Source organism: Rattus norvegicus, chromosome 17 (assembly GCF_021556685.1).
Source record: "Rattus norvegicus strain SHRSP/BbbUtx chromosome 17, alternate assembly SHRSP_T2T, whole genome shotgun sequence".
Classification (NCBI taxonomy): Eukaryota; Metazoa; Chordata; class Mammalia; order Rodentia; family Muridae; genus Rattus; species Rattus norvegicus.
The window spans coordinates 51,936,403-52,042,500 of NC_141550.1; the positions used below are offsets into that span (position 1 = coordinate 51,936,403).

The following is a 106,098-nucleotide window of genomic DNA, read 5'->3' on the forward strand; positions in this document are numbered from 1 at the left end:
TACATTAGGCTTTCTGCAATTGAATTGGCATGTGCATAGAAACTGGAATATGTTCTCCACAACATAGTTAAATTTCATCATGAGACTAAATCTTAACATATAATATAATGTGTATGTCACACAGTGGGAGAAAAAAATGAATGCTTTCATTTCTGGTCCAATCTACTTGGAGTTCTGTAGGCTTCTTGTATGCCTATGGGTATCTCTTTTTTTAGGTTAGGGAAGTTTTCTTCTATGATTTTGTTGAAGGTATTTAGTGGTCCTTTGAGCTGGGAGTCTTCACTCTCTTCTATACCTATTATCCTTAGGTTTGATCTTCTCATTGAGTCCTGGATTTCCTGTATGTTTTGGACAAGTAGCTTTTTCTGCTTTACATTATCTTTGACAGTTGAGTCAATGATTTCTATGGAATCTTCTGCTCCCGAGATTCTCTCTTCCATCTCTTGTATTCTGTTGGTGAAGCTTGTATCTACAGCTCCTTGTCTCTTCTTTTGATTTTCTATATCCAGGGTTGTTTCCATGTGTTCTTTCTTGATTGCTTCTATTTCCATTTTTTTTTTTAGATCCAATTGGTAAGATATAATTGCCCACTTAAACATACAAAGCCAGGTACCATCTATCCCTTGCACCTTTTATTTACCAAGTCTCCAGCTTCTCCTTCTCCCACAACGACTCCTTGCTTCTCCTCTCTCTCTCTCTTTTCTTTACTCACTCTCCCAAATATATCAACTCTTTTATGTTTTAGTTTCTCCTTCTCTTGCAACGACTCCTAGCTTCTCCCCTCTCTCCATCTCCTGTCTCCTCTAACTCTTCTCGGTTCCCCATCGTGTTTCTAAACTGTCTTTACTCACTCTCCCAAATATATCAACCCTTTCATGCTTTAGTTTCTCTTTCTCTTACGACTCCTAGCTTCTCCCCTCTCTCCATCTCCTGTCTCTTCTAACTCTTCTCAGTTCCCCATCCTGTCTCTCAACCGTTCCCTTCTCCTCCTCAGCTTCCTTCTGTTCCCCTCACACTCTCAACTGTTCCATCCTCTCCCCCCCCCCTTCAGGTTCCACTGGCTCAACTGTCGCCAACTGTCCTCTCTAACCCTATTCTCTGAATCTAATCCCCCTCTTGCTCCTGACTTTTCCCTCTGTCCAAATCTCACGCTCTTGCCTTTATTTAACAAATTCAGAGAAAATTTTAAGGCAAACCACAACATTTCCCCCTTTTTGTCCAGTTAAAAAACCTTTTCCCTATACATAGGTGAACTAAGCATTATTACCATTCTGCAATTTATAAAACCAACAGTATGCTGATCACCCAGTCCATCAATTCTGTTCATTAACCATGTTATCTATATTATATCTTGGCAAGCTTGTATACTATCTGATAACTATCCAATAAAATATGTATATTCAGATTTATACAGCCTGATAGGTTATGAGACTATAATCAGTCTTCAACCCCGTCAGAAATCTGGGAATGACCAAATATCTATACACATAGGAAGCCTAATATGGCTTCCAGAACTGAGAGGTTGTGGAGACAAATCTCCACTAGCACAGTCCCCTGTTAGCAACATGTGAGCACAAGTCTTCAGCCTTCTGGCCCAAAATCAACTGACAGACTCTTGAAATGCAGATTTTGAAGGACTGATCACCCTGTCTTGGCAGAGTTTATTAGTCAAACACCAGAATGGGTAGAGGACACCAAGAAAACAAGCCATTAGATCAATGTGAGCAAAGCTTATATGAACTCACAGAGACTGAGGCAGCCTGCACAGGGCCTGCCCAGGTCTAAACCAGGTCATCTGCTTATTTATTATAGCTTCCTGTTTAGTGTTTTTATAAGATTCCTGAGTGTATGAATGAATGGGTCAGCTTCTTCTGCCTTCTCTTGGAGTCTTTTCCTTCTGTTGGTTTGTCTTGTCCTACACTCAAGTGACAGTTTTTTTTTTTATTTTATTATTTTTTTTATTATCTTGAGTATTTCTTATATACATTTCAAGTGTTATTCCCTTTCCCGGTTTCCGGACAGACATCACCCTCCCCCCTCCCCTTCCTTGTGGGTGTTCCCCTCCCAAACCTCCCCCCATTGCCACCCTCCCCGCATAGTCTAGTTCACTGGGGGTTCAGTCTTAGCAGGACCCAGGGCTTCCCCTTCCATTGGTGATCTTACTAGGATATTCATTGCTACCTATGGGGACAGAGTCCAGGGTCAGTCCATGTATAGTCTTTAGGTAGTGGCTTAGTCCCTGGAAGCTCTGGTTGCTTGACATTGTTGTACTTTTGGGGTCTCGAGCCCCTTCAAGCTCTTCCAGTTCTTTCTCTGATTCCTTCAACGGGGGACCTATTCTCAGTTCAGTGGTTTGCTGCTGGCATTCGCCTCTGTATTTGCTGTATTCTGGCTGTGTCTCTCAGGAGCGATCTACATCCGGCTCCTGTCGGTCTGCACTTCTTTGCTTCATCCATCTTGTCTAATTGGGTGGCTGTATATGTATGGGCCACCTGTGGGGCAGGCTCTGAATGGGTGTTCCTTCAGTCTCTGTTTTAATCTTTGCCTCTCCCTTCCCTGCCAAGGGTATTCTTTTTCCTCATTTAAAGAAGGAGTGAAGCATTCACATTTTGATCATCCGTCTTGAGTTTCCTTTGTTCTAGGGATCTAGGGTAATTCAAGCATTTGGGCTAATAGCCACTTATCAATGAGTGCATACCATGTATGTCTTTCTGTGAGTGGGTTAGCTCACTCAGGATGATATTTTCCAGTTCCAACCATTTGCCTACGAATTTCATAAACTCGTTGTTTTTGATAGCTGAGTAATATTCCATTGTGTAGATGTACCACATTTTCTGTATCCATTCCTCTGTTGAAGGGCATCTGGGTTCTTTCCAGTTTCTGGCTATTATAAATAAGGCTGCGATGAACATAGTGGAGCACGTGTCTCTTTTATATGTTGAGACATCTTTTGGGTATATGCCCAAGAGAGGTATGGCTGGATCCTCAGGCAGTTCAATGTCCAATTTTCTGAGGAACCTCCAGACTGATTTCCAGAATGGTTTTACCAGTCTGCAATCCCACCAACAATGGAGGAGTGTTCCTCTTTCTCCGCATCCTCGCCAGCATCTGCTGTCACCTGAGTTTTTGATCTTAGCCATTCTCACTGGTGTGAGGTGAAATCTCAGGGTTGTTTTGATTTGCATTTCCCTTATGACTAAAGATGTTGAACATTTCTTTAGGTGTTTCTCAGCCATTCGGCATTCCTCAGCTGTGAATTTTTGTTCAGCTCTGAACCCCATTTTTTAATAGGGTTATTTGTGTCCCTGCGGTCTAACTTCTTGAGTTCTTTGTATATTTTGGATATAAGGCCTCTATCTGTTGTAGGATTGGTAAAGATCTTTTCCCAATCTGTTGGTTGCCGTTTTGTCCTAACCACAGTGTCCTTTGCCTTACAGAAGCTTTGCAGTTTTATGAGATCCCATTTGTCGATTCTTGATCTTAGAGCATAAGCCATTGGTGTTTTGTTCAGGAAATTTTTTCCAGTGCCCAAGTGTTCCAGATGCTTCCCTAGTTTTTCTTCTAGTAGTTTGAGTGTGTCTGGTTTGATGTGGAGGTCCTTGATCCACTTGGACTTAAGCTTTGTACAGGGTGATAAGCATGGATCGATCTGCATTCTTCTACATGTTGACCTCCAGTTGAACCAGCACCATTTGCTGAAAATGCTATCTTTTTTCCATTGGATGGTTTTGGCTCCTTTGTCAAAAATCAAGTGACCATAGGTGTGTGGGTTCATTTCTGGGTCTTCAATTCTATTCCATTGGTCTATCTGTCTGTCTCTGTACCAATACCATGCAGTTTTTATCACTATTGCTCTGTAATACTGCTTGAGTTCAGGGATAGTGATTCCCCCTGAAGTCCTCTTATTGTTGAGGATAGCTTTAGCTATCCTGGGTTTTTTGTTATTCCAGATGAATTTGCAAATTGTTCTGTCTAACTCTTTGAAGAATTGGATTGGTATTTTGATGGGGATTGCATTGAATCTGTAGATTGCTTTTGGTAAAATGGCCATTTTTACTATATTAATCCTGCCAATCCATGAGCATGGGAGATCTTTCCATCTTCTGAGGTCTTCTCAATTTCTTTCCTCAGTGTCTTGAAGTTCTTATTGTACAGATCTTTTACTTGCTTGGTTAAAGTCACACCGAGGTACTTTATATTATTTGGGTCTATTATGAAGGGTGTCGTTTCCCTAATTTCTTTCTCGGCTTGTTTCTCTTTTGTATAGAGGAAGGCAACTGATTTATTTGAGTTAATTTTATACCCAGCCACTTTGCTGAAGTTGTTTATCAGCTTTAGTAGTTCTCTGGTGGAACTTTTGGGATCACTTAAATATACTATCATGTCGTCTGCAAATAGTGATATTTTGACCTCTTCTTTTCCGATCTGTATCCCCTTGATCTCCTTTTGTTGTCTGATTGCTCTGGCTAGAACTTCAAGAACTATATTGAATAAGTAGGGAGAGAGTGGGCAGCCTTGTCTAGTCCCTGATTTTAGTGGGATTGCTTCAAGTTTCTCTCCATTTAGTTTAATGTTAGCAACTGGTTTGCTGTATATGGCTTTTACTATGTTTAGGTATGGGCCTTGAATACCTATTCTTTCCAGGACTTTTATCATGAAGGGGTGTTGAATTTTGTCAAATGCTTTCTCAGCATCTAATGAAATGATCATGTGGTTCTGTTCTTTCAGTTTGTTTATATGATGGACCACGTTGATGGTTTTCCTTATATTAAACCATCCCTGCATGCCTGGGATGAAGCCTACTTGATTATGGTGGATGATTGTTTTGATGTGCTCTTGAATTCGGTTTGCCAGAATTTTATTGAGTATTTTTGCGTCGATATTCATAAGGGAAATTGGTCTGAAGTTCTCTTTCTTTGTTGGGTCTTTGTGTGGTTTAGGTATAAGAGTAATTGTGGCTTCATAGAAGGAATTCGGTAGGGCTCCATCTGTTTCAATTTTGTGGAATAGTTTGGATAATATTGGTATAAGGTCTTCTATGAAGGTTTGATAGAATTCTGCACTAAACCCGTCTGGACCTGGGATCTTTTTGGTTGGGAGACCTTTAATGACTGCTTCTATTTCCTTAGGAGTTATGGGGTTGTTTAACTGGTTTATCTGTTCCTGATTTAACTTCGATACCTGGTATCTGTCTAGGAAATTGTCCATTTCCTGAAGATTTTCAAGTTTTGTTGAATATAGGTTTTTATAGTAAGATCTGATGATTTTTTGAATTTCCTCTGAATATGTAGTTATGTCTCCCTTTTCATTTCTGATTTTGTTAATTTGGACGCACTCTCTGTGTCCTCTCGTTAGTCTGGCTAAGGGTTTATCTATCTTGTTGATTTTCTCAAAGAACCAACTTTTGGTTCTGTTGATTCTTTCTATGGTCCTTTTTGTTTCTACTTGGTTGATTTCAGCTCTGAGTTTGATTATTTCCTGCCTTCTACTCCTCCTGGGTGTATTTGCTTCTTTTTGTTCTAGAGCTTTTAGGTGTGCTGTCAACCTGCTGACATATGCTCTTTCCTGTTTCTTTCTGCAGGCACTCAGCGCTATGAGTTTTCCTCTTAGCACAGCTTTCATTGTGTCCCATAAGTTTGGGTATGTTGTACCTTCATTTTCATTAAATTCTAAAAAGTTTTTAATTTCTTTCTTTATTTCTTTCTTGACCAGGTTATCATTGAGTAGAGCATTGTTCAATTTCCACATATATGTGGGCATTCTTCCCTTTTGTTATTGAAGACCAGTTTTAGGCCGTGGTGGTCCGATAGCACGCATGGGATTATTTCTAACTTTCTGTACCTGTTGAGGCCCGTTTTTTGACCAATTATATGGTCAATTTTGGAGAAAGTACCATGAGGAGCTGAGAAGAAGGTATATCCTTTTGCTTTAGGATAGAATGTTCTATAAATATCCGTTAAGTCCATTTGGCTCATGACTTCTCTTAGTCTGTCTACATCTCTGTTTAATTTCTGTTTCCATGATCTGTCCATTGATGAGAGTGGGGTGTTGAAATCTCCCACTATTATTGTGTGAGGTGCAATGTGTGTTTTGAGCTTTAGTAAGGTTTCTTTTACATATGTAGGTGCCCTTGTATTTGGGGCATAGATATTTAGGATTGAGAGTTCATCTTGGTGGATTTTTCCTTTGATGAATATGAAGTGTCCTTCCTTATCTTTTTTGATGACTTTTAGTTGAAAATTGATTTTATTTGATATTAGAATGGCTACTCCAGCTTGCTTCTTCTGACCATTTGCTTGGAAAATTGTTTTCCAGCCTTTCACTCTGAGGTAATGTCTGTCTTTGTCTCTGAGGTGTGTTTCCTGTAGGCAGCAGAATGCAGGGTCCTCGTTGCGTATCCAGTTTGTTAATCTATGTCTTTTTATTGGGGAGTTGAGGCCATTGATATTGAGAGATATTAAGGAATAGTGATTATTGCTTCCCGTTATATTCATATTTGGAAGTGAGGTTATGTTTGTGTGCTTTCATTCTCTTTGTTTTGTTGCCAAGATGATTAGTTTCTTGCTTCTAGGGTATAGCTTGCCTCCTTATGTTGGGCTTTACCCTTTATTATCCTTTGTAGTGCTGGACTTGTAGAAAGATATTGTGTAAATTTGGTTTTGTCATGGAATATCTTGGTTTCTCCATCTATGTTAATTGAGAGTTTTGCAGGATACAGTAACCTGGGCTGGCATTTGTGTTCTCTTAGGGTCTGTATGACATCTGTCCAGGATCTTCTGGCCTTCATAGTTTCTGGCGAAAAGTCTGGTGTGATTCTGATAGGTCTGCCTTTATATGTTACTTGACCTTTTTCCCTTACTGCTTTTAATATTCTTTCTTTATTTTGTGCGTTTGGTGTTTTGAAAATTATGTGACGGGAGGTGTTTCTTTTCTGGTCCAATCTATTTGGAGTTCTGTAGGCTTCTTGTATGCCTATGGCTATCTCTTTTTTTAGGTTAGGGAAGTTTTCTTCTATGATTTTGTTGAAGATATTTACTGGTCCTTTGAGCTGGGAGTCTTCACTCTCTTCTATACCTATTATCCTTAGGTTTGATCTTCTCATTGAGTCCTGGATTTCCTGTATGTTTTGGACCAGTAGCTTTTTCCGCTTTACATTATCTTTGACAGTTGAGTCAATGATTTCTATGGAATCTTCTGCTCCCGAGATTCTCTCTTCCATCTCTTGAATTCTGTTGGTGAAGCTTGTATCTACAGTTCCTTGTCTTTTCTTTTGATTTTCTATGTCCAGGTTTGTTTCCATGTGTTCTTTCTTGATTGCTTCTATTTCCATTTTTAATTCCTTCAACTGTTTGATTGTGTTTTCCTGGTATTCTTTCAGCGATTTTTGCGATTCCTCTCTGTAGGCTTCTACTTGTTCTCTAAGGGAGTTCTTTATGTCTTTCTTGAAGTCCTCCAGCATCATGATCAAATATGATTTTGAAACTAGGTCTTGCTTTTCTGGTGTGTTTGGATATTCCGTGTTTGCTTTGGTGGGAGAATTGGGCTCCGATGATGCCATGTAGTCTTGGTTTCTGTTGCTTGGGTTCCTGTGCTTGCCTCTCGCCATCAGATTATCTCTAGTGTTACTTTGTTCTGCTATTTCTGACAGTGGCTAGACTGTCCTATAAGCCTGTGTGTCAGGAGTGCTGTAGACCTGTTTTCCTGTTTTCTTTCAGCCAGTTATGGGGACAGAGTGTTCTGCTTTCGGGCGTGTAGTTTTTCCTCTCTACAGGTCTTCAGCTGTTCCTGTGGGCCTGTGTCTTGAGTTCACCAGGCAGGTTTCTTGCAGGGGAAAAGTTGGTCCTACCTGTGGTTCCAAGGCTCAAGTTTGCTCGTGGGGTACTGCCTAAGTCCTCTCCGCTGTGGCAGGAACCGGGAAAATCTGTGCCGCTCCTTCCGGGAGCCTCTGTGCACCAGGGTTTCAGATGACGTTTGGTGTTTTCCTCTGGCGCCTGGATGTGCACAGAGTGCAGTCTCTTCTGGTTTCCCAGGCGTGTCTGCCTGTCTGAAGTTTCAGCTCTCCCTCCCACGGGATTTGGTTGCAGAGAACTGTTTATCCGGTCTGTTTCCTTCAGGTTCCGGCAGTGTCTCAGACGCAGGGGTCCTGCCGCTCCCGGGCCCTCCCCTATGGGAACCCAGAGGCCTTATACAGTTGCCTCTTGGGCCAGGGATGTGGGCAGGGGTGGGCAGTGTTGGTGGTCTCCTCCGCTCTGCAGCCTCAGGAGTGCCCACCTGATCAGGCGTTGAGGTCTCTCTCCCACGGGGTTTGGGAGCAGAGAGCTGCTGCGGTCCGGGATCCGCCGGTGTGGTTTCTATTTCCATTTTTAATTCCTTCAACTGTTTGATTGTGTTTTCCTGGAATTCTTTCAGGGATTTTTGTGTCTCCTCTCTATGGGTTTCTACCTGTTTATTTATGTTTTCCTGGAATTTTTTCAGGCATTTTTGTGATTCCTCTCTGTAGGCTTCTACTTGTTCTCTAAGGGAGTTCTTCTCGTCTTTCTTGAAGTCCTCCAGCATCATGATCAAATATGATTTTGAAACTAGATCTTGCTTTTCTGGTGTGTTTGGATATTCCATGTTTATTTTGGTGGGAGAATTGGGCTCCGATGATGCTATGTAGTCTTGGTTTCTGTTGCTTGGGTTCCTGCGCTTGCCTCTCACCATCAGATTTTCTCTAGTGTTACTTTGTTCTGCTATTTCTGACAGTGGCTAGACTGTCCTATAAGCCTGTGTGTCAGGAGTGCTGTAGACCTGTTTTCCTGTTTTCTTTCAGCCAGTTATGGGGACAGAGTGTTCTGCTTTCGGGCATGTAGTTTTTCCTATCTACAGGTCTTCAGCTATTCCTGTGGGCCTGTGTCTTGAGTTCACCAGGCAGGTCACTTGCAGCAGAAAAGTTGGTCTTACCTGTGGTCCCGAGGCTCAAGTTTGCTCGCGGGGTGCTGCCCACAAGCTCTCTGCAGCGGCAGCAACCAGGAAGATATGCGCCGCCCTTTCTGGGAGCTTCCGTGCACTAGGGTTCCAGATGGCGTTTGGTGTTTTCCTCTGGTGTCCGAGACGTGTGTGCTGAGTGCAGTCTCTTCTGGTTTCCCAGGCGTGTCTGCCTCTCTGAAGGTTTAGCTCTCCCTCTCACGGGATTTGGGTGCAGAGAACTGTTTATCTGGTCTGTTTCCTTCAGGTTCCGGCAGTGTCTCAGGCGCAGGGGTCCTGCCGCTCCTGGGCCCTCCCCTATGGGAACCCAGAGGCCTTATACAGTTTCCTCTTGGGCCAGGGATGTGGGCAGGGGTGGGCAGTGTTGGTGGTCTCCTCCGCTCTGCAGCCTCTGGTGTGCCCACCTGACCAGGCGGTGAGGTCTCTCTCCCACGGGGTTTGGGAGCAGAGAGCTGCTGCGGGCCAGGATCCGCAGGTGTGGGACTTCCGGTAAACACAGGAAGTGCCCGGTCCTAGAGGAATTTTGCCTCTGTGTGTCCTGAGTTCACCAGGCAGGTTTCTTGCAGCGGAAAAGTTGGTCTTACCTGTGGTTTCCAGGCTCAAGTTTGCTCGTGGGGTACTGCCTAAGTCCTCTCTGCGGCAGCAGCAACCGGGAAGATCTGCGCCGCTCTTTCCGGGAGCCTTTGTGCACCAGGGTTCCAGATGGCGTTTGGTGTTTTCCTCTGGTGTCTGGATGTGTGCAGAGTGCAGTCTATTCTGGTTTCCCAGGTGTGTCTGCCTCTCTGTAGGTTTAGCTCTCCCTCCCACGGGATTTGGGTGCAGAGAACTGTTTATCCTGTCTGTTTCCTTCAGGTTCCGGCGGTGTCTCAGGCGCAGGGGTCCTGCTGCTCCTAGGCCCTCCCCTACGGGAACCCAGAGGCCTTATACATTTTCCTCTTGGGCCAGGGATGTGGGCAGGGGTGGGCAATGTTGGTGGTCTCCTCCACTCTGCAGCCTCAGGAGTGCCCACCTGACCAGGCGGTGAGGTCTCTCTCCCACGGGGTTTCAGAGCAGAGAGCTGCTGCGGGCCGGGATCCGCGGGTCAAATGAATGCTTTCAAATATTGAAAAATGTTTAAGGAAAAGATATTTACAATGATTAGAAATTTTTACAGAATTATCAATCATGGGATTTTGTAATTAAATATACATGTTGATAGATCACTGTGGGAGGGAAAGACTAAGAGAACAACTCTCTTAGACTCTTAAAATTTTTTGAGGTATGATTTCTGGTCTAGAATCCTACCATCAAAGCACATGGCTTTCCTATATGTATCAATTTTGGTGAACAAGCCTTAGATGAAGACGGATGCACAACTCTCTTCCTCCTCAGAAATGTGCTTGGCTTCACCTGAATCTTTCATGTGGCAAGTTTAAGAACTTCAGAGCCCACTGAGTGTGGAAGAGGTAAGTGTCAGAATGCTGTTCACATCCTGAGAGCATTAGTAGTCCCTGTGCTACCTGCAGCCCATAGCCCACTTCATTAGTGCTCTCCCAGACAGAGCAAGGGCATGGTAGGTACTCACGGGTAAAGGCAGAGCTTCTACTGATGGCAGAGGGGAAGACTACTGTGATGCCAGAGTAAAGCAGAGCCTTTCCCAAAGAAGGACTGAGAATCGATGAACAATGCGTATGTGTACGTGTACGTGTACGTGTATGTGTATGTGTAAGGAAAACAGACATTTAAGCCCTTCAGGAAATTCTTGGGGATGATTCAAGCCATTTGCTTTATTTTTCTCAAATGAGAGTAACTTAGAGGAAGGCACATAATTCATAAATTATCTATGTCTACAAAACAAATGCACTGAATTGAGATCAAACTCCTTTTAAACTTTACTGTTAATGGAAAGTGAATTTAAATGCTCTATAGGATAGAATTGTACCCACATCAGTGCACTCTTAGAGAAACGCAATTTGCCTGGTGCCTTGGTAGAAGCTAAGCCTGTGCCTTTGTGTGAGGTATGCGTGTGGTATCCAGTATTTCTAAGGTAAAATCTGGAACATAGCCCCAGGCTCTCAAGGACTGGCCAGCACAGAACTTTATTAACTCATGTAATATGCACACCTCCAGAGAACACATCACTCTAACTTTCTTTTACAGGAGGAAACTATGGTTCGGTATTTGATCACACACAGATTCTAAATTCTGAATCCAGAGTTGAAACCTAGGTACTCAGGTCTACAATTCATGTTTTCATCTCTCCCATTTGCTTTCCTCTCTGGGGTTTGGATAGCTCTCATGGGAACTATGTGACGACTGGGAAGCATGATACTGTGAAACAGGCACAGAGTTGATCACACAGCATACTTTCTGTTTCCATGGGAATGACTTAAACCAAATGACCTAGTTTCCCCTGAGAGAGCAGTCCCCTTGGCTTTTCCTCTTGGCTGCAGGTCCTAGGACCCACTGTTTCAGAATATTTTCCCAACTGTCATCTGAGATTTAGGATTTAAGATTAGATTACCAACAGACATGTCCTAGTTCAGTTTGTTATGTTTCTTTGAACCTTCAATCACTGTCACAAATAAAAACACACATCACATTAAAATTAGGCTGGATTTTTTTATTATATTTTATAAAACAAAACACAAAATTTAAATCCTAATAAAGTTATTTAGAGCATATGAAGTAAAGGCTTTGGGGGCACTATCTGGTTCTAGGGCATGAAGTGGGGTGACTAGGAACTGGAGTTTATATACATTGGGCCTGTGTTGCTAGGGCTACTAGAGGGACTGAGAGAGGATGGGTCAGGACGATTGGGTGCTTGGAAGCTACTATTTGTTATAGAGTGAAGTTGATTTCTCTGCTCTGAGAATTATAGTAATGATACAAAACCACACATATGTGTCCTTGTGGACATCAAAGTCAGCAAGCAAGCCAAGCTAGACCCTCAGCAGATATTGAGATGTAGGAAGGATGAAGATAGCATGACCTTCCTGTTTCATCATCCACTAGGAATGTTGGCCATCACAAGGCATAGGTACTCTTCTGAACAGACAGAACACAACGAAGGCCAAGTGGACCACACTCTTGAAGAACAGGATGAGGTAGACGTAGAAGGCAGAGGTGGTGGTGACTTGAAGCTGCAGCATATCTAAAAGAATCCTGGAGTTAGTTTCATCGGCTCTTTTGACAAAACAGCACACTTCATCAACTGTTTTTCCTGGTGACCTGCATTGAGGGACAACCCAACACCTACCACTCTTAGCAGAACAGGCAAAAAGACTCATCTTAGAAGTCAGATTAAAAACAATCCTTGAGAAGTTCGTTTATAACCTTCCTACTACTAACAAAAGAAACTACACTCGGAATAGACGGACCCATTTGAAGCTTAAGTGGGGAAAAGTTTAGAAATTTTCACTGTTGGCATATCGAAATAATAACAGATAATATGCATCATGTACAAAGCAAATTTTAAATAATATTCTGATATCTTAGCAGTGAAAGTTTCACATTTTTAATAAAGTAATAGATTTTGGTGGAGGAAGAATTTTCATTTCTACTTGCAATCAGAGAGCACAGAAAAAAAAATAGTTTGCTTAATACATAATGAGTAACCTACAGCCTAAGTCTTTGTTTACAGAAGTGACTTGGAAGAAATGTTACCTAATTCTTTATATACCTCCAGGTATAACTCTCATCCCAGGCATAAATATATGAGCACAAATACAGCATAGAACATCGGAAGCACTGTAGATGAAGCCTGCTGTGCTCCTTCAGGAGACACTGACTAAGGAAGCCCAATGTAGCACAGTGGGATGCACAGGCAATTATAGAATAGGGCACTGCAGAAAAGCCTGAGGTGACCTGTCAATCCAGGTTTCCCAAGACTGTCACCCATCTCTCTCAAGGCTCTCACTAGTGTATAACTAACGGGTAATTGGAATTTTATAAGAAATGCATGCTGTTGTCAATTAAAGCAATGATTGAATTGGGGAGCCACAGTAACTACTTAAAGAGTCAAGGCCATGGTTCTTTCTGGCCTTAAGATAAGAGATCTCAAGTAATGAAATGTTTTAACTCTGTCCTTGGTCAGGTCCATTCCTCGTGTGGCACCTCATATTCTGAGCTCATGGCCCTGAGGAAATGGAAGAGCAGTTAGCCCTAGAATAAATATATGAGTATCATTTTAGTGTATATATTAGGAAAAAGGACCAGAAACTAGCACTCAGTCTGCTCACTAAATCTGGTAAACATGCTGGGCATCTGACACCATGGTGCTCATCTCTGTCAGTGCAGACTTAGGGCAATCATTCTCCATGACCAGGTGAAGCAGCCTTTGCTTACAGAATGGAAATCAGTCATGCAGATGAGTGGTGGATCATTAGAATGACTGGACCACTAGTCTGATATGGTTTGAAGCCCATGTTCTTCCCCATGCATATAGCATTGCACAGAAGTCAGCACCTTATTCTGTGATTTAGAGGGAAATGCAAAACTGAGTGAGAGATCAAGTTGCCATTTGATGATCTGAGTTGCACCCCAGATCTGAATGTGTTCATGTACAGAGGACTTAGTATTAGCTCACTAGCCAAATTTGAACAATGGAGAAAACTATTGCAGTGTGCGTATGAGAGATACACGAGATATACATACAGAACCCAGCTCAAGGGCCTTTTGCCTAAAGTGGACTCTGTAGGTATTAGGAAATGGGATTAAAAAAAAGTAAAAAATCTATAGCCCCTAATCAAAATTGTATTGTATGAAGACAAATTGTTGATGAGTAGGAAATGATGGGTTAAATTACAGTATCACTTAGTCTAAATTGCAGTTCCAGCCATTATGGCTTTTCTTTCAAGCAGAGTTCAAATTTAACATGATTGAGATTGTGTTCTCTGTGATAAGATAATGGTAAAGAGATGAAAGGACAACTTACCCTTCCTTCCTTTCAAGCAAGCTTCCAGAACAGTAGCTTTGTTAACTAGGAGAAAGGAGAATATGTTCTAGTGAGTTACCATGGGCATTGTGTGTGTCTGTGTGTGTGTGTGACAGAGAGAGAGAGAGAGAGAGAGAGAGAGAGAGAGAGAGAGAGAGAGAGAGAGAGAGAGAGAGAGAGACAGAGAGACAGAGAGACAGAGAGAGAGAGTTGGAGAGGGAGAGATTGTCAGACAATTGATAATGAATGTTCATACTTGTAAGCTGATGATTGCTATACCAGGCAATGTATTAAACAATTCACATTCATTGTATTTAATTCCACACTAGCACTTAAATAAGTTAAATTCTGAATAATTCCATGTTTGAGAAAAGAAAAGGCTTAAATGAGATAGTAAAAAAATCTTACATGATTTTTTTTAAAGTCAAGGTCATTGGTTGGGAAATAAATCCATTGGTAAAAGTGCTTGTTTTGAAAATATAAGAATCTAAGTTTGATCTCCAGAATACACTTAAAAATGCTAGGCCTGGGTGCCTTCTGGTAATCACTGTGCTGTATAATCAGAGAAAGACAGGCTCCCTTAGTCTAGATGGCCAGGCAGTCTAGCTTAATGAAAGACCTGTCTTAAAGAAGGTGTTTAGTATTTCAGAGGATGACACCAAAGGTTTTCCTCTATCATGCATGCATGTGTGTATATATGCATATATATACACACATGAATTTGAACACATACTCTCTCTCAGACCCCCCTCAATCCCATGAACACATGAAAACATTTAACAAAGACACTGTCATCTATCACAGGCTCATCTTGAATTCTTCATTCTTCTTCCTCTACCCCCAAGAGCTAGGAATACAAGCGTTACAGCACTTACTTGGTGCATCTTAATATTTCTTAGGAAATTACTTTTTGGTTTTTAACTACCAGGGCTGAGCATTTCAGTGGAAATCTTTCTGATAGTGGAAAAAAGTCTATTTGGTAAAGTTTCAGATAGAAATTGTTTTTGATCTATAGTGACATGGAGGAAAAGATTGATTTAAAATGCAACTCACACTCTTCTACTGCAGTTAGCGATTGTTTTCATTTGTCTTTTTAGCGTTAATCCAAGAAGGTTCAGAAGATGAGGTTATAGAAGAAAAACACTTTTTCAAGAGGTAAAGGCAAGCATATATTCAAACTTACCATTTTCATGTCTGAAAACACTCTCTCTGGGATTGACATTAATAGTTGTGAAAGCTAAAAGAAATTAAGGTACCAGTTAGCTATTCATGTTTATTATTTGACTCTGTGTGTGTGTGTGTGTGTGTGTGTGTGTGTGTGTGCGTGAATTAATATATATTAAGTATTGTCACAGACACCAGAGAAGTCATATTAAAAAAGTATGAGGCTAGAAATTCCAAGAATAATTGACGTTACTTTGAGATTTTGTAGGTAATGGTTATTGTATAGTTTAACACACAAAGATACGAAAGTACATATTTTGAAGTATACATTTTTTAATCACACCTGAAATATTATATTCAAGACTGCCTGCTTTTTTTTTTCTCTATCCAAAATTCCATGCACAAAATTGCCAGAATGTTGCACAAAGATATGGTCAATGGAAGGAATTTCAAATCGGCTGATTTCAGATTTCCAATATCTTATGTTCTACCTACAAAGAATGTGTCTAAACTTAGAGTCAACAACAACAACAAAAAAATCATATGTCCTTGAGGGAATCTGATTTAGGCCAATTTCTAGCTAAGCAGAGGAAGGCAGCCACAGCTAATTTCTCCAAATTTCCCATGCAGATGCTTGGTTTCTGAAGGCCAGGTGCTTGTGGACATGCTCATGAGTATTCGTAAGAGCTGCTGCCTGTCCTGTGACCACAACTGCTCCGGGACTGGATAAATGCATCTTGGGCATCATCATGTTTAATTCTCCTGTAATACTAAAGGGAGTTGAATTCTAGATATCCTAACTACAAATTAAGAAATAAATTTTAAAGAGCTTATGTAACTCATAACAGTGAATGAGAGGGTCAATGTTTAAAAGATTTGAAAATGTGTGTGTGTGTGTGTGTGTGTGTGTGTGTGTGTGTGTGTGTGTGTGATTTGAAAGTGAATTTAATAAATAGGATATGAGGGGAAATACTTTTGTAAATTTCATCAAACATGTAGTGAATTGATATTTTTCAATCAAAATAAAAATATTTGGAATAGGATACTTGTTTGAGAATATATTACACTTAGACATCAATAATGAAAAATAAGCATGACCACAAATTCATGAATTCTGATAAATGATCAAGAGATTAAATCTGAGAAACTATGGGGTAAGAAGAATAGCTAAGTTAAACCAGAAAAAAACTAGCTATAGGTCTCAACATGTATTCACTGAAACACTGATAGAACATTCTCAAACCTGGGAAAGATATCAACATCCAAGCACAAGAGGTATTTAAAATTCCAAATACAATCAGAAAAGGACTTCTGCATGATCCGTTAAAGCCAAGATAGGAAAACTACAATAGAAAGAATCCATGAAAGGCTGCAGAAGAAAAATACCAAGTCACAGAGGCACACATCAGGCTTTCAGAGCTCCCAGCAGAGACCCTCTTCAAAACTCAAAAATCTGCTGATAAAGTATGCAGTGGGATCTAGAAAATAGTATCTCAAAATCTTTTAAGCACAAAAGGAAACACTCTGTGGCCAGCCAGTAAACCAGCACTGTTGAAGGATCTTAAAATCCTACACACCATAAGGAAGAAAGAAAGACAATGTTAGCCAGAGAGAACATCAAAGGAGAAATTTCATGAGGGAAATATGTGAAGAAAGGAGAAGCAGATAGACATCTCAGCAACAATCATTCAGAGCATCTCATAGGACTCTCATTTGTTAATATGATGCCAAGGAAATGATTGATTGCTTTAAATGTCACTCAGCACTCAGTCTCTTCTGCAAAATTCAGTCATCTTGTTTTTTCTACCTAGAGCAGGATAAATTCAAAAGGTAAAATGACTAGAAGGAGGACAAGACAATCTGAAACTTACCGCTCTCAGTCTTCAAAGCAGATTTTGTGGGAGTAATGATGTTGGCAGCTAAAGGAAAGAAAAGCAAACACTAATCAGCTATCTATGGCTACTATTTTACCGTATTTGTAGATATGTATATAGAAACATGAATATACATATTTGCACACGTGTGCATAAAAATTTAGTGTGGAAAGAAGGACAGCCATTAAACTGTGAGGCTCGCAATCCCAGAAACATTTGCTGCATTGTATGTAATTTAGTTGGTGACATTCATATATGATAATTCTACATGTGAACCTGTTGAAGGTCACAATGATTACACGTTTATCATAACTCAGTGTAATTCCCAACACTTCCCTGTCAGCCCTATTTCCTGTGTACTAGGTCCTAGAACACTGTCTGCAACCAAAGAGAAGATGTACTAATGCGTGCTCAATGGAGAAGTAAACAGCGTATTAGTGGATCTATGGGCCTGCACGCACTTAGCTTTCCTGTCACAGTATGAGAAGCCTGGTCTATCCAGAGAGGATACAAAGTAAGATTCTATCTAAAAAAAGAAGTAAAAGAAAGAAACCTGCTTAGATATAAATTCTAATTATAACATTAAAGTCCGTGGGCAGTTATTTATGGGGATATGCAGATAATCCGAGTTATATTTTTAGTTTTCTGTATAAAACTTGCGATAAGAGAGATAGAATTATGAGTTTTTAAAAGTAAAATTAATATGGTGTTTAATTATTTTAAATGATGTTGGAAAAGAATACATATGTTATTTGAGCTTCTTTTTTTCTTTTTGGTACATGTGTTCTCATAGGTATGCATTTCTTTCCACTATTCGATTTTATTGAAGAGGTTCAGTGTGCAGGGAAATGCACTTGAGTACACACACACACACACACACACACACACACACACACACACACGTATGGGTGTCTTAATGAAAATATAAAATATAAATATGATCATGTTTGGTTTCTATCTTCAAGGTCTCCCTGATGGCTCTAAAAGTCTGCTTTTTTTCCCTTTGAGTGACTTTATTACCTGAAAAAACAAAAATCACTATCACCATGTACCTATTGAGGTACAAAGACTAGAATTACTAATAATATAATCTAAATGTTTCTAAACTCTTACCCAAAGGTAACTGCAGTCTTAGAGACCAGCTTCATGTACTTTTATAAGCACATCACTAAGTTCTATCTCACTGTATGCCTTTGAAGCTTCAACTATCAAGACAAAACATACCCTGGAGGCAGCATGTGAAAGTCCGTTGAATCATGTTACAGAAAATGCCCTTGATCTCTTTCCTGCCAGGAGATGCACATGGCAGATGCTTGTTTTAAACTTTGCTGTAAGCAGATTTTAGTAAGTGAAATGTCTTGTCTGTACAGCTTCATCCCCAAGGGTTTTACTGTTCTTTCATTTTTTCCTGACCACTAGAAAGGTTATAACATAATCAAACTAATAAAATGGTTATGTTAGCTTTCTGCTTTGTATATTTATCTTGCCACTATCTCTTTAAGCTAGAAGAAGAATACGGGGCTATCTTGTAATGATTTGCTAGGCTGCAGCAAACAACTTCTTTCATTACTGTTAATTCATTTTCTCTCCATGATAACCATAGGTTAAAACAAAGTATCCCAGAGGACAAGGACTTACTGAGGACATCTGATGCACAAATGGCAAAGATGTCATCAGGTTTTGCCATTTGTATGTTTCTCCATTAGATTGAAGAGGCTTCTTAACCACATGTGAGAAAATAAACGAATTACTTTTCTCTGTCACTCTAAGGCCTTAAAAATGCTTTCAAATAGGAATTCAAGGCCAATACCTAAACATAGTAAAAGCCATATACAGCAAACCAGTTGCTAACATTAAACTAAATGGAGAGAAACTTGAAGCAACCCCACTAAAATCAGGGACTAGACAAGGCTGCCCACTCTCTCCCTACTTATTCAATATAGTTCTTGAAGTTCTAGCCAGTGCAATCAGACAATAAAAGGAGGTCAAGGGGATACAGATCAGAAAGGAAGAAGTCAAAATATCACTATTTGCAGATGATATGATAGTATATTTAAGGGATCCCAAAAGTTCCACCAGAGAAATACTAAAGCTGATAAACAACTTCAGCAAAGTGGCTGGGTATAAAATTAACTCAAATAAATCAGTAGCCTTCTTCTACACAAAAGAGAAACAAGCCGAGAAAGAAATTAGGGAAACGACACCCTTCACACTAGATCCAAATAATATAAATTACCTCGTTGTGACTTTAACCAAGCAAGTAAAAGATCTGTACAATAAGAACTTCAAGACTCTGAAGAAAGAAATTGAAGAACTCAGAAGATGGAAAGATCTCCCATGCACATGGATTGGCAGGATTAATATAGTAAAAATGGCCATTCTACCAAAAGCAATCTACAGATTCAATGCAATCCCCATCAAAATACCAATCCAATTCTTCAAAGAGTTAGACAGAACAATTTGCAAATTCATCTGGAATAACAAAAAACCCAGGATAGCTAAAGCTATCCTCAACAATAAAAGGACTTCAGGGGGAATCACTATCCATGAACTCAAGCAGTATTACAGAGCAATAGGGATAAAAACTGCATGGTATTGGTACAGAGACAGACAGATAGACCAATGGAACAGAATTGAAGACCCAGAAATGAACCCACACACCTATGGGCACTTGATTTTTGACAAAGGAGCCAAAAGCATCCAATGGAAAAAAGATAGCATTTTCAGCAAATGGTGCTGGTTCAACTGGAGGTCAACATGTAGAAGAATGCAGATCGATCCATGCTTATCACCCTGTACAAAGCTTAAGTCCAAGTGGATCAAGGACCTCCACATCAAACCAGATACACTCAAACTAATAGAAGAAAAACTAGGGAAGCATCTGGAACACATGGGCACTGGAAAATTTTTCCTGAATAAAACACCAATGGCTTATGCTCTAAGATCAAAAATCAACAAATGGGACCTCATAAAACTGCAAAGCTTCTGTAAGGCAAAGGACACTGTGGTTAGGACAAATCGGCAACCAACAGATTGGGAAAAGATCTTTACCAATCCTACAACAGATAGAGGCCTTATATACAAAATATACAAAGAACTCAAGAAGTTAGACTGCAGGGAGACAAACAACCCTATTAAAAAATGGGGTTCAGAGCTAAACAAAGAATTCACAGCTGAGGAATGCCGAATGGCTGAGAAACACCTAAAGAAATGTTCAACATCTTTAGTCATAAGGCAAATGCAAATCAAAACAACCCTGAGATTTCACCTCACACCAGTGAGAATGGCTAAGATCAAAAACTCAGGTGACAAAGACTATACATGGACTGACCCTGGACTCTGACCTCATAGGTAGCAATGAATATCCTAGTAAGAGCACCAGTGGAAGGGGAAGCCCTGGGTCCTGCTAAGACTGAACCCCCAGTGAACTAGATTGTTGGGGGGAGGGCGGCAATGGGGGGAGGGCTGGGAGGGGAATACCCATAAGGAAGGGGAAGGGGGGAGGGTGATGTTTGCCCGGAAACCGGGAAAGGGAATAACACTTGAAATGTATATAAGAAATACTCAAGTTAATAAAAAAAAAAAAAAAACCTCAGGTGACAGCAGATGCTGGCGAGGATACAGAGAAAGAGGAACACTCCTCCATTGTTGGTGGGATTGCAGCCTGGTACAACCATTCTGGAAATCAGTCTGGAGGTTCCTCAGAAAATTGGACATTGAACTGCCTGAGGATCCAGCTGTACCTCTCTTGGGCATATACCAACAAGATGCCCCAACATATAAAAAAGACTCGTGCTCCACTATGTTTATCGCAGCCTTATTTATAATAGCCAGAAGCTGGAAAGAACCCAGATGCCCTTCAACAGAGGAATGGATACAGAAAATGTGGTACATCTACACAATGGAATATTACTCAGCTATCAAAAACAATGACTTCATGAAATTTGTAGGCAAATGGTTGGAAATGGAAAATATCATCCTGAGTGAGGCAACCCAATCACAGAAAAACACACATGGTATGCACTCATTGATAAATGGCTATTAGCCCAAATGCTTGAATTACCCTAGATGCCTAGAACAAATGAAACTCAAGACAGATGATCAAAATGTGAATGCTTCACTCCTTATTTAAAAGGGGCAACAAGAATACCCTTGGCAGGGAATAGAGAGGCAAAGATTAAAACAGAGACAGAAGGAACACCCATTCAGAGCCTGCCCCACATGTGGCCCATACATATACAGCCATCCAATTAGACAAGATGGATGAAGCAAAGAAGTGCAGGCCGACAGGATCCGGATGTAGATCTGTCCTGAGAGACACAGCCAGAATACAGCAAATACAGAGGCGAATGCCAGCAGCAAACCACTGAACTGAGAACGGGACCCCCGTTGAAGGAATCAGAGAAAGAACTGGAAGAGCTTGAAGGGGCTTGAGACCCCATATGTACAACAATGCCAAGCATCCAGAGCTTCCAGGGACTAAGCCACTACCTAAAGACTATATACATGGGCTGACCCTGGACACTGGACTCTGACCTCATAGGTAGCAATGAATATTCTAGTAAGATCACCAGTGGAAGAGGAAGCCCTTGGTCCTGCTAAGACTGAACCCCCAGTGAACGTGATTGTTGGGGAGAGGGCATAAATGTGGGGAGGATGGGGAGGGGAACTCCATAAAGAAGGGGAGGGGGAGGGATTAGGGGGATGATTGCCCGGAAACCGGGAAAGGGAATAACACTTGAAATGTAAATAAGAAATACTCAAGTCAATAAAAAAAAATAGGATGATAACATACGCACACCGTGAGCTACCTAGAGGCCCACCACTAGTCTTTGCCCATTCGGCTCTCTGCTGAGCTATGTGAAAATGCCTAGGAAGTGGTATCTGAAAAATGCATGATTTTAAATGATGAGGAACAGAGTGCAGGCTCTCTCCTCTGCAGCCACGGGGACACTAACTCATCCTAAACTCTTTACACCCACTCATCTCAGTCAGTCAGTCAGTCAGTCAGTTAGTCAGTCAGTCAGTCAGTCAGTCAGTCAGTCAGTCACTCACTCACTCACTCACTCACTCTGTCTGGCATGCAAAAGACATAGCAAATGCCAACCCAAGTGGCTGCCTTTACCAATGGCAAGAAATCTGCTGAACGTGGGAAACAGAGATGTGCTATGTATGTTAGCCTCATCCAAACTTAAATTATGATTGCGTGTAACATGCCATGTAAAACAAAAATTAGAAAATCTCAAGGCTAGCATACATCTTCAGGGGCCAAACTGACCTATTTTTGTTGTTGTTGACTGTAAATATTTTGTGTGAGCACTATCTTGTCAGTTAAAAACTTTCTGTAACCCAAATTTAGTGTGTCAAAATCCAAGTAGGTAATTCTGTTTGTTTCACAGGAAGAACATTTCTGAAAGAGCTCCATTGTTCTTATGTCTGCATCGAGCAAAGGCAGCAAGACGGAAACTGCATTGCATGCACTGAGTTACTAGATGCTGTAGGGTATGTTTACTCATTTAAACCAGGCAGTAATTATTAAAAATATGATACGATGGGGTTGGGGATTTAGCTCAGTGGTAGAGCGCTTGCCTAGGAAGCACAAGGCCCTGGGTTCGGTCCCCAGCTCCGAAAAAAAGAACCAAAAAAAAAATATGATACGATATTCATGTTTTGCATAGTGTCGCTAAGGTTAAGTAAATTGAAAGCAAATATTCTGCTAGTTTTGCCCACCTGTAGCATTCTCTGGGACAGAACAGCATGGTTCTGTGCTTACGATGTTATAAGATTGAAGAAAGATTCACGCTTTATTTTTATAAATATATACTATAACAACAGGACTATTCCCCTTACATATGAAAAGTTGTATGTACCTTAACTTACACATACCTTTGTCTATCGGAGGAAACAGAATCTCTTGGTCAACTCCTCCTTTGTTGTTTTCGTGTTTGACAATACATCTGTGTTTTTTATCTATTGAATCTTCTGTCACTGTCAGCCAGCTGAATATCATGCATCTGTCATTAGTTCTTATGGTGTTTCCCTCTTGAGATTCCAGAATTATATCATCATCCTTTTCTTTCCAGTATACCTTTATAATGTCAGGAAAGAATTTCTCAAGGAGACAAAGATATGTCCCACCCTTAACGAGATTTGTTTCAGCAACAGATGGAAGAAAAATAATAGGCTTGGGAGAAATGTCTGAGTCAATGAGTTTGTCTGCAGAAAATATAAAATATAAAAAGAAAATTGTTAGGGAGTCTTGGATGTTGAATGGATTTGACACAAACTGTGCATAGTGCTTGGAAGACAAATTAAGACTAGCACCCACTATAGACCTCTGCCTACCATAGGTTGCACAGACTTACTTTTGCTCCCACTTTACAGATACACAATTAGTAAATGTCTTTGTCTCTTAGACTGATGGAGTAAGTCATTCTCCCATGCATTTGAAATTCAAGTAGCCCACTTTCTACTATGCTGAATCTCAAAGTAGGTTGTCTATTTTAGTTGCTATCTCCTTCCAAGTACATTTTGCCCATTGGGTTGAGCCCTTGGTCGTGCCCATGGATCTCTACTGCCAATTATATAGTCCCTAGTGTACAGCATCTCATTTCCACATCTAATCCACTCTTGGTTTGGGAGCTGCATTGTTCTAAAGCTTCTCTTTGAATGACTTGTAGTCTTTTGAATTTGGAGAAAACAAGAACAAATCCACAACTTCTACTAAAAATACTTAATGTCTTTATATTAATCTTACAGAGTGACCCATTAAAGGTGGAGGTCATTATCTTTAAGGTACAGGCCAACCATGAATGAGAATATTAATTTTAAGAACAGCAGTTGAGTAGAATCTTTGTAGCACAGTACCAAGAAAAAAAACACCCAGAATCAGTATTGTGTACCTACTCTACCCTGATTGTGTAAATACTATTAAAATATACCCAGACAAATGATTGGAAATTCTACAGAAAAATGGCCATAAGTGTTTGTGCTTATTTATATATCTTAACAATTCTTCTATGATTGATAGGAACCTTAAAAACTATAAGAAGAAATCTGTTCCCTTCAAAGTATAAAGCAGCTTTTTTACCTAGCATGTAATTACATTTTTAAATATTTCTTCACTTTTTATGAACCAATTACAGTATTCATATATTTGAACATTTAATAAATACATATTCAATAATATTATAGGCATTTTGTGATTCAGATGAATGCAGTGATTGGTATCTAGGTGGATTATAACATGAATTCTTACTAGGATCCAACTGCAACTAATAAATGACTGAGTTATTTTACAAACTAAATTCATGTTTTCCTCTGGCTTGGGGCCTCTGGCATGATAGGCAAGAATTCTACCACTGAGCAGCATTCCCAACCCCAGGATATGAATTCTTTTTTTTTTTTTTTATTAACTTGAGTATTTCTTATATACATTTCGAGTGTTATTCCCTTTCCCGGTTTCCGGGCAAACATCCCCCTCCCCCCTCCCCTTCCTTATGGGTGTTCCCCTCCCAACCCTCCCCCCATTGCCGCCCTCCCCCCATAGACTAGTTCACTGTGGGTTCAGTCTTAGCAGGACCCAGGGCTTCCCCTTCCACTGGTGCTCTTACTAGGATATTCATTGCTACCTATGGGGTCAGAGTCCAGGGTCAGTCCATGTATAGTCTTTAGGTAGTGGCTTAGTCCCTGGAAGATCTGGTTGCTTGGCATTGTTGTACTTTTGGGGTCTCGAGCCCCTTCAAGCTCTTCCAGTTCTTTCTCTGATTCCTTCATTAGGGGACCTATTCTCAGTTCAGTGGTTTGCTGCTGGCATTCGCCTCTATATTTGCTGTATTCTGGCTGTGTCTCTCAGGAGCGATCTACATCCGGCTCCTGTCGGTCTGCACTTCTTTGCTTCATCCATCTTGTCTAATTGGGTGGCTGTATATGTATGGGCCACATGTGGGGCAGGCTCTGAATGGGTGTTCCTTCAGTCTCTGTTTTAATCTTTGCCTCTCCCTTCCCTGCCAAGGGTATTCTTTTTCCTCATTTAAAGAAGGAGTGAAGCATTCACATTTTGATCATCCGTCTTGAGTTTCGTTTGTTCTAGGGATCTAGGGTAATTCAAGCATTTGGGCTAATAGCCACTTATCAATGAGTGCATACCATGTATGTCTTTCTGTGATTGGGTTAGCTCACTCAGGATGATATTTTCCAGTTCCAACCATTTGCCTACGAATTTCATAAACTCGTTGTTTTTGATAGCTGAGTAATATTCCATTGTGTAGATGTACCACATTTTCTGTATCCATTCCTCTGTTGAAGGGCATCTGGGTTCTTTCCAGCTTCTGGCTATTATAAATAAGGCTGCGATAAACATTGTGGAGCACGTGTCTCTTTTATATGTTGAGGCATCTTTTGGGTATATGCCCAAGAGAGGTATGGCTGGATCCTCAGGCAGTTCAATGTCCAATTTTCTGAGGAACCTCCAGACTGATTTCCAGAATGGTTTTACCAGTCTGCAATCCCACCAACAATGGAGGAGTGTTCCTCTTTCTCCACATCCTCGCCAGCATCTGCTGTCACCTGAGTTTTTGATCTTAGCCAATCACACTGGTGTGAGGTGAAATCTCAGGGTTGTTTTGATTTGCATTTCCCTTATGACTAAAGATGTTGAACATTTCTTTAGGTGTTTCTCAGCCATTCGGCATTCCTCAGCTGTGAATTCTTTGTTTAGCTCTGAACCCCATTTTTTAATAGGGTTATTTGTTTCCCTGCGGTCTAACTTCTTGAGTTCTTTGTATATTTTGGAAATAAGGCCTCTATCTGTTGTAGGATTGGTAAAGATCTTTTCCCAATCTGTTGGTTGCCGATTTGTCCTAACCACAGTGTCCTTTGCCTTACAGAAGCTTTGCAGTTTTATGAGATCCCATTTGTCGATTCTTGATCTTAGAGCATAAGCCATTGGTGTTTTGTTCAGGAAATTTTTTCCAGTGCCCATGTGTTCCAGATGCTTCCCTAGTTTTTCTTCTATTAGTTTGAGTGTGTCTGGTTTGATGTGGAGGTCCTTGATCCACTTGGACTTAAGCTTTGTACAGGGTGATAAGGATGGATCGATCTGCATTCTTCTACATGTTGCCCTCCAGTTGAACCAGCACCATTTGCTGAAAATACTATCTTTTTTCCATTGGATGGTTTTGGCTCCTTTGTCAAAAATCAAGTGACCATAGGTGTGTGGGTTCATTTCTGGGTCTTCAATTCTATTCCATTGGTCTATCTGTCTGTCTCTGTACCAATACCATGCAGTTTTTATCACTATTGCTCTGTAATACTGCTTGAGTTCAGGGATAGTGATTCCCCCTGAAGTCCTTTTATTGTTGAGGATAGCTTTAGCTATCCTGGGTTTTTTGTTATTCCAGATGAATTTGCAAATTGTTCTGTCTAACTCTTTGAAGAATTGGATTGGTATTTTGATGGGGATTGCATTGAATCTGTAGATTGCTTTTGGTAAGATGGCCATTTTTACCATATTAATCCTGCCAATCCATGAGCATGGGAGATCTTTCCATCTTCTGAGGTCTTCTTCAATTTCTTTCCTCAGTGTCTTGAAGTTCTTATTGTACAGATCTTTTACTTGCTTGGTTAAAGTCACACCGAGGTACTTTATATTATTTGGGTCTATTATGAAGGGTGTCGTTTCCCTAATTTCTTTCTCGGCTTGTTTCTCTTTTGTATAGAGGAAGGCAACTGATTTATTTGAGTTAATTTTATACCCAGCCACTTTGCTGAAGTTGTTTATCAGCTTTAGTAGTTCTCTGGTGGAACTTTTGGGATCACTTAAATATACTATCATGTCATCTGCAAATAGTGATATTTTGACCTCTTCTTTTCCGATCTGTATCCCTTTGATCTCCTTTTGTTGTCTGATTGCTCTGGCTAGAACTTCAAGAACTATATTGAATAAGTAGGGAGAGAGTGGGCAGCCTTGTCTAGTCCCTGATTTTAGTGGGATTGCTTCAAGTTTCTCTCCATTTAGTTTAATGTTAGCAACTGGTTTGCTGTATATGGCTTTTACTATGTTTATGTATGGGCCTTGACTTCCTATTCTTTCCAGGACTTTTATCATGAAGGGGTGTTGAATTTTGTCAAATGCTTTCTCAGCATCTAATGAAATGATCATGTGGTTCTGTTCTTTCAGTTTGTTTATATAATGGATCACGTTGATGGTTTTCCGTATATTAAACCATCCCTGCATGCCTGGGATGAAGCCTACTTGATCATGGTGGATGATTGTTTTGATGTGCTCTTGAATTCGGTTTGCCAGAATTTTATTGAGTATTTTTGCGTCGATATTCATAAGGGAAATTGGTCTGAAGTTCTCTTTCTTTGTTGTGTCTTTGTGTGGTTTAGGTATAAGAGTAATTGTGGCTTCATAGAAGGAATTCGGTAGGGCTCCATCTGTTTCAATTTTGTGGAATAGTTTGGATAATATTGGTATGAGGTCTTCTATGAAGGTTTGATAGAATTCTGCACTAAACCCGTCTGGACCTGGGCTCTTTTTGGTTGGGAGACCTTTAATGACTGCTTCTATTTCCTTAGGAGTTATGGGGTTGTTTAACTGGTTTATCTGTTCCTGATTTAACTTCGATACCTGGTATCTGTCTAGGAAATTGTCCATTTCCTGAAGATTTTCAAATTTTGTTGAATATAGGTTTTTATAGTAAGATCTGATGATTTTTTGAATTTCCTCCGAATCTGTAGTTATGTCTCCCTTTTCATTTCTGATTTTGTTAATTTGGACACACTCTCTGTGTCCTCTCGTTAGTCTGGCTAAGGGTTTATCTATCTTGTTGATATTCTCAAAGAACCAACTTTTGGTTCTGTTGATTCTTTCTATGGTCCTTTTTGTTTCTACTTGGTTGATTTCAGCTCTGAGTTTGATTATTTCCTGCCTTCTACTCCTCCTGGGTATATTTGCTTCTTTTTGTTCTAGAGCTTTTAGGTGTGCTGTCAAGCTGCTGACATATGCTCTTTCCTGTTTCTTTCTGCAGGCACTCAGCGCTATGAGTTTTCCTCTTAGCACAGCTTTCATTGTGTCCCATAAGTTTGAGTATGTTGTATCTTCATTTTCATTAAATTCTAAAAAGTTTTTAATTTCTTTCTTTATTTCTTCCTTGACCAGGTTATCATTGAGTAGAGCATTGTTCAATTTCCACGTATATGTGGGCATTCTTCCCTTATTGTTATTGAAGACCAGTTTTAGGCCGTGGTGGTCCGATAGCACGCATGGGATTATTTCTATCTTTCTGTACCTGTTGAGGCCCGTTTTTTGACCAATTATATGGTCAATTTTGGAGAAAGTACCATGAGGAGCTGAGAAGAAGGTATATCCTTTTGCTTTAGGATAGAATGTTCTATAAATATCCGTTAAGTCCATTTGGCTCATGACTTCTCTTAGTCTGTCTACATCACTGTTTAATTTCTGTTTCCATGATCTGTCCATTGATGAGAGTGGGGTGTTGAAATCTCCCACTATTATTGTGTGAGGTGCAATGTGTGTTTTGAGCTTTAGTAAGGTTTCTTTTACATATGTAGGTGCCCTTGTATTTGGGGCATAGATATTTAGGATTGAGAGTTCATCTTGGTTGATTTTTCCTTTGATGAATATGAAGTGTCCTTCCTTATCTTTTTTGATGACTTTTAGTTGGAAATTGATTTTATTTGATATTAGAATGGCTACTCCAGCTTGCTTCTTCTGACCATTTGCTTGGAAAGTTGTTTTCCAGCCTTTCACTCTGAGGTAGTGTCTGTCTTTGTCTCTGAGGTGTGTTTCCTGTAGGCAGCAGAATGCAGGGTCCTCGTTGCGTATCCAGTTTGTTAATCTATGTCTTTTTATTGGGGAGTTGAGGCCATTGATATTGAGAGATATTAAGGAATAGTGATTATTGCTTCCCGTTATATTCATATTTGATGTGAGGTTATGTTTGTGTGCTTTCATTCTCTTTGTTTTGTTGCCAAGACGATTAGTTTCTTGCTTCTTCTAGGGTATAGCTTGCCTCCTTCTGTTGGGCTTTACCATTTATTATCCTTTGTAGTGCTGGATTTGTAGAAAGATATTGTGTAAATTTGGTTTTGTCATGGAATATCTTGGTTTCTCCATCAATGTTAATTGAGAGTTTTGCTGGATACAGTAATCTGGGCTGGCATTTGTGTTCTCTTAGGGTCTGTATAACATCAGTCCAGGATCTTCAGGCCTTCATAGTTTCTGGCGAGAAGTCTGGTGTGATTCTGATAGGTCTCCCTTTATATGTTACTTGACCTTTTTCCCTTACTGCTTTTAATATTCTTTCTTTATTTTGTGCGTTTGGTGTTTTGACAATTATGTGACGGGAGGTGTTTCTTTTCTGGTCCAATCTATTTGGAGTTCTGTAGGCTTCCTGTATGTCTATGGGTATCTCTTTTTTTAGGTTAGGGAAGTTTTCTTCTATGATTTTGTTGAAGATATTTACTGGTCCTTTGAGCTGGGAGTCTTCACTCTCTTCTATACCTATTATCCTTACGTTTGATCTTCTCATTGAGTCCTGGATTTCCTGTATGTTTTGGACCAGTAGCTTTTTCCGCTTTACATTATCTTTGACAGTTGAGTCAATGATTTCTATGGAATCTTCTGCTCCTGAGATTCTCTCTTCCATCTCTTGTATTCTGTTGGTGAAGCTTGTATCTACAGCTCCTTGTCTCTTCTTTTGGTTTTCTATATCCAGGGTTGTTTCCATGTGTTCTTTCTTGATTGCTTCTATTTCCATTTTTAATTCCTTCAACTGTTTGTTTGTGTTTTCCTGGAATTCTTTCAGGGATTTTTGCGATTCCTCTCTGTAGGCTTTTACTTGTTTATTAATGTTTTCCTGTGCTTCCCTAAGTGTGTTCAGGTCTTTCCTGAAGTCCTCCAGCATCATGATCAAATATGATTTTGAAACTAGATCTTGCTTTTCTGGTGTGTTTGGATATTCCATGTTTGTTTTGGTGGGAGAATTGGGCTCCGATGATGGCATGTAGTCTTGGTTTCTGTTGCTTGGGTTCCTGCGCTTGCCTCTCGCCATCAGATTATCTCTAGTGTTACTTTGTTCTGCTATTTCTGACAGTGGCTAGACTGTCCTATAAGCCTGTGTGTCAGGAGTGCTGTAGACCTGTTTTCCTCTCTTTCAGTCAGTTATGGGGACAGAGTGTTCTGCTTTCGGGCGTGTAGTTTTTCCTCTCTACAGGTCTTCAGCTGTTCCTGTGTCTTGAGTTCACCAGGCAGCTTTCTTGCAGCAGAAAATTTGGTCTTACCTGTGGTCCCGAGGCTCAGGTTTGCTCGTGGGGTGCTGTCCAGGGGCTCTCTGCAGCGGCAGCAACCAGGAAGACCTGTGCCGCCCCTTCCGGGAGCTTCAGTGCACCAGGGTTCCAGATGGTCTTTGGCTTTTTCCTCTGGCGTCCGAGATGTGTGTGCAGGGAGCAGTCTCTTCTGGTTTCCCAGGCCTGTCTGCCTCTCTGAAGGTTTAGCTCTCCCTCCCACGGGATTTGGGTGCAGAGAACTGTTTATCCGGTCTGTTTCCTTCAGGGTCCGGCGGTGTCTGTGGCAGGGGTCCTGCCGCTCCTGGGCCCTCCCCCACGGGAACCCAGAGGCCTTATACAGTTTCCTCTTGGGCCAGGGATGTGGGCAGGGGTGAGCAGTGTTGGTGGTCTCTTCCGCTCTGCAGCCTCAGGAGTGCCCACCTGACCAGGCGGTTGGGTCTCTCTCTCACCGGGTCTGGGAGCAGAGAGCTGCTGCGGGCCGGGATCCGCGGGTCAGGATATGAATTCTTAATGATGATCTCATAAGCTATTCCTTGTTTGGAAAATCTCCTTTTGACTTGAAGATTCCCTGACAGTTTTCTGAGCATTGAATTTAATTCTGCACTATGAACCAGAACATGCTAACGTGTGGTTATTTCTATCTTCATGAGAGTAGAGGCAGCTGTGAATTATAAGCTAAGGAGTGCTATTTAGTACAGCTTACCTTCTTTTAGATTCTTCAGTATTTCCAACAAATTTGATACCAATACAGAAATACACGTGTATAATAATGTAGCATAATGACTGCAGATACACACACTCCCTTAACATCTAGCCTTCAAAATGTTTTCTAGTGTTATTTTTCTCTTTAATAACTTGTGGCCACATTCTCTAATTTTTCCTGGTCCACATTTCAAGAATCATTCATTCAAAATGCTTCCACCCACAAGTGTTTCAGATCTTTTATGGTTTGAGATGTGAAAGGCTCATCCTAGATTTGGGCTTTAAAAAGCTATAGCTATTACACAAATTAAGGAATCAAGTAAACCAGGGCCGCTTGACTTTCTAGAAGCCACAGTCCAAGACCTTGTGAGGCTTAATCACAGCATCGGGAAGCTCTTCAGTGCAAAGTTTATGTCTCAGCTACCCTTTTTACCTCTTCCAGTCTGAGGAAAAGCTATTTGCTACTTGAGAGCATAGATGGTCAAAGGCAGATGCAGAGCCATGAAGGGTCTTTCCATGGACCTGGGACTCAAATGCCATCTGGAAGATGCACATGCCACTAAACCCGGCCTTATTCGGACAGCATCTTAGTGTCTCAGAGCCAATTCTGTCTGTTCCCACACTACCTGAAGCTGTCAGGTATATGAGATAGATGTGTTGACATCCTTAGAATTTTCTGTAAGAAGTTTTCACTGTACTTAGGCATGTATTATAATCAAGAATAGGGATATTGCAGGTCTCTGAAGAAAAGAATCTAATGCAATTCTCCAAATATACAGAGAAGAATTATAAAATTCCACTTTGAGGAGCCCCACTTAAAAGATATTCTACAAAAGGGTAACCTGATGCAATATTGGTAAATAGCATAAACAGTTCTCCCAGAATTCTAACTGCCATCTTGTCTGAGAATTTTAAATGCCGGATTTCAGTTTGCTAACTGACAAGGAAGGAAGAAATCGTTTACAATGTGGCTTTCTTTCTATATCCAGTAACTCATAAATGTGAAGTTGTGGTCAGATGTGGCTGATCATCATTGTTATTGCTTTTCTAGAAACAAGAAAAAAACTCATTATTCACTCTAAGATAACAACACAACAGCTTCCTTACCTGAGGGAATTACTACGAGTTTTGTCCCTTTGGCAAATATTTTGACCCACGATGTGCCTGACACATTGTTCAGAGCTTCTACAAATACGTGAGCCTCTCTTGAGCTTCAGTGCAATAAGCCAGTTAGGAACTCTTATCTTAGAAAGATAACATGGATTCCTTAGGGAAGTTTTGTATCATCCAATAGTTTGTAAGTTTCCTTCACAAATTCTTCTCTTCTGTTAGGTAGTGATGACTGGAAAGTGTAAACAGACAGTGGGAATGGTAAAAGGTAAAGAGGGCTGGGTCACGCCACAAACCAGCTACTTTTCTAACTTACCAGGAAATGTATTCTCAGAATTAAGTCTCTCCTTTTTTGTGTGTGATTCTCAGAGGTTTAATTCTGATGAAACTGGTATGATAAGTCACCAAGGTGCCTCTGTTCTCAGAAATGCCAAGGCCACTTCTTCAATAATTTGTGGTTTCTTGAGGGAGAATACTGTTTAGCAATGGCAATGGAAATGTACCAACCAAAATTTAAAGATGGTGACCCAAGCCCTGCATGGCTAGTGAAGAAACGAGCTCTTAACATCAGGATTCTCTATCAGGGTGGTGCCTACTAGGAAATGGCTTCAACTTCCTTTTTCTCACATATAAGAAAATAAAATTATACAATTCTATCTCCCATGGAATCATGCATTCCTTATTTACAGTAGAAAGCAGTAACTAAAATCTGGTATTTGGAAAATCTGGAAAAAAGAAAAAGTGTCCCCTGAAGGCAGTTTGGTAAACTCAGGTTGCTCACCCCAATAGGAGGAGAGGAATGTCCAGAAATGTTCTGGAGCCCAGCTGAAAGTCCTACCAGACCCGACTCACTACCATGTCCAAGACTCAAGAGTCCAGGCATGCATTTCCTGAGCACACATGAACTCTGTTCCAGAGGATGAAAGACTGTTGGTGATCAGAACAACTATCAATGGCCCACTCAGAGCCACCGAGCCAGATGAGAGGACAAAACCATAGAAGAAAACTATATCCCAAATACAGTTTTACATGTAAATGTTAAAATTTTAGTTTTATTTCTGTGAATATTTTGCCTGCATATGTGTATGTAAGAACATACATACAGTGCCCACAGAAGCCAGAGAAGGCATGAATCCCCTGGAACTGGAGTTACGGGCAGTTATAAGCCTTCATGTGGGTAATGGGAACCAAACCCGTGACCCCTGTAATAACAGAAAGCACTTGTACTAAGTTACCTCTCCATCTCCCAACTGGCATTTTGAGACAAAAGAATAGTTTATACATTGAGTTCACATCAGTTCTTTTCCAGAAACGTTGATGTTGTTTACCGACTTCTGTTGCTAACTAGTTGGGATTTCTGTAAGAAAGTTGAGCAGGCTATTTGCTTCCTATATCTATATCTATCTATATCTATATCTATATCTATATCTATATCTATATCTATATCTCTATCTCTATCTCTATCTCTACCTCTATCTCTATCTCTATCTCTATCTCTATCTCTATCTATCTCTATCTCTATCTCTATCTATATCTATATCATCTATATCTATATCTTTATCTATATCTATATCTAAATCTATCTATTTACATGTATCTGTATCTCTATATATAATGTGTATGTATATATATATATATATATATGTACATATATATGTATATGGTATTTTCCTAAAAATATATACTATATCTATTGACCTGTGTGAGAGGTGAAAGGCAGACACTTACACAGACTAGTGTCATTTTGATTTCACAGGTGCCATCACAATCTAATGACAATTCCCCATTCACACTCTCTTTCCAGGTTATGCCACGGTGAGAACTAAAGCTAATCAAAATGTTTTCTAAAAGAAGCTTGACTTGGCAATCATCATAGGAGAGACAGGAAAAGGCACAAAGACAAGTGCAGTCACCTTTGTAGGTCACCAGTTTCAGACCCATTCTCGGCTTTAGCTTCCTTATTTGCAGTGATAACTCTGAGATAAATGAAACTTAAGTCCCAGTGTTATGCCCAGTCCTGATAGCTGTGAACCCATGAATAAGAGCACTGACGGCTCTTGGTGATCTTAGGACTGTGAGGGAAGCCAAGGAGCAGGGATAGGAAGGTTTTCTAACAGGTACCTTAAGATGCTGAGACACTGTAAGATCCCAGGAGGCACAAAAGTATGTGGCTTCATCTGATGTGATACCATTGTTGACTAACAGGCTAAAGGTACCTTCATTCTTATCTGTGTCCAAGTGGGAGATGGTTTTTTTATGTTTTCTATACTATCTAACAGGTTTCAAGCAGTATTTGATTATAATAATCACACAGGAAGAGTTTCATTACTATACACAGTATAGAATATGATGAGAATTCCACAGTCATAGAAGAAAATTTCAGAGCCTTATGAATAGTAAAAACCCTTCATAGGTGCAGAGTTTCCCCAGAGTCTGAAGCTTGATTCCAAGTATTATAATAATCATATAGCTATACACTATGCACACTATTGTAAATGAACACCTTCTGTTTTTATCCTCTTCATAATTATACATTTTCAGTAAAGTATGTTGAGTAGCAAAAGAGGAATCTCTTATTCATCAAGGTGTGCTACAAAAGTTGTTTTACTAATCAAATTTTAAGTAAAAATGTGATTTTCCACTTTTTCTACTTGAATTTATTAATATAAAGAAGCTGCTTACTTGTTTAAAAAGTGAAGTTATTGTGCACATAGTTTGAGAAGTGATAGCACCAGAGAGAATAAGAAAGAGAAAGATGAAAGGAAAGAAGTCGGGGTGGAGAGAAAGAAGAAAAAGAAGGGGGATGATGGAGGTGATTAAGAAAGTACTGAAATAGATGTTAGATAATAAAAGCCATAGAAAAATGCTAGATAATAGATGATAGGTATATAGATTATGGATAATAGATGACTGATAAGAGAATGATGACAAGTAACTAGGAGATGATAGATGGCAGATAAATGTATAAGTATATAGATTATATATACTGAATAGCCAGCTAAATGATAGTTAAGAGATAGATAGATAGATAGATAGATAGATAGATAGATAGATAGATAGATAGATAGATAGAAGATACATAGTCCTTGAGGTCTACATTTGAAATTTCTTTTGAATGAAACTTACAAACATTGTTGCTCATGCTACATTTAACCTGGAATACTTGGAGGTAGGCTATTAGAGACAGGGAGAATTTACATCAACCCCAACTTTAGACTTTTAATAATCTGGAAAAAGAAATCTGCTTTAGACCTTCTTTGGCTGTTGAGTGTTGCCATTAAATGGTCAACTTAAAGATCCTTTATGTCCCTTGTACCATTTTAACAGGCATTAAAAACAGGCCTGCTTATTTTAGTCAGCCCCGCATAATTAGTTGTCTAAATGATTTCATCCACTAATATGCGCTAAAAACCCAGACCAAGTCTTAACAGTTATTCAATAATATTAGTTATTTAATGATGGATGAGTACAGGCATTACAAAAACTTTATCTAGATTATTTGGTGATACCTTTCAATAGTTTAATAAAGTTAATATCATATTCTCCATTGCAAATTAGGAAAATGAAATCAAAGATATGTAATTTAACCAAAGCAAAACAGACAATTTCAGGGAATGGATATGTAACAAAGACTCATTTAGTTAGTACTGAGAAATATGGAATGATAAAAAAATTAAGTTGCACACATCTTAGATAACTCTTGGCATCACAAAGTCTAATATCATGTACAGGACACTCCAGAATACCTGCCTAGTTGTCAGGTTGGAGACCATACCACCAACAGCTGCTATTTACAACCTCACTATACCCTGCCTGACAGTACAGCTCCCCATTCCCTCTATGGCGGCTCAAGCAAGACACCAACTGGTGATGTCAAAGGTAATACAGCTCCCAACTGTGCTGGTGTCAGGCCAGCTTTCTCATTCATAGATGAGTATGGATACCTCTAGGCCAGAACTTCAAGCGTCATCTATCTGATATAAAACTATCTAAGCCTAGGGAACAACAAAAAGAGATCAAAACATCCATTCAGTAAAAGTAGGCCAGAAACTCATGCCAAACACCAAACCAGAAAATTGCCTCCATGTGTGCCAAGACCAATTTTAAAACATGAGCTACATAAAAAGCCCACACTATGTTTCCTCCTAAATTACTAAACAAGTAATCCCCAGTGAGAGCAATTTAAACAAAACTTCATAAAATAATTATTAAGTTATAGATATTTTCTGGGAAAAGATAAATATTTTCTAAGAGAACATGAACTCATTCCCAGATGGATGCAAAGAGGCTAAGAATAAAATGTCTGGGTGAATGCTCAGAGAGAACGAGCAAACAAAATATCAAAGACAATTCAGAATATGAAAATAGAATTGAACCAAGTGAAAGATGTGGAAGAGAAGTTAGGCTAAACCAATGCTAGAAGTAAAAACTTAGTAAGTCAAATAAAAGGCAAGGTGGAAAGTCTTCATCAGTAGAATAGTCATGGTGACAATAGGATACCAGTGACTGAAGATAAGCTAGAGTAGTCGACTCAATCAGTCAAAGAGCATAATAAATCTTAAGAAGCACAGGGATGGAGTTCCTTGCTCCCAAACCTCTTGGGAGAGAGAGCTCATCCCCTGGACAGGTGGGCACTCCTGAGACTTCAGAGCGGGAGAGACCACAAATACTGTCCACCCCTGCCCACATCCCTGGCCCAAGAGGAAACTGTACAGGGCCTATGGGAACGGGAAGACAGGGGCACCCAAGTGGCAGGTCCCCTGCGGTCCAGACACCACCCAGATCTGAAGGGACCCCATCAAAAGCTCCCTGCACCCAAATCCCATGGGAGAGAGAGCTAAACCTTCAGAGGGCAGATATGCCTGGGAAGTCAGAAGAGACTACATTCTGCCCACATTTCTGACTCCACAGGAAAACACCTAACGCCATCTGGGACCCTGGTAAATGGGGGCCCTGGGAAAAGGTGGCGCAGGCCCTCCTGCTTGCCACCCTCACAGAGAGCTAAAAAGCAGCCACCCAGGAGCCACTTCAGCTGCAGGACCACAGGTAAGACCAACTTTTCTGCTCCAAGCGACCTGCCTGGTGTGCTCAGGACACAGTTCCACAGGAACAACTGAAGACCAGTAGACAGGAAAGACTACACACCTAAAAGCAGAACACTCTGTTCCCATAACTGGCTGAAAGAAAACAGGAAAACAGGTTTACAGCACTCCTGACACACAAGCCTATAGGACGGTCTAGCCACCTAGAAAAGCAGAACAAGGTAACACCAGGGACAACCTGATGGGGAGAGGAAAGCACAGGAACCCAAGCAACAGAAACCAAGATTACATGGCATAATGGGAGCCCAATTCTCCCATCAAAGCAAACACTGAATATCCAAACGCACCAGAAAAGCAAGATCTAGATTTAAAATCACGTTTGATCATAATGATGGAGGACTTCAAGAAACACACAAAGAACTCCCTTAGAGAAACACAGGATAACACACATAAACAAGTAGAAGCCTATAGTGAGGAATCACAAAAATCCCTGAAAGAATTCAAGGGAAACCCAATCAAACAGGTGAAGGAATTAAAAATGGAAAGAGAAGCAATAAAGAAAGCACAAAGGGAGACAAGCCTGGATATAGAAAACCAAAGGAAGAGATAAGGAGCCATAGTTACAAGCATCACAAACAGAATACAAGAGATAGAAGAGAGAATCTCAGGAGCAGAAGATTCCATAGAAAACATCGACAAAACTGTCGAAGATTATTTAGAATGGAAAAAGCTACTGGTCCAAAACATACAGGAAATCCAGGACTCAATGAGAAGATCAAACCTGAGGATAGGGTATAGAAGAGAGTGAAGACTCCCGGCTCAAAGGACCAGTAAATATCTTCAACAAAATCATAGAAGAAAACTTCCCTAACCTAAAGAAAGAGATGCCCATAAACATACAAGAAGCCTACAGAACTCCAAATAGATTGGACCAGAAAAGAAACACCTCCCATCACATAATAGTCAAAACACCAAATGCACAAAACAAAGAAAGAATATTAAAAGCAGTAAGGGAAATAGGTCAAGTAACATATAAAGGCAGACCTATCAGAATTACACCAGACTTCTAACCAGAGATTATGAAAGCCAGAAGATCCTGGACAGATGTCATACAGACCCTAAGAGAACACAATTGCCATCCCAGGTTACTGTATCCAGCAAAACTGTTAATTAACATGGATGGAAAAACCAAGATATTCCCTGACAAAACCAAATTTACACAATATATTTCTACAAATTCAGCCCTACAAAGGATAATAAATGGCAAAGCCCAACATAAGGAGGGAAGCTACACCCTAGAAAAAGCAAGAAAATAATCATCTTGGCAACAAAACAAAGAGAAGAAAAGCACAGAAACATAATCTCACATACAAATATGAATATAACAGGAAGCAACAATCACAATTCCTTAATATCGCTCAACATCAATGGCCTCAACTCCCCAATAAAAAGACATAGATTAACAAACTGGATATGCAACAAGGACCCTACATTCTGCTGCCTACAGGAAACACACCTCAGAGACAAAGACAGACACTACCTCAGAGTGAAAGGCTAGAAAACAACTTTCCAAGCAAATGGTCTGAAGAAGCAAGCTGGAGTACCCATTCTAATATCAAATAAAATCAATTTTCAACTAAAAGTCATCAAAAAAGATGAGGAAGGACACTTCATATTCATCAAAGGAAAAATCCACCAAGATGAACTCTCAATCCTAAATATCTATGCCCCAAATACAAGGTCACCTACATACGTAAAAGAAACCCTACTAAAGCTCAAAACACATAGCACCTCACACAATAATAGTAGGAGATTTCAACACCCCACTCTCATCAATGGACAGATCATGGAAACAGAAATTAAACAAAGACGTAGACAGACTAAGAGAAGTCATGAGCCAAATGGATTTAACAGATATTTATAGAACATTCTATCCTAAAGCAAAAGGATATACCTTCTTCTCAGCTACTCATGGTACTTTCTCCAAAACTGACCATATAATTGGTCAAAAAACGGGCCTCAACAGGTACAGAAAGATAGAAATACTCCCATGCGTGCTATCAGACCACCACGGCCTAAAACTGGTCTTCAATAATAATAAGGGAAGAATGCCCACATATACGTGGAAATTGAACAATGCTCTATTCAATGATAACCTGGTCAAGGAAGAAATAAAGAAAGAAATTAAAGACTTTTTAGAATTTAATGAAAATGAAGGTACAACATACCCAAACTTATGGGACACAATGAAAGCTGTGCTAAGAAGAAAACTCATAGCTCTGAGTGCCTGCAGAAAGAAACAGGAAAGAGGTTATGTCAGCAGCTTGACAGCACACCTAAAAGCTCTAGAAAAAAAAAGCAAATTCACCCAGGAGGAGTAGAAGGCAGGAAATAATCAAACTCAAAGCTGAAATCAACCAAATAGAACAAAAAGGACCATAGAAAGAATCAACAGAACCAAAAGTTGGTTCTTTGAGAAAATTAACAAGATAGATAAACCCTTAGCCAGACTAACGAGAGGACACAGAGAGTGTGTCCAAATTAACAAAATCAGAAATGAAAAGGGAGACATAACTACAGATTCAGAGGAAATTCAAAAAAATCATCAGATCTTACTATAAACGCCTATATTCAACAAAACTTGAAAATCTGCAGGAAATGGACAATTTCCTAGACAGATACCAGGAACCGAAGTTAAATCAGGAACAGATAAACCAGTTAAACAACCCCATAACTCCTAAGGAAATAGAAGCAGTCATTAAAGGTCTCCCAACCAAAAAGAGCCCAGGTCCAGACTGGTTTAGTGCAGAATTCTATCAGACCTTCATAGAAGACCTCATACCAATATTATCCAAACTATTCCACAAAATTGAAAGAGATGGAGCACTACCAAATTCCTTCTATGAAGCCACAATTATTCTTATACCTAAACCACACAAAGACCCAACAAAGAAAGAGAACTTCAGACCAATGTCCCTTATGAATATCGAGGCAAAAATACTCAATAAAATTCTGGCAAACCGAATCCAAGAGCACATCAAAACAATCATCCACCATGATCAAGTAGGCTTCATCCCAGGCATGCAGGGATGGTTTAATATACGGAAAATCGTCAACGTGATCCATTATATAAACAAACTGAAAGAACAAAACCACATGATCATTTCATTAGATGCTGAGAAAGCATTTGACAAAATTCAACACCCCTTCATGATAAAGGCCTGGAAAGAATAGGAATTCAAGGCCCATACCTAAACATAGTAAAAGCCATATACAGAAAACCAGTTGCTAACATTAAATTAAATGGAGAGAAACTTGAAGCAATTCCACTAAAATCAGGGACTAGACAAGGCTGCCCACTCTCTCCCTACTTATTCAATATAGTTCTTGAAGTTCTAGCCAGAGCAATCAGACAATAAAAGGAGGTCAAGGGGATACAGATCAGAAAAGAAGAAGTCAAAATATCACTATTTGCAGATGATATGATAGTATATTTAAGTGATCCCAAAAGTTCCACCAGAGAACTACTAAAGCTGATAAAAAAACTTCAGCAAAGTGGCTGGGTATAAAGTTAACTCAAATAAATCAGTAGTCTTCCTCTACACAAAAGAGAAACAAGCTGAGAAAGAAATTAGGGAAATGACACCCTTCATAATAGATCCAAATGATATAAAGTACCTCGGAGTGACTTTAACCAAGCAAGTAAAAGATCTGTACAATAAGAACTTCAAGACTCTGAAGAAAGAAATTGAAGAAGACCTCAGAAGATGGAAAGATCTCCAATGCTCATGGATTGGCAGGATTAATATAGTAAAAATGGCCATTCTACCAAAAGCGATCTACCGATTCAATGCAATCCCCATCAAAATACCAATCCAATTCTTCAAAGAATTAGACAGAACAATTTGCAAATTCATCTGGAATAACAAAAAAACTCAGGATAGCTAAAACTATCCTCAACAATAAAAGGACTTCAGGGGGAATCACTATCCATGAACTCAAGCAGTATTACAGAGCAATAGTGATAAAAACTGCATGGTATTGGTACAGAGACAAACAGATAGACCAATGGAACAGAATTGAAGACTTGGTACAGAGACAGACAGATAGACCAATGGAACAGAATTGAAGACCCAGAAATGAACCCACACACCTATGGGCACTTGATTTTTGACAAAGGAGCCAAAACCATCCAATGGAAAAAAAGATAGCATTTTCAGCAAATGGTGCTGGTTCAACTGGAGGTCAACATGTAGAAGAATGCAGATCAATCCATGCTTATCACCCTGTACAAAGCTTAAGTCCAAGTGGATCAAGGACCTCCACATCAAACCAGATACACTCAAACTAATAGAAGAAAAACTAGGGAAGCATCTGGAACACATAGGCACTGGAAAAAATTTCCTGAACAAAACACCAATGGCTTATGCTCTAAGATCAAAAATCGACAAATGGAATCTCATAAAACTGCAAAGCTTCTGTAAGGCAAAGGACACTGTGGTTAGGACAAAACGGCAACCAACAGATTGGGAAAAGATCTTTACCAATCCTACAACAGATAGAGGCCTTATATCCAAAATATACAAAGAACTCAAGAAGTTAGACCGCAGGGAGACAAATAACCCTATTAAAAATGGGGTTCAGAGCTAAACAAAGAATTCACAGCTGAGGAATGCCGAATGGCTGAGAAACACCTAAAGAAATGTTCAACATCTTTAGACATAAGGGAAATGCAAATCAAAACAACTATGGGATTTCACCTCACACCAGTGAGAATGGCTAAGATCTAAAACTCAGGTGACATCAGATGTTGGCGAGGATGGGGATAAAGAGGAACACTCCTCCATTGTTGGTGGGATTGCAGACTGGTAAAACCATTCTGGAAATCAGTCTGGAGGTTCCTCAGAAAATTGGACATTGAACTGCCTGAGGATCCAGCTATACCTCTCTATACCCACAAGATGCCCCAACATATAAAAAAGACACGTGCTCCACTATGTTCATCACAGCCTTATTTATAATAGCCAGAAGCTGGAAAGAACCCAGATGCCCTTCAACAGAGGAATGGATACAGAAAATGTGGTACATCTACACAATGGAATATTACTCAGCTATCAAAAACAATGACTTCATGAAATTCGTAGGCAAATGGTCGGAACTTGAAAATATCATCCTGAGTGAGGTAACCCAATCACAGAAAAACACATATGGTATGCACTCATTGATAAGTGGCTATTAGCCCAAATGCTTGAATTACCCTAGATGCCTAGAACAAATGAAACTCAAGACGGATGATCAACATGTGAATTCTTCACTCCTTCTTTAAAAGGGGAACAAGAATACCCTTGGCAGGGAATAGAGAGGCAAAGATTAAAACAGACACAGAAGGAACACCTATTCAGATCCTGCCCGATATGTGGCCCACACATATACAGCCACCCAATTAGACAAGATGGATGGAGCAATGAAGTGCAGGCTGACAGGAACCGGATGTAGATCTGTCCTGAGAGACACAGCCAGAATACAGCAAATACAGAGGCGAATGCCTTCATTAAACCACTGAACTGAGAATAGGACCCCTGTTGAAGGAATCTTAGAAAGGACTGAAAGAGCTTGAAGGGGCTTGAGACCCCATATGAACAACAATGCCAACCAACCAGAGCTCCCAGGGACTAAGCCACTACCCAAAGACTATACATGGACTGACCCTAGACTCCAACTGCATAGGTAGGAATGAATAGCCTAGTAAGAACACCAGTGGAAGGGGAAGCCATTGGTCCTGCCAAGACTGAATCCCAGTGAATTGTTGATTGTTGGGGGGAGGGAGGTAATCGGAGGAGGATGGGTAGGGGAACACCCATAGAGAAGGGGAGGGGGAGGGGCTAGGGGGATGTAGGCCTGGAAGCCGGCAAGGGGAATAACAATCGAAATATAAATAAGAAGTATTCAAGTTAATAAAGATTAAAAAAAAACCACAGGGATGTGCTGGAGAGATGGCTCAGGCGTTAAGATCACTCTCTGCTCTTCCAGAGGTCCTGAGTTTAATTCTCAGCAACCACATGGTGGCTCACAACCATCTGTAATGGGATTTGATGCCATCTTATGGGGTGTGTGAAAAGAGCCACATTGTATTCACATACATAAAAAAATAAAATAAATCTAAAAAAAAGAAAAAGTAGCACAGGGATGCAACATTTGAGACCTTTGGGACATGTGAAAGAGCAAATCTATAATTAAGAGATAGAAGAATGAGGCGAATTCAAGGGCAAAGACATGGAAATAAAATTTACCTAAACTATTGATAATCCCATGTTATACATCACCTCTATTAATTATACTAATATTAGTAATATAAAAAAACTCATTTTTCTTATTTGCCTTCTTCTTGCCTGTCTTTGTCTTTGTGTGTCTGTCTCTCTGTCTCTCTCCACCTGTCAGTCAGTCTCTATCTGCCTCTCCGTCTCTCTTCTCCTCTGCAGTAGTGTTGCCCAGGCTACTCTCAACGTCATCCAGTCCCTGCTTCATCCTCCCAAAGGAGATTAGCACAACATCTATTTAAGTATACTTTCTGAAATCAGAGTTTTTCCACATTAATTACAAGTATCATTGCAAAACATGGCTCTCATTTTAATGGACAAAAGGAGAATTGAATTTCAGAGGGGACAATAAGTGACCGTTTTTCAGGATCATGCATTGAGTTTATCACAAATGTTATGTTCCAACCTAGAAACAGTTTAATGAAGGTTTTGTAGTGATGTAACAAGAGTCAGTCATAAATCACGGCACTTTTTAAATGCTTTGGTGAAAATATCAAGTGGATGGATTATAGCAAAGTGGGGAAATCCCTACCAAAGGCACCAGACAGTATCTCACAGAACGTTCGCCTGTGGCGCAGGGCCAGCTCGTGGGCTGTTAGCATATTCCAAAAGGTTTACCTGTTAGACATAAAGATGCTCATCAAATACAAATAAGAACAATTAAAAATGATTAAGGACTTAAAGCTAGTTCAGGATGATTTGGTATCAGGACTACAACACTTCATTTCTTCACCATCGTGGATGTTCTAAAAGACAGCTCTCCCTGGGAACTTCATGCCACCGAAAGTAGATTCCAAGGACTTGGGACAGGAATCTGTATTTTTTTTAATTTTTAGCATTTTGGCACATTATTTTTTGGAATTACTCAATCATTCCACTATTAAACTTAGAATAATCATAATTGTCAAAGATTGTTTCTTATATTGGTGTTTTATGAGGTACAGGGAGATTTCTTCCTCTTTTTGTTAACTTATTGTTTCATATACCCATATAACACATTGTAGGCACACTAACTAGCCTCCTCTTTCTTATTCAACTCATCCCCAACCCCATCTTCCTAGGCAGTCTAGCAACTACAGTATGATTTTCGTTTTGTTTTTTAATTTGTTCTGTGGCCCATTGCATCTCCTGATGCTCTTGCTCTGAACTCACGATTTTCTTTGCAGATCACTGAAGTATATGAAGGATATAGACCAAGTTTTGTTACATTGACCCACCTCTCAAAAACTGCCCATTGGTCTCTAATATCCCCCAATCAAGCTGATTATTTAGTTACAGGTGCTACAGTCACTAGTTTCTTCATTATCAACTATAAGTTGTAACTTAAGACAGATCTCGTAATCTCTGAAGATCCCCAGTGTTCGTGAAGGTACTGGGAAACTGTACCAGGAAATATCACTGTCGGATTTTTGTCTCTCCTCCATTTAACCCTCTTCTGACTTAATTCTAAGCCATTCAGTCACTGCAAACTTCTGTGCAGAGTTAACAAAAGACTACTTCATTCTTGGAGTTCTCAGTCCTCTATTTGAATAACTCTCAGATACCCTAACTGAGTTAGTGTGGGGTCTATCCTGTCTTTAGTCTGTAATCCACAGGACTTCGGACCGCACTGGGTAAACAGAACCCAGGATGTGTCCCAGAAGCTCCAAGTGCTGTGGGTAAGGAAAGCTCTTGTGGCCCTTGGCTGAGCATCAAGTGGCTTTGCTTGCCAAGAAGGATGTGGGTGGCACAGATGGCAAATGGTTCTTATACAGGCTGGTCTAGAAGCTCTAATGTTGTGTATGCCCACAGCGCACAGTAGTAGGTGGCTTCATCTTCTTTCTTCAAGTAATTTAATGTCAAGGTTGAAGTAGAAGTTTGAAAATCTTTTCTTGCTTCAATTTTCTTATTCTTCCCGTCTAAGGGGCGTTGATTGTAGCTTGACCTGACAAATATTAGATACTCAATCTGTTGGTTTGTTTTCTGCCGGTACCAATGTATAGGTGTGGTGCCGAAGTCTGGAACAGAAACTATACAGGGTATTTGGGCACTCTGATCTGTTGCTCTGGTGACTGACATTTTCGTTTGCTTCAACTGCCCAAGCCCAACTGCAAGGAAAGAGAAAAGTCCTCATGAGCAAATCAAACAGTATTTGAAGAAATGGAAAGGAGGATGCTTTCACTGCCTCCTGCACACAGAAATGTCTACTTACAAACCCAGAGGCAGGAGAAGGTGAACCATCTCAGGAGCAGCATCCCAGTGGGTGAGCCGCTTCACGCAGAGGCAAGAAGTGCTCTGCAAGCTGGTATTTCAGGTTACCAGCAGGAGATTGGGCTGTCCTATCTCAGAAAAATGCTGTCTCAGAAAAATGCAGATCTGGAGGTTCGGACCCCCCAGGGTTGGTCTTGGTCTGCTCCAGTTCTGAGAAGTTCTGGGGTTTCCTGCCTCACAGCTGCAGATCTGATGTATCTGTGGATTAAAGATCTAGAGAGACACCTTTTAAAGTCTTCATTTGGGTACAGAGTAGAGAGAGTGGCCCAGTCAGTCCTTGACTCCACCGTATTTATGTTACTTGGAGACTATGAAGAGACATTTGCTTTAAACTGTCTGTTTTTTTTTTTTTTGTGTGTGATTTGCTATTGATTCAAGACCCAGATACAAAGACTGACTGTGATGTTCTGCACTAGAAGAAAAACATCAGATGCTATCCTTGGTTGACACTCTGTGCACAAGCAAAAAGATATTTTGTGTTTTATTCTACCAAATGCAAAGTAGATTTCGACTTGGCTAAGTGCATTCCATTTCTAATACAGGAACTTCAAAGAAATAACTGAATTGAAACTGTTAACAGGTACGAAGCATGGTAGTCTTTGGAAAGTTTTGTCTCCTCTTGTGGGGTCTTGGAGTCAGGTTGCAGCTTAAGTGTGTACAACCTAAGACAGCCCTGGCTAACCTTTAATGATAGCATTAGCATTCAAGACTAAGGTTGACATTAGTGTTTCATAGCCATTGGGGATTTCTTGGACATTTGACAACTTTGTTACCTGCCTTGGTTTAACATTATCTGCAGCTGTATGAAGTGCTGTGTTCTTCTCCATTTGACAAATGGAGACAGAGGAAAAAGACATTCAATAACATTCAGTAACACAGAACTCTTAAGTATGATGATTCAGATAAGGAAAAAAATCTGTTAACGAATATATGAAAAGGTCAATGAAAATAACAGACATTTATGTTTTCTTCAACTTTTATTCTACATATTTATAGACAGAAATATAACTTCACTCACTTCACACACACATACTGTGCATGGGCCCGTATGGAAAAGAAATCAGCTTGTCAAAGAGATGTTTGGTTCTGCATGGTTTCCACTGCACCTGAGCCAAGATATGAATCAGCTGTTTTCTAACCACAGATGAATGAATAAAGAAAACATGAGGTCTGGGTTGGGGTATGTATGCACACATATGCATCTAACTAGATATTATTAACCTGCCAAAAAGGAGCAAATATTATCATCTGTAGCAATAAGGATAATATAGAAAGATACGGTGTTGCATGAAATCAGTGAGGCACAGAAAGTGGTGTGTGTCACTTATCTTCATTCCTGTTATAAGAGGCATTCATATCTCATGTATGTATGGGTAAGTAGACAATTGGTGTCAGAGATGTAGAGAATGAAATAATGACTGAGAAAGGAATGGGGCTGGAGTGGGTGAAGGGGCAAGGTCCAGTTAGGCAGCGAGAATAATGTTTAATGTTCCTCAGGAGATTAAAATGACTGTGGACAGCTACTACAATTCCCTGAATCAGCTAAAGTACCATCCTGCTGGGTCAGCCAGAGCTGTCAATAGTTGGCAGAATGCTTGCTTAGCTCTGGGTTTGATCCCCAGCCCCACGTAAGCGTGTGGTAGCAAGCATGTAATTCCAGAGCCTAAGAAATAGACAGAAAAGGATGAGAAGCTCAATGCCATCCTGAGATAAGTATCAGCTTCAAGGCTAGCTGGGATAACATCAAACTCTGACTTAAAGTAAAATAGAACAAAACAAATGTCCTACTTTACCCTATAAGCATTACTGTATGCAACTACTATGTGTTGGTTTTAAAAAAGCACATATTTTACATGTTAATAATTCTGGAAAGTTCTTAATTTTATGTTTACTTAGTGAAAAATGGGTTTGTGGAAAAAGAAGGAATAAGATCCTTTGTTATTGTGCAAACATGCATAGTCACACAGAGTGTGCACTAGTGGTATTTGCATGTATGGCCTCTTATTCTCTTCCATTGATTAGCTCACTGTCAGAAGCAGTAGAATTTTGAATAATCCATGTGAAAACTTTATGAATGGAGCCCAAGAGAAAAGTCCCCAGTATTTTTTACCCTAGAGAATGTTGACTCACATTAAGCTTTGATTTCAGCATGTGCACCTTGTCTACCCTTGAATTTTTAGAAATATTAAGAGGCTGACATCATAGAATGACACAAGAATATGACATAGAATTGTCACATAATAGACAAATCAGGAGTTTTCAATGATGTCAACAAGTCCTAGCATTACTTTTACCATCAATAAGAGATAGCAAAGCATTTAGAATGTATGTTTAAAATGCAGAATGGCGCATGCTTTCTTCTTCCCCAGAGTGCCACCTTATACAGTCTACCATGGGCCAGTAACAGAGACAGAGAGAGACGAGAAGAGAACTGTAATTTCCATTGGACAAAACAAAACCCACCAGAAACAGATTGTCTTATTGCCTCAGAAGGTTTAAAGGCCTCCTCACCTTTTCTCCTGTTCTGGTAATGTGGAATCATTCCTGTGCAGAGCAGACATAAATATTAAGTGCCTGATGATTGGCAATGGGCCTGTGCAGGTAAGGCTAGGCAGCTGGCCACTCTCCATAATGATCATGCTAGTCTTTTCTTTTCATGGAATTATTCACACTCCTTTCAAACCTCAAATCCCTAGTGTAACCATGTTTAATGTTTTCTTCTGTTCCTCAAAGAATCTCTATAGTGTGATTTGTTTCACTCTCAGAATTGTTTACTGGGTGCTGGACAGACCTGATTAAAGCTTTGCATATTCCTTAAGAGTACTCCCTCCCAGACCTCAGCAGTCATGGTCTTGTTTGACTTTCTTTACTTTCCTTTATCTATATTCTGAGACAGAGTCTTTCTCTGATGCCTGGATTAGTCTTCCATTTTATTCTCAAAATATCTCCCTGCTTCTGTTCTCTAAGATGCATGGACTATAGACCTGTGCAACTATGTGGCTGGCATTATTATTTTTTTTCCTCCATCTTTATTAAATTGGGTATTTTTAATTTGCATTTCAATTGTTATTCCCTTTCCCGGTTTCCAAGCCAACATCCCCCTAACCACTCCCCTTCTATATGTGTGTTCCCCTCCCTGTCCTCCTCCCATTACCGCCCTCCCCCCCAACACTTACGTTCACTGGGGGTTCAGTCTTGGCAGGACCAAGAGCTTCCCCTTACACTGGTGCTCTTACTAGGCTATTCATTGCTACCTATGAGGTTGGAGCCCAGGGTCAGTCCATGTATAGTCTTATTATTATTATTATTATTATTATTATTATTATTGCTATTACCACTAATACCATAACTACTATTACTATTACTGCTACTATTACTCTCATGCGTGGAGCAGAAAAAAACAAGCTGATGGTCTGTTGAATGGGAATTCTAGTTGTGCTGCAAGTTCTATTATTCCCAAGGATTGGATCTAGTGAGCCAGTGATGAACACCTGGCCTGTGCGTGACAGGCACAGGTGCTCCAGAAATGCCAGCTGATTTACAGATTACAGGACACTTACATGGAGGACACACAAATGCCTGCGTGAGTGTTCCCCACATCCTTATCCTCCTGCTCCTGTGAAGGAGCCATTGCATTGGGAGTGGCTTTCTCTTCTTGAAGTGTGTACCATGAATGTCGCAGAGTGTGTGCTGCTCGTGCAGAAGACTGGAGTTGGGTTGCTGTCCCCAACACATGGCAGCTTACAACTGGGCGGAACGCGAGCTCTAGGGGATCCTGACCCTCATTTGGCCTCTGCAGGCTCCTGCAATTGCAAGTGCATATGCACACACAGCAAGACACCAGTTATGTTTAATTATGTACATATAACTAAATGTATGTACACATAACTAAAAACAAAATGAATCTTTTAAAAAGAAGACATGAATAGGTAGAGAGAGTAGGCAGCCTTATCAAGGCCCTGATTTTAGTGGGATTGATTCAAGTTCCTTTAGCTTGATGTTCGCTACTGGTTTTCTGGCTACTGGTTTTCTGTTTATTACTTTTACTATGTTTAGGTATAGACCTTGAATTCCTGATCTTTACAAGTCTTTTATCATGAAGGGGTGTCGAATTTTGTCAAATGCTTTCTCAGCATCTAATGCAATGATCGTTTTTTCCCTTTGAGTTCGTTTATATAGTGGATTACATTGATGGTTTTCCATGTATGGAACGTTCCCTGCATCCCTGGGATGAAAGCCTACTTGGTGATGACGGATGATCGTTTTGATGTGTTTGTAGATTCGGTTTTTGAGAGTCTTATTGAGTATTTTGACATCAATATTGATAAGGGAAATTGGTCTGAAGTTCTCTTTCTTTGTAGGGTCTTTGTGTGGTTTAGATATAAGCTTAATTGTGGCTTCATACAACGATTGGGTAGTGTTCCTTCTGTTTCTATTTTGTGGAATAGTTTGGAGAGTTTTGGTATGAGGCCTTCTATGAAGGTCTGATAGAATTCAGCACTAAACTCATCTGGCCCTGGGCTTATTTTGGTTGGGAGACTTTTAATGACCGCTTCTATTTCTTTAGGAGTTATGGGACTGTTTAGATGATTTATCTGGTATAAGTGTAATTGTGGCTTCATACAACCAATTGGGTAGTGCTCCTTCTGTTTCTATTTTGTGGACTAAGCCACCATCCCAAGAGCACACAGGGATGAACCTATGGCTCCATCAACATATGTAGGAGAAAATGGCCTTGTGCCCTGCCCTCAGTTCCTCTAACCCTTGAGGATAATATAAGTCTTTGCAGCATGGCTAGAACTGTCATTCAACAGTTCCCCATTTCGGGTTCTTTTTATACCACACTCAAGAGTTCTTATAACCTTTGAGTTGAGATGGAGTTAGGTGAATCCCTGAAGCTCCCTGACTATCTAGCCTGGATGAATGAGTAAGTCCTAGGCTGGTGAGAAGACTCATCTCACAAAAGCAAGGTGGGCAGTGCCTAAAGACCCGTAGTCAAGATTGTTGTCTGACCCACAATGCTACATGTGTAGATGTATGCATGCACACGTGAACATACACGTTAAACAAATAACCAAATAACTAAACATGAAAGAAAGTCAGTGTGTATTCCCAACCTCCCTGCACCACATGCCAAACTTCTCTGGAGCTTTTTGTATACACGATGTACACAGAGCAGTGGACGCTATACATACTGTACAATGACGGACTCTTTGATATTGAAGCTACATGCTAAAGCCTTTTCAACTGCAGAGTCAACATTTATCTGTGACCTCATTGCAGTCAATAAAATAAAAAATAACCAATGGAAAGTGTTAATAACTCTGAAGAAAACCAATTCTTTTACTCTCTCATTCTTTACTTGAAATTTATAAGAAGACATATTTCAGACTGTATTTTAATGTTTCCTTCCTTCATGGTAACAATTCTCAACTGGTAAACACCTTTGTATGTGGATGGTCCTAAATTATTTTATTCCCTTCAACTCTTGCTTAGGGAGCCTCCTGTTGCCTGTCTTTACTTGAAGCATACGCTATGATAAGCTTGGCTGGTGGCTTCTGCTGCTGCCCTGCATAATTCACAGGAAGCTGTATGTACAATGTGTCAAAAATCACCATCAGTTTCTGTCCACCATCATTTGGTGGACAGGGGGTTCCTGGTTTTATTTTCATCAGATAGATGGGGAAACAAAAGGTAGGAAATGTTCAAAGGACAACCACCTTGCAGACAGGTAAAGTCAATCTCAGAGATGTCCATAAATAGATGCCAAACACTGACCTATGTTTGGTATACATGGGGAGGGGTTTACATGTATGAAATCCCATAAGTTAATAAGTGAAGCTCTTTATCCTTGATCTTTACTTGGTTAGGTTTTTACAAAAATCAGACCTTAAATGTTTATCTTTCATGGGAATCAAAATAAATGCAAATACCTAAACAAATATGTAAACACTAGCTCACTCATTCTTTCTTTTTTGTCATCAACTCCAAAAAACAAATAAAGGAAAACTAACCTCTCCCGAAACAGCTTCTAATAGAAAAGAAGCCAGGAAAGATTGTCAGAAGAGAAGACACAAGGCAGCGCTACTGTCCAGTGATTGGAGGCTTTTCCCTCTGTCTTCCCAGGAGAGAGGCTGCTTGGAAGAGATAGTGATGACAATGAAACTGCAGAGGAAGTGGAGTTAGCCAGGAAGTCACCTAGCAAAAGCTGCCAGACAAATCCTACATTCAAAACATGGGGTAGGGAGAAGCTGAAGAAGGAGAAGTTAGGAGGTGGGAAGGCACTTCAGAGTGCCAGGGTTCTGGAAACTTGACTTTATGCCTTGACAGAACAAGAGAAAAGTTCTAAGCCTGGAAGTACACCGGTGAGATCTGTTCAGTTGGAGAAAGAGTTGGTAGAGGACCAAGGTTGGGGACATGGCCAGAGTGGGAAAGACAGGAGACTGAAAAATGCCTAGGGCAGGATGTCCAGGAACTGAGGTGTGAAGTAGTGCAGATGACAATGAGCTGACACACATATCCCTGCACTGGGCAAAGTAGACCACAGTGATAGGCCTTGGATTTTGGCAGGAGACACCCTCTGCTATGTGCACATGTACCTAAGGCCCTGTATTAAATAAGCTTGCAGTCATCTGCAGACAGCTGCATATGATCCCAGGGAGCACCAGAGAGAACTGCCCTGAAATGTCTCAGAATCTCTCCTCCCTCCCTCAAAGTTAACTAAAGTAAGGGCAGTAAGTGACTGTTCAGAATCAGTGGTAACCAGAGCCCCACCTGGGGGTCTATCCCATATACAGCCACCCAGTCACTGTTGCTAATGCCAACAAGTGCTTGCTGATGGAACCTGATATGGATCTCTCCTGAGAGGCTCTGCCAAAGCCTTACTTATACAGATGAGGATGCTTGCAGCTAAACTTCAGACTGGACCCAGGCACCCCAATGGAGGAGTTAAAGGACTGAAGGAGCCGAAGACGGTTGCAACCCCATAAGAAGGACAACATTATCAACCAACCAGACCCTACCAGAGCTCCTGGGAACTAAACCACCAACCAAAGACTACACATGGAGAGACCCATGTCTCCAACTGCATATGTAGCAGAGAACTGCATTATCTGGCATCAATAGTAGAAGAAGCCCTTGGTCCTGTGAAGGATCATTTCCTCAATGTAGGGAAATGTCAGAGTTTTGAGGTGGGAGTGAGAAAGTGGGAATGGGAGCATCTTTATGGAAGCAGGGAGAGGCTGGATGGCAGAGGAGGGTAAGGGGATAACATTTGAAATGTAAATACATTAAAATCTAATAAAAAGCAGAAAAAGGAAGTTAGCCCTAATTACAGACAAGATTATCACTGTATCTAATTAAAATGTGTCATGACATCAGACTTTGAAGCTGGACTCAAGTGTTTTACTTATAGTTATTCTGGAACTGGACAAATGAAGCCAGGTGCCCACTGCCTACTTTGTACCCAGCTTGTGCAACAAAGGATGGAGATTTGTTCTTTCTGTGCTCATGTTTCTGAACATTTATTTTCTGATTCTAGTCTGTTGCATACCTGATACTTCTGTTAGTATCTTCACCTAAGCCTTTCTCAGAGGATCTGATACATTTTCCTCCCAGTGTCGATGCTATTCAGTGAATGGCACATAGCACAGCTGTCCTTGGTTACCTGTTTCTGTGACTTCCTCTAGCACATGGTTCTTGCCCACACTTGCATTGTCCTATGCTATTTTGCTCAGGATGCAGCCTTGTTCCTTTTTATCCACTTCGAAAGTGAGGCAAAAAGCTACTTGTATATTTATAACAAGTACTAGAGAAAAGACATTTGATGGAATGTTAAAATAATATTGGGGATACATCTCTCCTTCTCTGCTCCTTTCTTGGGTCTAGCGTCTACACAGTTCTGAGAATCAGATTCCAGTCCCTGGAGCTAGGCATGGTAAACAGCAATCGTGGCAAGCCCAGCCTCCATTAGCACAGGACCACTTCCGCAACAGGAAGTTTTCTCTCTAATAGCCATGATCTTTTGAAAGCAAGAAAGAACTGGCTGTGGTTTAACTGCTCCTGTGTTGTCTTCTAATGCCTTAGCCACATTTTGTGCTGCCCCAAACAGAGGAGGTTTGACTTAAACCGTTTTCTAGGAAGCAACCACACAGACAGAGCAGATAACCAAAAGAAGCTTGAGAAAGTAAAACTGCTTTGAGCCACAGTAGAGTCTTTCCATCTCTCTGCCCCCAGCATTTACTACTGGGTCTCTGGGCTGCCCAGGTGGACTCCAGGAGGAGAGTGCTAAGAGGTTTGATATCATGAAAGACCAGGCCTGGTGCTACTGACCAATGATATCAGCCACAGGAGGCTCCTTCTGATTGTCAGTTCCCAGTCATGGCATCTGTCTCCTAGTGCAGACCTAGTCACAGCTCTGTTTCGAGTCTGGGAGCAGGAGAGGTCTGGTCAGTTCAGGAGCAACAGGCAGTAGATCTAAATTCAACTTCATTTTTTTATTATTAAGAATTTTTCTGTGCATATTTTTATGTAAGGATGTGTGCATGTATCTGTGTATTTATTTACAACCTAAATACTGCATACCCTCTCAGTCCTTCCTCACAGACTGCCTCTCCACCCCTCCTTCCTCCTCTGCAAAAGTGGGACCTCCCTGGGTATCCCTCCACCCCGGTGCATCAAGTCTCTTCAGGACGAGGACACATCCACTCCATCAAAGTCCAGACAAGGCAGCCCTGTTGGGAAATGGATACTGCAGACAGGGTATAGCTTTAGGGGAGACTCACATGGAGACTAACTGCACATCTGCTACATATGTGCCAGCCCCTGTATGCCCTTTGGTTGGTGGCTCATTCTCTGAGAAGTCCCAGGTGTCAAGGTTAGTTGACTTTGTTATTCTTCCTTTGGTGTTCCTATCCCCTTTTGTGCCTTCAGTCCTTCCCCATACTCTTCCATAGGGGTTCCCAAGCTCCATCCAATGTATGCCTGTGGGTATCTGCATCTGTCAGCTACTAGGTAGAGCCTCTCAAAGAACAGCCATGCTAGATTCCCATCAGAAAACATAACGGAGTATCATTAATAATGTCAGGGATTGGTGCTTGTCCATGGGATGGGTTGGGCCCACCAAGTTAGGCCAGATTTTGATTGGCTATTCCTCCAGTCTCTGATCATCTTTGTCCCTGTATTTCTTTTTGACAGGACAAATTTTGGGTTGAAAGCCTTGTGGATAAATTGATGTCTTTACCCTCCCCTGAGGATCCTACAAGAAGTGGCCTCTTCAGGTTCCATGTCCTCACTGCGAGGCATCTTGGCTAAGGTCACTCACATTGACTCCTGGGAGCCTGCCCACCCAGGTCTCTGGCACTTCTAGAGACAACCCCGCCCCCCTAGCCCCTCACCTGGAGATTTCCATTCATTCTCCTGGACTTCTGGGCCTTTCTCCTGTCTCTCCCCATATCTGATTCTACCTCTGCATTCCCTTTCTCTTCTCTCTCACTCTCCCTCCCTCGTTGTGCTATGCCCGCAAAATTAATGATTTCCTTGTTTTTAATAGGTGTATAGTATTCCATTGTGCAAACGAACCACATTCTCTGTATCCATTATTCCACTGAGGGACATGTGGGTTGCTTCCAGTTTCTGACTGTTACAGATAAGGCATAGATAAACATAGTGGAGCAAAATGTCCTTGTGATATTGAGGAGCATCTTTGGGGTATATACCCAATAGTTGGGTCTTCAGGTAGAACTATTTCCAACTTTCTGACAAACTGCCAGATTGATTTTCAGAGCAGTTGAACAAGTTTGCAGTCTCGTCAGCAATGGAGGAGTGTTCGTGTGCCCCTTTTTTCTTTCTTTTCTTTTTGTTTTTTTTATTAAATTAAGTATTTCTTATATACATTTCAAGTGTTATTCCCTTTCCCGGTTTCGAGGCAAACATCCCCTCTCCCCTCCCCTTCTGTATGGGTGTTCCCCTCCCCATCCTCCCCCCCTTGCCGCCCTCCCCCCAACAATCTAGTTCACTGGGGGTTCGGTCTTAGCAGGACCCAGGACTTCCCCTTCCACTGGTGCTCTTACTAGGATATTAATTTCTACCTATGAAGTCAGAGTCCAGGGTCAGTCCATGTATAGTCTTTAGGTAGTGGCTTAGTCCCTGGAAGCTCTGGTTGCTTGGCATTGTTGTACATATGGGGTATCGAGCCCCTTCAAACTCTTTCATTTCTTTCTCTGATTCCTTCACCAGGGCTCCTATTCTCAATTCAGTGGTTTGCTGCTGGCATACGCCTCTGTGTTTGCAGTATTCTGGCTGTGTCTCTCTGGAGAGATCTACATCCGGCTCCTGTCGGCCTGCTTCTTTGCTTCATCCATCTTGTCTAATTGGATGACTGTATATGCATGGGCCACATTTGAGGCAGGCTCTGAACGGGTGTTCCTTTTGTGTCTGTTTTAATCTTTGCCTCTCTATTCCCTGCCAAGGGTATTCTTGTTCCCCTTTTAAAGAAGGAGTGAAGCATTCACATTTTGATCATCCATCTTGAGTTTCATTTGTTCTAGGCAACTAGGGTAATTCAAGCATTTGGGCTAATAGCCACTTATCAATGAGTGCATACCATGTGTGTTTTCCTGTGATTGGGTTACCTCACTCAGGATGATATTTTCCAGTTCCGACCATTTGCCTACGAATTACATGAAGTCATTGTTTTTGATAGCTGAGTAATATTCCATTGTGTAGATGTACCACATTTTCTGTATCCATTCCTCTGTTGAAGGGCATCTGGGTTCTTTCCAGCTTCCGGCTATTATAAATAAGGCTGCGATGAACATAGTAGAGCACGTGTCTTTTTTATATGTTGGGGCATCTTTTGGGTATATGCCCAAGAGAGGTTTAGCTGGATCCTCAGGCAGTTCAATGTCCAATTTTCTGAGGAACCTCCAGACTGATTTCCAGAATGGTTGTACCAGTCTGCAATCCCACCAACAATGGAGGAGTGTTCCTCTTTCTCCACATCCTCGCCAGCATCTGCTGTCACCTGAGTTTTTGATCTTAGCCATTCTCACTGGTGTGAGGTGAAATCTCAGGGTTGTTTTGATTTGCATTTCCCTTATGACTAAAGACATTGAACATTTCTTTAGGTGTTTCTCAGCCATTCGGCATTCCTCAGCTGTGAATTCTTTGCTTAGCTCTGAACCCCATTTTTAATAGGGTTATTTGTCTCCCTGCGGTCTAACTTCTTGAGTCTTTGTATATTTTGGATATAAGGCCTCTATCTGTTGTAGGATTGGTAAAGATCTTTTCCCAATCTGTTGGTTGCCGTTTTGTCCTAACCACAGTGTCCTTTGCCTTACAGAAGCTTTGCAGTTTTATGAGATCCCATTTGTCAATTTTTGATCTTAGAGCATAAGCCATTGGTGTTTTGTTCAGGAAATTTATTCCAGTGCCCATGTGTTCCAGATGCTTCCCTAGTTTTTCTTCTATTAGTTTGAGTGTATCTGGTTTGATGTGAAGGACTTTGATCCACTTGGACTTAAGCTTTGTACAGGGTGATAAGCATGAATCGATCTGCATTCTTCTGCAAGTTCACCTCGATTTGAACCAGCACCATTTGCTAAAAATGCTATCTTTTTTCCATTTGATGGTTTTGGATCCTTTGTCAAAAATTAAGTGCCCATAGGTGTGTGGGTTCATTTCTGGGTCTTCAATTCTATTCCATTGGTCTATCTCTCTGTCGCTGTACCAATACCATGGAGTTTTTATCACTATTGCTCTGTAATACTGCTTGATTCAGGGATAGTGATTCCCCATGAAGTCCTTTTATTGTTGAGGATATTTTTACCTATACTGGGTTTTTTGGTATTCCAGATGAATTTGCAAATTGTTCTGCCTAACTCTTTGAAGAATTGGATTGGTATTTTGATGGGGATTGCATTGAATCTGAAGATCGCTTTTGGTAAATGGCCATTTTTACTACATTAATCCTGCCAATCCATGTGCATGGGAGATCTTTCCATCTTCTGAGGTCTTCTTCAATTTCTTTCTTCAGAGTCTTGAAGTTCTTATTGTACAAATCTTTTACTTGCTTGGTTAAAGTCACACCAAGGTACTTTATATTATTTGGGTCTATTATGAAGGGTGTCGTTTCCCTAATTTCTTTCTCGGCTTGTTTCTCTTTTGTGTAGAGGAAGGCTACTGATTTATTTGAGTTAATTTTATACCCAGCCACTTTGCTGAAGTTTTTTATCAGCTTTAGTAGTTCTCTGGTGGAACTTTTGGGATCCCTTAAATATACTATCATATCATCTGCAAATAGTGATATTTTGACTTCTTCTTTTCCGATCTGTATCCCCTGGATCTCCTTTTGTTGTCTGATTGCTCTGGCTAGCACTTCAAGAACTATATTGAATAAGTTGGGAGAGAGTGGGCAGCCTTGTCTACTCCCTGTTTTTAGTGGGATTGCTTCAAGTTTCTCTCCATTTAGTTTAATGTTAGCAACTGTTTTGCTGTATATGGCTTTTACTATGTTCAGGTATGGGCCTTGAAGTCCTATTCTTTCCAGGACTTTTATCATGAAGGGTGTTGAATTTTGTCAAATGCTTTCTCAGCATCTAATGAAATGATCATGTGGTTCTGTTCTTCCAGTTTGTTTATATTATGGATCACATTGATGGTTTTCCGTATATTAAACCATCCCTGCATGCCTGGGATGAAGCCTACTTGATCATGGTGGATGATTGTTTTGATGTTCTCTTGGATTCGGTTTGCCAGAAATTTATTGAGTATTTTTGCCTCGATATTCATAACGGGAATTGGTCTGAAGTTCTCTTTCTATGTTGGGTCTTTGTGTGGTTTAGGTATAAGAGTAATTGTGGCTTCATAGAAGGAATTTGGTAGTGCTCCATCTGTTTCAATTTTGTGGAATAGTTTGGATAATATTGGTATGAGGTCTTCTATGAAGGTCTGATAGAATTCTGCACTAAACCCATCTGGACCTGGGCTCTTTTTGGCGGGAGACCTTTAATGACTGCTTCTATTTCCTTAGGAGTTATGAGGTTGTTTAACTGGTTTATCTCTTCCTGATTTAACTTCGGTACCCGGTATCTGTCTAGGAAATTGTCCATTTCCTGAAGATTTTCAAGTTTTGTTGAATATAGGCTTTTATATTAAGATCTGATGATTTTTTTAATTTCCTCTGAATCTGTAGTTATGTCTCCCTTTTCATTTCTGATTTTGTTAATTTGGACACACTCTCTGGGTCCTCTCATTAGTCTGGCTAAGGGTTTATCTATCTTGTTTGATTTTCTCAAACAACCAACTTTTGGTTCTGTTGATTCTTTCTATGGTCCTTTTTGTTTCTACTTGGTTGATTTCAGCTCTGAGTTTGATTATTTCCTGCCTTCTACTCCTCATGGGTATATTTGCTTCTTTTTGTTCTAGAGCTTTTAGGTGTGCTGTCAAGTTGCTGACATATGCTCCTTCCTGTTTCTTTCTGCAGGCACTCAGCGCTATGAGTTTTCCTCTTAGTACAGCTTTCATTGTGTCGCATAAGTTTGGGTATCTTGTACCTTCATTGTCATTAAATTCTAAAAAGTCTTTAATTTCTTTCTTTATTTCTTCCTTGACCAGGTTATCATTGAGTAGAGCATTGTTCAATTTCCACGTATATGTGGGCATTCTTCCCTTATTGTTATTGAAGACCAGTTTTAGGCCGTGGTGGTCTGATAGAACGCATGGGATTATGTCTATCTTTCTGTACCTGTTGAAGCCCGTTTTTTGACCAATTATATGGTCAATTATGGAGAAAGTACCATGAGGAGCTGAGAAGAAGGTAGATCCTTTTGCTTTAGGATAGAATGTTCTATAAATATCTGTTAAGTCCATTTGGGTCATGATTTCTCTTAGTCTGTCTACGTCTCTGTTTAATTTCTGTTTCCATGATCTGTCCATTGATGAGAGTGGGGTGTTGAAATCTCCTACTATTATTGTGTGAGGTGCAATGTGTGTTTTGAGCTTTAGTAAGGTTTCTTTTACGTATGTAGGTGCCCCTGTATTTGGGGCAGAGATATTTAGGACTGAGAGTTCATCTTGGTGGATTTTTCCTTTTATGAATATGAAGTGTCCTTCCTTATCTTTTTTGATGACTTTTAGTTGAAAATTGATTTTATTTGATATTAGAATGGCTACTCCAGCTTGCTTCTTCAGACCATTTGCTTGGAAAGTTGTTTTCCAGTCTTTCACTCTGAGGTAGTGTCTGTCTTTGTCTCTGAGGTGTATTTCCTGTAGGTAGCAGAATTCAGGCCCCTCGTTGCGTATCCAGTTTGTTAATCTATGTTTTTTTATTGGAGAGTTGAGGCCATTGATGTTGAGAGATATTAAGGAATAGTGATTATTGCTTCCTGTTATATTCATATTTGGATGTGAGGTTATGTTTGTGTGCTTTTCTTCTCTTTGTTTTGTTGCCAAGACGATTAGTTTCTTGCTTCTTCTAGGGTATAGCTTGCCTCCTTATGTTGGGCTTTACCATTTATTATCCTTTGTAGTGCTGCATTTGTAGAAAGATGTTGTGTAAATTTGGTTTTGTCATGGAATATCTTGGTTTCTCCATCTATGTTAATTGAGTGTTTTGCAGGATAGAGTAACCTAGGCTGGCATTTGTGTTCTCTTAGGGTCTGTATGACATCTGTCCAGGATCTTCTGGCTTTCATAGTTTCTGGCAAAAAGTCTGGTGTAATTCTGATAGGTCTGCCTTTATATGTTACTTGACCTGTTTCCCTTACTGCTTTTAATATTCTTTCTTTATTTTGTGCGTTTGGTGTTTTGACTATTATGTGACAGGACGCGTTTTTTTTCTGGTCCAATCTATTTGGAGTTCTGTAGGCTTCTTGTATGCCTATGGGTTTCTCTTTTTTTAGGTTAGGGAAGTTTTTTTCTATGATTTTGTTGAAGATATTTACTGGTCCTTTGAGCTGGGAGTCTTCACTCTCTTCTATACCTATTATCCTTACGTTTGATCTTCTCATTGAGTCCTGGATTTCCTGTATGTTTTGGACCAGTAGCTTTTTCTGCTTTACATTATCTTTGACAGTTGAGTCAATGATTTCTATGGAATCTTCTTCTCCTGAGATTCTCTCTTCCATTTCTTGTATTCTGTTGGTGAAGCTCGCATCTACAGCTCCTTGTCTCTTCCTTTGCTTTTCTATATCCAGGGTTGTTTCCATGTGTTCTTTCTTGATTGCTTCTATTTCCATTTTTAATTCCTTCAACTGTTTGATTGTGTTTTCCTGGAATTCTTTCAGGGATTTTTGTCTCTCCTCTCTATGGGCTTCTACTTGTTTATTTATGTTTTCCTGGAATTCTTTCAGGTATTTTTTTGTCTCCTCTCTATGGCTTTCTACTTGTTTGTTTATGATTTCCTGGAATTCTTTCAGGGATTTTTGCGATTCCTCTCTGGAGGCTTCTACTTGTTCTCTAAGGGAGTTTTTCACGTCTTTCTTGAAGTCCTCCAGTATCATGATCAAATATGATTTTGAAACTAGATTTTGCTTTTCTGGAGTGTTTGGATATTCCATGTTTGTTTTGATGGGAGAATTGGGCTCCGATGGTGCCATGTAGTCTTGGTTTCTGTTGCTTGGGTTCCTGCGCTTGCCTCTCGCCATCAGATTATCTCTAGTGTTACTTTGTTCTGCTATTTCTGACAGTGGCTAGACTGTCCTATAAGTCTGTGTGTCAGGAGTGCTGTAGACCTGTTTTCCCGTTTTCTTTCAGCCAGTTATGGGGACAGAGTGTTCTGCTTTCGGGCATGTAGTTTTTCCTATCTACAGGTCTTCAGCTGTTCCTGTGGGCCTGTGTCTGGTGTTCACCAGGCAGGTCACTTGCAGCAGAAAAGTTGGTCTTACCTCTGGTCCAGAGGCTCAAGTTTGCTTGTGGGGTGCTGCCTACCAGCTCTCCGCAGTGGCAGCAACCAGTAGGATCTGTGCCGCCATTTCCGGGAGCCTCTGTGCACCAGGGTTCCAGATGGCGTTTGGTGTTTTCCTCTGGCGTCAGAGATGTGTGGAGAGTGCAGTCTCTTCTGGTTTCCCAGGCATGTCTGCCTCTCTGAAGGGAGGTTTTAGCTCTCCCTCCCATGGGATTTCGGTGCAGAGAACTTTTTATCCAGTCGGTCCCTTCTGGTTCCTGTGGTGTCTCAGGCGCAGGGGTCCTGCAGCTCCTGGGCCCTCCCCCACGGGAACCCAGAGGCCTTATACAGTTTCCTCTTGGGCCAGGGATGTGGGCAGGGGTGGGCACAGTTGGTGGTCTCTTCTGCTCTGTAGCCTCAGGTGTGCCCACCTGCCCAGGCGGTGAGGTCTCTCTCCCACAGGGTGTGGGAGCAGAGAGCTGCTGCAGGCCGGGATCCGCGGGTTTGGGACTCCCGGTAAACACCGAAAGTGCCTGGTCCTAGAGGAATTTTGCCTCTGTGTGTCCTCAGTTCACCAGGCAGTTCTCTTGCAGCAGAAAAGTTGGTCTTACCTGTGTTCCCGAGGCTCAAGTTTGCTCGTGGGGTGCTGCCTACGAGCTCTCTCCGGCGGCAGCAACCAGGAAGATCTGCGCTGCCCTTTCCGGGAGCTTCCGTGTACCAGGGTTCCAGATGGCATTTGGTGTTTTCCTCTGGCGTCAGAGATGTGTGCAGAGTGCAGTCTCTTCTCCCTTTTTTCACATCCTAGTCAGCATGTACATTTGATTGTGTGGTGATGAGGAGATATTTCATCATCTTAAGCCTGAATATTATTGTTGCTTTTCCATAGTAAACTTAGTTTCACTTCACAGAAACTGGAATTGATTGTGCAAAACCCCACATTTTAAGTTTAAAAATGTTAATAAAGAGGTCACTTTTTTCATCCATTTTTAGCACAATGGCAAAAGGAGGTTTGCTTGAAGAATAGATTGTTTCCATTTTACAAACCTACACTATACTAGATAAGAGCAGAGATGCTGACACAAACCAGCTGAGGGTCAGATCCCATGGGGCTTCAGGAGATTTCACAGTACCCCTTGCCAAAGGTTCCGTGTACACAACACAGAAATTCTGTGCATCTCACTGCTCATTTGTGATATATACCTCAGATAATGCATAACCCACTACCCTGGAAAATACCACACCAATAATGTCCACCATTACTTCATCCAGATATCAAGTGTTCTCTTTGGAACTTTGAATGTAAACCTGAAATCACTTAATTTATGAATTATTCTAAAGATGCATACTAAAATATTAACTAATAATATGATGTGCATTCAAAATCAGTAGAAAAGATTTTGAATGGCCTCATGGCATAGAGATGATGAATGGATGTTTTAGGGAACAATGCTTACCCCTATTTAAAGAATACTCAATATATGTATGTACTCAGACATTACATAGGATTTTGTAACATGTAAAAATTTTGTCATTCTAAAAGAGAAGTTGATATATCTAAGAAAAGCCAAATGAAGTAGCCAGAATTCTGTGAAATGTGGCTTCATGTTCAGTGTTCTCCCAACGAATTATGTGGTGGTTACCTGCATATTGCTGTTGTGTTGACATAAAAGTCATGGACCCAGGAGGTTGCATAACAGCCTTTTTGCATCATAAATTACCCAGATTCCCATAATCTTCTTCAACTGATTCAGTCTATTGATGGAACCTGAGTCTCAGGATGCTACTCACATCTACCCAACACTACTATGAAGGATTCTACTGTGTCTGCGGCTCATAGCCTACTTTATTATTGCTTTCTCTGGAAGAGCAGTTTTAAACCAAAAAAAATGTTCTGTGGAAAGTAGTGTGACTACCACTTACATCAAGTGGCACAATTACAGTTATTTTCTACCATAGATAGTCGAAGGATGGGGATAAGAATGACAAGCCAGTGGCATAGAGTAAACATGAGTAATAAACAGATGAACTCATAAATCTTTAAGGAAATCATCACTATCCTAAGGAAGCAATGGATGTCTTAGTATTTTGTGTGTTTTTTGATTGACTATCACTAAAAGATAAAATATTGGGTACATCAATGTGCACACACCCTGTGTCCTTCTGTCTCCCCTCTCCCCAGTGGAGATCAGAGAAATCTGACTTTCAATTATGAGTGCTTCTTCAAACAAACAATCTCGGTTGTGAGATCAACTCTCTAATCTGTGAACTGTGGCCCATAAATGTTATATATCTCAGAGGACTGTTAGAGGATCAGGGGTTGCTTGATGTGTAGTACAGGATACAGTACTATAGTGCTTTCCCATGCTTCCCATGGAGAAGAATGGAAGTCACGTGTGTGTGTGTGTGTGTGTGTGTGTGTGTGTGTGTGTGTGTATGTGTGATCTATTCTTTTTAAGCTATAATCAAGGGCCTATAACAGGACTCTCCAGGACTTGTTTGCACTTGCTGTTACTAACTTGCTAAGCATACACAGTTCTAGGAGACAGAACACTGACTGTTCATCTTACAGAGGGAAGCTGTGCTGTGCTGCAGGGAGTCTGGAACCTGAGGTTTCACTCCATCGCCTTTTCCTCTCTAGAGTTCTGGTAGCATTCAGGAGACAGTCTGAGGATCAGAAATCATACTACCGTGAAATACAGGCACAAAGCTGAGCCCAGAGAGTATGAGTCAAGTTAGACATTTGTTCATTGCCTCAAAAATGGCAAAACCAAATGAATTCAAAATCTGATAGCCTTTAAGAGCAGATACGGTGATTTTAATTGCCTACAGCTCCTCCTATACCCACTGTCCTAAAAAATGTCATTACCACAGAGTCTGAACCAAGCTTAGGAATGTGTTTTTAGAGTCTTGTTACCAACTGTCACCAAAATGCCATGACAATTGTCATGTTGTTTCATACCACAACTTTCAACATTACTAAATGAAAATAAAGACTGACAAAAGTAGACTTCTGATTTTTAAAAAATATTTATTGTCTCTAATATGAAATACAAGGCACAGAATCCAACAATAAAGAAGACTCTTCAGGTTGTCTAGAGAGGAGGCTTTCAGAGAGTTGACTAGTTCAAGAGCAACAAATGCCGTGGGTAAATCCTGCAGCCTATGTGTACCAGAGCTTTGATACTTTGGGCTTCTGGGGGAGGGGACTGCTGGAGAGGATGGAATCAGGAAGGTGAGCTCAGTTAGAGAGAAATTGCTAAAATTGCTTACAAATGTGAGAAAAATGTTTGCACAATAACAGAATGATGTGCATGTGACTTTACAGAAGTCAAAGCCAGCAAGAGAAGGCAGCTGGACCCCCATAAGTCACCTTTATGACAGTAAGGATAAAAATCAACGGACTTGCTGGTCCACCGTTTATTTCCTTAGGAGCTCTTCTTATTGCCACAGGCAGCTGTTCTTCTAAGCAGAAAGAAGCTGATGATGGCCAAGTAGAGCACGCTCTTGAGGAGCAGGAGCAGGTAAGTATAGTAGGCAGAGGTGCCCGTGAACTGGAGCTGCAGCACATCTGAAAGAGTTCTTTAAATTAGCTCCATCTGCCCTTTCAGTGGCATAGGGTGTTAGCAAAGAGGAGGCAGTAGGTACTAACTCTGATGACTTACAATGAGTAGCATCTCTCCTCATCCTCAAAAGAACCACGTATACGGAGATTGAACTTGGAAAGCAGTTCGTCTAAACCCATCAGTGCCCAAAGCGAGTGAGTAACTAGATGACTTTAAAAACCTAAGCTTAGTTTTTATCATGCTTTCTTTGGTGACTAAAAATAAGAGACACATGGGTAAATGAATTTCTCTGTTAATATAGGTTAGGCTATACCCGTCTTTAATTCACTTATGCTTGAATTGGCAGTTCACTATGTTGCTGTGATGTCCGTGTAGTGACACACTAATTGTAAATATCAGTCTATTCTGTAACATGCAGACATTCAGATACTTTTACATTAACTCATGGCAGCTCAGTACTGTTATACTCAAAAGAGAAAGCACTGTAATGTGACACAAAAGCAAACATATACTGAAACCTACCGTTTTTATCTTGCCAGCAAGTTGTAGGCTGGGTACTCACAGCAACTACAAGAAATAGCAATAAGAATTTGTTCATTAACATGCACATTGTTTGACAGTTCTCTGTGTGCTTGTGAATATGCATATACCTACATATAAATGAATACTTATGTGTCTTCACATAGACAGAAGTGTATTAAAACATGAGCCTCATAGTTAAATAATAAGATATTTAGTTATAGAAATTAGTATCATTATATGTAACTCAGTTATGTCATTCACATGCTATATTTCTGTATACAGAGAAGTAGAAATTCAAAAGAGTTCTTTTTCCATTTTTACCCTAAAAGATATAATAGAGTGTCTAAAACAATCTTCATAGAAGAGCAGCCACATCTTTCCAAAACAAGGATCCTCCCAAAGCAACTATTCAGAGTTCACTGACCATTGAAGAAACTGGGATTTCAGAGGAGAAATGCAGACAGTGAACAGCGAGAAGCTCACACATTTCATATCTGTTTATTGCTCGCAGGTTCAAGCTCCTGGAGCCTCGGGACTATTGTTCATTACGAGCAGTTGTGGCATACAGCGAATTACAAGTCTATCAGGCCCTCTGCCTGGTTGTGCATCTGTGTACCGCACTGAATTAAGGGAATTCCGTGGGATCTTGCATCTGAGTTATTCTGAGTAATTTTGACAGAGTATGCATTGTTCACTGTACAACCCCCTCCATGTTGGGACACTGACTAATCCTGGTCTACCCCACACAGCCCTACCTGTGCTATCACAGAAAGGGCTTTCCAAAATGCAGAGATGGCAAGAGATGCATTAATCATGAAGACATCACCATGCTTGCATCCATCCAGTATCCTCACTCCATCTTTAATAAATGTTCTCTCTGACAGTGATATACATAGCAATACAATTCTGAACGTGTCAAGGTTGCTAGGTCCACTGCATTTTGTAACAGGCTTTGAGTCTCTCATCTGAATATTTGGTTAGCTAAGGCATCCACTTCTATGGCATCAGGTTCTGGAGATTGAACTTTGTACACAGTGAGATTAAACGGCTTTGCTTGCGTGGCTGAGCATTCCTAATTATGGCATCCAAGGTGGAACCTCAAGGTTCGCATTTATCATGCACTCAGTTGCGTGTTGTTTTAATGCATCATTTATTTTTAATTCAATTAACAATTCCAGAGAGAGAGAGAGATGGGGGTGTGTATCATTAGATGTGGATATTTTGGATAATGACACTACGGCCTAGAAAGTTTTAGCAAAAAATTTCAACTTTTCTCCAAAGCCTCTGCCAGCTTAGTATCACAGTAAAATAAATGCAATGACCCCATTAAATGTCACATTAATTTTATTGATACATTATAGAAAAGGATTGGGTATTTTCAAACATTTTCTAGAAGACTACATTTCAGAGTATATATGCACATACCTTTCTTTATTGAAGGAAAGAAAATCTCTTGGTCTGCTCCTCCTTTGTTGTTCTCGTGTTTGACAATACATCTGTGCTCCTTACCCATTGACCCTTCAGGCACAGTAAGCCAGCTAAACTTCATGTATGTATCGTTAGTCTTCAGCGTCTCCCCTTCCTGGGAGTCCAGGACCGCATTGCTGTCCTTTTCTTTCCAATACACCCTTATGACATCGCGGAAAAACTTTTCAAGGAGGCAAAGGTATGTCCCAGTCTTGTGGAGATTTGTTTCAGCAGAAGAAGGAAGAAAAATGGTGGGCTTGGGGGAAATGTCTGCATTAAAACTTTTGTCTGTAAGGGAAAATAGAAAGTTAATAAAGATAAAAATGATAGCAGGTACTGTCATTGAGATAGAGTCTCATGGAGTTCAGGTGAGAATTAAACTTGTGATATACCCGTGGACTGCCTGAGCTACTCGTTCTTCTGCATGAGCCTCCCAAGTGCTAAAATTACAGATTAAATCAGACACACACCACTAAATCCAGTCACTCAAAATAATATTACATGTCCAACAAAACACGTCTTCTGAAAACAGCATTCTACCCATGAAGGGTACCAATGTTTAAAATTATTTTTCATTCTAAGCTGTGTTTTAAATTTATCTTTCCTTCAAACTTGTGATTTCCATATGGCTTTCTCATATATCTTAGTTTTAAGTAACCCACATCTTTCCTTCTTCTCTCCTTTATCCCCTTGCTCACTTTCATTTTTCATTTCTGGGTTGTAAGATGGTGGTTCCCTATGGATTCTTTTTATCCATTGTTTTCAACCTTCTCTTCTGTTTTGTTCCCATCCACGATCTGCCCCAGTGCCCCACTTCTGTATTTTCATCTATGTTGCACTGAGCTCCCTGCCTTAATGCGCCACCGCCCATGGTTCATTTCTAGTTGTGGCCTCTGAGGGACCAGAGGTTCACAGACTCCATCTTTGAGAACCTGAGCCAAGAATGAACTGGAGTTAACCAACAGGCCCGTGCCTAGCACTAGTTTCCAGGTTAGTCTCTACAACCCTGCTCTTGGTACTTCACTTTCTAACAACCACCAATAAGGAGGAAAGCAAAAGTTAAGTTTATAGTTTGGTTCCCAACACCAGCCAATTATTTTAAAGGGCAACAAAATTTCATAATAACCCCCTAATCAGACGTGTGCCAGGCCAGAAACCTTCTGGCTTGTTTGCTCACCTCCATAAATGCTTGTCTGAAACTAGGCTTGGGGCTTCATGTTTGTGTCCTGCTGCATCATGCTTGAGCTTGAACAAAAAGAACCTACTGTGATTACATAAGTATGGGCCCCTTGGTGGTATTTTGGGGCTCAGGAACAGGTGCAACAGCCTCCATGAATACTCCACACTAAGAAGTACATTATGATAGAGAAAATGTGGCACATGTGTTTTCTTTTAATCGCTAAATAAAATTCCTTAATGGATATATGCAAAAACTAATATTACATAAACACAAATGGTTAAGAACAATTTATTTCTTTACATACCTATATTTTCTCATAGCGAATCATGATTCATGCTGGGTGGATAGATGGGAGGGTAAGGAGACCAAGTTGCTTTTATGGTCAATGTACAGAGGAAGTTCTCATATCATTTCTAACATGCTTCCCTGTCACCCTGTTACTTTGTTCTCTGGCTATGTCATTTAGTGCAACCCACTGTTAATTTAGCTGACTGTACAATGAGCTCTGCATTTCTATAGCTCAGGGAAATCGATGTCAGTAAGTAGTTTTTATTTCTTCTTTGTAACTGTATACAGCCAATTATGTAATGGAATTATCCCGCCATGTGTCTGCTGTGCTTTGGACAACGTGCCCATTGCTTTATTCACAACATCACCTTTGATCGTGCTGTTCTCATGTCCTCATCTGTCTTACTAGGGACTGAGCACAAAGTTTCCATGTCCTATGGGAGTGAGTGGAGAAGTCAGAGTTCCATATCTGAGTTCAAAGCACTGACTTGTTCAGAGTGCACTTGAAAAGGAGAAAAGGGAAGGTGCCTGTCTATTGAGTCTATCAACATCTTGATTATAGCAATAAATCTTATGTCAATGTCAAATGATTTAATACGAACTTCCATACATGACATGAATGTTTAAAGGAAGTCCAGATGTCTGCAAACATTTTGCAGATGTTTGCACAGTGCTCTTACAGCATTTCTGATTGAAATCTCTGGAAAGTGTTTCAGAAAGTCCATCTCACAGCCCTCTTCTTTCTAAACATTATCACCCTCACCTCACCATAGCCAACTTTGCCTTCCCCCAACTATCTTTAAAATACATCCGTTCAGTAACCACCCATGATGGCCCATTCCATTCCTACACCGAAGATGAAGGAAGACCACAGCGATTCAAATTATATCAAAACTAATATATTAGTTAATGTCCCTGATTCTTCACATTCCAGAGACATGATTGTCTGGAATTCTTACAAGAATAGAAATTTGATCCTGACCTAACTGATTCATAAGTTCACCGAGTAAGCTGAAAAACTTCTAAGTTTTAGCTGCTTTATTTTTTTTACAAAACATACATTTTATTGTAAACCAATTCAACCTCAGTACATCAATGAAATGAAAATGAAACAAGATGAGAAAATTAATTAAGAGGAATAAAAATGTAGAGGTTATTACTGTTGTCAACATGACTGCTAATAATAACAATTTATTTTCTATGACTTGTGCTTGAATAAAACATTGTTATTCATGGGTAAAAGCTTTGCTATTAATCATAGAATTGGAGGTTGTGGATTGTAATTAAATCTAGGTCAAATAAGGAGAGAAATGGTGTTTCTTTACCCACCAAGCTACAGTCTACTTTGCAATAATATACCGGGGTTCCCAAATCTACCATCACACGAAGCCTGGCGCTCTCAGGATAGCAAAAGGAGATACAGTTGTCTAGAGTGCGTAGCAGTGCATGAACACTGCGTCTCTGCTGTCCAAAACAGGCTGTGCTCCCAATCGGCACTGTAACACATGAGATTGCATCTTTTATCGAAAGTTCTGGTACTTGGCTTCAGTCAGCTCACACCGAACTATTCTTCACCTGGTGGCTTGGCTCTTTCTTGAAAACTGAGTGAAGAAGTATCACAAGGCTGGTTCTCAAAGACATTTCAGGACACTGCTGTCTGCCTGACCTCACAGGCTGAGTCCTGATGTACATGTGAAGTCAAATGTTATGATTTAGTGCTAGTGTAGGTGGGCTCACTTTAGGGCCACTTCTTTGCATTTCTCAAAATAAATGTTAGAAATAACGTCCACTCAAAACCTACTTTCCTTCCAAAGAATATATGCTTTGAAATCTTTTCTTCAATTTTCTTTTGCTCTCTGTGAATATGGTATATGTATAAGGGGGTCTGCAAAGTTCCTGTGTGGGGATTCAGGAACACACACCTTACATGCCCCTGAGGCAGTCAGAGGACAGCCTCACTCCTGTCCTCAATTACACTTTGTTTCAGACAGGATCTTTTTGCCATTTACCATTCCATATTCCAATGTTGCAGGCCTGTGTCCTCTAGAGCTTTCCCTGCCTCAGTATTCCGCCCTACCTTAGTAAAACCTGTGGGTACTGCAGTGCATGACTTTAGAATGACTGAGAATTCAAACCTGAAGTCACCTCCCCAGGTACTTCTCTAACTTTACAAGGGGAAAGTTTTCACATTCGAAAATTGCCGAGCTTCATTATGCAGGTGCTGAACTACGTTTTAGTTTAACTTCTGAACATAAAACTTGGTGCTTCTAGCGCTGAAGCCTCTTCAGTTACTCTCCACTCCTTGCTTATGTCTCCCATACCAAAATAGAAAGAGCACAGACTCCTTAGTTGCAGACAGTAGCCTGACCTCTCTGGACATCACAGTTAAACCAGGAATAATTTCAAAGATTCTGAGACTGGAGCTTGTTGCACCTGCCCTCCCATCTCTCTCTCTGCTTTACTCTGCAGAATACAAAGAAAAGTTCCTGTAAATATAAACTTTGTGCCAGGGTCAAGCGCTTAGATGAACTAGCATATAATCCACAGTATCTGAAATTTATCTTGTGAACATGTAAAAAGCAGACAATATTTTGTTACTATTTATATGATTACAAAAATTGACTCTGTCAATATTAAGTGGAGACAAAACTCAAACAAAGTCTAAGTGTAATCATGAGTCTAAGGACTGAACATACTCTGCCTTGAAACTTGGGTCATGTTCATTTTGGTTGATAAGTCTTATTTTACTTTCTCCAGGATTCTCCAGAAGTTAATATATTTATTCCCTTAAACAGTTGTCGTTTATAGATCAGTCCTAAGTCTAGAATATAATTTAGAGTTAATTGAAATTTTCTTTTCATAAAGAAATAAAAGCAGTAACCATGTATCTAGGTATTACTAATCTAGTAGTTACTAATATTTAGACAATGAAGGTGTCATTATAAAAAGTCAAATTAAAGAAATCAAATGTAATAATAGTCAAATGAAGATGTAAATTCATGAATAGTCTTTTTTTTGTGGACACTGGACAGAAGTAGTTTGGAAAAACTACAAATTCTAACTGAAAAACTTCCAGATAATATTTCAAGACTCAGAGTGACACAAATTGTGACTAATCACAATCTACCCAATATGAAGTTAAACAAATAAAACATGGATTTATTCATGTTCTACTGTAATTTGCTGTGAATTATGATCAAAACTAATAATAAGGATTTCATTTTGGAGAATGTAGCACTACGTTATATTTCAAAATACATATGTGTCATCATCAAACCTCAATTTTTGAGGACTCACACTTAAAATAACTTTTACAGCAGTATCTTGAAGCAAAGATTTACCCCAATAATCAATGCACATGATCCTCAAAATAACTCCCAGTTCCTCTTTGCATTCTAAACACAGAGCTTCAATGTTTTCTGGAGGGAAAACTATTTACAAAGTAGTTTTTGTTGTCATATCTAGAAATATATCCTGAAAAATGACTAAGAATAGTGTAGTAAGATACAGTAGATAATAGTAGATTTCTATTTTTCTACAACCATATATGTACTTTTTATCACTGGAATGAAGCAGAAAAATGTTACTTACCAGCAGGAATTACTATGAGTTTAGTTCCTTCTGCAAATACTTTGCTCCAGCCCGAGCTATCACAGTGTTCACAGCTTCTACAAAAATCTGAAGCTTTTCCAGACATTTGTGCCATGACAAACAAGCTAAAATTTGTCCTGATAAACTGATCTTCTGTGTTCCTTAAAAAGCCATTGCATAGAAATTGTGTGGTATCTGATACTTTGGAACCTTCGTCACAAATAAGCTCATACAGTGTTCTTCTTGGAGGTAGTAATAATTGAAAAGCACCAACAGAAAATAAAGAGAGTTCAGTTGGAAATGAAGTGAGTTGGGATAACAAACTATTAAGTTTATTGGGTTTACAAACTGTTTTTTTCCAAGTAATTAGATAAAATATTCTAAGAATTGCTTTGTTTTTAATTTCCAGGAGTTCGGTTGTGTGGAAACTGTTCAATGTTTACATCAAAGGAATGTGGTTTTTTTTTTTGTTCTCACAAGCACCAATGTTTCTTCTTTATATGTTCAAAAAGCTGCAATTATTAGTTGATATCAAGAACCATTATTTTATCCATGTCAATGAAAAATGTAATATGTCATGGCTTATTAGAATAAAGAAAGTTATGTAAAAACCATATGTGCAAAGTGTTGTAAAGTTTGATTGGTTAACTTATTGGCTGATTAAAAATAGTATTTTAACTGATAATTTTAATATTCTACTACTTAGGACACCTTCTTACCCTTTGTACTTTACACAGGCAGGATATGTTCTCAGTTTCTGGTGTTCACTGTTAGTCCTTGTTCCAAAACTAGGAGTCAAATTATTAGAAGTCTTAAGATTTGTCTAAATTTATAGAATTATAAACTAATTTAAAATGCAAAAGAGTAACTAAAGCAAAATATCTCAGTAGGTAAAGGAACTTACTGACAAATGGAGGACTCTACTTTGATTTCTGAAACACACATGGTGGAAGAAGACACCCAGCTCTGTTAGTTGTCTTTCTCTCTCTGCATGCTTGCTGTGGCATGTGCACATTCACACACCCACCACACGCACACACACACACACACACACACACACACACACACACATATGTGAATACATAAAATAAATGTAAATTTTAATGAGATATAAAATGTTTCATTGCACTTATAAAAAATACTGGCATATGTATCTTGGCAGTAACCAGAAGCTCTCTTATTGGACTTAAGATCCCTCAACAAGAAGTATACCATGCCCGGCACGCAAACCTACATAACTACTTTAGGGTTAGTGAGGTCATGTTTGTTTGCACAGAGTCTCCAACTACTAATGTATTAAACCAGCATAATTCCTAACAACAATCTATAAGTATTTGTCCTTATACCTACAGGTAAGTATAGTCTTTAGTCCTCATCAAGGAAAGTTCTCTTTGTAACACTTGGAAAAAATTACAGAAACTATAACCAATCAAAAAGCAGAGTTGTGGGACACAATCCCAAACATTACATCTATAAAAGACTCCCACACATATAACTTAAGGAACATTGTAGAAGAGAGGGAAGAAAGATTCTAAGATCCAGAGGGTAAGTTCATTTGCTGTGATAATATGTCTACAACACCAGAAGCTCTACACAAAAAGTCTTACCAACATGACTACCCACATGTGAGCTGAACAAGAATCAACTCAAGGAACAGACCAAACTGGTAAGGGAACAGCCCACATGGTCTCAACCCTACACAAAGAACTACAGAAAAGTGTGTTAAGCTGGGAGTGAGAGAGGTGGTCCTCTTTAGGGACATCAATTGACTGTCCAATTCCAAACAATCAGCTCTGAAAAGATATATACAAGTACTATTGTATGGACAGAAAAAGTTATACTTAGAAATATATATGTACATACAATACATATATGAATGTAATAACAATTAATGACAAAAGAAGACATAAATTTGCAGAAGAGCAGAGAAGAGTATAAGAGAGTTTGAAGGAAAGAAAGGGCAGAGTGAATTGTAATTAAAATACAATCTCAAAAATAAACAGAAAGAAAACAGAAAAAAATAAGAACTATATGAAAACACAGTATCAAGTTTATGAATTGTCTGCTAAAATCTGAGTTCACAAAGAAACACAATTATAGAGAAAAGCTACAATTCTCAGGAATCCAGTATATGCTAGCTACAATTTCGATCTGAACTACTGTAGTCGTTTACCTTTTTCATTCTTAAGTGAGAGTGCTACAATTTGGATAAATAATATTATAGAGTCTGTGAGGATTCATGAACATTAAATAACAAAAGTCTCAGCTAGTACTGTTGTCCATAATCTTAGTTAATTAGGAGGCTCAGGCTGGAGTATTACAAATTTAAATCCACCATAGGAAAGAGTGGGTTCTTAGTAAGTCTGGACAATCTATTGAGACCCTGCCTCAAAAATTAAAGATAAAGAGAGGGCTGTGAGTTTGGCTTCCTGGTACAACACTTACATATGGCTCTGGATTCATTACAAGTACTGTAGATGCAAGAATCATAAAGTAGTGAAACAAAATTTTCATAGGAATTGTCAAACAATATGTAGATGATCAAAATATTAATTATAGATCAAAGTGTAGTGAAAACTATAAAACCAGTCAAGAAAGAAATTAGAGAAGACAGTTGAAGGTGGAAAGACTTTCTTTGTTTGTAGATAAGCAGAATAAATCTTGTTTAAATGGCTACATTGTTAAAAGTAATCTAAGGAACTGAAGAAATGGCTAGGTAGTTAAAATCACTGACAGCTTTTTCAGAGGACCTGGGTATAATGGAACTCCAGTTCCAGGAGATCCAATGTCATCTTCTGGCCTCATGGGCGCCAGGAATGCAAAAAGTGCACATAAATATATTCAGGCAAAACACTTATTCACATAACATTTAAAATAAATGCAAAATAAATGTTTATAAAACGATGCACGAAATTAATCAAATGCCCATAAAAATTCCAGATACATTCTTCAGAGAAGCAAAAAAAAGTCATTAAATTTATATGGAAGCACAAAAGGCATTAAACAGCAAAGTAGCCTAAGCAATAAGAGCAATTTTGAAAGAATTATAACACTTTATATTAAACCAAACTCTAGACAAATACAGGAACAAAAATCCCCACTGTGGTACCAGCACATAGATTAGACATGTAGAACAAAGAAATAGAATAGAGGATCTAGAAATAAATCCATTCAGCACAACTATGGTTCTTAATAAAAGCGAATAGACAATCTACTTATTAAGTAGCCCTGGTGAAAGTAGGTACTCTACATAGAAGCCTGAAATTACAGTCTCATTTTTCATCTTCTACAAAAGAATTCATCTAAAGTGGGTTGAATGTAGAAAAATGCAAATTGATCCATTCTTATCTCCTGTACAAAGCTCAAGTCCAAGTGGATCAAGGACCTCCATATAAAACCAGATACACTGGAACTAATTGAAGAGAAAGTGGGTAAGAGCCTTGAACACATAGGCAGAAGGGGAAATTTCCTGAACAGAACACCAGTGGCTTACACTCTAAGATCATCAATTGACAAATGGGACCTCATAAAATTGCAAAGCTTCTGTAAAGCAAAGAACACTGTCCATAGGACAAAATGGCAACCAAAAGATTGGGAAAAGATCTTTACCAATCCTACATCTAAAAGAGGGCTAATACCTGATATATACAAAGAACTCAAGAAGTTAGACTCCAAAGAACCAAAAAAACCCTATTAAAAATGGGGTACAGAACTAAATAAAGAATTCTCATCAGAGGATTATCCAATGACTTCAAAGCACCTAAAGAAATGCTCAGCATCCTTATTCATCAGGGAAATGCAAATCAAAACAACCCTGAGATTCCACCTCACACCAGTCAGAATGATTAAGATCAAAGACTCAGGTGACAGCAGATGCAGGCGAGAATGTGGAGGAAGAGAAACACTCCTCCATTGTTGATGGGATTGCCGAGTGTAAATCAGTCTCAAGGTTCCTCAGAAAATTGGACATTCTACCTGAGGACCCAGCTATACCACTCCTGGGCATATACCCAAAAGATGCTCCAACATATAACAAAGACAAATGCTCCACTATGTTCAAAGCAGACTTATTTATAATAACCAGAAGCTGGAAAGAACCCAGACATCCTTCAACAGAGGAATGGATACAGAAAATGTGGTACATTTACACAATGTAGTACTACTCAGGTATAAAAACAGCGACTTCAGGAAATTCTTAGGCAAACAGATAGAAGTAGAAAATATCATCCTGAGTGAGGTCACCCAGTCTTTTTTTTTTTTTTGGTTCTTTTTTTCGGAGCTGGGGACCGAACCCAGGGCCTTGCGCTTCCTAGGTAAGCGCTCTACCACTGAGCTAAATCCCCAGCCCTGAGGTCACCCAGTCTTAAAAGAACACATATGGTATGTACTCACTGATAAGTGGATATTAGCCCAAAATCTTGGAAAACCTAAGATACAATCCACAGATCATATGCAGGTCAAGAAGAAGGAAGACCAAAATGTGGATGCTTCAGTCATCCTTAGGAGGAGGAACAAAATACTCATGAGAGGAAATGCAGGGGCAAAGAGTGGAGCAGAGACTGAAGGAAAGGCCATCTAGAGACTGCTCCACCTGGGGATCCATCCCATATGCAGCCACCAAACCTAATCACTAATTGCTGATGCCAACAAGTGCTTGCAAACAGGAGCCTGATATTGCTGTCTCCTCAGAGGCTCTGCCAGAGCCTTACTGATACAGATGAGGATGCTTGCAGCTAACCATCAGTCTGACCACGGGGACTCCAATGGAGGAGTTAGAGAAAGGATTGAAGGAGCTGAAGGGGTTTGCAACCAATAGGAAGAACAACAATATCTACCAACCAGACTTCACTAGAGTTCCTGGGGACTAAACCACCAACCACAGAGTACACATGGAGGACTTATGACTCCAGCTCCATATGTAGCAGAAGATGGCATTGTCTGACATCAGTTGGAGGGGAAGCCCTTGGTCCTGTGAAGGCTCATTTTCCCAGTGTTGGGGAATGAAAGGGTGGTGAGGTGGGTGGGTGGGAGTGGGAGCATCCTCATAGAAGCTGGGGAGGGGAGAAGGGGGAATCCAGGAAAGGGGATAACATTTGAAATGTAAATACATAAAATATCCCATAAATATGCAAAAAGAAAAACCAATGGGTTGAATAAGACCTTAATGGAAGGTGCTAAACTTGAAATCTATAGAAGAAAACAGGGGAAAGACTGTTAGAAATAACACCCAATGATTCATTTTCAAAGTACAGCTTAGGTCCAGCTACAAATAAACACAAAACACTAAACCCCAATCAGCATCTGCTGGTATTACTGTTCTACACAAAAGTAAAAGAGTATAGAATTACTAGCACAAGATCATGTCTAGGCTAAGTTTAAAAATGACCAACATAAACTATAGAGATGTACCCACACATGGGTTTTGTTGAGAAAACTTAAGATCTAGATGACATGTAAGAATATATCTTCTGATTATCATGAAAGGGAAGGAAGAGTCATGTGCTCAGGTATTTTATGTTCTTTTCTCAAAGGGGTGCCTGCCATCCTAAGCTGATACATAGCTTTTCAGTGTTGTGAATAAAATTGCTTCATTTTTCACTTCTCTGAGTCTCAAGTATAAGTGAAAACCAAAGTTTGTCACAAACACCTCAACTCTGGACATAGAAAATAACTTTCTCTAGAAGATTCTAAATAGCTCAGGGAACAAAAGTATGTTTGGATTGAATTAATTAAAAAGCTTATTAGAGAAAGATCAACCAACAGAGTGAAGAAACAGCCTTACAAATTGGATAAAGTCTCTGTCAATATTCATCTGACAAAGGATTAGTATTTAGATTATATAAAGAATTCAAAAGTTGAATATCAGAAACACACAATAAAAAATGGTCAATAAAATGCAGATATTTCTTTTTTTAAATTTATTTAATACTTAATAATAATTCTTTGGTTTCCGGGCAAACAACACCCTCCCCCCTCCCGATCTTATGGGTGTTCCCCTCCCAACCCTCCCCCCATTGCCGCCCTCCCCCCAACAGTCTAGTTCACTGGGTGTTCAGTCTTAGCAGGACCCAGGGCTTCCCCTTCCACTGGTGCTCTTACTAGGATATTCATTGCTACATATGAGGTCAGAGTCCAGGGTCAGTCCATGTATAGTCTTTAGGTAGTGGCTTAGTCCCTGGAAGCTCTGGTTGCTTGGCATTGTTGTACTTTTGGGGTCTTGAGCCCCTTCAAGCTCTTCCAGTTCTTTCTCTGATTCCTTCAACGGGGGACCTATTCTCAGTTCAGTGGTTTGCTGCTGGCATTCGCCTCTGTATTTGCTGTATTCTGGCTGTGTCTCTCAGGAGCGATCTACATCCTGCTCCTGTCGGTCTGCACTTCTTTGCTTCATCCATCTTGTCTAATTGGGTGGCTGTATATGTATGGGCCACATGTGGGGCAGGCTCTGAATGGCTGTTCCTTCACTCTCTGTTTTAATCTTTGCCTCTCTCTTCCCTGCCAAGGGTATTCTTGTTCCCCTTTTAGAGAAGGAGTGAAGCATTCACATTTTGATCATGCGTCTTGAGTTTCATGTGTTCTACACATCTAGGGTAATTCAAACATTTGGGCTAATAGCCACTTATCAGTGAGTGCATACCATGTATGTCTTTCTGTGATTGGGTTAGCTCACTCAGGATGATATTTTCCAGTTCCAACCATTTGCCTACAAATTTCATGAATTCATTGTTTTTGATAGCTGAGTAATATTCCATTGTGTAGATGTACCAAATTTTCTGTATCCATTCCTCTGTTGAAGGGCATCTGGGTTCTTTCCAGCTTCTGGCTATTATAAATAAGGCTGCAAGAAAATAGTGGAGCATGTGTCTTTTTTATATGTTGGAGCATCTTTTGGGTATATGCCCAAGAGAGGAATAGCTGGATCCTCAGGCAGTTCAATGTCCAATTTTCTGAGGAACATCCAGACTGATTTCCAGAATGGTTGTACCAGTTTGCAATCCCACCGAAAATGGAGGAGTGTTCCTCTTTCTCCGCATCCTCGCCAGCATCTGCTGTCACCTGAGTTTTGAACTTAGCCATTCTCACTGGTGTGAGGTGAAATCTCAGGGTTGTTTTGATTTGCATTTCCCTTATAACTAAAGATGTTGAACATTTCTTTAGGTGTTTCTCAGCCATTCGGCATTCCTCAGCTGTGAATTCTTTGTTGAGCTCTGAATCCCATTTTTTAATAGGGTTATTTGTCTCCCTGCGGTCTAACTTCTTGAGTTCTTTGTATATTTTGGATATAAGGCCTCTATCTGTTGTAGGATTGATAAAGATCTTTTCCCAATCTGTTCGTTGCCGATTTGTCCTAACCACAGTGTCCTTTGCCTTACAGAAGCTTTGCAGTTTTATGAGATCCCATTTGTCAATTCTTGATCTTAGAGCATAAGCCATTGGTGTTTTGTTCAGGAAATTTTTTCCAGTGCCCATGTGTTCCAGATGCTTCCCTAGTTTTTCTTCTATTAGTTTGAGTGTATCAGGTTTGAGGTGGAGGTCCTTGATCCACTTGGATTTAAGCTTTGTACAGGGTGATAAGCATGGATCAATCGGCATTCTTCTACATTTTGAACTCCAGTTGAACCAGCACCATTTGCTGAAAATGCTATCTCTTTTCCGTTGAATGGTTTCGGCACCTTTGTCAAAAATCAGGTGCCCATAGGTGTGTGGGTTCATTTCTGGGTCTTCAATTCTATTCCATTGGTCTATCTGGCTGTCTCTGTACCAATACCATGCAGTTTTTATCACTATTGCTCTGTAATACTGCTTGAGTTCAGGGATAGTGATTCCCCCTGAAGTCCTTTTATTGTTGAGGATAGTTTTAGCTATCCTGGGTGTTTTGTTATTCCAGATGAATTTGCAAATTGTTCTGTCTAACTCTTTGAAGAATTGGATTGGTATTTTGATGGGGATTGCATTGAATCTGTGGATCGCTTTTGGTAAAATGGCCATTTTTACTATATTAATCCTGCCAATCCATGAGCATGGGAGATCTTTCCATCTTCTGAGGTCTTCTTCAATTTCTTTTTTCAGTGTCTTGAAGTTCTTATTGTACAGATCTTTTACTTGCTTGGTTAAAGTCAAACCGAGGTACTTTATATTATTTGGGTCTATTATGAAGGGTGTCGTTTCCCTAATTTCTTTCTCGGCTTGTTTCTCTTTTGTGTAGAGGAAGGCTACTGATTTATTTGAGTTAATTTTATACCCAGCCACTTTGCTGAAGTTGTTTATCAGCTTTAGTAGTTCTCTGGTGGAACTTTTGGGATCCCTTAAATAAACTATCATATCATCTGCAAATAGTGATATTTTGACTTCTTCTTTTCTGATCTGTATCTCCTTGACCTCCTTTTGTTGTCTGATTGCTCTGGCTAGAACTTCAAGAACTATATTGAATAAGTAGGGAGAGAGTGGGCAGCCTTGTCTAGTCCCTGATTTTAGTGGGATTGCTTCAAGTTTCTCTCCATTTAGTTTAATGTTAGCAACTGGTTTGCTGTATATGGCTTTTACTATGTTTATGTATGGGCCTTGACTTCCTATTCTTTCCAGGACTTTTATCATGAAGGGGTGTTGAATTTTGTCAAATGCTTTCTCAGCATCTAATGAAATGATCATGTGGTTTTGTTCTTTCAGTTTGTTTATATAATGGATCACGTTGATGGTTTTCCGTATATTAAACCATCCCTGCATCCCTGGGATGAAGCCTACTTGATCATGGTGGATGATTGTTTTGATGTGCTCTGGAATTCGGTTTGCCAGAATTTTATTGAGTATTTTTGCCTCGATATTCATAAGGGAAATTGGTCTGAAGTTCTCTTTCTTTGTTGGGTCTTTGTGTGGTTTAGGTATAAGAGTAATTGTGGCTTCATAGAAGGAATTTGGTAGTGCTCCATCTGTTTCAATTTTGTGGAATAGTTTGGATAATATTGGTATGAGGTCTTCTATGAAGGTTTGATAGAATTCTGCACTAAACCCGTCTGCACCTGGGCTCTTTTTGGTTGGGAGAACTTTAATGACTGCTTCTATGTCCTTAGGAGTTATGGGGTTGTTTAACTGGTTTATCTGTTCCTGATTTAACTTCGGTACCTGGTATTTGTCTAGGAAATTGTCCATTTCCTGTAGATTTTTCAAATTTTGTTGAATATAGGCTTTTATATTAAGATCTGATGATTTTTTGAATTTCCTCTGAATCTGTAGTTATGTCTCCCTTTTCATTTCTGATTTTGTTAATTTGGACACACTCTCAGGGTCCTCTCGTTAGTCTGGCTAAGTGTTTATCTATCTTCTTGATTTTCTCAAAGAACCAACTTTTGGTTCTGTTGATTCTTTCTATGGTCCTTTTTGTTTCTACTTGGTTGATTTCAGCTCTGAGTTTGATTATTTCCTGCCTTCTACTCCTCCTGGGTGTATTTGCTTCTTTTTGTTCTAGAGCTTTTAGGTGTGCTGTCAAGCTGCTGACATATGCTCTTTCCTGTTTCTTTCTGCAGGCACACAGCGCTATGAGTTTTCCTCTTAGCACAGCTTTCATTGTGTCCCATAAGTTTGGGTATGTTGTACCTTCATTTTCATTAAATTCTAAAAAGTTTTTAATTTCTTTCTTTATTTCTTCCTTGACCAGGTTATCATTGAGTAGAGCATTGTTCAATTTCCACGTATATGTGGGCATTCTTCGCTTATTGTTATTGAAGACTAGTTTTAGGCCGTGGTGGTCTGATAGCACGCATGGGATTATTTCTATCATTCTGTACCTGTTGAGGCCCGTTTTTTGACCAACTATATGGTCAATTTTGCAGAAAGTACCATGAGGAGCTGAGAAGAAGGTATATCCTTTTGCTTTAGGATAGAATGTTCTATAAATATCTGTTAAGTCCATTTGGCTCATGACTTCTCTTAGTCTGGCTACGTCTCTGTTTAATTTCTGTTTCCATGATCTGTCCATTGATGAGAGTGGGGTGTTGAAATCTCCTACTATTATTGTGTGAGGTGCAATGTGTGTTTTGAGCTTTAGTAGGGTTTCTTTTACGTATGTCGGTGCCCTTGTATTTGGGGCATAGATATTTAGGATTGAGAGTTCATCTTGGTGGATTTTTCCTTTGATGAATATGGAGAGTCCTTCCTTATATTTTTGATGACTTTTAATTGAAAATTGATTTTATTTGATATTAGAATGGCTACTCCAGCTTGCTTCTTCTGACCATTTGCTTGGAAAGTTGTTTTCTAGCCTTTCACTCTGAGGTAGTGTCTGTCTTTGTCTCTGAGGTGTGTTTCCTGTATGCAGCAGAATGCAGGGTCCTCGTTGCATATCCAGTTTGTTAATCTATGTCTTTTTATTGGGGAGTTGAGGCCATTGATGTTGAGAGATATTAAGGAATAGTGATTATTGCTTCCTGTTATATTCATATTTGGATGTGAGGTTTTTTTTTGTGCTTTTCTCTTTGTTTTGTTGTCAAGACGATTAGTTTCTTGCTTCTTCTGGGGTATAGCTTGCCTCCTTTGTAGTGCTGGATTTGTAGAAAGATATTGGGTAAATTTGGTTTTGTCATGGAATATCTTGGTTTCTCAATCTATGTTAATTGAGAGTTTTGCAGGATACAGTAACCTGGCCTGGCATTTGTGTTCTCTTAGGGTCTGTATGACATCTGTCCAGGATCTTCTGGCCTTCATAGTTTCTGGCGAAAAGTCTGGTGTGATTCTGATAGGTCTGCCTTTATATGTTACTTGACCTTTTTTCCTTACTGCTTTTAATATTCTTTCTTTATTTTGTGCGTTTGGTGTTTTGACTATTATGTGACGGGAGGTGTTTCTTTTCTGGTCCAATCTATTTGGAGTTCTGTAGGCTTCTTGTATGCCTATGGGTATCTCTTTTTTTAGGTTAGGGAAGTTTTCTTCTATGATTTTGTTGAAGATATTTACTGGTGCTTTGAGCTGGGAGTCTTCACTCTCTTCTATACCTATTATCCTTAGGTTTCATCTTCTCATTGAGTCCTGGATTTCCTGTATGTTTTGGACCAGTAGCTTTTTCTGCTTTACATTATCTTTGACAGTTGAGTCAATGATTTCTATGGAATCTTCTGCTCCCGAGATTCTCTCTTCCATCTCTTGTATTCTGTTGGTGAAGCTTGTATCTACAGCTCCTTGTCTCTTCTTTTGATTTTCTATATCCAGGGTTGTTTCCATGTGTCCTTTCTTGATTGCTTCTATTTCCATTTTTAATTCCTTCAACTGTTTGATTGTGTTTTCCTGGAATTCTTTCAGGGATTTTTGTGTCTCCTCTCTATGGGTTTCTACTTGTTTGTTTATGTTTTCCTGGAATTCTTTCAGGCATTTTTGCGATTCCTCTCTGTAGGCTTCTACTTGTTCTCTAAGGGAGTTCTTCACGTCTTTCTTGAAGTCCTCCAGCATCATGATCAAATATGATTTTTGAAACTAGATCTTGCTTTTCTGGTGTGTTTGGATATTCCATGTTTATTTTGGTGGGAGAATTGGGCTCCGATGATGCCATGTAGTCTTGGTTTCTGTTGCTTGGGTTCCTGTGCTTGCCACTTGCCATCAGATTATCTCTAGTGTTACTTTGTTCTGCTATTTCTGACAGTGGCTAGACTGTCCTATAAGCCTGTGTGTCAGGAGTGTTGTAGACCTGTTTTCCTGTTTTCTTTCAGCCAGTTATGGGGACAGAGTGTTCTGCTTTCGGGCGTGTAGTTTTTCCTCTCTACAGGTCTTCAGCTGTTCCTGTGGGCCTGTGTCTTGAGTTCACCAGGCAGGTCACTTGCAGCAGAAAAGTCGGTCTTACCTGTGGTCCCGAGGCTCAAGTTTGCTTGTGTGGTGCTGCCCACGAGCTCACTGCGACGGCAGCAACCAGGAAGATATGTGCCGCCCTTTCCGGGAGCTTCCATGCACTAGGGTTCCAGATGTCGTTTGGTGTTTTCCTCTGGCGTCCGAGATGTGTGTGCAGAGTGCAGTCTCTTCTGGTTTCCCAGGCCTGTCTGCCTCTCTGAAAGTTCAGCTCTCCCTCCCACGGATTTGGGTGCAGAGAACTGTTTATCCAGTCTGTTTCCTTCAGGTTCCTGGCGGTGTCTCAGGCGCAGGGGTCCTGCCGCTCCTTGGCCCTCCCCTATGGGAACCCAGAGGCCTTATACAGTTTCCTCTTGGGCCAGGGATGTGGGCAGGGGTGGGCAGTGTTGGTGGTCTCCTCCGCTCTGCAGCCTCAGGAGTGCCCACCTGACCAGGTGGTGAGGTCTCTCTCCCACGGGGTTTGGGAGCAGAGAGCTGCTGCGGGCAGGGATCCGCGGGTGTGAGCAGATATTTCTTAAATAATGTTTAAATGGCCAATAGATAGTTGAAAATGTGATCAAAATCTTCAGTCAACAGAGAAGCAGAAATGAAAATTGCATCCCTTCCTAGTAAGAATGGTTTCTATTAATAGAATCAACAAATTTAAAAAAATGATGGCAGGGGTAATTGTAAGGAGCCATTATGGAACAGTATAGCCATTTCAAAGGTCAGCATAAGAAAGAGTTCATCAAAAAAATAAAGTAGAATTTCAATATTATCCAACCATTCTACTTCTGTTTTAGTGCTCCCAAAGATTCAAAATCAGCTTATTATGGAGATATCTGCACATTCGAGGCATTGCAAGACTAGGCAATATCATAAATATGGGATCAATTTTGATGAACAGATAAAGACATTTTTGGTGTACGTACACATCAATCAAAAACTTCCATAAGTTATATGGTTGATAAGAAAGAGAAGTGATTGGAGATAATCATTTTAAGTGAAATAAGTCACTCTCACAAAGACTAATCTAGCATGTTCCATTTTCCTCATTGGTAGAAGTGATGAGGAAAAAATACCCTGAAACTAAAAATGAGAATAGTGAAAATGGAGAAGAGAAATTGAGGTTAGGGGAGGGGTAGAAAGAAAGAATAACAGAAGCCAGGGGCAATGGCTCAAAATTATAATCCTATCAGCCAGGAAGTAGAGGTAGGAGCATCAGGAGTTCAAAGCCATCCTCAGCTTTGTAAGTGTGACAGTGAAGTCCCTTTGAACAATTAATATACCATGAAGGCAATACAGCATTTCAGAATTGAATTATAATCACTGGCTATATGTCTATTATTAGCCAACAACTATCCACTAGAAATATTTAGAAAAATCTAACTTCCACGTAAGATAAGTTCAAAATTAAATTGAAAATGGCAGTTTTGAGTATACAAGAAAGAATATGTTGAAGCATATTGTATTCCATTCCCTAGGTTTAAAAATTCCATAGATCCTCCTAGCCATCATGAATTGTGTATTTAAGAAATTTAGTGTGGGATATTAAAATTGACTGTATTTTCAAATGAATGTTTCTAAGAAAAAAGTCAAGCAGGAGTTACTGGAGGCTCTATGGAAAAAAGTGGCATAGTTACCCCAGAGTAAAAATTCCTGAGTAGTGAGGACACAACTTGGAGGTGAAAGAAAGGAATCAGAGTCAGTTGCTGCCAACAGTGAGGATTAGCAAATGGCTGGGGTGAACCCTGAGAGGCTTAGCAGTGTTTGAAGGTCATCACATAGAAAGTTAAATGATTTCCTCAGAATGTTGAAATAGATGGCCAAGAAGCATTTAGTCCAAAAGTGAAGCATCAGATGGAGTGCTTCTATTCTCAGTGATATGGACTTGAATGGATTCAGTTCTCAAGGATCAAGTGTCCTCATCCAAGATGATGAGATCCACATTGCAGGACTTAGTGAGGTTTAAATAAAATGTTTCTAGAATAGACACTCCAATACAGTAAGTGCTCAGAAATGATTTTTGTAACCAGTGATATGAAACTTGAGGAACAGAGCATTTTAATATTTTTACATTTATTTATTTATTTAGTGTGTGTGTGTGTGTGTGTGTGTGTGTGTGTGTGTGTGTTCATGTAGAGCTCAGAGGACAATTTTGCAGATCAGTCTGTGGATCCGAAGGGCTAAACTCAGATCAACAGGCTTGGTAACAAGATCTTTCAATTCCTAAGCCATCTTGTCAGTCTGATTTACATTTTAATAAAGCACAAAAACATCTTAGACTTGGTGCTTCAGTAGCTTTCCTTCTGACCTTGCTTTATTACACATATGCACATGCACACATACCCCCATACATACATATTCATCGTTCATCCAGGACTTGGGATGGCTAGTGAAGACAACTTAAATCCTAATTCAAAGCAAGGGCTGAATAAATAAATATGCAAATAAGGGGTAAATGAAGCATCATAAAACTCAAGTTTTAATGTGATTGTGTAAAAATTTGTATTGCTTTTTAAGTTTGAAAATGACAGCTTTCATAGTTGAGAATATTCAGACAAATTTGTTTTCTGATGAAAGTAATACCATACTTCAAGGTTTGCCTTCTTTTTTTTTTAATTGGACTTTTTAAATTTACATTTCAAATGTTGTCTCTTTTCTCAGTTTCTCAGTCTATAAACCCCCTATCCCATTCCCCACCCTGCTTCTATGAGGGGGTTCTCCCACCCACCCACCCAATTGTTCCTGTCTCCCTGCCTTGACATGCCCCTGCCCTGGGTGGTCCAGCCTTGGTAGGACCAAGGGCTTCTCCTCCCATTTGTGCCCAACAAGGTCATCCTCTGCTACGTATGAAGCTGGAGCCATGGGTCTGTCCATGTGTATTCTTTGGATGGTAGTTTAGTCCCTGTGAGTTCTGGTTGGTTGGTATTGTTGTTCTTATGGGGATGCAAGCCCCTTCAGCTCTTTCAAGACTTTCTCCAATAGTAACTATTTTTTTACATTGAGTAATTTTCTAGAAATTATCAATTTTAATACTATTATATTTGAGTAATTTTCAGAGATTTCCAATAAGAAAAAAATGAATAAAACATTATCTTAAGGCTCCCAGACCCAGTGAGAGAGAGACCCAACTGCCTGGTCAGGTGGGCACTCCTGAGGCTGCAGAGCAGAAGAGACCAACAACACTGCTCACCCCTGCCCACATCCGTGGCCCAAGAGGAAACTGTATAAGGCCTCTGGGCTCCCGTGGGGGAGGGCCCAGGAGCAGCAGGACACCTGCCTGAGACACCAGCGGAACCTGAAAGAAACAGACCGGATAAACAGTTCTCTGCACCCAAATCCCATGGGAGGGAGAGCTAAACCTTCAGAGAGGCAGACAAGCCTGGGAAACCAGAAGAGACTGCTCCCTGCACACACATCTCGGACGCCAGAGGAAAAAGCCAAAGACCATCTGGAACCCTAGTGCACTGAAGCTCCCAGGAGGGGCGGCACAGGTCTTCCTGGTTGCTGCCGCTGCAGAGAGCCCCTGGGCAGCACCCCAGGAGCGAACCTGAGCCTCGGGACCACAGGTAAGACCAAATTTTCTGCTGCAAGAAAGCTGCCTGGTGAACTCAAGACACAGGCCCACAGGAACAGCTGAAGACCTGTAGAGAGGAAAAACTACACGCCCGAAAGCAGAACACTCTGTCCCCATAACTGACTGAAAGAGAGGAAAACAGGTCTACAGCACTCCTGACACACAGGCTTATAGGACAGTCTAGCCACTGTCAGAAATAGCAGAACAAAGTAACACTAGAGATAATCTGATGGCGAGAGGCAAGCGCAGGAACCCAAGCAACAGAAACCAAGACTACATGCCATCATCGGAGCCCAATTCTCCCACCAAAACAAACATGGAATATCCAAACACACCAGAAAAGCAAGATCTAGTTTCAAAATCATATTTGATCATGATGCTGGAGGACTTCAAGAAAGACATGAACGCACTTAGGGAAACACAGGAAAACATTAACAAACAAGTAGAAGCCTACAGAGAGGAATCGCAAAAATGCCTGAAAGAATTCCAGGAAAACACAATCAAACAGTTGAAGGAATTAGAAATGGAAATAGAAGCAATCAAGAAAGAACACATGGAAACAACCCTGGATATAGAAAATCAAAAGAAGAGACAAGGAGCTGTAGATACAAGCTTCACCAACAGAATACAAGAGATGGAAGAGAGAATCTCAGGAGCAGAAGATTCCATAGAAATCATTGACTCAACTGTCAAAGATAATGTAAAGCAGAAAAAGCTACTGGTCCAAAACATACAGGAAATCCAGGACTCAATGAGAAGATCAAACCTAAGGATAATAGGTATAGAAGAGAGTGAAGATTCCCAGCTCAAAGGACCAGTAAATATCTTCAACAAAATCATAGAAGAAAACTTCCCTAACCTAAAAAAAGAGATACCCATAGGCATACAAGAAGCCTACAGAACTCCAAATAGATTGGACCAGAAAAGAAACACCTCCCGTCACATAATAGTCAAAACACCAAACGCACAAAATAAAGAAAGAATATTAAAAGCAGTAAGGAAAAAAGGTCAAGTAACATATAAAGGCAGACCTATCAGAATCACACCAGACTTTTCGCCAGAAACTATGAAGGCCAGAAGATCCTGGACAGATGTCATACAGACCCTAAGAGAACACAAATGCCAGGCCAGGTTACTGTATCCTGCAAAACTCTCAATTAACATAGATTGAGAAACCAAGATATTCCATGACAAAACCAAATTTACCCAATATCTTTCTACAAATCCAGCACTACAAAGGAGGCAAGCTATACCCCAGAAGAAGCAAGAAACTAATCGTCTTGACAACAAAACAAAGAGAAAAGCACAAAAAAATAACCTCACATCCAAATATGAATATAACAGGAAGCAATAATCACTATTCCTTAATATCTCTCAATATCAATGGCCTCAACTCCCCAATAAAAAGACATAGATTAACAAACTGGATACGCAACGAGGACCCTGCATTCTGCTGCATACAGGAAACACACCTCAGAGACAAAGACAGACACTACCTCAGAGTGAAAGGCTGGAAAACAACTTTCCAAGCAAATGGTCAGAAGAAGCAAGCTGGAGTAGCCATTCAAATATCAAATAAAATCAATTTCCAACTAAAAGTCATCAAAAAAGATAAGGAAGGACACTTGATATTCATCAAAGGAAAAATCCACCAAGATGAACTCTCAATCCTAAATATCTATGCCCCAAATACAAGGGCACCTACATACATAAAAGAAACCTTACTAAAGCTCAAAACACACATTGCACCTCACACAATAATAGTGGGAGATTTCAACACCCCACTCTCATCAATGGACAGATCATGGAAACAGAAATTAAACAGTGATGTCAACAGACTAAGAGAAGTCATGAGCCAAATGGACTTAACAGATATTTATAGAACATTCTATCCTAAAGCAAAAGGATATACCTTCTTCTCAGCTCCTCATGGTACTTTCTCCAAAATTGACCATATAATTGGTCAAAAAACGGGCCTCAACAGGTACAGAAAGAAAGAAATAATCCCATGCGTGCTATCAGACCACCACGGCCTAAAACTGGTCTTCAATAACAATAAGGGAAGAATGCCCACATATACGTGGAAATTGAACAATGCTCTACTCAATGATAACCTGGTCAAGGAAGAAATAAAGAAAGAAATTAAAAACTTTTTAGAATTTAATGAAAATGAAGATACAACATACCCAAACTTATGGGACACAGTGAAAGCTGTGCTAAGAGGAAAACTCATAGCGCTGAGTGCCTGCAGAAAGAAACAGGAAAGAGCATATGTCAGCAGCTTGACAGCACACCTAAAAGCTCTAGAACAAAAAGAAGCAAATACACCCAGGAGGAGTAGAAGGCAGGAAATAATCAAACTCAGAGCTGAAATCAACCAAGTAGAAACAAAAAGGACCATAGAAAGAATCAACAGAACCAAAAGTTGGTTCTTTGAGAAAATCAACAAGATAGATAAACCCTTAGCCAGACTAACGAGAGGACACAGAGAGTGCGTCCAAATTAACAAAATCAGAAATGAAAAGGGAGACATAACTACAGATTCAGAGGAAATTCAAAAAATCATCAGATCTTACTATAAAAACCTATATTCAACAAAACTTGAAAATCTTCAGGAAATGGACAATTTCCTAGACAGATACCAGGTATCGAAGTTAAATCAGGAACAGATGAACCAGTTAAACAACCCCATAACTCCTAAGGAAATAGAAGCAGTCATTAAAGGTCTCCCAACCAAAAAGAGCCCAGGTGCAGACGGGTTTAGTGCAGAATTCTATCAAACCTTCATAGAAGACCTCATACCAATATTATCCAAACTATTCCACAAAATTGAAACAGATGGAGCCCTACCGAATTCCTTCTACGAAGCCACAATTACTCTTATACCTAAACCACACAAAGACCCAACAAAGAAAGAGAACTTCAGACCAATTTCCCTTATGAATATCGACGCAAAAATAGTCAATAAAATTCTGGCAAACCGAATTCAAGAGCACATCAAAACAATCATCCACCATGATCAAGTAGGCTTCATCCCAGGCATGCAGGGATGGTTTAATATACGGAAAACCATCAACGTGATCCATTATATAAACAAACTGAAAGAACAGAACCACATGATCATTTCATTAGATGCTGAGAAAGCATTTGACAAAATTCAACACCCCTTCATGATAAAAGTCCTGGAAAGAATAGGAATTCAAGGCCCATACCTAAACATAGTAAAAGCCATAAACAGCAAACCAGTTGCTAACATTAAACTAAATGGAGAGAAACTTGAAGCAATCCCACTAAAATCAGGGACTAGACAAGGCTGCCCACTCTCTCCCTACTTATTCAATATAGTTCTTGAAGTTCTAGCCAGAGCAATCAGACAACAAAAGGAGATCAAAGGGATACAGATCGGAAAAGAAGAGGTCAAAATATCACTATTTGCAGATGACATGATAGTATATTTAAGTGATCCCAAAAGTTCCACCAGAGAACTACTAAAGCTGATAAACAACTTCAGCAAAGTGGCTGGGTATAAAATTAACTCAAATAAATCAGTTGCCTTCCTCTATACAAAAGAGAAACAAGCCGAGAAAGAAATTAGGGAAACGACACCCTTCATAATAGACCCAAATAATATAAAGTACCTCGGTGTGACTTTAACCAAGCAAGTAAAAGATCTGTACAATAAGAACTTCAAGACACTGAAGAAAGAAATTGAAGAAGACCTCAGAAGATGGAAAGATCTCCCATGCTCATGGATTGGCAGGATTAATATAGTAAAAATGGCCATTTTACCAAAAGCAATCTACAGATTCAATGCAATCCCCATCAAAATACCAATCCAATTCTTCAAAGAGTTAGACAGAACAATTTGCAAATTCATCTGGAATAACAAAAAACCCAGGATAGCTAAAGCTATCCTCAACAATAAGAGGACTTCAGGGGGAATCACTATCCCTGAACTCAAGCAGTATTACAGAGCAATAGTGATAAAAACTGCATGGTATTGGTACAGAGACAGAGAGATAGACCAATGGAATAGAATTGAAGACCCAGAAATGAACCCACACACCTATGGTCACTTGATTTTTGACAAAGGAGCCAAAACCATCCAATGGAAAAAAGATAGCATTTTCAGCAAATGGTGCTGGTTCAACTGGAGGGCAACATGTAGAAGAATGCAGATCGATCCATGCTTATCACCCTGTACAAAGCTTAAGTCCAAGTGGATCAAGGACCTCCACATCAAACCAGACACACTCAAACTAATAGAAGAAAAACTAGGGAAGCATCTGGAACACATGGGCACTGGAAAAAATTTCATGAACAAAACACCAATGGCTTATGCTCTAAGATCAAGAATCGACAAATGGGATCTCATAAAACTGCAAAGCTTCTGTAAGGCAAAGGACACTGTGGTTAGGACAAAACGACAACCAACAGATTTGGAAAAGATCTTTACCAATCCTATAACAGATAGAGGCCTGATATCCAAAATATACAAAGAACTCAAGAAGTTAGACCGCAGGGAAACAAATAACCCTATTAAAAAATGGGGTTCAGAGCTGAACAAAGAATTCACAGCTGAGGAATGCCGAATGGCTGAGAAACACCTAAAGAAATGTTCAACATCTTTAGTCATAAGGGAAATGCAAATCAAAACAACCCTGAGATTTCACCTCACACCAGTGAGAATGGCTAAGATCAAAAACTCAGGTGACAGCAGATGCTGGCGAGGATGTGGAGAAAGAGGAAAACTCCTCCATTGTTGGTGGGATTGCAGACTGGTAAAACCATTCTGGAAATCAGTCTGGAGGTTCCTCAGAAAATTGGACATTGAACTGCCTGAGGATCCAGCCATACCTCTCTTGGGCATATACCCAAAAGATGCCTCAACATATAAAAGAGACACGTGCTCCACTATGTTCATCGCAGCCTTATTTATAATAGCCAGAAACTGGAAAGAACCCAGATGCCCTTCAACAGAGGAATGGATACAGAAAATGTGGTACATCTACACAATGGAATATTACTCAGCTATCAAAAACGAGTTTATGAAATTCGTAGGCAAATGGTTGGAACTGGAAAATATCATCCTGAGTGAGGTAACCCAATCACAGGAAAACACACATGGTATGCACTCATTGATAAGTGGCTATTAGCCCAAATGCTTGAATTACCCTAGATCCCTAGAACAAAGGAAACTCAAGACGGATGATCAAAATGTGAATGCTTCACTCCTTCTTTAAATGAGGAAAAAGAATACCCTTGGCAGGGAAGGGAGAGGCAAAGATTAAAACAGAGACTGAAGGAACACCCATTCAGAGCCTGCCCCACAGGTGGCCCATACATATACAGCCACCCAATTAGACAAGATGGATGAAGCAAAGAAGTGCAGACCGACAGGAGCAGGATGTAGATCGCTCCTGAGAGACACAGCCAGAATACAGCAAATACAGAGGCGAATGCCAGCAGCAAACCACTGAACTGAGAATAGGTCCCCCGTTTAAGGAATCAGAGAAAGAACTGGAAGAGCTTGAAGGTGCTCGAGACCCCAAAAGTACAACAATGTCAAGCAACCAGAGCTTCCAGGGACTAAGCCACTACCTAAAGACTATACATGGACTGACCCTGGACTCTGTCCCCATAGGTAGCAATGAATATCCTAGTAAGAGCACCAGTGGAAGGGGAAGCCCTGGTTCCTGCTAAGACTGAACCCCCAGTGAACTAGACTATGCGGGGAGGGTGGCAATGGGGGGAGGTTTGGGAGGGGAACACCCACAAGGAAGGGGAGGGGGGAGGGTGATGTCTGTCCGGAAACCGGGAAAGGGAATAACACTTGAAATGTATATAAGAAATACTCAAGATAATAAAAAAAAAAAAAACTCCCTGAAGACTCCGTGTTCTCTCATGCATTATCTTTTGAATAAACTGATTTTTCCTTCACAACATCCATAATATTGCTTGTTTGGATAATAAATAAGGAAATTTTTACCTGTAAATATGTCAACTATTGTATCTACTTAAAGAACACAACTTTAGCACACTAAAATTTAAAGTTAATCAAAATATTATTAAAGATAAAATATAAATGTGAAAGATACCTATTATTGTTCTCATTGTTTCAATTTTCTAGATGTTTTAGAGTTAGCAATTTGAGTCCTTATGCCACTTGGTAACTGGTATTTGAGCTCAGTTTGAACTGAGAACTTCATTGTTTTGATTGCAAAGTGATGTGTGGAAGTGACGGAATTAACTAACCCCCACATCCTCTCCTGCAAACACTTTGGGGTAAAATAGATGATGGTTTTAGCCATCATGTGATTTGTTTCGTTCCCCGCCGCCTTGGGCTATGCTCTTCCAAGTGACCTGAGATCATACAAATGAATTTGAATTCAGTGCTTCTGTAGCAGTTATCTATAGAGAGATTTATTATGTTCAAGTCTCTAAGAACTATAGTTTGTAAGGATTTCTGTCCCTAAAGGAATGAATGAGCACACATCTACCTCAGCCTCCCACAATAGCTGAGTGGCCGCTCTTCGGCAGGAGAGAGGAAGGAGGTATGAGATGGAAACACTATGAGCTGCTGAGTTGCTGTGTGTCCTGCTATTCCCCTTCTTTAATCAGAGGTGGAAGGCGTTTTTATTTAGTTTTTAAGGTCAGGCCATATCTGAGAAGCAGGACACAGTCACTTCATGCATGTGACTTGGTATTAGAAAAAAACAGGTCTGAGATTCATCATTCCCTCTGGGATTATCTTTCTCCTTGATTTCATCACTCAGGTGAAATGAATCAACATGTAGAAAATGTTTGGGAACTTTTAAATAATCAAACAAGAAATTGTGGTTTTGATTTTTAACATTTTTATTTGTTATTCCAATATGATCTGTAAAAAGAATTATCCATGACTCAACATAAATGTCAAGAACTCAGTAGAAGGAAAGAATTCGACTTGATTCTATAGAAATGTCTAAGCATCTCTAACATAGCTTAACACTGCAGAAAGTAGGGTAAGGATATGAAAGTTATAGGAGACAGCCTGTCCACTAACATCAGTGCTATACGCAAAGCGACTGAATTATTGTGCAACCTCTTCTCAAAGAGAGAGGTGGTGAAAAGATTGAAGTATGGTAGTGATAAGAGAAATTTTGCATGCCGGTTGTACATCGGGAGTCTCCCTTTGTCCCCATCTCAGCTAAGGATAAAGACAATTATGCTAGCATGTACCTGTTCCTAAACACATGGCTAAAACAGTGATTCTCAGCTGGAGGTCATCTCCAGGAGACACTGGCAGTGTTTTTCAGATATTTTAGGTTGTCACAGAAGGGAGAAATCATATTGTCATTCACTGGGTAATTGCCATAACTCAGCTAAACATGCCACAGCTCAAAGCTCCTTCCCCATACCTCAGGACTAGTAAGCACAACCAAGAAGTTAGCAGTACCAAGTTCAGAAACTCTGAACAATAATGTTTCCCAAACATGTCTTAATAATCTTTGGAATCCATATAATAATAATGTTGATGAAGGACCCATGCTCAAACTTTCAAAGACCAGGCAAGGTAGCAACTTTTATCAAACCTGTCTAACAAATGTTTGGTGTCACAGAGAACTATGCAAAACTGACCTGTTAGCACACTTGGGACTGGATGTTCTGGGTGTATCTATTTTCTCTCTAAACCCTATTCCTTTATCCTGGCTTGACACCTCCTCCTGCAGGTACCCTGAGCCCCATGCTCCCCTTTGACACTAGCCCATGCAAGTGTTCATTTGCTTTCCAGTCAGTGGGTTTGATCCTCTGTTCTTAAGATTGGTTAAAGGATACTTTTATATGATGTTTGGTGTTTTTGTAATTTTTATATTTCTCATAACACTTTTCTTTTGTTTGAAGTAGAAATTGAATACAAGTAAACCGAGTGAACATATTACATTGCAGAAAGGAAGCGTGTATTTTCTCTGCAGGTTATCCACTATCCAAGGTCATTTACAGGTAAAGAGCAACAAATGTGAGGCATGTAAAACCCTCTCCCCCTTCTTTGATCCTTAATACAAATTTCATGGAATAGCAAGATGTGATGACATGCTGGTCCCAGGAGCCTCCTTGATTAGAGTTATACTAATGAGCACATACACCCTCAGTGTGTCTGCAACCACTTCCTTCCTGACCGAGAGCAGCCTAGTCCAGCCCTGAGCCCTGCTCAGCCTCAATCCCCACCTGCAGCACTTCTAACAAGGAAACCAGAAAGGGGGTCTGATGGCAATCGACTGTGCCCCACAGAGTCCAGGAACTGGGCTTCCAACTTTCTGGGTCAGCATAATTTCCTGCTGACTTTGTTTAGACATTAAATGTATTAAGTATTGTCTGACGATCTCAGTGAAAAAAAGCAAGATCCAGTGTTTCAGTTCCCATGGGTTTCCAACAACACTGACTCTTGGTAGAGGCACTGAGAAGAAACATAGGTGATTTTCAGCTTCCATCAGCTCTCATATTATACAATGCATTTTCTATTTGCCTAGAATCTAACTTGTTCAATAGATCAATATAGTCAGACATCTGACAAGAGCATAACTACTTTTGATCTGTTTGATGAAATTAAAGTTTGGACAATTGAAGCAAACAAGCAATGATAAAAATCCCTGTTTTCTGAACTAAACCATAAGGCCACACATAAAAATTCTGGAAGTGAATGCTAGGATATTTGCAGCATATTACAATGGAAGAAGACTCTTTAAAAGGCATTGGATGGAGTAGGGGAATCTTTTAGGATGCTATCATCAAAAGATAACTGAGACCACTTCAGCCATTGGTGAATGCACATTCTTGCATGCTTGTCAAAGACAAGAGAGAACTTGTGAGAGGATAGCTAATCCTATGTGTAGGTTCTCTACGGGTGTTCTCAATCCTTTGTATACATCAGTTCCTAAATATCTATTCTTCTTTTCTAGTCAAATGTATCAGACTCAGAAAATGAGTGAATTACTAATCAGTCCAGGCATTTGTCCAGGCAAGGATCCATGATAGATCAGGGTAGAGATTCATCTAGTGTGGCTCTTTTGGGCTATTATTATAAACAGTTTCATTTCTGTGGGGGGGCATAAAGGAATCAAATAATTGCTTCTATTCCATAGAAGAGACATACCATAGTGTAACATTTATTGATGCTGTATTTATTTTATTTTATTGATACTTTTATTTTATTTATCACTATCAAAGCAATGCTCAGGATTTGAATAATTATGTGTTTTATAGAATAAATAATTGCCAACAAATCCTAAATTAAAATTTTTCATATAAAACAACTCAGAATCCTTGTCTTTTTTATTTTTAACAACAGTGTTCATAGTTGTCTTTAAGAAGTAACATGACTTTGTTTTCTGTACCTACTTTTCATCCTAATTAATCTTCAAATTTGCATCAATATATTCATTCTTGTTCTTCCTTGTGTCAAGGGTCAGCCATTTGTTGGTTTATTTGAAGAATTTGCAAGGTAGGCAAACACAAGAAGAACGTTTCAGAAACATATAACATGTGATTAAACATATGAAATAAACATGGACATATGACTCATCCATTTCCCCCCATCTCTATTTAAAAAGTAATTATTTCTAAAGATATAGGTATTTTAATTTCTTTTATATACATTTTAAAATTGTACTTGTTCTTAAATGAAATATTGTAGTTTTGCCAAAAATGGTCAGTAATATTATCTTCTGTTGTTTGATAAGAATTAATGACACCATTGCACACTTACGATGTATAGGGCCGACATATCTGAGCATTTAATGCAATGCGTTTGTTTAACACAGCATTATAAATCTCCTAACATTTCCAAAAAATAGAGAGAGGAAAGGTACACATGTAGAAATCAAACAAGAAAAAGATTAATTACCTCAGACTGTGTTCTACAAGATTGTGATCTATAGGAGGACATTTGATTGCCACTGGTTCTTAAAAATGATTTCATATAGATATAAACACAATTGGAAAATCAGAATAAAATTTAAAGTCAATTATGTGTATCTTACTTAAAGTTATGTGTATACATCCACAAGTATAAATGATACCTAACAGCCTTATTTCTATTAATGAATACAAATAAGTACAAAAAATCAAACTATTTTAATGATATTATTTGTCAAACAGATATGCTCACAAGACCTACCCTGAAAGACTATAGAAAAAGCTTACGTAAATAATATAATATACTAAGCTAACCCTAAGGCTCTCATTACATATTTCATCAAACATACTACTGCCCTGATGTTTGCTCATGGAAAGTTCTATTACTCAGAGAAAAAAAATCTAACTTCCACAGCTGGTCTATCTGACATCCCCCAGTAACTGTCATCTGATTCATTTTTAAAGAGACTAGATGTATAAATGAGTTGATCCCCCCAAGAACAATTTACTTAGTGATACCCAACTGATTAAAAAAATATACAAAGTATCTAGTGCTTATGTCAGCAAACCATTTCAAAGACCAATTTGTCATTAAGATCAGTTGTTTGTTTGTTTGTTTCCTCAGACCTAAAGGAACAGCAAATCATGGAAGTTTAGACGTGGAAAGAGTATAGTAAGTGTGTTTTCATAGCATACTCAGAACAGCCTCTCTGCAGTGAGCAATGGAAGAGGAAAAGATGAGGGGACTGTACTCATGCTGCCCCACCCGAGAAGAACAGCCACAACTTACGCACTGATCTGACCAACTTGTGTTGGCCAGGAAACTCAGAACCGCTCATAACTACAGCAGACCATGAAGAACCCTGGGTCACAAGACCTCTTTCCTTTACATCTTTCCTGGAAAGCCAGCCTGGCAGATGGGAATCCACTCCTGAAAGTAGTCATATTTTCATGCCTCTTGACCTGTGAGTTGCCCCTGTCAGGTCCATGTGCAGCAGAGAAGGAAGTCAGACCAGACTGGTGTTTCTTCCCCTGCTAATAATTCATGGGTATGTTTCTCTTTTGCTTGCAGTTGGACGTGGGAAGTTGGAGCAACCTGAAATATCAATATCCAGAGCCAGAGATGAGTCTGCTGAAATATCTTGTAAGGTTTTTGTTGAAAGCTTTCAAAGTGTAGCCATACACTGGTACCGGCAGAAAACAAACCAAGGTTTAGAGTTTCTATTATATGTCCTCGCAACTCCTACTGAGACTTTCTTAAATAAGAAGTACAAAAAAATGAAGGCAAGTAAAAATTCTAGTGCTTCTACATCGATATTGACAATATATTCCTTGGAGGAAGAAGACGAAGCTTCCAGAATAGCCTCCACAAGAACCATCCCCCGAGCTGGTGTTCCAGCCCACATCCTTCTCAGCACGGGCAGCCAGCTGCTGTTCAGCTGGGGATACCACCTGAGCCTGGGACAGCCTGAATCACTCCTTACAACACTCACAGCGTTTTCCATGCAACGATGTGGCTTCTTCTAGCCAAGTGAAGCCTCAGGGACTCTATTGTCATCGAAGGCTGGCTTGGCACTGTTTCCTGCTGAATGAGAACATCGGGGATGAGTTCAACACGGGATGGCAGCCGCACTGCAAGATTGGGTTCTTTTTTAACTGTACAGAAGTTACCCATACCTAAGTTTATAAGGAAGACAAGATAGAGTTATGTGTCAAAAAAGGGGTTTAACTATTTCAGAGATAATGAATTTTATTCATGACCATCAGGAACTTTCAGAGGTTGGAAAGTCTGGCAAATTAAAATTTTTGATGCCTATTATTAGTATCCTAAGATCTTTCTAGGAAAAAATGGCTATAAGAGGCAATCTTCTCCTTCCTGATATGACAGCAAAACAGAATCCTGCATGTGGGATGCAGCAAAGTGCCACCCAGGACAAAGCTGGGACCAACACGATCTGCTCTGGGAAAGCACTTTAAGTCAGTACTGGAGAGTTCTATAAAATCAAAGAATGAAAACCCCACATAAGAACTTCAGTGACTTGAAAAGAAAAATAGCACCTGCTCTTTGCACCAACAGAGATAGTAACTATCACTCATGAGTTGGAAAAGCAAAAAAAAAAATATTGACGACTATTTTATGTGTTTATTTTCTCATTTCTATTTGGACGATTGGGAACATTTAAACGATGGATGCTGGGACAAAACGTTAAATGTAAAAACATAAAAATTTAGGGTCCACCTTTCTAAACTCTAGTGAGGAAAAATTCTCCCTGTAGAATATTTTTATACCGACGAAGTTAACAATATAGCATGTCATAGTACACTAATCATTCATGCAGTTTACCTCCAGTCTCTGAAATATCTACAGTGTGCTCATGATCCATTTCTTCTAAGGATCAGGTCAAATGACTAAACAGAGATGTCACTGACAGTTGAATGAGAGAACACTTAGGTGCTCTAAGCATCTCCCCAGGGACAGACTTAGCCCCCAGTGCCACACAGTGTACTTATGTGTACAGTGTACTTATGTGTATAGTGGCTTCTGAACACGCTGCTCTACAATGAGTACAAGCAGGTTGCCCAAATCTCAGCGGACATTGCATCTCACCTAATGTGTTCAGAGGCTGTGGAAAAACAGACAGTCTAAGGATAAAGACCCGTCTAGAAAGAAGTGGACAAAAGGCTTGAATTAAGCTTCTCTTTGAGCTAAGTGCTTGGTGTAGATTATTCCCCTCGATTCTCAAAAGAACAGTGCAAAGTGCCACAGTCTGAACTTTCTGATAGACTCCTGGGATGGAAACTTGATGGATGTGAGGTGATGCAGAAGAGAGAAGGGGGTACCACCTTACCTGTGGATCTAAAGGGACAAAATTACATGATTATTAAACAGTCTTTAAAGAATTGTTAACAAAATGGAAAACATTCAGTACTTTGTAGTAGTGGAAGGAATGGCCCTTAGAGGCCAAGGGAAGGAAAACGGGGAAAACCACTTGTATTCATCAATGCTCATGTGTGTGTATGTGCAGGCTGCACTCATGTGATCCGATCTCTCTGTAGCCCCCTCTTTCTGCCGCCCTTTTCATTCTAGCCCCAATATAAACTCCCTAGTAGTTTAAAACACCCACTCTAAATGTATATTGCCACAGACAGAAGACAAAGAAGCCAAACCTTTGTAAAAGTCTCAACCTTGTGACCTTGGCAGTTCCCTAGCCTTTGTCTGGAGACCTCCAAAGGCTCATAGGAGAGGTAGCATTGGAGTCTCGTGCCTTGGATTAAAAAGCCTACTACAAGATCCTAGGACTGTGTTGGCTACAGAGGTGATTTATACTATAAGCTTTGAGATAAATGAACATATTTATTGACAAAAGTGAATAAATAGAAAGTTTAGAAAATAATTGTGGAAAATATGTGATTTACAACATTCCTCATGCTCCCACAGATTTTACACCTGCTGAGGGAAAACTTCTGTGATAAACTGCAAATGTACATGTAATAGATTTAACATGCTGATGTATTTAGTGCTGAAATTATTCATATGATATAATAATATGCATGATACACTTTGAGTATATTTTTCTACCTATGTTTTCACACTCATCCATTTCAGCACTCTATAGTTCTATGGACAAAACCAATACAGGACAAAGTGGCATGAACACTATAATGGTGACAGTCACTGAACAGCAGAAGAGTCACAGACTGTGTCTGGGCTCATAAACCTGTTCTCTGTATAAAGGTTGGTCCAGATATAGCTTCCAGTTACCTGTTTCTACCTAAGGATGAAGTTGCAGTGAGCAGCCAAGGTGAGTAGTTGTAACTGACACTCACGCAGCCTAAGGCAGTTATTACTTGGCACTTTAAAAGAATACATTTGTTACAGCTAAGTCTGTATGTAGCTCAGTTGGTAGAATGCTTGCCCAGTACAAGGCCCTGGATTCCCTCCATGGTATTACAATAAACCTGGCATGATGGCTTCTGTACTATAATCCCAAAACTTGGAATGCATCAAGCCTGTCAGAAGTAAATACATACAGTAGATGTGTGTGTGTGTTGCTCCCAGTGGTTGCTAACTGATGAATGACACTTATGACAGCTAATTTAATTTATTTCTCTGTGTGCCACTATTTTCTTAATGGCTCTCTGTTATAATTCCAACCTTCCCACATTAGTTGTTTAACTTTGGGTAAATTGCCTCACCTGTCTTTGACCCACTCTCTAAACTTCAAATACATATCATAAAACTAACTTGAAGGAACTGTGGCAAGGACCATATTAAATAGTAGACAATATTTCTACATGTATGTAGGCCTTGCATTTGACTAATACTCACCCACTGGAGCTGATCACATTGGCGATAGTGCATACCAGAAAATGTTATTGTTATTATTTTGATTCATAATCTGAGTCCTTGGCATCATCATCGTGTGATTTCCAGAACCTCATTGGGCATGCAAAAAACAAGAACAAAAAAAACCCATCAAGTCTTAGTCTAGTGTTACTGAGTCTGAATCTCATTTCCCAAGGACATCTGGGATACTTAAATCTGAGTCACAGAAGTCTAAGTGCCAGGCTGTTCAAGGAATGAACCAGGCCACAGCTCAGGACAACTAGAAGCTGGTCCCATTTGCATGTAACAGCTAATCTGGTGTCTCCTTTGACTCCTTGATAGAAATAGTAGATTGTTACCTGTTTTCCTTGTAGCCCAATGCACAGAAACTTTCTGACCAATGCATGTGTAGTGTAGTGTGCTACCCACATATATGTATTTTTTACTTTCTTTGTAAGATTAATTAGAGAATCAGTGCAAATTTTCAGGAGCTACCTTATTTCCTAGAAAACAAGTTTCCTTCACTAACTTGAGATTTATATTCACAGCTAATCCATAAGAAGATTAGTTTTTGCTTTGGGCACAAAATGCTGTCCTCTCATCAAAAGCTTCACAGTGCTAATGGGAAATGGCAGAAATCAATTGGAGGGGAGTGGAACCAACATCATTGCCATTGCAACCAACTCCTCACACCCCAATCAGACTCTGCACCCACAACTGCACTCCCTGACAAGGAAATTTGTAACATTTCGAGAGAAAGATTGTATCACAGCTGGTTCATGTCCATCGTTCAGGTTCGATATTTTCCCAAGGAGTATTGGGATTAAGCAATCTTACAGGATGACATCTCTATCCAGGTCTGGCCTCTGGGCTCATGTTACTATGTCACTCAGAACCACCGCCCATGGTGCAAAGGTGAGTGTTTTATCTTCTCCTTTTGTGCTTTGAAATGACCACTATCAGACATATACACATTTGTAATAAGGAGGAATAGGCCTGAGAGTGCCACACTAATGTGCCCTTTTAATGGTAGCATTCAAAAGTAGAATTAGAAAAGCATTTCCTTTATCTAGATTACCTAGAAGACAACACTGATCATAACTAACAAAGTTCTCCCCACGCCCCAGACCAGATAATATACCAGGGCAATAATGAGCAATGAGTAGCTCCCATGATGCATGCTGGAGAAAATATTTTCAGTCCTCTCTCCTCTTCTCCTCTCACCTCTCCCCTCCTCTTCTCTCCTCTCCTCTCCTCTCCTGTCCTCTCCTCCTCTTATCTCTCCTCTCCTCTCTTCTCTTCTTTCCCTCCTCTTCTCTCCTCCCATCTCTTCTCCACCTCACCCCTCTTTTCACTATTTATGACTCTTTCTCTCCTTCTTCCTTTCTCCTTTTTCCTCTTGTTAGTTTGTCTTCCTCTCATGCATCATTGAGTCTGTTTGTATTTTAGGAGTAACCTGATAAAGAATGTTAATCTTTCCACAAGACAATCATTTCTGACTAGAAAGGAACAAAAAACCCCCTCTCTCATAAGTGCAAGTTAAACACGTCAACCTGAAGCTGAAACCATGATTCCCTGGGCTTGAGAAGAGCACAGACTCTGCATGTGGAGTATTTCCGTACTTCACTGACACATACAATGGAGACATGCTAACAGGACAAGAACCTGCTTATCTAAATCAACAATTCATAAACAGCTTTCACAGGGACAATGAAGACATCTGTTGATAACCGAGTTAGGTAAACCAATTTCCACAGGAAGCTATTGGTGAAACACCATGCCCTGCTCTTCGTTCTGTAGACTCCCACTTCCTCTTCCTGCTCCAGTCTTTAATTTATTCTGGTCCTGGGTAAATTTACATTCAGTGCCTCTTATGGACAAGGGAGACAGAATGTGGCTTCTCCAAATCTTCACTCTGGCCTTCCTCAGGATTTGTGAGTATGTCCTTCACTCAAGGAAATAGAGGCAACAGAAACACAGGGACAGTTAGGCGCACCACATTCACAGGGAGGATGATCACACAGCTGTTCAATTTGAGCCAACAAAGTATACTATGATGCTGAATCCCTAAATACACATGGAGATGAGAGGGGAACCCACAAAACCCAGGGATTTGAATTGTACACCAAGTGTGTGCTGTTTTAATGAAATTCAAAATTTACAATTTTGAAAGTTTTCCAAAGCTTTAGCTTTTGTTATCTTTCAGACTTAGGAGGAAGCATTCTCAAATCACCTCTGGTGTCATATGTCATCAAGAGAAAAGGAAATACAGCATTTCTCAAATGCCAAATAAAAACAAGTGCTCTGAAGCCCAATACATATATACACTGGTACCGACAGAAACCAGGCCAGCCGCTCCAAAGAATGCTATGTAGTTCGTCTAGTGAAAATACTGTCTATGAGAAAGGTTTTAGTGAGGAAAGATTTGAGGCAAGGACATGGCAGAATGACTTGCCTTCAGTCCTCAGAATACACCAAGTGACAGAAGATGACATGGGAACATATTACTGTGCATGTTGGGATACACTCTATCGAGATGCTGCACTGTTAACAAACAAAAACCCTCCACAGGGGGCTCATCTACACAGGCACCCAAGACTCCCTTTTACACCTCCCACTATAACTAGACCACTTTTCCTCAACAGAAGCAAGTCATTCAGGCTGATCCCACCTGTACACACAATTACCTCCCTCCACCCACTCCCCAGAGAGATATGACCAAGATTACTGAGCATTCTTATGCTGTATCTGGGCTCTGAGCTTGAGCTCACCCGAAGTCCAGGGTTCCAATGCAGTTTCTCCCTGACCAAGAGCTCATAACCTCTTCTCTCCCCATCCCTGGGCCATCTCTCACCAGTGCTCCTGATGGTCTTTGCCTCCCTACCTATGGAAAACTTCCTTGAAAGGGGGCCTAAATACAGTGCTCAGGAAAGCGGATGGACTTCATAATTGAGCAAGTGAGTAAATGATGGAAAGCCCAAAGCCTTTTGAAAGAGATAGATCTGGATTCCATTTTCTTCAGGAACACTTACTGAGGAGAGGAGGGCAAGAAGAGATTCTCAGCTCAGAGCCACAGTAACACTAAGTGCTCAGGATGCTAAGGACTCCTTGAATCTCCTTTGGTAGTTTGCAGCATTATAAATGACCAATCTCAGTCATTGTAAGACCGTCACTTCAGTGAGCTCTCAGCTCACATAAAAACATTCCCAAACTCAGAAAATCATGTCTTGTTCTCCCAATAACATTAAAGCAAAACTTTAATTCTTATAGGTTAATTATGAATGATTCAAAGGATGATGTTTTCCTCAACAGAATTTCATTCACAACAGAAGACTATAACATCTTTAATTACTCCTCTTGTTATTATAAAGTAAACAAGTCAAAACAGACCTCTAGAGTATCAATTGTGCATACTTAAAAGACAGTGGAGAGTCTCTCTCTCTACTATATAGAGTAGTGATACTTTTCTTCCACGTCATGAGATCGCCCACAATATTTAAAAAAAACAGAAAACCAAAAAAACCTGGAAATGGTTTTAAACTTATGGAGTGAAAAAGATGTCAAGGAGAGGCCTCAGTGAAATGATGCTTAAGTGAAAAGGGGTGGAGGATTGGGAGAACAGCTCCCAGTGGGAAAGGTGTCTGCTCCTGCAGCAGGTGTCTTGATGAATGTTGTCTTCTGGTACCCAGCAGTTCCTTTGCACCAGAAACATGATAAAAACGACCCCGAGGCACAGCTCAATCAGCAGGAACTTCGACAGCTCAGAAGTAAGTCTTGCCCTCCTTCCCTGGCTCTTCGCCACAGAGCTAGGGCTGCATATTAATCCACTGTAGCTCACGTCCAGTTCATTGTCTCTGCTGCTCACCCCAACAGCCACTGAAAATGCCAACCCCCTGGGTTTTTCTTATGTCTTTGGCTTGTGTTTGTAAGTTAATTTTGCTTCCCGTTCCCTCTCATTGCTTTTGTGTACTGAGCCAACTGGAAAAAAATGATTTGAAAATCTCTGATTTCTCTTCCATGCTTTTCAGATGGAGACTCCTGGATATCTCAGGATCAACTGTCCTTTACCCGAAGACCAAACAAGATAGTGCACATAAGTTGTAAGCTCTCTGGGGTCCCCCTTCAGAACACCATTGTGCACTGGTACAAACTGAAAGAAGGGGAGCCCTTGAAACGAATCTTCTATGGCTCAGCCAAAACATACAAACAAGACAAACCCCACTCCCGCTTGGAAATTGATGAAAAGGATGACGGTACCTTTTACCTGATAATTAACAATGTTGTCACATCAGATGAAGCCACATACTACTGTGCCTGCTGGGATCTCACGGTGCCTCAGCATCTGG

General features: G+C 40.1%; 2 gene segments (V, D, J or C); both read right to left on the reverse strand.

The window, feature by feature from the left end:
• Positions 1–11,556: 11,556 nt before the first annotated feature.
• On the reverse strand, positions 11,557–45,639 carry LOC148000180 (T-cell receptor gamma chain C region 5/10-13-like). The segment is given in 9 exon segments: positions 11,557–12,100; positions 13,883–13,927; positions 15,066–15,119; positions 16,918–16,965; positions 22,807–23,136; positions 32,044–32,100; positions 33,282–33,289; positions 45,195–45,492; positions 45,597–45,639. Coding segments are annotated over 9 exon segments (1,026 nt in total).
• An 18,913-nt stretch (positions 45,640–64,552) lies between these two features.
• Positions 64,553–72,437, reverse strand: LOC148000181 (T-cell receptor gamma chain C region C7.5-like). The segment is given in 4 exon segments: positions 64,553–65,106; positions 65,624–65,668; positions 67,049–67,378; positions 72,150–72,437. Coding segments are annotated over 4 exon segments (633 nt in total).
• Between the last annotated feature and the right edge of the window lie 33,661 nt (positions 72,438–106,098).